General features: G+C 44.1%; 1 protein-coding gene across 1 annotated transcript; it reads right to left on the bottom strand.

The window, feature by feature from the left end:
• Positions 1-26,941: 26,941 nt before the first annotated feature.
• On the bottom strand, positions 26,942-114,954 carry BRINP1 (BMP/retinoic acid inducible neural specific 1). Its single transcript, XM_052815409.1, has 8 exons — positions 114,562-114,954; positions 86,548-86,815; positions 54,370-54,560; positions 48,986-49,155; positions 47,581-47,686; positions 40,621-40,857; positions 34,979-35,201; positions 26,942-28,619 (listed from the first exon to the last, which is right to left on the bottom strand). The coding sequence occupies exons 2-8, from the start codon at positions 86,763-86,765 to the stop codon at positions 27,479-27,481; spliced, it is 2,286 nt and encodes a 761-aa protein (XP_052671369.1). The 5' UTR covers positions 86,766-86,815; positions 114,562-114,954; the 3' UTR covers positions 26,942-27,478.
• Between the last annotated feature and the right edge of the window lie 29,225 nt (positions 114,955-144,179).

The raw sequence follows: 144,179 nt of genomic DNA, 5'->3' as shown, positions 1-144,179 counted from the left end.
AAAGGAAAGGAGAGCCACCTCACTACAGTGAACTTCCCCACAGCAGCAGGTGGGTATGGAGGAATAAAGTTGTTGAAATAGACCATTGATGTCCTGAGATTGGCATGTCTGCAGATTGGAGCAAGGAGACCCCCAAGTTGGAGTGACTTCATACAGGGAATGGTTTGAAGTTCCTATACAAGAAGGAGAAGTTTGGCAGGGAACAGAAAGCTGTGTAGAGGAGAGATGGAACTGGGAATGCTTGGTACATGGAGAGACACAGAAAGGTTTTGAGACAAAGGAAGGAGTACAGAAAAGGGGTAAGAGGACGGGGGAGATGATACATCATGCCACTGGAAGGGTTGTTAACACTCTGCATGCATCCAGAAGGGAGAACTCAGCAGTCAAACCTTGGCTTTCCCACTCACCCTGCTTTCTGCTGGGTAAAGTAGGAAGCTGGCCATGTGAACAGAGGGTGTGCAGGGTTCCCAGTTCTCAGTTCTCTGTGAGGAGGCACCCTAGACACCACAGACTTCTGTAATGGGCTTAATGGTAAAGTTGACTGAAGCTAAACTATTTCCACCATAATAGCCTGAGTTCATTTCCCTGCATTTCCACCTGATCCATTTTTTCTGCTTGACATTAAGGGAGCTCTGCAGCAGCAGGCAATCCAGTAGAGAGCAATAACAGGATTGGAAAGGAGAAGCAGTCACCCAAGGTCAGCAGAAGCCTTTGGCTGCTAGTGCCAGGGTGGCTCAGCAAAGGTCACCACAAATGGGCAGAGACCATTTTGCAAAAGGCTGGTTAGCATATAAAAGAGGCCAGGCCTGAGCTGGGCTAGTCGGGGGGGGGGGGGGGGGGGGGGGGGGGGGGGGGGGCAGAGATACATCTGGCACCCAGAAAGGGAAAGGATGCTGATGTCTGCACTTGGTCAGAAGGAAACAAAGCTCAGCAAAGAAGACAATCCAGCTGTGACTGTCATGTTGGCTTTGCTTCATTTACAGCACCTGTTAATTACACAAGGCTCATGTTGGGAACAGCTGGCAAGGTCCCTCCTTCTGTCCTGCTTCTGCATGAGCTGGTTTGGTTGTGTTCTCAGGATTTCAATCCCAGGTTCTGGAGGAATTTATTTGGTTGGTTGTCTCAAAGGTGACCCAAATCAGACCCAGGAGGTTCTTGTCTTTGTGTGTCCAGGCACCAGTTCTCATTCTGGTTCTAGTTATGTAACTTCCCAATTTCAAATTGAGCTGTGAAACAATTTCACAATTTCTTTTCATCTCAAATCATAAAGGCTGACAAAAGAGAGGAAAAATAAAAAAGCATCTCTTCTGCTAGGATGTTTTCAGGGCACCTGTATTCTTCAAATTACAGGGACTCCTAGAGCCAGATAATTTCAGATCTTACTGCTCCAAACCTAGATCCTCCATATTATACCTGTGAGGTGAGGATTTTTGCCTTTTAAACTTTTGGAATTACTAGAGTCAGAATGGAAAGAGCTTCTGAAGTTTAAGCTACAGAACTTTTGTTACTCCCTCAGATTCAAGGGAGATTATATTTGTTAGGCAGTGGTATATTTGTGACTGGAGAGTTCACTTTCAGAAAATGCTTACACAGATGATTTCCGATATAACTCCTGGGATTTTAAATAAAGTTTGGTGAGGACTTTGGATACAGCCTGGATCTTACTGTATAAGAGCAAAGGCTTGCATTCACCCACCTGTGAACAAAATCTGGTCTGAAGGTGCTGTGCTCGAGCAAAAACGACAAGCCTTGTGACAGCACGCCACCTTCACAAGGGAAGCTAGCAGAGGTCCTGCCAACCTGGAGTTCAAGCAAAGTGAGCAGAAGTATCTCTGCAAAAATCCAGGCAAAAGGGGTGTGGTAATATCTTGCATTAAGAGGAGATTTGGATGAGGGTGGCCACTGGTTGAGAAGGAAACAGCCACAGGAGTGCCTTTTTGTGAGACTTCAAACTTGCCACTGATGGTGTGGGTCAAACCCCTCTCCTGGTATTGTAGAAATCACCTGGTTTCCAAAATACTGAGTGCTGGACACTGTGCTGTAGCAAAGGCAGGATGAGAGGCATCAGCCCTGCTACCCTGAAGGCAGGTGGAGATGTTAGAGGAGGCACAGCCGTACTAGAGCACACCTCACTGCTGCTACTGTGATTTCCACCTTGGAAGTGGGGCTGCAGGTTCACACAGGGGACTGGAAGGAGCCTAAGGAGTGTGAGAAGGAGTGTCCTGTGATCCACATCATCTCCTGTAGCTCCAGCTGTGGTGATCCAAGTGGTTGATAGATACAGGTTAGTTGTCCATGCTTTCACCTGGTTATATTAACCCCTCAGGAGTTCAAAAACTCATATAGATTCAGAAATTTGGAAGCTCAGGCTAGTGTCATCAAAGCTGTCTATATTATTATCTCTGCTAGTCAGAGGCAGATTCCAAACACCCTCAGGAATTCACCTTTAATAAACAGTCGTGGGGCGAGAGGGTGGAGAGCATCCAGCAAAGCCCCTGTTATTATATTTTCCCCTTGTTCAGTACTGCTCTCACTCAAATATCTCTGAGCCGTAGGGGGCTGCTGGTGGTGATGGGGATCTTATTGCAATTCATTTCTCATCCAAATTAAAATCAGCGCATTCGGTTCACCTTGCTGTGCTGACTGAGTGCTTTTGCTGGAGCAGAGTAAGGCCAGTGGTCCTTGGCAGTGACAAAGATGGGAGGTGGACACTGGAGACTTGCTACTTGAGAAGATAAATGATCACTGAGCTCTTGCAAAATTAAAGCTTGCCCAAATTACTCCCTCCTGTTTCCACTGAAGGCAATAGTCAAGCTTGGAAAGCAACAAGATTGCCTTCAGACCAGTCTTGTGACGGTGCGATGTAGCAAGTGTCATCTACATCTGGAGAAGGCTGAAGAAGAAAAAAATACTAGTCCTATGTCAATATGCAATAGGTGCAGCCACCTAAGTGCCACAGCTAGGCTGGGCCCCTGAGATGTTGGTCAAACCACTTTTCTCCTGGCAACAATTATCCTCTGAGTCCTGGGTCTGCTCCAGATCTCCCCTTAGGCTCTGCTGTCCCCCTCTCCAGCGTACTGTATGAGAAATAATAACAACATCCAAATGTCTGCCACAGCCGCAGGCCCCTTTTAGCTTATGACGGTGGCAGCTTAAGGCAGTTTCCTCACTGTAGCAGGATTTGGCATCTCCAGGCAATGTGAGGAGATGTGGTGGGAAGCCAGGCTGCTAAAGCCCTGAGCTGAGTCATTTGAGTGACTTGCAGAATTCATTTGACTAAATAGCTGAAAGGGCCTGGGCAGTTGTTCTTGGGCTTATTCCCAAATCTTCTACCACCATTAGCAGCAGAGGAACATGGCCTCAGCATCTTCAGTGGGAAAGAGTCAGTAGTGGGGCTCCTCCTCACTGCTGTTCTGAAATCTAAATTACAAATGCTTCCCTTTGAAATCTCCTTTCACTTGGGAGTAGAGGCATGGGCTCCAGGGCTGCAGGGTTTATTTTATGTTTTACTATTTTATTCCTATTCTTCCTTTCTTGTCTTCAAAAGGTGCTTCTCACAATGCAGAGGGAGGATCTATTTCTTAGTTTAAGAGGGAAAAAAGTAAATGTGGAACAATACTTGACAAAATAAGCCTATAAGGGAAAATCTTCCAGCAGTTTTGCTTTTTATTGCAAGTTATTATGTACACCCCCTGCTCTGACATTATTTTATAATCTAAAATACTGCCATGCAGTAAAAAAAATTAAATACAAATACATTATTATCTCTTTGCCTGGCTTAATGATGGACACCTTGGGTAGGTTTACCTCCAAGGTATAAGCAGCTGGTGTCCCTGTTGCCTCCGACAACTGCTCTTGTCCCCTGCTCTGACTCTGTTGCCTCATTTCTATATGCTGCAGAGCCTATTTACTTGGCCAAGAGCTGGGAGCATCCCAACTGAGGGAGAAATTTGAGCATATGAAGCTATTTATTGTCATATATATACAACCTCTGACATCAATTTCATGTCTTGTTTTTATTGACCCATTTTGCACTTCTGAAGTCAATTTTCAAAGCCTGTTAGGGGCAGGTGTGCTCCCATGTCCTTGCTAAATGGCCACACTTTTTGGAGCTCCCAAAGAGCACAACCAAGTAGCATCACCTTATGTCCAGGGCTCAAACTCCTGGTGTCAGCTGCTGCACACCTCTTCCCTGGAGCCCAGGAGTGGGACAGCCTTGGAGCCAGACATAGAAAAGCTGGGAGAAGCAAGGAGGAGGGGGAAGGACTGGAACAGACTCAAGAAAAGGGAATGAAAATAAGAGAATAGCAGGAGAATGTGATTTGCCATGACAGATCAGGATGGAAAAAAGTAAGACAGAAGAACAGGAAGATAAAATGGTGTTAACATAAAAAGGGCGGTGGGGGGGAGATGGAGGTGGAAGAGCAAAGGTTCATAGGAAAAAAGGAGAAAAGAGAGAAGACAAAAAGAAAGAAAATAATTGAAAAATTAGTCTGAGGAAGACAAAGAAAGAAGGAAAAGTATAGCAAAAAGGGTTTGTACTTATTCCTCCTCGAGCTTCTGGGTCCAGTTTGTGGACAAGCATTCTGGGACTGTATTTTAGAGGCTTTTCTCACTCCATACATAAGTGTCAACCTTTTTGGCTGTTCCTGTTGATGGTGGCCTGGTAAGAGGACACTACAACAAGAACGGAGTGGTCCCCACCAAAAAGATGCATTTCTTCCAAGGGTGGGTTCCTCTTTTCCCGGGCAAGCCAGGAGATTGCTCTGAGTGTGCATGAGAGTCGTCTTGGGCTTTCTACACTGATAGTAACGCTCCTGCCTCAGGGCAAATACCCTGTGTCCAGCTTTGGGTCTTACCAGCCACAGCCATGTGATTCATCCTCAGAAGGCTCAGCCCTGCAAGCTGCTGATCCACTTGCCCTTGCTCAAGGCAAAGTGGCTTCGCAGTACATTCAGAGCTAAACAGATACTTAAGTACTGCACAGAAGTGGGGCCAGCATGCCCACTACCTCACAGGATCAATCCGTACCAAAGCAACGGCTTAAGTTTTCATGTACTAGCTTGCGGTAGTTATTTTTATGTTACAGACATTGTGGATATCACAACTAAAACAGAAATGTAGTTGATGAGGCAGAAGGAATGGAGGGAGAGTCTTTAGAAATTTTTAGCTGAATTCTGCCATTATTACCCTATTACTGAGGCAAAACTCTCTTAGGAAGCTTCTGAGGAAAGCACATCAACCTATTTCACTGTCTTTTAGCAGAATTGAGTCCATGGATACACCCATTCCTGGGCCTTGAGAGCTCGAAGCCAGCTAGGACTGAGCAGAGACTACAACCTTCTCCTGCTTCCTCAGTTGAAATCGCTACCTGCCACCCTCGGAAACTGCTGCAATATGCTCTCCACACCTCCTCTGAGCTCCCCACTGTCAGAAGCCTCTTTGGATTTCCAATTTAACTCCTCCAGGGAGAGTGTGCCTGGAAGGAAGGAACATACGCTTACTAAATGAATCTCTTAATCACTGTCATTTTAGTCCTAGAAAAGCCAGCCAAAACAATGGTATATTTTTTGCAGACAAATGGAAGTCCAGAAGTGAATTCTCCCTTCATCTGATCACTATCCCTCTTGAGAAATCTTCTTGTTGAGCTGATTATACCTTTTTTTCTCTATGAAGCATATATCCTTTGATATTTTTCATATTCACCAAGGTGAAAATGCTAGTCAAAAATATTTTATTTCTGTGCAGAGAGAAAAATAATGTCTATACCAAGCTTTGAAGCCTTCTTGACTAAACATAACCACAGTGTTCTCAGGAGGATCCAAGCCTAGGACATATCTTGATAGACCGGGCTGTAACCTGCTATCAGTTTGGGCTAAGACTGGGAGGACTTTGGTCTGTCACCAGTGGTAAGTGCAGAGTAAGACTGAACAGCAGTACAGACTCACATTTCCAGTTCACTACTGATGCAGCCATACTCATGATGGCATTAGTGTTGCCCCTAGCTCTCAGCTGGTCAAAATTATGGTGCACCCAATATGAAGCATCATAGTTAGATGAACCTGATTAGATAGAGTCTAATTTACTCTCCATGTTAAACTGTCATAACACATTCAGGGTCCAGGGGGCAGAAGTAACCCATCTTTCTACTCACTGTGAAGCTCACGGGATTTAATTATGTTCAAGCTTGGCCTGGTGATCCTATGCACCCCTTGTGAGTGAACTGCCTGTAGATTTATGTGGTTCACCTGGGATTTTGGACAAACAACTGATATAGCTATTTTCTCCTTGCTATTAGTTGTCCTGGGGTAAGTCTCATCATGAGGAAAGAGCTCTGCCTATGAGAAAGTGATCTTTGAAGAAAAGACTGAAATTAAATAGCAGAAATCTCAGTAGCTGCAGTGACATTATCTGCATGCCACGCATAAAGAGAAGGACAGGTATGAACTGAAAGCTGAGCCCTACCTTTCATCTATTCAGTGGGCTTCCTACATCTGGGGAATGTTTTCCCAGATTTGTGGAACAAAAGAAATGCAAAGAAGTCCTACTATCCTCTGCTTCCTCCCCCAGCTGGATTAAAATTGTGCATTCAGAAAGCAAGCTGAAATGGATTCCATTTAATAAATTCTGTTTGAAAGCTGGAAGGAGGTTTGCAGCCAGCAGAGGAGGGAAGCTCTGGAACAGCCTTCAGCAGGAGGAGTGGGTGGCAAGCAGCAGCCTGACTAGTTTTATGATGAAGCTTGATCAGATTACGAGTGGGATTGTGTGGTGTGGTTGCCTGAGATAGCAGGGGACTGGATGCAATGACCTTTGAGATCTCTTTCCATCATGTGTTCTTCAACTGCAATGAAGTCACGGGATATAGTAGCCATAGTTCAATTTTTTTCATGGAAGCTACTTTAGTTTACACCAGCTGAGAATCTGCCCTAGCGTGGCCAAAGTCAAGGCTGGCAACCTTTAATCCTTGTAATGTATGACTGCACCTCAGTCATCTCTGCCCACACCTGGCTTCCTGATAATACCAATGATGTCTTTATTCTGCAATGTCTTTTCCTATTGTAGAGATGTTAGCAATGGCCTATCATCTGGTGGGCACATTCAAATATATATTTTTCCCTTTGTCTGGCAATAAAAGATACCTTGAAAGAGCAAGGATGGTGGTGAGAGTGTCAGGTGGGGTCATGAGGCACAGGCATTCTACAAAAGGGAACAAAATAACAATGAGAAAATACCTCAAAACACTTTCCAGAAATAACAGCCTAATTATTACACCTTTTGTTTGCTCAGTGGCTGACCCTCCTTTTCCTGTGCTTGGGAATGACTACTGGGGAATATTAGAAGTAACTCAACTTTGTTTCTAAGCTTTAGCCCTAACAACCTGCTTTGATAGAGAAATGTGTATGAAATCAGGGGGAACGATACACAGCATGTGAACTCTGGGTTGTGTCAGAACTAACCAGCACAACGTGAACATGGGTTACAGAGTACTAACAATGTACTGCCTATTTTATATATATATATATATATATATGTATGTATATATCTCATAGAGGAACAGTGTGCCCCCAATCAAAAAGTGCTAGATGGACTACAAACACAGAACAAAAAAGACAACCCGCAGAAGCTTACAATTCAAGTAAGTTATGACACAGAAAAATAATTCCAGGAAAAAATATTGGGCAAATAAATCCAAAGAATTAATGATCTCAGTTGTAGGAGGATAACTCACAGAAAGGCAAAATGAGTCGAATAAATTAGAAAGAATTTCTAAAACAAAATTAGCCTAATAAGCCTGTGGCTAGAAGTTAATCATTGCAGTGCAGAGGTACAATGAAACTTCCCTCTGGGTGACCCCAAGCATGGAGAATCACTCAGTGTGGACGTACCAGTCTGGACATGTCAGAGTTGGGGAGGAAAGTGGGAACCGAGGGTTAGTTTCTCTCCTTTATGAAACTCTTACAACCCATTGCTCATCAGATAACAGATGTCTCAGTGTGTACCCAGTCCATTCCTGATAGGAGACTGACACTGGGTTTGTAGATCTAGCTGTTAAGCTTTGTAAAACTTCCAGCTTTGTAGGGCTTTTTTCCCAGTTTCTGTGGTCAGCCAAAATGGCATCTGTTGTGCTGTTGTTTCTCTAGAGGCCTTCAGAGATCTGCTGTGCAGGCACTGCTAGTGTAAACTGGCAGTGCTGGACTCATCCCTATGCATCTAGTTTTATAACCCCATAAAATAAATTTGTCCAGGCTGCACAGGAAAGCAAGCCCAGTTGCACATTTTTTGGATGAATTGATCCTACGGGCAACAGCTCAAGGGTACAAAAGTTCATGGTTTCTCTTACTGCCCCATATTACCAGAAAGCACCTCTACATTTGACATGGGAATGGCATCGAGATGTCTCTCTATCTACCCCTGTGAAAGGGCAGGTTACAAGAGGGAACATGTCAGGTCAGGTCTCTGCGGCCCCAGTCTATAGCTGTGGAAGAGGGAATGATGTCCCCAGACAGATGCCTTGCTCTTGCCAGCACACACAATAGCATGTTTTCTGTGCACCCCCACTGCTGGTGAGGAAAGACTTGAAGTGCTGTCTAAAACTCCAGTTTTAAGAAACCTCAGCAGCTGCCCAAGGACACTAGTTCGCTTAATTGCTGTATCAGTACATTCAAAGATACTCACTATCTCACTATCGGCCCTAGCGAAACATGTATTATCCATTTGTCCTTGAAACCAGCCATCCCCTTGCAAAGTGATTAAAGTAGTTTTATGCCGGATGAACCGTGCACATTTTTTTTCCTCCTGCTCCCCCCAAAAGATATCATTCCCCCTGCCTTCCTACTAGTCACGACAGAGCTTCTTCCTTGCAATTTATTATGTTTGCACTCATTTGTTTTCCTTCAGACAGTCTTTGAGACGCTGCATCCAGTGACCTCTGGCAAAGGAATGGGAATAGCACACACTTTTATCCTGGCACGAGGCAGCAGCAGTGACAAATTGGTTTACTTTTCTGCCTGACACTGGGGCTTGTGAGTAGGGATAGGGGGTTTTATTAGCCTGGACTTACTTATGCATCTGAAATATGCTTTGTAATCTGTCCTCTGTGATGTTATTTAAAATATATATTTGGGCTTGTCTATTACTGTCTGGGAACGTGGAAAGTTTTGCCCAAATGGATGGAACCTTCTGATGGGAAATAAACTAGTTATCACGATAAACTGGGACTTTTTAAATTTTATTTTTCTTTAACTGGTATATATACATGTTCAGTTGTATATGGATGTATTCAACTATGCTAGGAAAAGGAACAGCAGACACATCCACAACCACACTTTCCAGCACAAAAATATCCAGCCGTTTACCAGTGAAAAGAGATTAGGAGGTGTGCACAGCCACAAACGCTTCTCAAAGTCTATGGGAACATTTTGGAAAGAAAGTGCTTCTCCCACTTTGCTCCTCCTAAACTGGGCAGAAATAGCTCAGCAGATGGGGACTCTCAGTGATTCTTGAAAGTACAAAGTGCTAATAGTGATGATTTTGGGTCTCCCTATTGCATGTTCTGTTAGCACCCCTCCAGCACACATATCCCCATGGGCACATCTACCTTTGGGGGGTGCCCAGCAGAATGGCACAGGAACTAAAGCAATGGAGATAATTTGTGTGGAATTCAAAATACTGACCCTTTTTGCAAAGCCTGTAAGATCTACTGATGAAAAGCACTCTGTAACAGGTGGGTATTGTTGCCTTTATTATATTCCTCATTGATTTAAAAATCAAGGAAAGGTTATAACACTTCAGGACTTTTCCATAAGAGTCTGCATAACCATTTCTCAAAGGACACTTATATATTCAAATACTCAGCTTCCATTCTGGCTGTGCTAGTTGCTGTTGTTCTGAGGATGATCTGTGCAACATACTGTTCATCTCAGTTTAGTGCACTATCAGAATAGCGTTTTCAGTGTTCCCATGTTGCTGCTATGTCCTGACCTCAAAGGGACGATCTCAATGCGGCCTCCTCAGAAAACAACATTTGTGTTCCCTCCTCCGCTTTCTTTTTTGTGGCTGATGTTATCTTGTGTTATCTTAATTACATGCTTTAAGGATGCCTGCTGCACAGATCATTGATGGAGTTTGATGTTTGTTAATATCACGTTGCATTATGAAAATCTGGTACATTAAGACCTTGGTGTCTTTCCAAATTATTCTGAGGATATAAAAAACTTAATAAGCAACCCACTTTAACTAATGCAGACTAATAGGTTGAGAAAGGAGAGGGTGAGTTTGGGAACACGTTTATTTGAGGGGTTGTAACTAAAATGATTTAAAGAGCCCTTGATCGGGACTTGCTATTCAAGGTCAGGATTAAGGGCCAGAATTAGGGTTAGTACTGGTGGGGATAGCAGTTACCAATTTGTGGTCAAATCAAGTCAACCTTCACGCTTGTATTTAATTTTTCCCCAACCAGCAATTTGTCTTTAAATGCAAACACTTAGCTAAATCAGATGCAGATGGTTGTTTTTATCAAACGAATGCTGTTTTATCACTTTAAAAGCTTTTGTTTTTAGTCAAGTGAAGGAAGTGGGCAGCACTCCCTTGTTTTTGAAAGAAGAAGAGCATATGCTTTTTAATTTGAAATGTAGCACTAATAGCATTATCCACAGGGGGATAGGCTGTGCTATTGTGGATTGTGGATAATGCATTTATGCTCAAATATCCTTTATTCCCTCCTGAGTGAAAGAATTTAACAGCATATTGTATTACCATGCCATGGAGAATATAGTTTACTCTAAGAATGAATTTTTTGATAGTATTAACTCCTCTTATAACGCTGTGTTGAAAAAAAACCCCTCAACCTATCATGAACAATGAAAAGAACTGTTGAGGGGAGATCTGGAGGTAATGCAGACAAGAACCAGAGACAGTTTCAAAAATAGCTTTACTGACACATCCTTTTTTTGCATTTCTCTGCTCTCTTCTCACCAGAAGTTGGTGCTCATGCTACAATGGTGCCAAGCAGGGGATGCAGCAAAATGGGGAGAAGCAGGCTTGAGACAAGCAAACTCAGTCCATTTGTGACTTTCTGTAGCAAACTCCTTTTCCCCAGGGCAGTAAGACAAATGGTTTAATAACCCAGAATGCTGTGCTCTTTGCTTCAGCAAAGTTGACTCTGCATTCAGCTTTATTCACAGGTATCTCCAACAACCTCCTGGGAAACCGCTGAACAAACGGAGATCACGGCTTGGAGGCCCGGGGCTGGCCTTGCATTGTTTGCTTTTTATTGTAAGGCTTATCTTGCTGTGTCATATGGTTAAAAACTGGAGCCTTGCCTCCAAGATAGCAGTGGGAAGGCAAGAAAAGCTTGTGCGCATTTGTCTTCAGGTCAGTTTTATAAATGAACGTACTGATGCAGCCCTCAACAAAAATGCAAGGGAGAAACTATGAGCAAGAAAGAGCAAGAACAAGTCCTAACTTCTTTCCCGTCATGTGATTTTTCTGGAAAGGAAAAATTTGAACACTGCTCTGATGCTTTCTCACCAGAGAACTGGCTGCACTCCAATAATAGTGTGAAGTGCTGGACTGGGTACTTCCACTCTGAGACTGTGAGCATGGCCATAGCTAGCCTAGCTGGAAGTACATTTGGAAAATGAAACCAGGTCTTGTACTCAGTTCCCACCTGCCCCAGAATCTTGGGATGTCCCAGTAGTGTCAGGGACGGTAAGCCAAGCCTGTTAGAGATATCAAAATAGAATCAGGTGACTAAGGATGAGAAGCTCGGTGGAAGGCAGGCATCACAGCCCACGGGGTGCAATGTCCAAGCAGGGTGGCAAAGCAGAGGGAAGAGGTTTTTGAAATCAAGCTGGACTCTGAGTGCTCACCCACTACTTAGTAGCAGGAAACACAAAAAGAATCCCTGCTGTCTCCCAGGAGAATTCAGCTGAGGCCACAGCTTAAACCTGAGCTGACTCACTGATGGGCAGCAATTACTTCAGCCCTGTTTAGGACAAGACAGGAGGTCCATCCTGCAGCTCCTCTTGCAGGATCACAGAGCAACAGTGGTTTGGTGTCCATCACAGTGCTTTATTGTGAAGTATGGTAATATCTGTGTCTTCTTTAGCAAAGTGAGGATTAATTTTACCCAGTTTTAGCCACGTAAAAGTTTAGATGTCTAAGCCAGTGATCTAGCCCACCTCTACAGGCTGTGAAGAGCAAGGGAGGCATCTCCAGAGAATGAGTCACCTCTTCCTATGTACAGTGTCTAAAGTAGGTGGGATGACTCATCCTCCAAAGGTAACAGTCTCTCTATGGCTTAAATGACTAGTTTCAACCCAGAGCCTAACTTTTTGGTGGCAGAAATTAGCCAACTTCACCGTTACCTGCATTTGTCTCAAGTTTTTTTCAAAATTCAGAACAAGATGAGGAGTCTTACTTCTCAGTAGATGGCCTCTTCAAAGGACCATTTTGTGCTTTCTCCTGGCATCTGCACGTCTTTATCCTTCAAAAATGGTGCTGAAATGGTTTGCTCAAGTTTCATGGAGTCAGAGAAACTAAAGCCTGTTGGAAACATAAAGAGAAGTCACTTGACCCACCCCCAATCCACAGGCAGAAAGCTGCAGTTAAGCTTTGTTATTCTTAATGTTTCCTCCTTTCAACAATATCTTCCAACAGTCGGTAAGAAAATTTCAGTTGTCTTCAACGGGCTTTCATCCAAGCCTGCAGAGAGAGCAATAGAGAAAATTCAGTTGCAGAAGCAAATCAACAGAGGGGAAAGGTAATGACACGAGAGAGCTAAAAGATGTAATTGTGAGAGGGGGGAGAGAGGGAAACAAAGAGAGGTGCTTTAAAGATTGAACAGTGGAGGAACACAGAGGCAATGCTCAGTGGAGAGGAGATGTGGGCAGGGGGACAGGGACAAACTCGTACCCTTGAAATACGCATCTCTCTAACGCTGCAGCATCACTTCCATTTGAAAATGCCTAGCTGCTCTTCAGTTTAATCATCGCTGCACTTTTGGGTATAAGATGAATAATTAAGCCTGGGAGTAGAATACAGCAAGTGTTAATAGGGCAGAAGGTACTGCAAAGTCCTTATAAAAAGCTGTGCTTGCAGCACAAAGTGGCTGCTGTTCTCAGTGTCCCCAATCATGAAGTGAGGAGCATGAAAGTACTAAATTAAATGAAGTGCATCTGTATCCATTCTGCTAGACTTTTTTTCCCCTGCGTTTGATACTATTGCTTGCTAAATAATACCCCATCTCTAGCAAAGGATGAACAATGTAATTCTAAATCGTCCTTCCAAATCAAACCAGGACAGATGTCGTGCACAGCCCTTCCTTCCATGCCTATACCTGCGGACTCCCACAAGCACAGTCTTCTCCCTTATGTAAGTTAATGTTTAAAGAAAGTATCTGGTGCCTTAAAGAGACAATTCAGTCTGAAGTGGCAGTGTTGTGGAGTTCATCCTCTTTGATGAGTTCAAGATTGCTTTCTGTTGCTCTCAGAAGATCAAAAAAGAAGAAATAAATGCCCACGTCAAACCATGAGAGGCAACAATTAAACAATGTCCAAGAAAACACTGGGCCAGTTACACTGCCCAGGCACCTTGCAGTGCTAGGTCATGCATAGAGCAAGAGAAGGCACAGCAAGGAAAAGCTGTAACTGGAATAAGATGCAGCTGTTAATCCACGTACAAAGCAAGTTACTGCAGTTTGCTGCTCTGGCTACTGTTTTGTCCTCAATCTGAAGTGTCTCTCCCTGAGCACACTTTTTCCTCAGCCTGTGGACCACCAGGACAACAAAGCAGTAGCTCAAAAGAAAGCAGTTCATATTTGAATCACCCAAAATATATTCAGGGACAGTGTGCGAGGAGCGTTGTTCATTCCTGTGAGAGATCAGACTGAGTGTTGCGCTAAACAGCAAATGCAAAGCTCCTCTTTTAGGTCTTTGTTGTCCGCATGCACCCAATTAAACAAAGCTATGTAAACTAATCAAATTAGGCTGGGAAGGAAGACAGACAGATTGTTATTTTTAAATACTTGGGAGATGTTTGGGAATGGGAGGTCATAAAGGTGAAGAGGGAGGTCAGTAAACAGAAAGGAGGAAATTATTTTTAACCATTGCAGATAAGGTATTTTTAGAGCAATCACCTGAAAGCTCCCTGAACTATACAGAATGATAAGCACTGCTCAACACAGCAGCAATAATGGGTGCTGAGCTGCAGCCTGGCTCACACCCATGTTCCCTTGCTTCTTTCAAGTGAATTTTCAGTGTAATGATTTCTTTTTTTTTTCCTTTTTTCTCCCACCTCCTGTCCTTACTGCTATCACTGAGGGTACCTCAGAGAGTCAGGCTCTCGTATGGACATTTGAGGAGGTTTTCAGGTGTTGCTAAGCGGGTATTTGTCCCCCCTCTTAAGTTTGTTTTTCAGCCTTTTCTTTTTGACTGGTCTCTTCTCACCTCCGCACTAAGTGGAAAAGATGCAGAGCCGAGCCTCCACAGGCAAGCATGTGTGAGAAGAAACCAAAGGCTGACTTCCAAAAGGACTGGAGGACCTTGGGGCTGGGGGGATACACCTCTGGCTGAAACATCACCGAGGGATGCCACACGCAGGGCAGGGGGCAGGAGTGCTGCCGGAGGAGCGCTGACCCCATCCATCAAAGTCCTGTGCAACAGATCGCCACGCTGGAGGGAGCAGACACAGGCAGGGCTACCTGAGGAGTCTGCATGTGCTTGTCTGTGGTGTGAGACAGGGACATCACTGGATTTTTAATTTCACTTTTGGCCCCTTTTGCACACTATCCCGCACAGCTTCACCAATTATCTGTGTCACACTTTGTCAGCAAGGAGACAGGATCAACACCTTCTTTCTTCATAGACTGGACAATGGTCCAGGCAAATTTAGGTGAAGGAAAACACCTTTGGATCAGGATAAACTTAGAACAGGCCTCCCAAAGAACATTCCCCACTAATGCTGCAAATAAAAGCATAGGATGCACTGACCGTCCTGTGTAGAAAACAATTTTTTGATCTCTACTCTTCTTAGAAAGGGCCAGATCTTCAAGATGATTCAGCATAAATCAGGCTGTGCCATAATGTGTAAGCTGTGAATTTAAAACAGATGTTTACAAAGGTAATGGAAGATGTCTGAGTGTCTTCCTCAATCTGAATTAGTATTTTTCCCTCCTGCATGCCACGCTTTTGAATGTGTCAGTATGTTGCCACAGTTTGGGGAAAACAACTGTTTTGGAACCGTCTCCCTATCTGCTGGCTGAGGTTGATCATCTCACTGCATCTTCCTGGCCACTCCATTGAAAATGATGGTGCCTCTGCCTTCATGGTTTTCCAGAGTGAGGGCGATGAGAAGGGATTTTTCTTTCTTTCAGGGATCAAAGCAAAACATAGAAGATGCCAAATGATAAATATTTGACTTTGAAACATGAAAAAGAAGAGGAAGAGCAGCATCAAGGGAATAAATCTTTTGGGATGTCCTGCAGTCTGAATGTACATTTTGTATTGCTAAGATAGGGGTTGTGGATGCATTGTGTAAAGATGTGGGTTTTACAAGAAAATAGAATCAGCCAGGAGACCTCTGGGAAATCACAGAATGTGTGTACACTTTATGGTTTGTATAAAATTAAATTATCTTTTTTCTTAGAGATATTGATCCTTCTTCTTCTTCTTCTTCTTCTTCTTCTTGTTATTATTATTATTATTTATTTTTTCCCACTCATTTCATTGTCCGTATCCCTATCTTTCAGGTCCTTTGTTTGAATTGGTCCTATTTATGTGAAACATGTTGATAACTCTCATCTCTTTTCTCTTTTGCTCTCAATAATTATAGGTCTCCTAGGAAAGCTGGCCTTCAGTGGAAATTTTGTAAAGGTTTTGAAAGATTTTATTAGAAAAGATTTGGATCCTGCACAATTATCAGTTCTGAAAGGTGCTTTGCCCACCTCCTCCAGTGGAAGTGCTATTGATCATCTCACAAAAGGAAGGCATGTACTTACAGAGAGAAAAGTTGAGGTCTGGTTGTCTTTTCAGCATCAATGATAAAATTGCATCTAATGTTCACCTCATTCACCTTAACTCCACTGGTCTGCACTAATTAAGGTGGAGCAAGCCGTGCCGGGTAATAAAGAACACTGTAATTCAGCTTGTGCTGGCCAGTGATTGCAACAAGAGGAAAAACCCAATAACTGATTCAAAAGATGGACTTTGATTAACAGAAATATCTGGGGCTTTTGTTCACTGATTGTACAGCACGCACTGTAAAACCCTGCCACTATCAATGGCTTAGATGTAAGACTCAAAATACCTTCTCTCCCTTTTAAGTTGGGCTCTAACTTGTAAAGTCGTGCTTTGAAATATTGCAGATCATCATAATTCTGCCTTCTATTTTGCAAAAACACTGTTCTACTTGGCCATATGTACCACCGGCTTTCTCCAAGGTCCTATACCCAGGGCAATCACATCCCACATGATAGCTGATGCTTTTTAGAGCAATCACCTTGCTGCCTCTAAGTTAAACACTAGTGTAGTTTAAAGAATATTTTGCCCCTGGGTCTATTTTAGATATCCATATGTATACTAAGTTTGGTTGTCTCTATCCAGGACACTTCTTCACCACTATCAGAACAGACTTTACTTCCTTCACATCACTACCAGCCATCCTCAAGACGTGTCCTACAGTAAGCAGCATGTCCTCTGTGCCATGCTAGCAGGCCTGCAACACAACTCCTTTGCTACCTCCACCACTATGAGGTGAAAAAATATACACACAAAATAATTTTCTGGGGCAGTGGGAAGCCACACAAGGACAAGAGCCAATTTGGGTGCTGTGCGATGTCTTGCCATCATGGCTGATTCCCTCTACAGAGTATTAGCCATGGAGAGTGTGCTGGACACCAACATTTGCAGACTGGCCTGAAGATCAGGATGGGAGTTGTAAGCACATGGAGCAAACCCACGGGCTTCTAACACCCCAGACCTGTCTGGATCAGCACATTACAGCTGTGTAGACAGGAGACAGAGTAATCAGGGATCACTCCTTTCTCTGAGGTCTCTCAGGAGCAGTAAGAAAGGTCTACATGTACTCAGCGAGGCCAACTTTTCACACCCCATTAGCCCAGATGTGATGAACTTCACTTCTCATAACCAGCTCTGCCGATAGAGCTGACCAATTTTTTTTTCCCCAGCTGAACAGTTTTCTCTTACAGAAATGCAAATTCAGCAAAATATAATTTTTGTTGACATTTGTAATGGGAAATTATTGAAACACTTCACTTCCATTTTAGCATTTGGCCAGTTCTGTCTCATCTGTCATGAAGTAATCAAAATCCAGCAGAGAAGCCCTTGCCTCTTTCAATCATTTACCAGTGTTTCCCTTCAAGAAGGCTGTCCTGAGATTCCTGAGGTGAAATATGATGGGGTGTTGCCTTTCACCCTAAACTTTGAGAATGGCACTTTCCATTTAACTTTAGAACTTTCCTCCTCAGAATGAAAATATTGTTCCAGAAAGCTGCATTTCTAGGGAGGAAAGGTGTCTTGCACCAGCTGAATCATAGAAAGGATGGTTTGACTCACGGCTTTTAAAGAATTAACAGTTGCCACAACATGACTCCCTCTTGTGCAGCCAAGGCGGTGCAGAGAGGAGTTGGTACAGGGAGACCTGTGTGGTTTAGGCTTTTTATAGTGTCAGATTTCTTTGCATAATGCATTTTGGATGAAGCTTCAGGTTTATTTTGTACTTATCTAATGTCAGAAAAGTATACATTAAGTCTTAGGAAAAAAAAAAAGGAAGGTTTTTTAATCTGCTTATTACAGGCTTCCATGTATAATAAAGAAGTTATATGGCAGTAAACCTGGAATCCTACAGGAGTTTGTTCTAAAGTGACAGATTCAGGTCAGAGCTGTTAATGAACAGCCAGACTGATGTGTGGTGCATAATGATGGGAGAAATGGCATTATTGTTTTACAGGAGAGTGCAGAAAGGTGGGTATGCCAGGTCTGCTAGAACAACTGGGTACCCTGGAGTTTAATACCTTGCCTCTGGCCAATACTTGATATTTGAGAGAAATAAGAGCTGTTCTAGAACTGGTGAATAAAGTGGCCACATGGTAGACATGTTTTTGGCTCCTTAACTTCCTTCACCCTGGCAACAAACCCTAAATTTCACAGTTGACTCTTGTTTCTGTAGGTACAGACTTTGAAGACCACTGACATGGGCTGGGTATGACTAGAGCAGTGCTGCAAGAGACCCTTTTTTTTTTTTTTTCTTCCTTTGCTTCTGCAACTGACTACTTCTGCCCTCTTTCTTGTTTTAAACAAATACTTTTTGGAGCATGAGTTTCTCATGTCCATGTCATCTAGTTGGCTTTTATTTTGTTTCTTGCTCTAAACTTGCTGGTCTTTATTTTCATTAACTGGGTCTTATAATAAATGCACAAGTAATGCTGACCTGAAAGAAATGCTGTTCACCCTATAAAGAAGCTCAGAGAGGTAAAAAAATGCTTTGAGAATGGGAATATATGCAGAGTGGCAAAAGCGATGTCTCCTGTTCAACATTTCCTGGGAAGAGAGGGCAGCAAAAAACCACCCTAAAAAAACAGATGAAGGACTGGTCCATCTTTATGGGACTGACCCTTGAAAACCCACTGGGAACTTCAGCTGGTGCCACATGCATCTTCCTCTTAATTAGTGCTCTTCTGAGAAGCTTCTTGAAACCGGATCTCCTTTTTCTTATTTCTTAGTAAAATGCCAGCTCCTCTGGGGTCTTGGTGCACGACTGAGGTCCCCCAGTGCTACACCAGAGATATTAATTCTCATTAAGAAGTGATGCAATTGGTGTTCATTTGTACACATTGTTCACTTCACTGGCTGCTCCAGGGTGTAACGTAAGTGCTCATCTCAGTCTAAAAGGCTCTGTGTATGCTCCATCACAGCTGCCTAGACTTACTGAACCCAACCCAGCCACTGAGATTAAAAAAGTAATTCAGGCTAGCAAGTTGTTTTTTGATCTTGGGACTCCTGGGCCTTTACAGCCCTGAGTTCTGGGATTCCCCCAGAGCTCAACACACATTACCGGTTATTGAGAACTCTGAATTCAAGCCAGAAAAATACATGGGCATGATCTTAACTCATATGGTTTTGAACAGTCCCTTTGACTTTCATGCATCTGCCTGCATACATGCAGACACTCAGTATTGCAATCCATCATGCTCAGCACCTTGCAGGACTGAGCCCTTCACTAATCCTTCTAAACCCAAGTCTATTGACTTTCAAAGCAACCCGCGAGGGTTTCTTATCTACGTTTCCTGAACAAGCTGTTTGCTTAGGCTGAGCCTTTTTGCATTAGTCTTCAACCAGAGTTGATTTTGAGCAATGAACATGATTAGATTTTCATATCAAGAGAGACTGAAAGTATGGAGATAGTTCCCAAGTATCCTGGAGTAGGTCAGGGGTGAACTCCCTTCATTGAGTAGCTTGTAAAAACACAAAAAGATCAGAATTAGTGCCTAAATCCAACCCAGCCATTATCCAGGTTTTGCTTTCTCATCCTGAAATGAATCTTAACAGAACCCTGAGTCTAAATGTCTTAGGGAAGTTTGAAAAACAGATCTCAGTATTTAGATGCATGACATTTGTATAATATGAACCTGTCACCACATTGCAGAACAAGATTCAGTCCTAAATTACACTACAGCCCAACTCAGAGGGAGATGCTGCATGCTGTCAAGAAGCCTGCCCCAGAAAACAGACTAAAGATTGCTTCATCTCTAGAAAATTTCTATTACGGGCTTCTCTTTGCACCAAAATCAGGCAAAGGCAGCTCTTTCAGGCTTGACCTAAGCACTTGGGATGTCACAAGTCTGAAACAAAACCCATATCATGGTAGCACATCATTATATGTCTTTCTCAAGGTCACTGTCAATGCATCTGAGAGTGGGACACTCAGACACCAGGAACTGTCAGTGGCAATAAAAGCATACCCGGAATAACCATTCCCGCCCTGTCATCTCTCCTCCTCTTCATACAATGGTCAGTCTTAAGACTGAGACTCAAGACAGACTCTGGTCCCAGTTCTGTGCAGGTTTTGCTATAGCAAGCCAGTGTCTGTCTATCCTGGGCTCCCCTTTCCTACCTATAAAAATCAGACTAGCCTTAAACTGATCAAGCTTGTATTAATTCTGTGTATGCCCAGGACCAAACACAATGAGACTTGAATTGTAATCAAGACCTCAAAATATACGTTAATAGGTAAACTAATAGATATCTATTAATAAGTTAAAAGATATCTAATATAAATATATCAAAATTTAACTAAATATATACCTGTATATAGAAATACAAAAGGTATAAGTTGTGTTTCTGTCTTTGTGATGTCACACTAAGTCTCTTGGCTTCCTCACTTGAATTTAGCAGCACCATAATCCAGGTGCTCTTTTCTCTGTTCCTGGCAGCATCTCTGAGAACTTTTGACCTTCAGCTCCCTGTGGCACACCCTGTTCAAGGAGATCTGTGAGTACCTTGGAAAATCATCCCAGTTGACCTTCTTTTTCCTATTTAGACAAATCTACATTCTAGACATGACTGACAGTATTAAAAAACAGGAGTAGCTCAGATACTCAAAAAGTAGTATCTATCCCACATGTTTCAATCAGAAAACCTTGACTTTAAATTTTTCTTTTTTAGACCTCCTTTAAAATTTTAGTCAAAATAATTCAGTTGGACGTTTCCTACTGGAAGCTGTTGTGTTGTTAAAAACTAAGGCATCTTACAGCAATTTATAACTGGCAAAAGCATCCCTAATAAACAGAATGAGTCTGTGTGCTTTTCCCATTTCATTTTGCTTCTTTGTTCAGTTCAATTTGGTTGACTTTTTTCGGTGGCATTAAAATATTATTTTAAGCTGCACTTACATGATGCGTGTTATATATAATATCTAATGGGCTTGTTTTGTTCATTACTGAGCCAAAACTGAAAAGAGGAGATGGTGAGAGATGAGATGGGTTTGGGGAGTGAAAGGAGTTCTCCCTGAGAGGTGAGATCAGTAATCCAATTTCTTTTGTGCCTGCCTATATCTGTTCAGGGTCACCTAACCAGATCTCACTCCTCCACAGGTTCTATTGCCGTGATTATTTTTTCTATCAATACATTTTGTAGTTCTCCTGGGGAGGGACCCATGACCTGTTTTTTTCTAGGTCTCTACACAAGGTCAAATTTCCTTCTTGTCTGAAAAGTAAGTACTGGAGGCCAACAGGAACCACCCAGTGATTGCACTGCTGTACGGATAAACACTGAAGATGGGGACACAAAATGGTGTACCTGGGGCTGATCCTGTAGATGTCTTTAGTAGCACTAAATTCCATTAAGATGTTTAGCTAGCTACATCACACCTCATGCATCCTGCTAAACTTAATCCAGCTCAGACTGGAAAGATACTCCTGTTGTGAGATCCACTCTCACCACAATGTCTGGTGGTATCTTTGTTGGTATTTATCTGTGAAGCCACAGAGTTGGTAGGCTGGGGAGTACCACTGCTCGCTCTTTCTTGTGGTCAGGATTCATACGGACAATCTTGTATGTGAGAAGGTTTGTTTTGCATATCCAAGGGGCATAGATTGGTACCATTTGGGGTTATTTTTCTCGTTACACAAAACAAAAGTAATTTTTGGTTGAATAATGTATTTGTACAAAGCAGCCATCTTTTGTCAGTTGAAAATTCAGGAGGAAGGACTGAAATTTCCAACAAGGTTTTTATATAGCTTTTAGTCCTCACTGTTTTCCATATTCATTTAATTTACACAAGAACAATAATCCTGATGACATTAAGAGAAGGCATTTTTAGATTACACAAAAAAAGATTACTGAAAGAAGTTGCAAAGAAAATGTAAGGGGGTGTTAATTGATATGTGGATTAGAAAAAGTATCTTGGACAAGAATCTGACTGGGTCCAGCAGGTCTAATGTACCATTTCAAGCTTTTCAGGGTAGGAAGAACATGGAAATGTCTCCCTCATGACCTTCTTATGCCTTGTCTCATCTGTCTCCTTTCTGCCTCTCCCCTAGCACACACACCACTGCCCACCCTCCTCTGTCCCTGCTTTCAGATGAGAAACTGCAGCACCTAATCCCTGTGCCATTTTTTCCTTTCAACAAGCACCAGGGTAGATTCATCACGGAAAGCACTGTAGGTGGAGACAGGAGCACACAGTTTGGATTGCCACTCCGCATTTCTCCTCCAGCACTGGGAACTGAGCAGCCAGGCTGGGGATCTTGCTACACCCTGGTGCAGGCGATGCCATCTGCCAAATGTCCTCCTGAGTGGTGTTTTAGCAAGTGGGCTAAAAAGAACATCCTGTACATGGCAGCTGAAGTCCATCACAGCTGTCACAAGAACATACGCACATAGCCTGGGCTGGAGGTGGATCCTGGCTCTAGAGGGAGGCTGGGCAAGTGGCCAAGAAGCCTGCCTTACTTGCCCATGTTTCCCTTTGGGGAAAGGGATTCCTGGCTTAGCATGGCCAGAGATGGCTCTGGGGAGCAGGATGGCACCAGGGAGCACTGGCATTCACTCATCCCGGGTGCAGCTCAGCCAGAAAGATGCCAAGTCCTTTAACTGAGTCTGCCAGGGCCTTGTGGCCAGTCTTGATTTCTTTGAGGTCACTGGTATAAGTCCCACCAGCTCAAAAAACAACAGATCTCTTGTGCTCCTTTATGCAACAGCAAACAGGCTTCCTGCGAAAAGGGAAATAAGTAGGGAAATCATCTCCATCCTTTATTTACTTCCCTGCCTTCTGCTTTTGTTGCCCCCTCCCCTTTACTTGTCTACCCACTTCTCATGCCTCCAAGAAGACATTTCTTCTCCAGGATGGTGGTTGGTTTTGGAGCTGTGGAGGGGTCACTGGGTCTGACTGCGGGGTCATTGGGGCTGTGCCCTTTGCCTCTGAGGAAGACAAAGCTGCTGAGGTCCGGATTCTTCCTGATGATTTCATGTGATAGCTAATTAATGGCCTCCCCACGTTTCCATGGCAACTCCATGCTGTGCTCTTAGCCCTGATCCAAATGGGCATTCTGTACACTTCTGAAGCCATAGCATCAGCATATTAATAAGACTTGCTGACGTCCTTTGCTTTCTGCCACATCGGCTGGTTAAGTCTAAATTTGAATAACTGAAAAAAAGCATATTTCTTACTAAGCTCCCTGTGCATTCCCTCATGTGACTTGAAGCAACTGATCCCAGAAGCCTTCTGCATTTGAAGGGAAGCAGCAGGTAAATTCTGCTCTACCTGCTGCTTTTTGCCATGCTTTGCCTTTGGGACAGCTGGCATCTGGCTTTTCTTTTTTTCTCTGGGTTGGGTTTTTTTTGGAAGCTCCAGATTTCATGTAGTCCCTAATTTAATTGCAACAAGGGACAAGTATCTGCCATGATTTGGTAGGACCATCTCTGCAATAGTTGAGCTGGACAATCTTATGGATTGCTCCCAACTCCTTCTTGTACAGGGGAGGGAAGCTGAGTTTCATTCTCATACAGTCAGAGGATGGTTACTCATATTTCAAAGTATGAAGGTCCCTTTTATCATTAAACTCTATAACAATACCTACTGATCATGCAGTTTAGTGAATCTAGTTTTATGGGTGAAAGAATTCTCTGGGCTCCATCTAATTCTCCTCTCTTAATTACCCTCCATTCCAGTCATTGTCTTGTAAAACTTACTTTTCTGACCAAGTGGAGGACTTGGATGTAATTTCCTCAGAAGCCCATTAATACCACTGTAGCACTGGTGTGGCCTCTCTAGGGGAATCTGAACTACTTTTTCTTATCGAGACAGAAGTATGCCAGATGCCTCCACATCTTCTATTGCCTGCAGAACAAATACCCTAAAACAAACCTGTGGGATCTGGTTCTGGATCTGGCTGTCACAGGCTGTCCTCCTACCTGGGGAAGTGCTTATGGGACTGAGCAGTGGAAGCAGAACTTGTGCCCTGTTTGTGGCAGACATTTCTCTTCTAGCATCAAAAGCAGAGTGTAGCATGGTCCAGGCCACATTTGATTGGGGTTTAGGGTTTGTTTTTCCTTTTTGTCTCTGTTATAAACTTTGAGCCCAAAATGGTGGCTGAGCTGCCAGATAGCTTCATTTTTTCCCTACCCTGAAGGACAACAGAATTTATTCTTGACATTTTGGCTTCATTCCATACCCAAATTTCATCTAGCCATGTTGCAACATACCTCCAGATTGTTGTGTTGATGTGCCATCATACCTTGGTGTCATGTTGCACCATCAGGTAGTCCCAAGGTAAGTTCCATATGCTGACAGCATATCTATGCCAAACTTCCTTCCATCTCCCTACCCTGGTTTTCTATGCTCCAATTTCACTGCTCCCAGCCATGGTGGAAATGCTAGCTCATGTTAGACAATGCGTCTCTAACTCCATGGCTGTCTACCATTGCTTGGGTCTGAACTGGACAGCAGTGATTTAATGTTCTGTTGGCACCCAATGTCTTGCTTAAGGTTTGTGGTGTTGCTCCCCTTGCTGAAGCTCAGTATAACTGGGGGTTGATCATCCCAAGGCATCATTAAAGATATATAAAAGCAATTGATTTGACCCCTAACAGTCCCACAAATAGGGGCAAGATTTAGCTAATGTGTTGCTAGTTACCCACGAGATCTGAGACTTAATTGCAACTTCTCTGGCTTCTAGTCACTAGAGCTGGATACTTATCTCATAGGAAAGCAATTTAACAAATTAATATCACTTTGTGTTAGCACGTTCACTATTCCCAGCCATGAACAAATCCCATCACTGAACGCAGACTGCATCTCAGGCTATAGGTTGCTCATAAGCAGTATTCAGTATTTTCAGAGCAATAACTATAGTTCTCTTCAATGTCAGCTCTTTGGGTCATACATGTAAATTAAACAGTACATTTCTATTCCCTGCTTGGATGGATGTAACTGTCAGGAACATTATTTCCACTCATAATTACAAATTTGACATTCATTTCCCATGAATACTCTCTACTATTTGCTTAAAACTAACTTCCATGCATACTATTTCTGGTGAATTTTCTCTTATCAGAAAGCTGATGCAGGAATGTCACAACTATAAAGAAGCCTCTTTGAATGGTGGGATCTATAAGCATGAACCTCTACTACACAAAGCAAAGACCAATCAAATGAAAAACTAACAAATGAACAAACTGGGAAAAGTAGGCAACCTTGTAACCTCTTGCATGGACTGACCAGTAGAGATAGAAAGAGATCTCAATACAAGTTAGGGGAAAAATGAAGTTGCTACCAACAGAAATCAATGGATGACCCTAGAAACATCTTTGTTGTTTAATTCACCCAGCTATTCTTCAGATGTGTGCACTTCCCCACCTTTTGGTAGACAGATAGGGACCGATGTGTGCTTTTGTGACTAGGACTCCTTTTTGTTTTCTTACTAACTACCCAGATAGTTTCTCTTATGCCCTCAATTGCTAGTTCAGCAGGAGAGTGCAGTGAATGTATATTTACCTTAAGGTATCTAATTCCTTCTCAGTTTGGATGAGTATCAACCAAACCCATGCAAACTAAACTAAACCTGAAGTCAAACTTAATTGTCTAAGTCCCTGGTGTCACATGAGTAACACCACAATGCATTTAGCTCTGTCCAGAAGAATTGATGTTATTCTCAGAATCTGAGCCAGAACTCAAGTCTCAAATCTCAAGTCTCCAAATAAGAAGGTAAACATTTCTACAAGACTATTTTGAACTCAGTTGAATCAACACATTAAATCTCAAGCCAGATCTGAATCTTGGACTTTGGATCAGGACTGTCCCTCCTGCTCAGACCTGGTTTTTGCCAGGATACTCCTCCAGCTCTAGGTGCCGACAGGATCAAAGATTTATTTCTCCCTTCTAGGAGGGCTGAAATTCTAGTCTCTCACTAGACCTTCTCACAATCAACTTTAGCTAAAAAACAGTGAGATTAAGAGAAACACCCCACTACTCACCTCCCACCATGCTGAGGCTTCATCACTCAGCTCAGTTGAATTCTACATTCATACGCTCCATTCAATTTTTTTTTTTTTTAAATCCAAACGCACATGAACACACACTCCACAAAATTTTACCCACCTTTTAGTTATTTTAGTTATTTTTTGACAACTCAACCCTTTTTAATTTGGCTTTATCCTTGCAAATTCAGGGTAGATTTGGTTATTGTTCTCTTCCCTCCCTTTCACTACTTTTTGCAGATATTTTAATAACATTTTCTCATCTGTTTTCTGTGAAATTCTTTTGTGGACAAAGAAAGTGTAAGTGAAACCAGGATGTTATTCATAGCCATGGAAACATAAGAACGTAAAAGGGATTTTTGCTTCCCCAAAGAACTAAAATGACATGTGTACCCTTCAGTGTCTCCAGGTTTCCTTGGTAATGTGTTTTCTTGCATTGTGCTTTGGTTTTTGTTGTGATGAGAGTTTCCCACTGTCACTGGGAAACCCAGAGCCCGAGGCAAAAAGCCAAACTCAGGTTTGCCTTTAAGTCTAGGTCTATCAAAGTGGCATATGATTTTGGTTTTCTCTGTTATAGGGACTCTGTTGAAGTACCTTAAAGATGAGTGACTCTGAAGATTTACAGGTGCTGATCCTCAAGGGGTTAAGCTCTGACATCACTGAAGGCAACAGCAGTATGATGCAGGGCATGAACTCCAGTTCAACAAAGTAGCCAAAGGGACCTGACACATCCCATTCTTCAGCAAATGCTGAGACTCTACCTCTGGTGAAAACTCTTCCAAGATGGAAATCCCAAAGTGAAGACACCTGAGACCTACACCCACCCTCCACCTCTTAGGCGCCTTCTCACCAACAAGGCATTAGTTTTACTCTCAAAGGACTGCCATCACCTTCTGTCCTCCAGCAAAGCTCAGCGTAGGCTGTGTGAATAACTCAACATAAAGCTGGCATAAATCTCAACAGAAGAAATATCTTTTATGTTTAACCATTTACTCCCACTATAGGAATAATGGCAGTTCTTTTACATTTACATATAACTCTTGTTTGTTTGTTTGCTTTGATTTTTTTTGTTTGTCTCTTTGTCTTGGCACCTGCATAGCAGAAAACTTTACAGTTCGTTACAGAAGTTTGCCCCTCTCTCTGCTCCTCCCTTTATTTACTCTGCTGCCCCTGAGGACTAGCAAGCAACACCCTCAAGGTCAAGAGAGAGTAAGGTGTTACCCTTTTATGACGGATTATAGAAATAACAAACATGCCTGACAGTTTTATACAGCTGCTAGAACGGGTTTAGTTTTCAACAAATGAAGAATTTCCTCTTTTTTTTCTCTTTTGTATATTAATTACATTTTACAAATCTTGTTTTTCCCCCCTTTCTTTACTTCCCCCCCACTTTTCTTTCTTTCTTTTTACTTTTTTCTATTTTTTTTCTCTTTTATTTTTTTACAGCAAAAGGATCAATCACCAACATGTCCACTGAAAAGTCCGGGTTAGCAGAGTTTGGCTGTCATCTGGTCCGACTGTTTGAGGATCTCGGTGTTGTACAGGTCTAGAGCATGGTTCACACGGATAATCTCGCTGTTGGTGAGTTTCAGGCGGTGCTTGAGCATACAAGAGAACAGATCCAGCTGGGGCTTCCCTGGGGCCACGGGAGGCGCCAGTCTATTGATTCGGTCCCGAATATCCAGCAGCAAGAGCATGACAGAGGAGGAAGAATAGAACTGCCCACCTTGCGTGTACGACTGGTTGACCTGCTGCACAGCACTGCGCAGTAGGTCAGCATTAAAACGCAGGCTGTAGCCATACACCTGCACATCCGAGATCTTGATGTAGAACTGACGCTTGGTGGGGTCAGAAAGGTCCACGGGCCCTTGGCCAGTCTCGTTACGCAGTAGGGAGGGCAGCCGAGTCCGGCTGCGTAGGTAGATGTGGACAGTCTCAAAAAAGGTTTTCCACCGGTTGCCCAGTAGCAGGGTCCAGTTGTAGCACTGGCTGTTTTGGAGGCGGATTTTCTCCCAGCGTGGGTAGCCGTACTCCCCAAAGGGCATGTTCCAGCCCTCAGAGTGACTCCCGCTGAACGGGTTGACGTAGACAAAGAACATGGGGTCCAGGCTGCTGTTGCGCATCTGGCAGATTCGCATGGAGATCCCGATCACCATGTGGATGAAGTCCATCCGGTTCTTGTTGCTCTTCAAGGTCAGGGACATGCGTTTGCGCCACCTGGGGTCGAAGAAGGTGTCCAGGCGGATCTCATTGCTGATGAAAGTGGTGTGCACATACAGGCGAGAGTCCATTTTCTGCAGCAGGTACTTCAGCTCTAGGTCTTGGAAGTCCAAGTCTGTCTCAAAGCTGATGAACTGCTCACTCCGCTCCGAGTCTACGTTCTGAGGCTCGCAGCGACCCCGGTAAAGCTTATAGCCCTTGTTGCATGAGCCGCAGAGAGAGATGTTGGCAAGGCTGCACATGGCACAGCTGTTGTTGCCCCCAATGATGCAGGGGATGGGGCGCTGGCACAGGCTGGTGCCACCATGGCAAACGCAGCTCCGTTGGCTTTCCAGAAAGGTCCCCCAGAACCCATTCTCGTTGCAGTAGAGCAGGGACTGGACCCGGGTAAGCCATTCCTGTATTGTCCTGCAGGTAGGAAGAAGAAAGCATTAGCACTGTAGAGCCTCACAGAGTCTTTGGTGTTGGCATCTTTCTAGAGCCACAGTGTTTTCAGGCATATATCTGAGGCAAAGCTCTCAGAACACTGATGCCCTGCTGTGGCATCTGGGAGCTATTCCAGTCTATTTCTAGACTGAATCTTTCATCTGCTGTTTACTCCTTTGGTGGAGAGCAAAAGCCCTGTAAGAAATAGCTAGAAGTTAGAATTGATCATCTGAAGTCTCTCTCTTCACACTGCTCTAGGAGCTGAGACTGACACAGTCTCCTGCCAAGGATCCCATCAGTGCCACAGTGACAACGTTCAACCATGGGAATGGAGCTGATAAAGCTATGCCAGAGGCTGAGGTGCTATCAGACATTGTAGATCAGCGTAACTCCTAGGCTAGCAGGAGAAAACTCCTCTCCATGTCATTGGCAATTCTCCCGACTCCAAAACCAGACCAGTAATGGGATGAGGCAAAGCCAGTAGTAACCTCTGCTTATAGTGCAGAGCTCAGTAACAGCAGAAAAGAGGGTGGAAGTCAGGGTGCATAGAGACAAAGCTGCTAGAACAGCTTCTCCTTTAAAAAAATCTGCTGCTAATTAACCTCATCTTACTGCCTCTCCCCTTAACAAGCAGCCACACTCGCCCATTCTCAGGCCCCACCACCCCCATAATTGCTATATCAGCACCCTCACCTCCACATCCTGCAGCCCTGGAATGATTCCTAATGAATGAAACTGTAACTCACGCTTGCTTTTTGTATAACCCACTTGCGATGTTGCCTTGCTGCCCCCCTCTCCCCCCTCCCCACCACCCCAGGAAATCTCAGCACAGCGACTCCTTTCTCAGCAGCCTTCAGCAGAATGCCTTGTTCAGCCGCCTGCTCCCTCCCCTCTGCCTTCCCCCCAGCTAATGAATACTTCATTGTCTCCTCTGGGCAAAAAGTTCTTGGTAGCGCTGCAGTGAGAGGACTGGCTAATGACAAATTAGGATTCAGTCCCTGTAGAACGGGAGGAGTGATTATGGACAGAGGCTCTCAGAGCTGGATTAGTGAAATTCATGGCACCTGCATCGCCTGACCTCCGAATAATCATTAAGCTGTAGGCTGTATCAAAGAAGGCATTAAATGATACAGCAGCAAAGAACAGCAAGATGATTAGGGGGAGGGAGCAAGTGGAGGGATGAGAGTATAAAACAGAGGAAAGCACTGGAAGGAAAGAAATAATCAAGGAGCAGAAGCAGAAAGGGTAGGGGAAGAAAGGGGGAAAATACACAGGTAAAAGGAAAAATAAGAAAGAAATGCAGTGGGCAGGAGGAATAGGGATGGAGAAAAGGGAAAACTGAAACAACAGCAACAACTGAAAGACAGAGGACAGGCAGGAATGAAAAGAAGCAGGAAGAAACTGAGTGAAAGGAAAAAAAATGAGACAGAGTGAGAAAAAAGGAAGTGCATTAGCAAGAAAATTCTGAAGCCTTGGATGTGGGAAGAGAATTTTCACATTCCTCCTGTGGTACAGGGCTGCCATGGTCTCTTTCCCCTATTCACAGCTAACAGGAGTACTCCTGCTAGTGGAAAAGACAAGGTTGGCTGGGGAGCAAGGCAGTGACCTCTGTAAATATCTGCCATAGAGGGAGACAGTGACAGCCCTGGTGCCTAGAAAGTGCAAAGGGCTCCTCCTGGTTTCTAGGACAGCTCTGCTTCGGAGGGGAGGGGACAGCTCAGCACAGTGTGACTGCAAAACATGTTGCTGACAGCAACAAGCACTCTCAAAACCATCCCCTGGGGGCTGAGTCTGCCTTCTGCTCATAGGTGAATTTTTGCTCAATTTCAGCAATACAAATATTTTTTTACCCCATCTGAAGCCTTGCAGTTCCTATTTGGAAAGCCAGCTGAATGCACTTAAATTTAGCAAGGCACCCAGATTCCAGGTTTTAATCTTCCTAAGGTGCTGTGAACCCACCTTGATTCTTCTATGCACCTCCTCGAAAGCTTCTTTCTTTGCTTCTAACCACTAATCTAAGCATGAAGCTGAGGAATACTGTGTAAGTAGATGATGAACTAAAACCAAAGCAACCCTCCAATAGACGCACACTGCCTACCTGGGTTCACTGGGTTGGGGGAAGCACAAGGTTCCTGCATGCTGCCTCTTCCCATGATTGGGCTTGATGACAACAATGAAAATCAGAGGTTGCACTGAAGGGAAATCTCCTGCGACCCCAAGCTTCATCCCTAGCTCCCACTCCCACTGTAATTTCTACCAAGACAAGGACAAGGAGAAGCCCAGCAGCACAAAGAAAATGAAAAGCGGCAGCAGCAGGCTGGTGGCAGACAGATGTTAAATGTCCAGCTCCATCATGTGCCCTCTCAGCATCCCTGCCCCTGTCCGTGAGGTGAGGACGGTATTTCCTTGATTTCCACAGCTCTCTCCACGGTCACATTTGTTGCTTTTTGTGGGACTGGGCTTCCAGGTGAGGTAGTAATGGTTGCTCGTAGGACTAAAGGTGGTTTCTGAGGCGGGTTTGATGAGGTATTCGGCACTGTCAGAGGTGTGCCTCTGTGCACATACTGCTACCACTTTCGTACAGCTGCTAATAGCCTCGTACAGCTACATATGCAAACAACAGCCAAACACATGCTGAACAACTACTGTGCATAGATCTCAATTCCAGCTCTGTGAGAGTGAACGTGACTCTCCTGGTTTCCTTGTGCACTGGTGAGTGCACAGGATTCCCTGTTTATTTCTGCAGTGCTGGCTTGATGCTTTACACAGGTTTTACATGTTGATAATGCCATTGAGTTCACAGGACAAGGACTGTCAGGCTATACAGCAGGGGACACAATAACAATTAGAGTAAGATGACCATACCCTGTCTGTGTTAGGTGTGTTCTGTCTTAGGGGAAAAAAAAAAAGCTATCCTTCTGTTCCTGATCAACTTTGTGGAGGAAGGATTGGAGGAGAACGGGAGAAAGAGGGTTGTTTTTTGGGGGGTGGGTGTGTGTATATGTCTTAGCACTCAGCAAAGACACAAGTAGGACAAAAAAAAAAAAAAAAGGCGGCGGCGGCAGCTACCCACCATCTGCTGATGGCAGCAATAAAGGACATAATTAAATGAAAATGCAGAACCCAGGGCAGAGCTGGGCATCGGCTACAAACATGGCAATGGGAAGTCTGATAGAGTGTGAGAGAGGAAAAGTGGTATAAATTACCCCATTTCATCTTGCAACTGGGACAGAATAAGAATTTATGCAGGACCAGTCACAGCCCTTCAGCTGCCAGGAGGTAACTTAAAACACACACCTATGATGGCTCAGACTCATGTGAATATGACCAAGAGATGTCAGGGCAGAAGGAAGCTGAAAAGAGCCACTGTTTAAGAGCTGAAAGCCAGTAGCAGAGTAACCATTGGTTTTCATTTTAATTATTTTATCTCTATTAAGGAGTCATCAGTTTATCTTTCTTCCTCTTAATATCATAGCAAAAGTTATCTTGCCTAATGTTTGCTACCTCTGCCAGTTCAAAGTATAAAGTACTAGAGCATGTGAAATTAAAAAAAGGAAAACTATGTCTTCAAAGGTCACTGTCAAGCAATTTTACATTCAACTTTAATATCTTACATTCCAAAACTAAAATTAAAAAAATTACATCCAGGCAAAGCTATGAGTGAGAGTTATTTTGCAGTGTTTTCTTGCTGTTGCTCACCGGAGACATGCAAGTCCCCTGGCAGTGCTGGGAACTGGGAGCCAGGTAATCATGCAGAGCTGTTTCACCATTTAAAACCTATCTGTTGTGACAAAAAAAATGTTTTGCAGGACAGTGTTGGGCTTTCAGATCAGAAGCGGAGGTCAGGTTATACAGAAAGGTGATGAATAATTTTCTCTCCTCCTGACTCGTCATCCTTCAGGATTAATCAGGTCTGGGGAGGGGAAGAAGCTGATGGGTGTCCCTTGAGACAAAGATGCAGCTTTATTGTAGATGGTGTCTAAGCTGATTAGAAAACCAAACCATACCAAAACAAAAAATAAACAAACAAAAAACCCACCAAAAAAAAAAAATCAAAAACCTGATCCAGCAGGACAGATTCTTTTTTTTTTTTTTTAATTGCAAGAAAAATGGTAGGGATTTAACAAGTTTTCCATTGCAAATTCACCTTTCACTTTCCAACCAGCACTAGCTACTGTGGAGGTACTTTGGAGCTTTCTATATGGAACAGCGAAGTAAAAAATGCTATTTTTATTCTCAGCAGCTGTGAGATGTATTCTTAACTAATGACAATTTGGCTGGAGCCCAGAACATGTATCAACCACCCCCCCTCCTTTGGATGTTATTTATATTTTACATCCAGAGTTTTAAAATGCAACTATAGGTACTCATTCAACATTGAAGCTTTAACGACTGAGGAGTGGTTTCTTTTTTAAACCAACAAACTTGCCTGCAAAGAGGTGTTTTTTCAAGCAAAAGCAGTGCAGAGCAAATATATATATATATATATATTTCCTTCTTAGCTATTGCAAAAGGTCATGGAGAATCAGCCTAATTGCCAAAATCTCTACTCTTTCTTTCTTTTGGAAACACCACGTCTTCCTTTCCCTGAGGACAATCAACAGCAATCCTATTTCTTTTTTACATTGCTTTTGAATATATAAAGTAGGCTCACTATTATCTGTATTAAAGAGAGAGAGAGGCTTGCTCTTAACAGAACCTTTCCATCCTTTCAAAGCCACTGGTATGCTTGATAAGTGTCTGTTGTTCTGTACAGTAGCAATTAGAAAATCAGTGTATTTCCAAGCCCTGTGAAAAGAATGATGAAATGCATACCTCTTCCACTACACATCTGTCTACCGAGCCCCTCCCCGGCCCAGCTACAAATGCAGAATGACAAATAAGAAAAGGAATGATAATATGCCTTGTGGTGTTGACTTAAACAAATCAAGCACATCAGTCAGTTAAAAATCCAGCTGCCATCATCCATTTCGTCCTCCTTCCCTCAGATTTTATAGTATTAGTTGGAGGCTCCCTTTCTGCGTGGCTGACTTTTTAAAATAGAAATATTAAAGACATATTTATCTGAATGCAGCAACATGGTTGGCTGGATATTTTCTCGCTGCTGCTTCGCTTTGTTGTTGTTGTGGCACAACTGGAAATAATGCCTGGACATGCTTGTGACTCCTCCACCAGTTGGCTTGTTTATAGCAGCTCAGCCAATTGGCAGGAATGGGCCAATTTTAGGAAGTTCTCCAAAGACTTTTTTTCATAATCTCTTAAACTTAATAAATGTTTCTCCTCATCCCTAGTAAGTCCATCAAGTCTTTGTCCAGAAACATGAGATTTCTTGGTAATTAAAGAGATGTTAAGCCCTGGAAGAGTTTCCTGAGCTGCACAGTGATGAAATGAAAACTCAGTGTGTTTAGCGGCCAGGGGGCTGGGTAATAACAGGGCACAGCAGTCAATCAATTAATTTTCTCTTGAGACTGAATATTTAGGTAAAGAAGGAGGCGAAAACACAGTTCCTGTACAAATGTTAACTTGGCCTGACCCTTCCAAGAGAGGCATGGAAGAAAAGGCATTTGGACTCATTTCTTCCAAGATTTTCAGTATTAACTTCACTTCAGACAATGTAGAAAGAAACAGCAAGAGATATTTATAAAAATCCATGGATGAAAGTCTCCAAAAATTATTGGAAGCAATCTTAAACTCAGCCATAGGTCAGGGCTGAAAGGAGCCAGCAGGAGGTGACTATTGGATATCAATAGTTGCTGTAGCTGTAATGGAAAATCTACTCCCTCCATCTGTAATAACATTGGTAGGCTTCTGGTCAGTACAGGTTTGCACGTTCACTCTGCATTTTGTAGAAGAGATGTGATCTGTTCCAAGTGAAAGTAAAGCTTCCCTTTCACTCTCCCTATACTCATTGAGGAGCACAACTCAAAAATGGGCTGAAGCATCTTGTGCTCCATATGTCCACTTTAACAGCAAATGGAGGCTTAAAGCTTGGCTGTGGTACATGAGGGAAAACTGCTTAAAAAGCAGCTTAGTCTGCTTGGCTGTCTGATGTCAGCACTGTAATATTCTTGCGGAACACTACAGAATAAGTGGGTGCCCTTCACCTGGATAGGTAAGACCACACAGAAGGGATGTGAATATGTTTAGATATGTGACAAAAGGTTACTTACACCTCCAGAAATTTTAGCCCACTCCCAGACTTTACCATTATGCCCCAAAATCTCCATGTTAGCACACTCTATATCCAAACACTTCAGCTGTGGAGTTTAGGTCCAAGCCCAAGCTCAGCTCCATCAGTCACCCATCACATCACACCCATCCCCGATGAAGGATGAAGGTACCTTTCTCTAGGCAGCTGGTGGTTAGGATTGTGCCGACACCGGACACTGAGGCCAAAGAGTTTGCGGGCAGTGCGCTGGATCTTCTGGCGCTGGGCTTCCAGGGAGCTCTGCAGCAGCTTGTAGCGGTTCTGCAGATCCCAGTCATTCCCCCAGTGCTGGTGGATGCTCCCAATGGTCAGGAAGTGGTTGCTAGGTAGCCTTTTCATGAAGGATTTAAACTCATCTGGAACACATAAAAACATGGAGAAATACGGAGGTTTCTGAACTACAACAAAGTTAGAAAGCTTTTCATTAGCAGGATGGAGAAACGGCAATGATGTATGAGGCCATCAGCTAAAGGAAGGTGATGTCCATTAACTCACTGGTCTGTCTTTCTGCCCCAGGAAGCCCACTAATTCCATGGCTGTTGCCGCTCCCATATGGGAAATGAAACTCAGAGAGTATTAGGGTGAAACAACACGGTTAATGTGTATAGGGTGAAGAAAAAAAAGAGAGCAAATTCCCTGGAGCATGGGATTATAGTCTAAGGGCTATGAACAAAAAGCAGGGAGTTGTAATCATTGTCAGTTAAAGAGTTCTCATTTAAATTGTTTTTCAGCTGCTCCTAAAATGCCGTTTGTTGTTCCAGTCAAATCACTTTGTGGTGTTAAAAAAAAAGAGAAAAAAAAGCTTTAAAAAATCCCCAGAGGAAGGGTTTTGATTGTGTTAAAATGTCCTGCTTTCTCATTTTTTAAAAAGAGCATTCTGATTCTTTTTTCTCATTTAACTTCATTTGAAGTTAAATGAGTTGCTTTATGTAACAATGAAAATAAAATAAAATAGTTTGCAGGGCTAAGGTCAGAACAAAATGTGTCGATTTTAGCCAAAGGAAAAAATCTAATTGATCCAAAAATATGTTGTTAAATGTTGTTTTGTGATCACGTTATTTCTGTTTGATTTTGTTTGATAATGAAAAAAATGTTATATAGGGTTTGTTTGAGGTTTTTTCATCACAAACCAGAAAATCTGATACTGTTTCTGTTTATGACCACCCCTTTCTTCCTAACTGAGAAGTATAGTTTGCTTAGACTCTGATTACCGGACTGGGATATCCTCATATGGAAAAGACAGATGGTTCCAACTTTCTCAGTAGAAAATAACCCAGTTTTTGATACCAGAAAACTGTTTGACACACTGAGACCTTGAGAAATGCGAGGAGTTGACCAGCAAAAAACCCTAGAAAGTACAATAAAGAGCAAAGTTCTGCACCAGGAGAGAACAACCCCACGCATCAGTACAGGCTCGGAAACAAGCGGTTGAATAACAGCTGCTAGAAAAGTCCTGGGGGTTGTGGTGGGCACCATGCTGAAGGTGGGTCAACACTATGTTCTCACTGGAAATAACATGAACTGCATACTGAGCTAAATCCAGTAGGTTGGGGAAGTTAAGATTCCCTCTTCTTGGCACCACTGAAGCTGCATCTGCATTTCTCTGCCAGCTTAAGGGACACCCAATTAAAGATGGGTGTTGAGAAACTGGAGAGGGCACAGCTGGGGGCTACCTAGATGGTCAAGGGCCTGGAGCACAAGTCCTACAAGGTCAGGTGGAGGGAGCTGCACTTCTTTAATCTAGTGAAGAAGAGGCCAAGGGGCAATCTAATTACAGCCTACAACTGTTTAAGAGGTACTTACAAATACGAAGGAGATAAACGCTTCTTATTAGAGACAGATGATATAACAAGGAGTAATGGACAGTTTGCAGCTTAAGAAGTTCAAGTGATTTATTAAAAAACTTCTTCACTTGGAGGTGATGCAGCACTGAACATGCTGCCCAGAGATGTAGAAGAATCTTTCATTTTAGACTCTGCCAGACAAAACCGTGGCTGACCTGATCTAGTGCTGGTGATAGTCCTGCTTCCCTGCCATAAACCCCACAAAGTATCCAAGAAGAAATGCAGCCATCTTTTCCTGTAAGTTCTCTACATTATTTTTCTTCCTTTCCTAACCTTTTTTTTAAATTCCTTCATCCCATTTTCAGAAGGAAAAGAGGACAATCGCCAAAAAAAGGGCAAAAAATGAAAGCTTGTAAAGGCTGGTATCTTTTAAAAAAAAGAAATAATCCATAGAATTATTGGAGAAAATCAGACCAGATAATTTACAACCTATCACACAAAGTTTGTGTATATTTGCATAACAGTTTTCCTATTATTCAGCAACTTGCAGTTCATGCTTAACTGCCTAACAAAGAATATCAAGGCAGTAGTCAGTACCATCATTACATAGATGGTAAATGGATGTTCATGTCCTACTCGTCACATGGTGAAACCGAGCACCTAATAAAAATAATTATCATCATTGGACTATCAAGATCCACGGGACATCTGCTTATCTTCTTTCTTCCCCAAAGATAACTGAGATATTTTTTTTTTTAATCATCTCTCAGGTTTTCACTCTATTTGTAATGCTGCTTTCAGTGCCCTTCTCCTCCCCAAAAATGATTCTCTCCTGTTCAGTGGTCCTCTGAAACTATCATCATGTATAATTGCTTCTGTTGACCATGCTGATTACTCCTGGTACCTTTCAGCAGTAAAAGCCTTGCATTTGCTTCCCGCCCCTTATAAATCAATTTCCTCAAAAGCCTGTTTGTGCAAAAGACCAAGCTCTTTTCCCTCTGATGATGAATGTGCTACATTTTTCATAGAGACGGGTAAGGGAGAAATTTCAGTGCAGTGTGCACATTTTGATACTGCAGTGCAACGTTGGGGGAAAAACAAATGAGCAAAGAAATCTGACAAAATAAAAGCTGGATGGGGTTGTTTTTAAAAAGGGGGGGGGGGTGAGAAAAGAAAATACTTTCCAAAAATAATAGTTTCTTCATTATTTATTTATATTTATTTATAACTATCCCTGGAGACCCCAACCAAGACTATGGCTGTATTGTGCTAAGCCTTGTAACTTTCTGGGTATACTTCATTTTTAAACCTGAGAATTTCCAATTAACAAATAAGTCTGCCTGCATTTGTTTTTTTTAATTTATCTGCACAGATAATGTTGATGGTGGCTAGGACTACGTCTCCCATAATGCAACATGGCCTCTCTTTTTGCCGAGTCACCCAGTCCCTGCAGGCAGTCCCATGGCAAGGACTCATCATTGCAGGTGGTACGGGGCAGAGGGTCCAGCCTCTGGAGAAGAATGGTGGCATCACAGTGAAATGGCCATGTCAAACATCTCTTTCAAAGATGAAAGTTTAATTTTTCCAGTGCTTGTCTTTTCAGTTAAAAAAAAAAAAAAATCACATTTTCATCAGAAAGCAACAGTACTGAAAAAAATAACAACCCTATGACTTTTAATCAAAAGGCTGCTTTAAAATCCAGAATCACAGTTCTGATGCAGAATTTTTTGGCTAGCCATACTAAAATGCCAAGAAGGCGGCAGTGTTATTTTTCTCAATTTACGCATGAGCAATGAAGCACAGGACTAAGAGAGCTCCTGGGCTGATTTAAAGCAGCATCAGTTCACTGCAGCCTCCTTGACTTTGAAGATGCTATCCCAAATCATACCAACTCTTGATTTGCTCCGCACGATTTTTTCAAATTGACGTAGGAATCCAACACAGATCAGAAATAGAATATAGATCTTTTAGGCTATCAGCAGCTTCCCGTGCAAATGGTATTTGCTTTCAGAGCACTCATGTGCCTTTCAGCCCACTTTATTGGAAAAGCCTTCAGATATCATTAGAGATTTCTTTTCTGCTGTTCATAATGAAGAAAATCCTCTAGTTATCGGGAATATTTATTGAAACAAAGAAGCAAAATACTAATACTATAGTCTTTTGTGATAGCAACTTTCATCTCAAAGGATAAGTTCATGCATGATGCAACAAAGTGATGAATGAGATGCAGCAGCTTTAAACATAAAGATAATCATTCCATCTAGCCCTGAAAAAAATCCAGCCCTGGGTGGAATATGGCTACAGCCCAGCAGAGAACTGTACTGCAATGTGTCACTTTAACATGGCAAATGAAAAACACCTTCCTCTGTTGAAATCTCAAGGGGAGGGAGACTGAATATCATTATCTACTACAGTCTTTGCTTAGATCGATTGCAACAAGTACAGAATGTAACAGTAAAACAATCACTGTGGGACTGTAATTATTCTTTCTCCATAGGGCTCTCACCTTCTAAGTGTCTGGGTTAGATCCCCTGGGAACGTAAAGGGGTTTGATGAGTGGTGGCCAACATGTGGCTCTTGACCATCTTGTGTGAAGATCCTGTGCCAGAACTAGCAACTAGTAATACGTATCTAGTGGCAGAGCTGTGCTGGCAGGCACAGCCAGTAATCCTAATTTGTGTAATACTGAGCTAGCAGAAGCTTCTGAAATACATATTTCTGGTTTGCCCTGGTGTGCCCACCCCATCCATGAACCTATAGAAACTCCCAGAAAACCACTGACCTCTTCAGCTAGTGACCTACTTCTGGAACTGCCCCAATCTTGTAGCTCCCAATAGCATATTGGGGGGGTCATGTCAAGACAGTCATCAGCCGGGCCATTAACTACTACTCTGACTTTGCTCAGCTGAGCACCAAGTTGACAGCATGAGTTGGACATAAGAATCTGTGCAACAGCAGACACGGCAGCAGGGTCCACATATTGAAGTATGAAGCAGTCCTCAACAGCCCATTGAGGAAACATCATAGGCCGCTTCATTTCAACCATTAAAGGGATTAAGGTGACCTTCAACATGAAGAAAGAAATAGCTGCTGGGAAGACTTCTGAAGAAGAATTCTTCAGTGCCTTGAATGGAGCTAGATGGTCCCTTCCTTATAGTTTTCTTTCCTAACATGGAGACCTGGACAGTTATGATAATAATCATTAAAGAAAATGTGCTGAAAAGTAACTGTCTAACACTAAGAGATGAGAGTCAGCATGGGGATAAGTTCTCAGTTAAGTTCTGCTTAGTGCCCATGTAGCTTCAGGGTAGGCACACCATTTGCCAAAGGAAAAGGATGTAATTGCACTGATACTATTGCTCTCTTTCCTATCTCAAGCCCTTGAGAGTGCGTATCACGTAAGTATTACAACACACCTACTATGGGTGTTACCAGCATCAACGTGGAACAAACTCCACTGACACCCCCGGCGTCACACTGGGACAAAGTGGAGGGAGAAGAGAAATCTTCACACCAGCAGACATTGGCACTGTAGGAGAGAGAAGTCATTTTCCCTTCTATCTCAAATGAGGTGTCATCTGGCCTGTGCTCTCTCTCTGTGAATTGCCTTTCACCAAAGCACAATAAATCATTCATGCAAATCTGAAAAGCAATTTCTGCATCATTCATATTGTGGAAGTTTCTCTGTAGAACCATTAAAGAGAGATTCTGAACTGGTTTGGTATGAAAAATCAGATTTTTAATCAAACAAATTCTTCCATGGAAAATATCCCCTTACAGATAGACTTACGTGTGGTGTTATATTTTTGTACGTGTAATAGAGGACAAAAGGCACTTCCTCAAGACTAAGATCATGGTTTGGGGTTCAATATCCTCCATTTTTTATCCAAACTGGAGCATTACATTGAGGGAAGAAAAGATTCTTAGCTGGTATAATCTGACATGTTTTGTTTGAAATAAATCAATCGGAAAACATGTTTTGCTTGGTTACCTGAATTCTCCAGATCTTTATAGGCTTCTGTCCAGGTCTTGGCCATATTTGCTAGTGTGTACTCCATGATCTGGATGTCGGTGATGGGGCAGTTGCACTGCGGGAACTCCTCCGCACACTGGCAGCCGCACTGGCTGTTCCGGCAGATGTACTCCCCCTCGCCATTGCACATGATGTAACTCAAGGCAGACTGGACAAACTTCTCTTGTAAATACTGAGGGAAGATGATCTGGAGACCTGGCATAGAAACAAGATGCAGGGATGTGAAGAAAAAAAAAGTAATTTCAGGTATCTGTTCTTCTTTTCAATACCTGTTTCATTAACAGCTTGGGAAAGTGATGCTGAGGAATTAAAAGCTGCTGGGATATTTCTCTTGGAGCTGTCATGAGTAAGGAAGGTGGGGTACAAATCGCATGCCTCCAGTGCAGGTAGTGAGTTAGCTGTGAACAGAACCTATCTGCTCTATGAGAGAAGGGTGACAAGTAACTTCCCCTTCCCAAATGCCCAGTGTACCCCCTTCATTCTACTCCTGGATCCCAGTACAGTTCAAAGCATCCAAATGCAAAGCCTCCCTTATTCCCAGGTGTGGGGTTTTTATACTTTGCAATTGAGTGCTAGTTCAGAAGTGATGAGCATTATGCTGTTCTGACCTGGTTTGAGAGAGACTAAATAGGTTTGGTATCACAGAAACAAGGAAACTACACACTGAAAGAGGAAAGAAGAAAGAAAGGAAAACAGAAGAAAAGAAAATAATTCAAGGAGGGATTTATAAAAGACCCTTGCAGAGTTAAGTGTCCAGCTCCACAGTATAAATAGAGAAGCTGGGTACCTGAGTCTTTTCAGCTCACTCCCTGCTAGGAAGGCTACTTGCCAAATCCTATAAAAGTGCAAATGGATTTAGTGTCAATGATTTCAGTGGTGCTCTGAAGATTTACATTAGCCCAGAGATCTATCCCCATGTCTCTTTCTCCATAGCAAGTGTTTGTGTATCCATCCATCTGGGCAGGCATTAGTGTAGGTGTACGCTTGCTCGGGTACCAGAGGACACAATAACAGTTTAAGTGTTTGCCCTGTGTACAGTGTACGTGCTTTTCCATCCTGTCCTTCTCCAGCCCCCATCTGCAGGCTCCCTACAGCTGTCCCTGAGGATTCACAGCTGTTTCCTTCTACCTGGCAAGTCCTGCTTGTCAGACTCAGTCATCATCTGCAGCACACAAGGCAAAGATGACAATAACTCTGAGCAAGCCTTTCACAGGAATCCTGGCCCGCTTTGCCTTCCTTGTAAAAGGCCCAGGGATTTCAGAGTGGCAGATAAAGGAGTTTATGGCTTGAACAGCAGTGCTGAACTCCAGTGTAATGAAGGCACGCGGGTCAATTACCCATCTGTTTGTGTTTCTATTGCGCTGAATTACTGTATCTGTGGCTGACAGCTCATTGGAGTGGAATGAAAATAAGACAATAATTCAGAGGATGAGAGTGTGCAGGAAGGGCAGGAAGGGCTGTGACTCCTTTCAGGAGTTCAGGCCCATCTCTGTGATGGGTCATGTTCACCTCAGGCAAGGGAAAAGCAGCAGGAGGTGCCCCCAGGACCCCCATTACCCTTTTGCTTTTTGTTCCACAGAGACACCTCAGCCTTGACAAGGTCCCTCTGGAAGACCAAGTTTGGGGTATCAGGAGGTTGTTGAAAGCACAGGGACCTCTGTTTCCTTTCCCCTCCTGCTATTGCCAGGGCACAGTCTCTGTGAGCACCATGACCGGTGGCAGCGAGCTGCCCCGTTGTCTGACCTAATTCACAGCCGAGCATGGAGCAGTGGCAGCCACCAGGCAGGATGAACAGAGAGCAGCCTTCAGCTGGAGAAGACATTTGTGACACTTGCACAAGGAAGGATTTCAAGCCTGGCATTTGGAGGCACTGTGTCTGCATAGCTCCTGCTGCCTTTTCTGGGGTGCTGTTGCAGGGAATGGAGGGAACATGCAAGGGGCTGACCACGGTCTACAGCATCCCTGTGAACACCTCAAAACTAGCGTAAGGACGATCAGCATTTTGAAGTCCCTTTCGTCTTTCCTGAAATGTTTCTCAACAAGAAGGTCAGCTTTCTTCCTGTTGTCTTCAGGAAGTACTGAAGTTCAGTCTCTTTTAGGGATTTATCTAAAGCAACCACCACAGAGGCATGGTCCCTTCAAACATTGACATTAGGGGTGGTCCCACCTGCCAGGCTCCAAGACTTTCCTTCAGGATGGAAAGAAAGTGCAGCACTAGCAGAGAACTGAGATCTACAAAAGGGGCTTGGACAGCCTGAAGGCTGCTGTATTCACTGACCTTGCAAGCTCACAGGAGAGGGGGGCTGGACTTCTTGATGTGCATTGACCCTGTTTATTCATGGTCCAAGTCCCATGAATAAATATTTCCACTCTCTGCTTCATGGAGAAGCAACCTGCCCTGGCCTCAGCCTTTGAATATGAGGCCCAAATGACCACAGGGTCTTCAGCTGACCATATTTTCTCTTTGAATTTTAACTTGTATAACAGCACCAACAAGCTGTCTGGTTCCAGCTACAAATGATACTGGCTTTGGAGATTTTTTTTTTTTTTTCCCCGGAGAGAATGGGGCTAAAAAAGCAACTAAAGTTTCAGGGAAAGCACTCCCCATTGCAAGAGACATCCATTGAGTACCTCAGCACATGCAGAAACATGAATACCCTGTAATCTCCAAAACATAACATGGTTCCATCTGACACTGCAGAGTGCCTCATGTGGATGCTTGCTTTTTTCCCCATAAAACTCATGGTTTCTAAAAAAATATTTCCAGGATAACTTTGCTAAGAAATAATCTCACATTTAGGAGGTAATCAGACCCCCTGTATGCTTAGCACCAATTCAACAAAACACTTATACTAATACTTAACTTTAATCAGGTAAGCAGTTCTGCTGGAATCCATGCAGCTAATTGTAGCATTTAACAAGCAGCCCATATTCAAATATGTGCTTAGACCAGGAGCACAAGTGACACACAAATCCAGCTACTCCTTGAAACACAAGTGTGCATACACCAAATGCAAAGCTCTAACTTTAAAACTGCAAACATGCTGTAGGGATTCCATGTGACTCAGATCTTCCAGCCAGGAATTTCCTTGTGAAAAAATCAGTGTTAGGGTTACTGAAATAGAACCATGCCTGCTTTCATATTTGTACTTTGACATATAAATACCCACACATTTAACATCATACGCAGACAAGGGCAGATTCATATAAATATTTTTGATTTTGTATTGAGCATCCTTGTGACCAGATCCTAGAAAGGTATTTTACAAGTACTGGGCCAGTAGCATCTCTCTCAGTCCTGGTACCCTCCTCATCCATACCATGCCCAGTGCCTAAATATGGCTGAAACAGAATTGATTACAGCTGTCAGTAAAGCACAGGTGTGATTAATCATTGTTAAGGTAATCTTTACAAACATGAGATTGTAAGAAGGCCATACTGGTTGAGACCACTGCTCTGGGTGCTTCAGTTGCCACTTTTAAAGCAGGAAAGCTGTAGTCCCAAGGACTGTATAGCACACCAGCCCCACAAAGCAGCTTGCAGCCGGCCATGCTAGCTGGAAAAGCCCCGCTGCCAGCCACAACCTTAAAAAAACATCCCCAGATGCTGTTTTGTTCTCTAAGAAATTTCTTTGAATGTTGCAAACATTAAAAAAAGAATCATTTTTAATCTTTGTGTTGCCTACTGATAAAAGCAACCTCATGTCAGCAGCCAAGCAGGGGGGCAACCTAGTCTTAAAGACCGAGACACTAGACGATTTTCATGGGATGAACACCTCAATCCAAGCCAGGATGCACAAGGAGTGGGCTCATCCTCCACAGCAGCCTCAGGAGCTGATAATAGATGCAGAAGGTAAGTTTGCTGGTGATGAGTGTTAGGGAGAATATCTTAGTTTTGAAGGTAACTTATTGATCACAAGGAGGAATTCTGCCACTCTGTAAAGCATAAAGATCCTCTTTAAAAATTAAGAACAGCACAGATTTGGTATACATTTTTCTTAGATAACTACAGGCAGAATATGAAGTGTCTGACAAGGGAACATGTCCTTAATTCACCTAGAAAAACTATTAGAGAGAGATGTTTGGCTTTGGACTGTATATAAAAGGCTTCCTGCATTAAAAGAGGTAAATTTCCCCAGCTCTAAATTAGAGCTATTTGAAACATTTTCCACAGAAGAGTTCTCTGTTGAAAATGCAGTTTCATTGAAGCAATTTGAGAGAGCATGTTGACTCCAAAAGCACTTTTGACAGGGAAAGGTCTAAATGTATTTTTCATACTTCCTCATTTTGTTTCACTGAAAAGCTGAAGTGTTTTGTGTTGTCATTACTGCTCTGCCCACCTTAGCAAAGACTTTAATATTAATTGTAATGTAAATTTTAATAGTCTATTACCATATTTGACGTAACAAACTACCGAATATACAATATTTTCTGTTTAATGTCACAATGTTTAGAATAGCACAGAAGGATTTCACCTTATTGAAATAGTGCCATGTTGCAATACTGACATATACTGTTGCACTGTGCAACAAGATATGTCTCTGGAATTTCAATTTCCCCAAACATTTCAAAATGTTCCTTTTTTTTTCCACTCAACTTTTCAAATTTCAGCCTAGGACACTTTTCCAGGGAACACAAATTCCTGTTCCCCACCAGACTGCTGTAGAGCTGTTAGCATCTTCTCCTCCCATGCTCTGGTTTACTCCTTTTCCAGGCAGCACAGGCACCTCATGCATCAGCCACACTGGAGGCGGAGGCAGCTGAAGGGACGGTTTCATGCTGGTGGCAGGGACAAGAGGATATGAAGTGCAAGTAAGTGCAGTCACCTGTGACATCCTGGCCCACAACAGGCCCCCCCCAGTCCTGCGTGGGGAGGCTGCACCACCACACAGCCCTCCCCATGCACAGGACAGGGAACCTGCCCCCAGGTACTGCTAGGAAAAAGGGAAACCTTCTGAGCTACTGTGATAAGAGTACCTGTATATATACTCCAGTGCAGGCATCTGACATAGATGTACATGCATGTTGGGTCCACTTTGATACTAGTTTATAAATTAGTGATGCTTTTCTGTCCATGTAAGCACAGGTGCAGAACCAGACACCCTGGACTGTGCATGCAGCCAGGTCCTCCCCTAAATCTTCAGGCTGGCTGACCTTCCCAAACCCTACGTGCAGGCATGAAGGTAGCTTAGCTCTGGGTCTGGCCATTGCATCTCCTGAAGGGCATGTCTTTGAAACCACGATGCTCAGGGCTGGGCGGCAGCAAGCAAGTTCAGAAACAGAAATTCTCCCTGTCACGAAGATGCTGCTCTTTTATTGAGCTGGCCTCAGAGCCAGTGTGACACGAAGGTAGTAACATGGATTTCTGTCAGCAGCTCATGCTTGGCTGCTAATCAGATCAGAGGAGACTGGGTCACGATCCATTACCTGCAGCCCTGTGACTAATTCCTAATGAGGCCTCTCAGAGCAAAGGAAGGATCCTGGGTAATTATCCCAAGAACAGCACTCCAGATTAGGCAGAAAACACTCAGGTGTTGCTTTAAAGGTCACTTTGTTCTACTAGGAAGAGCTCTTACCTTCCTCCCTTCCCTCACTGTCTCCCTTGGCTTGGGTCTGGCCTCTCTCTGCGCTGGGTTATGCCATGAAGATCCATGAAACCCACGTGTGGTTGACCCCTGAGGTCCTGTCTGCTCCCATGAGAAATCACAGCCTCATCCATCTTACATCCCCTCTCTCTCAAATTTTCCCTCTTTCTCCACCTCCTTCCCCCTCCCAGGCATCTTGGTTTTTCTCTTCTCTTGTAGGATCAGATAGCCAATAGAGATGTATTGATTTACCTACTTACCAGTTTGTCTGCCTATAAAGCAAGCTGTCTGCTTATTTAGCTGTTTATCTAGTTATCTGATGTGTCATCCTTGGGTCTTCATTACCAGCAGCCATTATCACAGTACATAAAAAGCCTCAAATTGTTTATTGTTAATTAGGTAAGAACCAGAACTCAGTGATTTAGATAATCACCGGAATAGTGAAAACAACCTGCCTATTATTTTTAAAGGCAAATAATAACAACAATAATAATATATCCACAACATGACTCGGTAAATGAAACCCAGTTTCTGTGAAACCAAGATTAAAACAGCACTTGCCAAATTATACTCAAAGCGGAAGATGTAATGTAGCCCATTCATCTGAAAAATTAAAATTTGTGCAAGTACAAGGATTCCAGAAATAAAACCATCTGGGCAAACGAGCAATTAAATCCCACATTTCCTTATTTTGTCAAAAACTTGGGAATAACCTTAGTAAATTACACGCCCAGTGAATTTCCTCCTTCTACTGAAGTTGACTTCTTGCTAACCAGCATGTATTTATTTATTAATTCAGTCATGACCTCTATCTGTTGACTTCTGGACTAGCTCCCCAACTGGGACTGAAGCCATGGCTTCTAGCATCCAAATAAAACCTCTGACTTTGCCCAAAGATTACGGTCATTAGAGAGCCCCAAAAGCTGATCTGCAAACCTCTTACGCAAATCAGCAATTTGTGAGGGACAGAGAGACGTGAACAGAATGGCCCTTCAATATTAATGGAAAAGGTTACATTTATTTACATTGGTGTATGTATAATACACAGAAGGCCATCAAAATTCAATGGCAGGGGGCACCCAGACACTTCACTGGGGTCTAGTCTGCAGTTCCTTGAGCCTTTGGCTCAGTCCCTGTCAAGCCCTGGGTCTGCTGTGCTGAGCATCATATGAAGCCACCAGAAGCCACCAGTCCTGCTTCAGGGAACTTACAGTAAAGAAGGTGATCACAGCAAACAGAGGAGGGGAAAAGGCTAGAAGAAAGGCCAGCCCTCTCTCATTTCATCCTCCCACTCCATGCCCTTTATTACCATCTCCCTCGTTCCTGTGCCCTACCTTGCAGGTGGAGTTTGCTCTCAGTGCTTTGCAGAAGGACAGAACTCACAGAGTCCAGATTGTCGTAGCTGTTACAGCCCAGGGGGCCAGTCCGAGTTTCTGTTACCTATGGAGGATGTAGAAAAGAGAGTTTTCCCTTTGATTGCAGCATCACATCTTCCCCAGGCAGGTTCACACCTCATAACCCCTTGTCACCAGCTGACGCAATCCAAAATGCATCTTCCCCAATTGGGAAAAAATGCCCCACACTGGACAGACATGGCTGATGTTTGGCACACTCACAAGCTGAAAAAATAGAGTGAATTGTATCTGCTTTCTTTATGGTGCTGCACATTATTCTGAGCTTGGCAATGAGGTCCTCCAGATTGATGTTTCTCAGAGGATGTGCACTGGAGAACATCAGAAGCCAGTAGAGGAATTATTCCCTGGCTTCTCTTATTGGAAAGCAAGATACAGAGATGGATTGCCAGCCCACAATGGTGCCTAGTGCTCCCACAACATACGTGCACACCATCCCTGTGCTGAGGATAGATGGAAGCGCAGATGACCTGCAGTGCTGTTGCTGCAGTTGTTGCTGTTGGTTTCCAGCCATGGAGGAGAGCTGCCCTTCCTGAATTCACAAAGTGTGATTATCTGCTGTCACTGTTTCAATATCTTAATTCAATTTCCCATCCAGAAGGGAACAGACTCAACCATGAGACACCACAGAACAATAACAAGTGCTGAAACCTTTCAGAAATGGCTAACAATGACAACTCCATCCACATCACCTTCCCTGGAGTGAGCTCTGCAACAACAAAATCCCTCCCCAGTATAGGATGATTGCTTTCAGAGAAGGCAGCCTTTGTTTGCAGAGCCATTTTCCCTATTTTGTATGCTCTGAGCAGCTCCCGTTCCTTCCTGCTGCAACCCCCAAGCTGTCTCTCTGTCCGTTTCATTCCAGATGCCTCAGTAATGCCACACTGAGTTTTTCACCTTTTCTTGTAGTAAATTCATCTAAGAGATGTTTAGCAGTCTTACACCCACAAAAGGAAAATACTTCTGGGTTGCACGGGGTTGCCCATTTCACAGACCTGCCTTTTCCTTCCAACCTCCACCGCTGATCTGGATTATCTGTTCCCTCTCTCCCTTCCAGAGGTCTCTGCCATATATAATGGAAGTCTCCTATCCTACATAACCATCACACTGAATGCCCACCTTTTTCCAGCTATTACTGGCCCTCAGGAAATCAATTCTTCACTAAGGTCCATAAGAGAACAACTTACCCTGGGAAATGAGCACGGGAACAAAACAACTTGTGATCAAAAAAGACATCACACTGGACTCTCAAAGTCCTGCCCCAAATCCCTACAGTACTGACACAGACACACAATCTTCTTTCTCTTCCCAAAGCAACATACAGTACCTTGATTGCTCCGGTAGAGATCTGGATCTCATGGAGTCTCCTCATGGTGCCATCACGGTCTACAAAGTAGGAGGAAGCAAGCTGGTGCAATGCTTCAACGCTCTGGGTAGCGTTTCCTGACTTTCTGTCGAGGCGGCTTTTGTCCATGTACATGGTCAAGGCCTCCTCTCCTGCAGCAGAAAGAAAAGGAGATTTCAGTAAGGCCCAGGAGGCTGCCATGTAGGGTCATCTTAACAGGAACACATGATGTCACACGTTGCACCTAAAGAAAGAAAAGTCTGACACCTAAAGCACTCTTAAATGAGCCCACCCTTCCTCAACAGTACCAGAATCTCAGTGTAGTATTTATGAGCCTCCTTCTCTCTTCATCCAGAAAGGCCAGGTCCACCACACTTGTAGATCAGCTCCACTGAATTAAGTAGATAACATTTTGGATATTTATTAGCCAGCACAGCTTTATCACAACTGTTGGAAAGGATTCAGACCATTTGTCCCACTTGAGGAACGCTTTTCTCTGTGGGCAGTGCCTCTGGAACGATGCGCAGCTGACCACAGAAGATGCCACTTTTATGTAATTCTCCCTGACCTGATTTCTAGAAGGAACAAATGATGATTTAAGTTGCAAACAGGACATAGGTACATAGGTGGGTACAGAGGACAAACAAATGCTAGTTGTACCTCTTTAGCTTCCAGTGACCATGCAAAAGGGTAATGGCAGGGGGTGAGTGAAGGAGAGCAATCAGAGGAAAGAGCAAATGAGAAAGTTAAGTTAAACCAACCACGCTTTCTGCTTTTTTTTCCTCTCCTAGTCTCATTCAGTGAATTTAAGTGGAGAGCAAAAAATATTGTGCAAGATAAGGGACAACAAGTGATTTTGAGCCAGTAATACAGAGAATCTGGGAGTGAAGCAGTTAAGACCTGATAGCACCAAACATCCTAAACATTAGCAGAAACCTGAATCTAACAAAAGATACATGAAAAGGACATGAAGCTGAGAAGTAATATTTACCTAAATGTTCAATTTGTGCGGTATGAGCCACATCAAAATCCAGTTCATTCTTAACGTAAGGCTGGCATTATAGAAGGAGTAAAAAGGTAGAATACCATCCTGCATTCTTAACACCTGAAGTTCTGATTTTAATAAACGAAGAGAATAGATACCTAGTGTAGGAATGTGCCATTTCTACATAGCTCTCAGTGAGAAGAATGGTACTTGTTCTGATTTGATAGATGAATCACTGATGAATACGTTGCCTCTGGCAATGATAGCATGGTCAAAAAAAATGCACCACCACTTTTTAGGCCAAGAAATATTTTGCTCTTCAGCATTTTTGCCAATTTTTTTCTTCTTTTTTTAAGGGAACAAGCACTTAATTTTCTTAAAAATTTGTATTAGCTGAAATAATTTGATTTGTCCAAATAATGTCTTTAATTGCATACATGCAAAAAAACCCCCCAAACAGTAAGCCCTCCCTCTTGCTTTCCCTGGAAATTTTCCAGCTTTTATCTGGAAGCCAAATGCCTGAAAACAAACCAAAAATATTCTGGCTGAAAATCAAAATATTTTTATTGGATTTCAGTTTTTCAAGCGATTGATATGTTGAGGGTTGAGGATTGAGCCTTTGGCTTTGAGATGAAAAATGGAAATTTTTGGTGGAAAGGAGATACTTTTCATCAAAGACTTGATCAGTTGAAATCTTTTAATTGGCTTCACAGGAGCTAAGTGAAGAAATTTGGCATGTAAAACTTTATCCCTTTAATATTTTGTTAAAAATAACATACTATCTTTTGACTACAATCAAAGTTGTAGTAGTAACAGTATCATCATTGTTACTTCTCACAAAAACACTTTCCCTGGAAAATGACCAGCTTTGATTTCCTTGATCACCGTTAACATTATTATGCGTTGAGGGGTGAGGAGCCCTTGGCAGGGATCAAGGCTCTGTCACATCAGGCTCTATCCACACAAACAGCAGAAAGGTGGTTCCTGTCCCAGAGGATTTAAAACCCACGGATCTAATGAGGCACAACAGGTGTATACAACAAACAGCCAGCAAAGCACAAGGTAATAAGATGACTGTGATTAGCAGGAGAAACAGTGGTCACTGCACACCAGACGCCTGGCTGCTGTCAATGCATTTTCACATTTCATCTTTGAGGTAAATTTTACAGAGGGATTTGAAGGAAGGTCAGACTTTGTGACTTTTCATGAGGCAACTTGTTTGTCACCGAAAGGATGCCTGCATGGGAGTTAGCAAAGAGGCTTGGGGGAAGATAGGCCAGATCAGTGTGAAAGTGTTGTATTTTGAGCCAAAAGTTTTGTATCTCTCATGTAATGGAAGTATTTATCTGCATGGAGACGCAGCAGATGTAAATGATGCTTTGCCTCCATTTCACGAGGCTGTGAAAGGAGAGGGAAGACTTGGGATAATTCTCCCCTTAGCTGCGATTCTCAGAGGAACCTGTGGGATCCAGGTATCAACTCTTCTTCAATTCCACCAGTAACTAGAAAAAACAGCTTTTTCTGGAAAAATATCATGCCTTCTTTTAATAGCCAAGGCACAAAAATCAGGACCTTTTCAGTCCAGACCAGTTCATTTTAGTAGAGGAATGTTGATATTGGAGATCCCTTGGATAGAGAGCAACCGGGAACTATGGGTTGAATTGCATCAGGCAATAACACTGCTTTCAGATCACCAGGAGATCCACCATTACCTTTCAGTCCCCAGACAACACAAAGCAGGCACTGAGCAGCTGAGACAGCTGCTAGACATCAGACAGGAGAAACTTGTGCTCTAGGGCAGTGGAGATCAGTGATTTCCCCACAAAAGCTGTCATTTTTCCTCCCTGAGGTGTTTGGACCCCTCCAATGGGAGGAAGAGCAAAAAAACCAGGAAAGTAAAGCCCAAGATATTTGACGCTTCTCCTGAGGGACAAATACTGTCCCTAGGAGTGAAGGGTGCTGAGCAGAAATAATGCTGGAAACCTATTCTGTGTACATGTGTGCAGACCTGGAAAAGCACAGCATCCCCATGGAGAGTGCGCATGAGAAAGCAACCCTTAGATCAAGAGAGGTTAATAGACTTTTGCTGCATTATTAAGTCTTAATTTCTCGTTTATTAAGCAGATGCTATGTTCAAAGTTGTCTTTCCTTCAGGGCTTTCCCTGCAAATTGGCTCTCAGCTCTGTGTGCTCCATCCCGGAGCACAGATGCCCTCAAAGTGACCCTTCACCAATCCCTTTGTCAGAACTAAACTGGAGCAGAGCTAGTTTTATATTAGGCTCCAGGGAGACCCGGCTGCTCTGTAGGTTGAAAGGCATCAGAGCTGTTTCTCAAGCGGCCAGGTGTGAAAATAGCTGCTGTATTCAGGTGGGCTGGCCTGATCCATCACCCATCCTCCTGGGGTCCACGCAACAGCTGGCATTTAAAAGCAAAACAATTTCCTGTGTGTTTGTCACTCATTTGCAACCTAGTAAGACATCAGGCTAAGTTACAAACAACTGTAATCCAAAGCAGAATTCTTGTAAATTTTCTGAGGAGACATGAGGTCTTGGGAGAGCAAGGGTGCCAGGACATGGCTGGTTTTATATCTCAGTGGTCTTGTTTAGGCCACAGACTAGATTAGATTAGCGTGTGTCCTCCTTGCATAATGCATGCCCAGCTTCATCTACATTTTCTCTGGGACTGCCATTGCCAAGATAAATCCCTCTTTTCTCCCCTACCATTGCTCACCATGCTCTGGGCTGATGGAGCATTTAGCACTCCTCTCCAACAACAGTTCTTGTTACAAGCCTCTGCATATTTAAAGCTGTTGTGTTGTAAAATCAGGAGAAGAAACAAGCCCCTGTGAATAATTCACAACCTCACCCAGGCAAAATTAAAAATATATTTTACCATCAAAGGTCTTATTTTGAATTTCCACAGATACGAGTGGCAAGAAGAAAAAGGCATGTCAATGGAAAGAAAAGTAAACCCACGAAAAAACCTCTCAACACTTTACTGGATTCTTATTTGGCTGGCTTGGGCTCTGTAAAATATGATCCTGAAAAACGATGGCCTCAATAAAAAGGAGTTTATCTTTATGCAGACTTCATTAGGGCCTGATGCAGTCAGTCAGTTGTACTCTTCAATGCATGGAAACCTGCTTTCTCTCACTTTTCTTGCTGATGGAGTGAACAGTTTGAGTGCCTGGCCTGGAAGAGCATCCTGAGGATCTTTGAAGGACATTTGCCACATGAGAGGTCATTTGACTTCAATGGAACTGTGCCAATTTACCTACCACCTCATTTGTGCATGAATCATATGCACACATCTAATCTCTTCTACATCTCATCCTAGTGTCTGCAGAATGTTTTGGGAACAGACAGATGGCCAGAAATTCCTCAAAGTTCACTACAGACTTAGCAATGTGGCAAGGCTGGAGGTCAGGTACATTAGAAGAAGCAACAGCAACAAACTCTGTACTAAAATCAAGACCTTTTACCACTGCAGAATTCCTCTTACAAATAGCAGTTCTCAAAAGACAGACATTTAAATGCATACCCCAGTGGGCTAAAGAATGGTAAAAATAATACAAGAGAACAAAAAAATCAGCAGCAAATATCAAGAGGAGCTGCTGATTTTCACCCTTCCTGTTTTCAATACTCAGTATTTGAAATGTTTGTGCAGCACCAATAGCAGTGCATGCTCATGGGTTAATGGCCTTCCAGTACTCTGTCTTACGTCATCACCGACGTATTCTGCTTGCACACACAAACCTCCCTGCAGTCCTTGCATATACATTTTGAATTTTACTTAACTACTGTTTTTTTCAGAAGTCTACCCCATGTTACTGCTTTCACTTATGCATTCTGCGCAGGCCTATCTGGCCGTCTCTTCCCCTGCTGCACATGCTCCACACCCAACTCCTTAAACTCCCTTTTCCTGGAGCTCTTTAAAATTCCTCCAGTTCCAGCAAGAAAGAATGCTTTTCCCCCTGCATTTAGTTTCATTCTGAAAAAAAGAGGTATCAACACATTCTATTGTCAAATTAAGGACAGAGGTGCAGGAATGACAGACAGGCTTCCCGGCTAAATGAAGCATGTTTATCTTGATGCACACCAGTACACACATGCTGTTGTCAGAGGAGCACAGGTGCACACGTATCACAGATGCCAAACTCACACGCATTGCGCCGTGAATTCATTTGCAAAGGCTATTTGTACCCTGGGGGTTTTCACACCGTCTGACGATGTGACAGGCTTTGGTGGGGGGAGCTGCAGCCTGGCTTTGTGCTACCAGCCAGCCTCCACGCAGCACGGCCGTGGTTTGCAGGTGCTGTCCAGTGCCTTCGCCATCCCACCAACACCACCCGTGTAAGAAAGCAGCCCAGGTTGCCACCTACCTCCCAGGGTGGCAGAGATGAGGATGTGGGTGCCGTACTTTTTGATGATGGTATCAATGAACTGCTGCGTGGTGGGTCTCCTGCCCAGGAGGCGGATGCTCCTCTGAAACTCAGGCATCAGGGGCAGTGGATTGTGGAGCAGGTCCCTCCGCTCGATGGCTGTGTTCCTCACCTTCCAACGGGCAAACTCCCTATGCGACAACACAGGAACACAACAGGGGTGAGGCTTTGAGTCCAGAGGGGCAGGCAGAGCCACTGAGAGCAGGGAGGGAGGATGATGAAGGGGACGATCCTGTTGGATACCCCCACATGGATACACACGTGAGGCCACAAGGCTAGACAGAGGGGGAGGGGGAGGAGAAGAGGAAAAGCGAGACATTACTGCACAATAACAACACACTTTGAGGATCACACATCTGGGCTGATGAGGAGGTAGCCTGAGAGTCTCCAGAGATGTCTGGCCGAGGACCGCATTTCTCTACAAAGAAAGCAGGCTGGTCCTTTCACCCTCACACACTTTGGGCTCTTACACTTCTCCATAAAGCAGTAAATTCTGGTTTCTGTCAGCAAAAGGGCTGGTCAGATAGACTGTAGATCTAGACCAGTCTGATCATTGCTATATTCCCATGTCCACAAGCCTTCCTGGCATGCTTTTGGAAAGCAAGGCAGAAGGAAACACACTTTCTCCAAACATCTTAATCTTTCAGCACCAAGAGTACAGCAAAGGATCGTTTTGAAAAACAATACGCTTGATAAACCATCTAAAAGGATCGATTCAGATATAAACAGAGGCCAGGATGAAAATGGAGGGTTTGTTTGGTTTTCTTTCTTTTTTTTAAAAAAAACCTATAAAGTGATTTTCAAATCCCTTCTTTTAAACTGATAACAACTGGGAAAAAAATAAAGTTAATGTTTGCAAAAGCAGCTCTATTGCAGGTATCCATTTTGAAACAACACAGAGGGAAATGCCTAGAGAAAACCTTACACACCTGGATCTAAAAATCAGGCCTCTGAAATACATCACCAGCTGAGCACCTAAGAGATGAGAAACCTATTAATGTCCTTTGAAAAATATTGAGAAAGGCCTTCTTAAAAGGAAAGGATATCATTTATAACCACTCTCCTACAATGCACTTGCACTATCTTAAGCTATCTCCCAGATAATCAAGTCACAAGCTTCTCTGACACTTTTCATTCACTTATTCCTGTAACTCGGGTTTAAGACAAAAATTTCATTTAAATAATAGGCATGACAATACTTGGCACTGACGCGGCACTTTCTATCACTGTGTGTCAACCAGCGCTGGCAATCCCACTTTGCTGGTAGAGAACCTGACATGCAGGCAGATTTAGGAAGTGCTGTAAATCAGTTGCAAAGCAATGATCACAAACCAGATCTTTTTTTCTCCAGGTTGATTCTATACCCAGTCCACTTTATGTGTGTTAGGTTATTTTACTTAATGCAATTATGCATGTATTTATTTTGATTGCACCCCAGGCTGCCTAACAGCAGTTGCATTCATTAAAATAGCAAAGTGCCAGCTTTTTGCTTCAAAACATCTCCTTACACCTGAGCTAATGCCCTCTCTGTAGCTCCTAGGCTTTCACAAGCCAAGTAAAAATGCCAAAACAAAACACCCCTCTTACCACATCCTAAGAGTCATTAGTGTCAAACCTTGAAATCTGCAGAAACACTGGTCTTTTCTAGAAAAACCTCTGTCAAAAGGCCAAAAACACCCAAACCCAACCAAAACAACCCCCATACACCAGGATCTTAATACCAGGAGTGGAGAAAACACAGACCATTGGCTTCAAAGCTGTCTGCAGATAATGACTACATTATTAATGTCCATGTATTCACTGTATGGAGTAGAATATAGGGTTTTTTCTCTGCTGTCCCAGAATAGTGTAAAAGTCCAGTACTTAGTATCTGTGGAATAGGTATGTTCAGGGGTCCCACAGTTGATTTTAATGATCAATAAAACCTTAAAAGTAGACAGATAGCTTCTCTCTGACACTATAAAGAGGTTGCTCTAATCATTCCTGATTAGAGTGGCAATCCCAAGTCTCGCTATACAAGGAAATCCCCTTTGCATGAAGAAGGAATGGTCCCTTCACCAGTTACACTGCATGGGAACATGCAGATCTGGATGCTAAAAGACAAGCAAGGTTTTAGAATAAATAGAGATTCCCATGTTCCTACCATAAAGATCATAACTAGCAAGCATAGGAAAAATGCTATCTGTGCTTCCTCTCCAAAGAGACGGTTATTACTTATTGTAAAACTCAAGCACACTTTTGCTTTCAGATTACTGCTTCCTGCAAGCATTATCAATAAAGTCAGGAGGGACTAGAGCCTTCCAGAGCCAGCATGCTTTTAGAAAGGGCTGGAGGAATGCTTTATGTTCCCTGACAAAGTACAGAGAATTTGCTGCTGTTACTGCCAAGTTATCTATTCCAAAGCGAAGACCATAGAGTTGAAACATGCAGCTGATCAAGTACTGATATATCAACACCCAAACCCTAGGAGTGTCTCAGTTCAGTGCATGGAGATGGACAGGGCAAACAGTTACAATTTGGACCATGCACTGGAAAGCAGTGGGCAATACAGATGGGAGAAGGTAGGAACAGAGAATGAAAATTTGGTAAAGAGTGTGTTGGGAAAGTGGGTTCATTTTTTACATCAGGTCCAAGATCATCTCGTGACACCACTGGCAGGAGGCAAAAGAAGGAGGTTAAAAGAAATCATTGCCGTATCTTCAACCTTGCCTGCTGCCAAGAGACAATTCCAGTCCCCATTCATGCAAGCCCTTAGCAACATCCACATCTAAAACATCATAGTGAAGGAGACTTTTTCCACTCAGTTCTTATGCATGCCATCCCTCCCCAGGACTTCCTACTCCTAGGGCATATCATTGAGGTGAAAGCCCAGTTCTATTATACTCTCCAAACGCTTGGATGTGTGGCTTTCATAGCTGATGAGAAAAGCTGAGCAAATACGTTATGATGAATAATTTATGCAACTAACTTAGATGTTTATCTTCTGCTCATAGAATATCCATGAGCCAGTTGCAATTCCCTCTAATTTATGCATTATTTGAATTTACTTAGTGACATTTTTCAAGCTTTTTTTTTTTTTTAAGGTTTTGCATAGTATTTCGCTGTATTCTCTCTTTCTGTGCTGTTGATTGGTTGGGATTGGTCAAGCAAATGATATGCTATTGTTAAGCTTCCTGATTAATGACCACAAATATGTATTGGCTTCCCCAGTTCCAGAATATTTTACATTGAAAGCAACCCTCTAAATACTAGCAATCTTCCATGTCACCTATAGAATTCTGTGCTGTAAGATGCAACCGAGGCCAAGATAATGGTACAATTTTGGAAAATGGACTTAACATTAATAGATATGGGTAGTGAAATAACTTAGAATTATTGAGGTGATAAAAAAAAAGAGAGAGACTTGCAGGGAACAGTATAGCTCTGGCCTTAGGGAATGATCCAACCTGTAACTCCTGAATTCTTTGAAGAAACACCTCCAAGAACAGGTTTTCTATTAACTTTCAATGCTAGACTTAATTGCATTTTCTGCAGAAGCAGCTGCTATTGGCCAAAACTGAATCCATGGCACTGGGCTAGGTAAGCGTGCTCTCATCTGTTTGTCATCACTGAATCCTTGAATCTGTGAATCTTTGGAGGATCTACCGAGGCCTTGGATTCATGGATGGTATGTGCAAAACGACACTGAAAACTTTCCTCCCAGAAATCATTCTTGGATGCCATTTCATTGCTTCTCAGAACCATCGGTGACACCACAGTCTCAGTGCCACTGCCTGGAAAGCACAGGTGAGGCCTCTACAGGTCTCAAGGCACTTTATAAAAGAGAAATATTGCACTGTTGCTTGCTCATTTTCCAGGTGGAGAAGTTGCAAAGACTTGACCAGGATTATGATGGCACCCCACGATACAGTTAGGATTAGTACAGTCTTCTGACCCTCAGGGGAAATCCCTAGCAAGTACCTGAACTTCTGCCAGTGGGGAAGCTTTTAAGGGCTTCATAAAGATCATAAACCTCTTAGCAAGGAGGAAGAAGAGTCTGTATCCCTGATGCAGAAGCGGGTTAAGGAGAAACTATGACCTAACGTCTGAGTAGTGGGGGGAGAGGCACTTGTTTATGCTCTAATGTCTCGCCAGTGTAGACAGCCCATGCTAATGTGGAGCATACCCAGGAAAATGCCTGCCAGGTCAGTGGAGGGGAGTCTGCTCTCTAATGTCTGGTGAAAGCACCAAAGAGCCTACTCTTTTAATGGCTGGAAGGGGTAGGAAGTGCTAATGCTAAAGGGGGAAGGGAGGTGAGAGGAAATAGAGGGATGAACTACTGCCTTACGGAGGCAGATATGCATATTTCAGGCCTTTCTCCTTGTCACAGTAAGGGGATACATTTCATTTGTATACGGCTATATCTGAGAAAAGACTTGCCCCTTCAGAGTTTGTGTTAATGAGCTCGCCATCAAGGCCACGCATGTCAGAGACAAAGGGGGCCACTAGGGATGTCTCAGTGCTCATTAGCACTATGACCCCTCAAGGGAAACAGAAAAAAGGGGGAAAAAATATTGAAGAGGGAGGAAAAGTCAAAAGCCTGGAACGGGTACATCACCCAGACCCTCTACTGCACCAGCAGAGAGGCTAGGAGAATCCAAGGGCATGTGCATCTCTACCCGGGGTGAGAAGTCTGAAAGAGAGAGGCCGTCAGAGCAAATTAAATTCCCCATTTTCAAATGGCCAAGACAACCAAAGGATGTAAGTGAAGAAACAAGTTCAGTACAGACCTCGGGGGCTGGCGCTTGAAACAAAAAAGAAATTAAATGCATTAAACAATGATCGAGACAGAGACTGTTTGAAAAAGAGGGAAAAAAGCAGAGCAGGAAGACACTGAACAAAGCCTATAACTGTCATGCTAACTGGAACACCCCAAGACCTCCTGCTGCTGGATATATTTCCTTCAGGGCCTGCAGGGCAGTTAGTGCATCCCACTCACAGTGCACACTCAGCAAACAGGACCAGCCCCACCGCTCCCTGGGAACTTGGCAAGGAGAAGGCACCAGCTCCTTTCTGTTCAGTGGTTCTTTATCTTTTTTAGAGAGCATAGCTCAAAAGCCGTCAACTGCTCCCATAGGTGATGAGCAGACAGAGCCTTTCCAAAGGCAACACAGCTTTTCAGTAACAGCAAGATACAAACATTGCTTAATGTCCTCCACCTGGCATACTGCACACATTATTGACTCTCTGATGTCAGTAGGATCCCCAGTCAGAGACAGAGAACTCCTAGAGCTTTCTTGCTCTCTTGGATTTTGGTGTATATACAACGGCGTCCATCTAGACACGTCTTTGCCCCTTGTTTTCAGCCAAGCACCTCACAATCATTAACACAGACATTTTTGGACACCCCTATGTATGTTGCAGGCAAGTGTTATTAGCTGTTAGAATGAGTGTGAACCAAACCAGACAGATTTTAGCTCAGGTAAAACACAAGTTTTGTGTTAGCATCAGACACTTAGCCCAAAGTCATCCAGAATCCTCCCAGATGCTACTACAACAGAGCTGTTGGTTTGATGTTTTTGTTTTGTCTTTCCTTTTCTCAACCTAATTGTCCCAGTCATGGGCTGCACAAAATAATAGTTATCTTCAGTCCTCAGGGTGATAACTCTTCCAGGTTAATGTGAGCCCTTGACTCTGTAAACAATGCCACGGGGACAGGATACGAGCATGACAACAGCACTATAATGCTTATCTTTTACTGCCAGATCTGGCTTAATATGAGTCTGTATGGGGCATCTGTGATTATGATGGGGTCAGTGATGTTTTGTTTCTAGTCTGTGCCCTCAAAATACCAGACAGCCCCAAGCTGAGCAGTGCAATATTCCTTTAGCAGTTTCCTCTGCAGCTTGGCCTCTTCTCTATCTAGGCCAGCATGAAGAAGTCAGTCTTCAAAGCTGAGCTTTTCAAAGGACCTACAAGAATTAGTTTCCTGTGAGCGTTTGGCACTCATCCCCCCTAATCTATTTAAGAAAACTCCAGTCCGTAGATTCAAACTAGTTCCAAATTAGACAGAGGATGAAGCTCTGCCATGAGAGAGAGAAAAAAAAAATACAGAAATCTAATTCCAGAGAAGTATGAGAAAGAAATCACTTAAGCTGAAAGTCTGACAGCATTTTGCATAACAACCAGGCAAGCAGACAGGCTCACATATGACAGCTGGCACGTGAATAAGATAAATAAATTGACTATTGATCTATTGATAAATGCTGTGCTGTCTGCAGCAGTTTTATTCCTCCTATAAGGGCATTTACCTGGATAGGACTGAACCCAAGGAGAAGACCATCAGTGTTTGGATCATTCAACAGAATCATATGGCAGAAATAAAACTATGCTGTTGGACTTACTCCTTCACCTGTCTCCACAGGACAATGGAAAAATCTTCTGTTGCTTTTTTTCTTGATCTATACTTTGGCCATGTGCTTGGTGTTGACTGAGGTGTCTGAAACATCAACTACCTCCCCTTTTCTGGGCAATCATTTCAGCCTGTTGGATTTTCCTGTTATAAACAGAGTTTTGTTTTCACCTCTCTGATATTTTTCTTAAAAATATGAAATTGTTCCAGGATTGAAAACTTGGAAGGTTTTTTTGTAGAAGGAGAGGGAGGTAAATAATAGGTCCAGAATGACATGAAGTTTGCAAAAAGCAAAAAGAAAGAAAATTACTTCAAAGTTAGGTGGATTTCATGCGACCTTGAAAGCGCCTTGGTAAACAGATTGTTCCAGCACTGAATTAAAAACCAATCAGACAGACATGACTGAGTCTTGTGTTCTTTCTTAGCATGGGACTACACTTGGGTCTCTTAGGAGGCAACATGTAATTGCTGGGTGCTGAAAAGATTGATTTGTTTAAAAAAAGATGAAGCTGGAAGAAATTTATTACTAGAGTCAAAGCCGAGTGATTCAGCATAGGTAAGTACAAGTTAAAAGATAGGTCATTAAATTTGATGATTACTAAGTTTGCTTATTATTAAATTTCATCACGGCCAGGACGTGGCTATGACTCCTAGCTGTGACTGCAAATCTAGACATAGCTACCCTCGCGATCAGACAATCACAAGCAAACATGGCCGAGTAGGTTACTACCCCTTCAACTGAGTGGGGTCGCCTCCAAGTTACATGTTTATGCATCCTCAGATAACACATAGTGATTTCTAAACTTCTTCAACAAAGAGTAAACTCACCAGCTACCTTCATCTGTCATCTATTGATCTGTTCTGGTATTTCACCTGAGTCAGCTGCTACAATTCCCTTTCATCACCCCCATCAAGTTACAGTGCAAACTGCTTGTGGGACATTTATTCCACTCAACTTTCCCCATAATGTTCTTTGTGCAGATTTCATTGCAAAAAGCACGCACCTCGGGCACTAGAGATACCCTTACCAACACCAGCCTACTTAAGCCTTGTCCACCCTGGAGACTTGCTTGTAAGTAGTTCCCATTACTGTTAACACCATTTCAGCCATTTTCAGCATTGGGCTGATGGCACTTCTTCTAAGCCACTACAATTTACATAGTGGTTGATACTTGCTGCTAGAAGCCGGAGTGACATCTCTACAAGAGCTCCCAGCATTGTTAGCACCGCTGCAGCTTAACAAACATTATCAACAATAGGAAATGTTCTGTTCTGTTGCTGTTTTCTTCCTAATAGCTTACCTAAACTAGACATGGTTTATTAAGCTACTGAGGAAGCTATTCTAACAGGCTGCAGGGCCCTGTGCTCCAAGCACTGGAATGGACAATAAAGAGACACCCATTCCTTCACTGTGAATTATGATAAAAATCACAAGAGATGCAGCCAGAACAATTCTCCACTAAAATATCTGAGGTAGCCTAGAGAAACTATGAATCAGGCATTTTGAGTTCTACAGTTATGATTATAATGACACTGATAATTTTTATAGCATGGTCTCCTGGATTTATGTTTCTATGAGTTTGACCCAGAATTCAGGATCAAGCAGATCCTGGGAAGTCAAGCAGCTGCCAAGAAGATGCTTTCAAAGAACAGCAGTTTTGAAGCAACAGATGGAAACATCTGAGTCATTGAAGGAATTTTAGATATTCTTGAGGAAACTTGGAATAATTGGTACAACTTTAGGTTCTCTTCTCCTCACTTCTTCCAATTCCCTTCCTGTACACTCCTTTGCTCAACACACGATTCTCGTCCAGAGAGCTGATGGCACACATCAACCAATTAGACTTAGCCAACAACAGGATGGAAGGGAAGCTGAGACACAGGATGGTGAGGCAATTAACTAAGGCTGTATAGGAGCACGGGGCATAGACAGGAAAAGGCCCCAAAGTGTTCAGTCTTGTGCTGTAGCAACTGGTATGGGGAAAAAAAACCCCAAAAAACAAACAACCACCCCCCCCAAAAAAGAGACCTCTTCACATTGAAGTGTTTGTTTGGACTCCAGTAGGTTAAAGGATTGAACTCTTGATGAAGTCCCTCCTATGGCTTAGTAGTACATGAAAGCATTTAAATCTGTTACTTTTGAAAGCAAGTTTGAAATAGAAGATAGGCAGACACATTTTAATTTAAAGAGCAGATAACAAATCACCCAGGGGAGAACCGGCCCATGCTAAGTCATGGTGAGCACTCTTTACCCCATGGAGCCCCTCAGCAAGCTAGGCCTGCCCTGCCCCATAATTCACCATCTAGATTCACTGCCTACCACTGTTCATATGAGCACAACAGCATGAATCAAAGGCTGTAACAAGAACATAGCTTGGAACAAGTCATTTCATTAAACTGCACTTGCTTCATTTCCTGAAGATATAGGTGTGTGGACTACAGGCTTTTTTTCCTCATTTTAGCTGTAGCAAGCTGATAACCTCAGCCTGTGACACCACAGCCCCAAGCTTTGCTCTTTACTTATCATGATTCACAGTTAACTCAGATGAAAAAACTGTGAGAAATGTGGACTTGAACCTTAATTTCTCACATTACAGGCTAGGGTACCTGGCTGTTGCACTACTGGCAACTTAAACACAGCATTTGTCAATACTAGGAAAGTAAGTATCGGAAATTTAGCCTTGATTGCCCTTCTTCTCAAAAAGCACAAAATTTTCTCCAAAGCAGCATGCAACCATGTTTCAAAACTTGAACTGTTGTTAGAAAATGGAGCCATCACCCCCCCTCGGTCAGTTGTGCTACTCACTTGGCAAAGGCTCAAATTCACTATGGCAGGAGGGGGGAAAAAAAAAAAAAAAAAAAAAAAAAGAAAGTGATGTTTAAATAGAAAGCCCCTCCTGCCTCCTACACCCAGCTGTGCCCTCAGGGCAGTCCTGGCAAAGCCACCTGGGCACAGCTACCACACTTGCGGGCTTGGCAAGAGCAGGCAGTGATGGGAAAGCTGCCCCCTCTAGTCCACCCCCTCGCCCCTGAGTCATTCTCAGCTGATGGAGACACTAGCCATCACGTAAGGCAGGTGCTGGTGGGCAGCTTGGATGCCTAAAGACAGCCAGTTGACAAAGCCACCTGTTTACAGCAGGGATCTTTTGCTGCAGGCTAGCTGAGGGGCTTTTGTCCAGGTTAAGTGAAGTGAAGGGGGTCCACACCCATCCCTTCAGATGGAAGGGCATACTCCAGGCTGCATTTAGAGAATATGCAGGGAAATCATGACATGCAGAGATGCAACAGGACAGATGGACCAATCATTGCCTGTTCTTAAAGGCATACCTAGATCCAACACATGGTCACCAGCCTCAGAATAACCCAGATGTGATGAGGACTAACATCCTTCATCACCCATGCCATTGCAAGGGATCTTGCAGAAAGCATTTGTGAGTACATGGTGGAGGTATGAGAGTCCCAGTGAACAGAAACTGTTTTGACATCATAAAATAAAACCATGCTCCCCTCCCACACTGATCCTTGCTACTTTATTCCTATAGTGCTGTGACATTATTTCCTCCAAGTTGGTTTAGGAGAAAACAGTGGTTGTCCTCACAGTTCCTCAGGACATCTCTTTCTGTGCCTTCACCCTAAGATCTGTGGCTCCACATCCCTTTATTTTCCAAGCCGTGCTTTTACGTTCAGGCTACCTGCCAAGGGTTGCTATTTTAAGTGACATCCAGTAAGCAGGGATATACACAGTGGCTATAGGCAAAGGCTGTCCCCTCTCAATATAGGATTCAGATGGTAACCAGGCCTGAAATTACTGGCAATGGGCATAAGGTAAGAGGTGAAGGGCTAAAAAAATTAAGCTGCAGAGTACAGCTGCAGCGAAATTCAAGCCATCCATAATCAGAGACATTTGTGCTTTGTTCAAGATTAAAAAAAAAAACCCTGTCCCAAAAAGCCTGTGACATTTCAGAATTACAGTAAAATTGAAGAAATTTTCTCTAGGAAAAAGGTGACCCATTTCCTCAGACTACATCCCTCTTTAGCAAAAAACCTGAACACAAGCTGTGAGAAAGCCTTGAACATTCCCTGGTTGCTCAAAAATCTCATTTCAACAAAAATCAGTCTTGATGTATTTAATTTTCATTCCTAGTCATGCCATTTCAAACTCAGACATGTTTTGATGGAGGAAATAAAAAGACTACAATAAAATAAAAATTCACAAACTCTTGAAGAAAGGCAATCTTTTTGCATGCCACAAAGTGGTCTGCAATAAAAAGACAACCATGCTTTTTGTGCAACACTTCATAAAAGAAAAGCTTTATTTTTGTCCTGTCCTATCCAGAGAACTGGGACTAGTGAACGCAAATGCTTTTGTTTTCTGGGATCTGTTTGTGAAGCTTTGAAGCACTTGGTTATTCAGGCACATGCTTAGCAATTTCCCAATCATGAGTCATGTTTCCTTTAGCTGTTATTTGTGACTTTGATACATGGATCTCAAAGCACTTTTAAACAAATGTGTCACTGTAGACAGAGAAGCTAAGGCAGCAGGGGATGAACAACTTTTTCAAGGAAGAGATCTAGCATGCAGCACAGCTATGAACAAAATTAACCCAGATCTAGAGACAGGCCAAAGTATTTCACCAGCAAGGACTGAAGTGGATGGGGGGGTCATGCCCAAACTTGCTGCCCCAGGCAGCTGCCCATTTTGCCGGTGCCAAGAAACGCTCCTGTCCAGAGTCCTTGCTGCCTGCTCAGGGCTCAGTTCAGCGGAGTGCCCCGCTTCCCACATCATCCTCAGTAAGGCTAAGAGGGGCAGTGGCAATGGGCAAACACAACCCCACAACAGTCACAGAGAACAGAAGCAGGGGCAGAAGTACATGTCTATTAAAAATCATTAGATTCCCAAGTCCCAGCCCTTTGGGGAGGAATTGTACGAGGGCCACGTGCAAGCAGGGGAAAAACATGAAGTGGAGTGAGCTGGAGTCCTGCCACAGGGAAGGTATTGGACCCAACCTATAGCAAAAGTGAGAGTGATCAAATACACGCCCCTGGCATTTATCTTCTACAAGATAATAGGACCCCAAAGGCTGTGAAATTAATCTAATGAAATGCAAACCACTTCCTTTGGGAAGGTTATGTTGATTGCTGACTCTGTTGTGTTCAAATCAGCAAAGAACATCATGCCGGATGGTCTGGGAGAGAAGGTTGAAGATCTCTAAGGCCTCCAGCAATGCTAGTCTGTACCACTTCAGGTTGTGTCTGTCTGAATTCCTGCAATTTTATGAATATACCATAGCCAGGAGGCTGTTCTAGTGTAAAATGGACCACCAGAGTGCTTCCTTAGCTGACTGAGCCTCAAACACACCTAAAATAGCTGAGAGGGATTGTTACACCCATGCTGTGGGCATAAAACCTGCAGCATGGTGGAGAGAGTTGAGTGAAAGGGCAGTACACACAAACTGCAAACTGCCCCATAACACACACAGAGCCACATAAGCACCTGTCTGCACAAATCACTTAATTCAGCTACAAAGCAAAATCCACTCACATGCTAAGGTCCAGATGTGAAATTCAGGTCTCAGAAAAGCTAAGAGCAAAACCTCCTCAACTTCAGTGCAGGCAGTGTCAAGCCCCACATGCAAAGGCAGTCTCAAAGCCCAGCAGGTCTGTAACTGCAAGCAGAGCCGCTCTCCCGCATCAAAATTTAGGGTTTGGGACAGAGGACTGAAGCTGAGCCCTGCTGCTGAGCAAAGGGCACAATCTCCTTCCATGACTACACAGCTCTTTCCTGTAGGACAGGATAAGGCCAGCTGCAAAGATTTATAGCCTCACCGTTCAAAGTCTATTTAGGGGGAAAGAGAGGTCAGCTGTGTAGGGAGGGTTGTGGGGTTTTAAGTTTAGTAGGGAGTGAAATAGAGGGTGAAGGGGGTTATTCTTTAGTAAGGGTTCTTATGTCTCAGATTTTCATTTTGGCTTGGCAAGTATTTGTGCTTTTATTGTGGCTTGGGAATCCTTTGCTGAGTTTGGGTGAGAGCTTCTATGGGGTTGGTTCTTCCCCTCTTGCCTGTGCTGCTTTCTTTCATGGTAGGCTTTTTTGTTTGTGTTAAGTTAAAGTCAGGATCTCTCTGAGGTAAGGTAAGGGGAACTTAGTCTGAGGGAATCACATTCTGCAGAAAAGCTAAGGAGAAGACCTCCCCTCATGGTTACTTCAGGGGGGTGAAGACTGGGCAAAGCACAAAGCACCAGCTCCTACGCTAGCTACAGCCATCATATGCCTGAATAAAAGGGATTATGTGCTATTGCACATCTGAGCCTCTGCTCAGAAATAATGAACTGGACCCCAGAATTTTGAAGCACATGCATATGTATATATTTATCTACTGAACAAAACAACAGTATCTGCAATGCTTTTTATTTGCCTTCTGGGTTTTGAGATTTAAAGACTCGTATTTTCTGGCTTTTCTTTGCAATCCTAAAAGACAGCCTATTCTTATTTTTTAAATGGAAGTTGTGAGTTATACAATTATATGACTCAAGCCTGGAGTACTTAAAGAAGACAGGAAAAAAGCTAGTATGAATCCCTGAACTCTTGCAAATACTGGAGGGAAAAAAAAAAAAATCTGTGCAGTCTGGTAGAGAGTTGGTCCCAATGTTTCCTGCTACTGACTAGAAACCTCAAAACTCCCAGTGCCCAGGCAAGTGTCAGGAAGAAGGGGGACAGGTTGAAGTCTGCCTCCTTGCCATGGGTTAGGTAGTTATCCCCTGGGGCACAGCCCTACCCTCTCCTGAACTAGGGAAAACTGCCAGCTGAGCTGAGCTGAGCTGCTGCTCAGGCCAGCAGGATGCTTTAGAGCACTCCCCTCCATGCGAAGGCACTCCGTTTTCTTCTTTCTCCAGCTCTTTGGTGGAGTTGCTTCCCCTCTTCATGCTTCCCAACCCTCCTTTCTTTTTTTCTCTCCCCCAGCTGTTGCATTGGGCTGAGCAGTACAGATTTAGGGCCCTACAGATCGTATTTTTGTGGCAGGACATAGAACCTGATGTAAACTTTAACTTGTTCGGGGCAGGGGCTGTTGCAAGCCTGATGCAGGGGAGAGAGGCGTCCTAAAACTGCCTACCGTGGGAGGAATCAATGACACGGCCCTGTGCAAGAGCATCACCCAGAGGCTTCCACAATAAGTGCATGTTTTTCTCGCTCAAATATTGTCTCTGCAGCAGACCTGTTTGTCCCTGCCCCTCGTCCTCTTACTTACAAAGCCCAGCTGCTGGCGAATTTGCTGATCTCTGGCTATAAGAAGCAGCAACTGCATACTAAGGTGTCTTTTTGCAGCTCTGATATTGTTCCTGGTTTAACTTATTCCCAACAGGAGATGTACTGGGTATTCCCACTTCCCTGAGCCTTGTCCCCCTGCCCGCCTGTCTCTCTGTGCCCCACTTATCCTCGTGTTTGGAAGGGCAGGTGGTGGCTGTATTTAAAGCCTCAATCTTCCTGGGCACTGAACCGTTACAAACAGCGCACTCATCAGCAGTGCCGAGTTTCACTGACTGATTGTTTTCTGATTCTGTTTGGCATTTTATCCTGGCTGCATAGAAAACTTATTATAAAATCATGTTTGTGTTCCATAGATTATATCTGTGGCTCACTGCGGCGGGAGTACGAAGCATGACAGACAGAGTCGGAGGGGCACGGCTGATGAAAGCCCCTGCCAAGGTGACAGGGGCCAAACTGCAGTGCAGTCGCAGTGTTTGCAGAGATGAAAATAAGAGCCCCTTGATCAGCCCCGGGTTATCCTGGGGGTGGTTTAGCTGTTGCAATTCTCCTGACCAGATCTGTGCCACATGCCACAAATAAATGTTCTAAATGCAGATTAGTTTTATATTAGATGACTGCAACGGTCCCTGCTGCTATTAAAAATCTGTTAGTCTTTCCCCAGGATAGCCCCAGGCTAGAGCCTGCCATCCAGTCACACCTGTATCAAGTCCATTAGCATGTGGTAGAACCGGAGAGAAATATTATGTAGGTTTTCAGTTGTTACTTGGGTTCTGGGAGCAGCTAAGACCTGGGAGATGCAGTCTGCGAAGAGACGACCTGTACTGTCCAAGAGGTATAGGACTGTAATTCTTCAAATGGCAAAACGCTGTGCCTGGCAGAGTGGGAGATGGGAAGCTGTGACCCTGGAGGGTCCTTTTAGTCCCACGTTCCTTGGGTTGTGATACCAGATGCTAAAGCCTCTCTGTCCTTCCACCGTCTTCCATGTGAGCCAAAAAACAGTGTCCTGAGAGATCAGCTAGGCCTGGCAGCAGCAGAAGAGACACTTTGCGTTGCATATGCCACAAAACTAAAGGCAACTCTTTTCTAACTCTGTTTTTCCCATTTTCCTCTTAGCTATGTTTCCTGAATGGCTCCCAGCAATGCACAGAGCAGTATGACTAGGATCTGACTGGTGGCATTCAACCTTCCTTCCCTTGGCCTCTCTCCTGGGGAGAGCTAAACATGTGGACTAGCATTTGGTCAACCGCTTGACACAAACATTCCCAAAACAGAAAAGGTGTCCGCAGGAAAAAGTCAAGTAGGAAAACAGAGAAAGTATCACCTCTGGAGAAACAATTAGACATGGTTTGTTGGAGAGGTGGAAAAATGTTACAGCCTCCTTCTCTCCAGAGTTGTTTTTGGTCTCTAAAACATGCACTTCAGGAGGGGGCTCCTCTCTTCCCCCATCCCTGAGCACAGACAGATCCACCAGATTCTCCTGCCCACTTCCACTGCTCATCTAAAAGCAAGTGGTCATTCACATGTGGCAGATGCTGGTGGTGCAAAAGGCTTCGCATCAGTAGGGCTGGCCATCTGGAACAACTTTCATGTATCTCTCCATCTCATCGACTCTGTTCCATTTCAGTCTCAGCTGAAATTGTATCTTTTTTCTCTCCCCCCTTGCCTGTGACTCTCTTATTTTCTCCCTCACACTGTCTCTGCTGCTATTTATGATTTATTCTCTGTAACTGTCCTATTTAAGCCTGCAAAATGGTTGGGGAGATGGTTTCTGTGGACGATGTCGTAGAAAGCAAAAGGATCCTGTCATTTACTCATCACAATGGAGCTGACTAAATACATCCCAGCATCGTGGGAGATGGAAATCTCACACCAGCACCCTGGATTCTTTGCTACATAATAACAGTCAGAAGCATAGTGTGAAATGGCCACAATGCCTTGGAGAAGCTGTCAGGGAGATGCTTACGGAGACTTCTGGCTAAAGCAAGCAGCCTTCAGGATCAGACTGCAGGCTCCTCTCCTCGCAGTGAGCTTGGGGCATCACCTTACTCCAAAAGGACTGACTGCCCTTTCCTGGAGGAGCAGCTTGGGATGTTATACATGCCATCGTATAGTCTTCATCCAGGGTGGACCATGCTCCCGAGAGCCCATAGGTCCTATGGTCTCACCATTTCTGGAAACCCTGGGATCTGCAGGAGTCAGATCAGCAAAACACGATGAGCCTGTGAGGCTTCTTCCTACATTGGGATTCTTTATCACGCGAACGCCACGCTGCAGCTGGTTCTGGGAAGGCCCCTGCCCACACACTAAATAAATTCTGGTGCGGTGCGCTGCTTCTCTATGGAAACCGTACCCTGCATTTCTCTCTATAGGATTTTTCTCATTTCAGGCTCCATAATAAATTAACAAGAAGATGTTTTCTTTACACCAGCCATAGGAGAGACTCTTTTCTGTACTCGATTAATCTTTAGTGATCTATATTAAATATTTATCTGAAGAAACGAGGCCTGTATTGCAGCAACATTTTCTATTATGAGACTTTATCATATCAAAAGATATTTTCCTGGCACTAACTCCTTCGTATATACCCAGCCAGAATTTCCGATGGAAGGGCACCCTTTTTTTTTTTTTCTCTTTCTCTCCCAGTGACCTTTTCCCTCCATAACAAGCTGCTGATATGTTAGAATTTACTGGGTTATAAACATTTTTTATCGAGTAGGAGGAAGCTGGGTGATTTGGCATCAGCTTCCCTAATAAAACCCAGAGGAGAGGCTGTGATGTTTGACACCAATAAAGGCATGGAAGAAGCTGCAGCCTTCTGGGATGCTGGTCGCAAATGACAAGGGGAGTCAGTGAGTGTCAGTCACGTAGCTTCGATCTGCTGAGGCACTTTTGGAAGGAGGCCAGCTTGCTGGCACGGGAGAAGGAGCTGGGAGGGACCTGGTAAAGGGCTCCTCTGTTCTTTCCCAGCATTAACGAAATTGTGTGATCTATCACCCGGAGCAGGGAACTGGGATTCCTAAACCCTCTTTTCCTGCAGCTGGGAGGTGGAGAGACACTAAACAGTTGAGATATCTAAGAAGGGATGAGGACCTTGGTGTTGGGTTCAGGCACTGGTCCTACAAGAACATGGAGAACTCAGATCATAGTTTGATCTTGAATAAGTAGTTGAATTTTCCTACCTGAGATAGACCTGGCATTGACTATAGATAAACAGAATTATAACTATTTTTACTGAGATAGTGCCAAAAGGAAACCCAGACACAGGACTCGGCTTGTGGTGTCAGGTGCTGAACAGCAAAGCAGCAAAAAAGATGGTCCAAGTTCACCAAGAGCTTACAACCTAATACGTCTCTGCCTCCCAAGGGAGCGGCGATTTAAACTGGTCAATAACTAACTCATTCCACAAAAGCCTGAATAAATCATCTGATGACTAGATATACACACATTATAAATGTTTAGTTCTGATAATATATGACTGAGCTGTTATTTTGACAAATAGCTAGTGAATAATATATTTGATGAACTGCATAATATTTTACTAATGATTAATTTATTCATTCAAAACAAACAAACAAAACCCAGCCTTTTCCTCAGCTATCGAAGAGCTAAGGAACTCTAAGTAATGGCTGCAAAGAGCTTTGAGATCCCTGAATGAGCTGTGTCTATTATTCCTCCTTTTATCATTGTGTATTTCTAGTGATTTATTACCAGGGATAATAAATTCATGGCTTATGTTATGGATGGCCTCATTTAAGATTGTGACAGATCCTGTTCCAAAGCTCCTGATTTTGTAATGCCCACTAAAATCTACAGGAATTTGGCACTTAGACAGTTAAGTGCCTACTCAAAGTGCTTAAATACCTTTTTTAAGTCTGGGCCAAGCTTATCTGAAACATCTGCTGCTTCTGACAGGAGACAGAAGTGTTGTGGTTGGGGATAGTTTCGGTAGGGCTACTTACTACAGGATGGCGGTCTATAAGATTTAGTTGAGGATTGCCCTGGCTGTAGTTCTCCCTCTCCCTCACTCTTAATCCCATTCAGAAATATAATTTCTGTGAGTTCACAGAGAAGATAAAGGACCAAAGAGCAAGAGCGCTTCCTCAGAGCTTTTCTGCAAAGGCGGACTGATTGATTACAGATTGGACGCTGCTCCAACTTCCTTTCCTAAATGAAAAATTGAGAGCTCTTAAAAATTGAATAAAATACGCCGTTCTAAGAAGGATTTCCACTGGCATGAGCACAATAGGAGGTAGTAGTGAGTTGCTCAATATTTCTGTGTGCACTGACTAATCCTTTACTACTCAGTCCCTTTGCACTGTCCCTGTGGCACCTGATGATAACTCATCTGTAATTGGTAAGGGCTTCAGTTTTGTGTCTCCAGACAAAGCTTAAATCGCTCACGTTTGGGAGAGCTCTGACTTCAGTTGTGGCTGGAGCTGTCCAGGAGATTACTCCTTTTTGTAGCCACTTTCAGAGCTGCAGAATCTGGCTTTGTTCCATGCTGGAAGAATCTGGAACAGCTTGTAATGTTTTCACTAGACAAAATTTTGTCAAAATAGCTCATTTCTTAGATCTCTCTCTTTCGCCATAGTCACTAGTGACCAGAGAGGCCACGACTTCAAAAATATGTTGAATCCAATTCAACAAAATAAAGCATTTTGACAAATGGAGTCACTTTGTCACTTTGGAGAAAATATTTTTCTACCTCACTGAGATGATTTTATTACACCTAAAATGCAAAGACACTGCCATCCTGTCATTTGCCTTCCTCCATCGTTGTAGAACTTCACCAGATCTGCTCCCCTTTTGGTCACAATCCCCGCCACTGTGAGTGAATATCCCACTCCAGTGTTACAAACACTTGCAAGACTCTGGAGGACAGCTGAGACAGCTGCAGCTAGCAGACAGCAGCTGTGCATATAAAGTCTTTACCTTTGGATGCTCACCCACAATCGTACAGTAGACAGTCACCAATGGAGCTGATGTGTTCAAGTGGGGAGATAAAGCACTGTCGTTTTTAAAAGACATAATGCAAATATCTCAGCCCCCAGGAGTGAAAACAATAAACTTATTTTTATGACCCTTCTGCAGAAGAAAATTAAGTCCAAATACAGTTGGCAATTATCCTGTAAGCTTGTTATATAGTAGCATTCAGCCTCTTCCACTTGTTTCCTCCTTTGTTATATGCTAGAAGACCTGGTAAGACTTTTTCTAGCCCCTACTATAGAGCCATTTCACAGGAAAGTATTCTCAGATTTCCTTTCTCAGAATTCCTTTAATCCACCATGGGCCATGCAAGATGCTTCAGCCACCCCAATATCTGCGTGCACCTCAAACATGAATGCTCTTGTCTGCACAGAGGCATGTATGAGGCTCTGTGAACAGCTACAAGCATGGCATGCTCTGCTACCTCCCTACCTCTTCAGTATGCATGACTCAAACTGAATGTGGACAGCTTGAGTAAACATGTATGTGGAATGCAAGCTCACCTCTTAACAGTAATGGTGGCAATCCCCCCCCATCTTATCACACCAGCATCCCTGTCTTTGTATGCATGTCAACATTCCAGGAATAAAGTGCCCCTGCATGGTGCATATACCTCGTAGAAACATTGGAACAAGTTGTTTCAACATCCAAAGGCTTTTCTCCCCTTTCAGATCAATTAAATTAATCTGAGATTATCAAATGATTAGCAAAACTTCAGTTCTGGCATTGCTGACTTATTCCCATGTTGTCTGTTTGGTGTGCAATCTTGTGGTAGGATGGAAGACTCTAGAATATATTTCTCTCTGGGTTTGCAATGCTATTGCTCTGTGGCTTGCTTTCCCTGCTTATGCATGCTGACGAGATTTACTATTATGAATTGCCCCACAAAACTACCTTCAAACTCAAATTTAATAACCTAAGTATTATGAAGATCAATATTATGGCTATTCTCATTCATATGATTAACACTAATATAATTTGGGGAAATATTTATGCTGCAGTAGTGACTAGAGACCTGGATTAAGAGGAGATTCTCAGCATCTATACAGAAGAAAAGGCACTGTTCTCTCCAGCTGTGTACTGAAGTGCAATGCTCAATCTCTGAGTCTCCACGGGTTTGGATATTTTATGTAAGTTATCTAATAAGATAACAAACCAGCCTTACAATCCCTACAGCCTTATTGCTAACTGTTTGAAAATCATGAGTCAGGCTCCAAAAAAGAATTAAGAGATTGGTTTTAAAATTCATAAGACTTTTAAAATCTGATAAACTTCAGGGTTTTTTTTTCTTTTTTGCCTTCTGCTTTCTGAGTATGTAGGAGTCGTATTATCAAGTTTTCCTCTGCAATTATGAGGGCCGTAAACTTACTTTAAAAATTGAGTTGAGACTCTTACATAATCACAGGACTCTAAAAGTGTGGGCTTTGAAGAGACACTAAATAGTCTTGAGATACAGTTCATCATGTGACTCAGCAACACTCGCCTGCTGAATCGGTACAGCACAGATTTCAGATATCAAATGCTCCCAAGAAACAGTCGGGAGTCTTTTACGGGTGGGAGGGGGGAATCTGAGACTTTCACAGTCTGTGTATGAATGGGGGGTACGGGGAGGAAAACGGGGAAGGAAGACAAAATGCAAGGAGAACATAGTCTGCTGGGGACTATTCATTTAGCTTTAACTTTAACCAGAGATGAAGCTAACAACATTTTTTTCTTATTCCTGTCTCTCTTGATTGCTCTTAACCATGCAACACGCAGTTCTTCCTGTGTACCAAGCTCTCTAACTAGCCCTACCCAGGCTGTGTGCCTGTACTCCGCAGGGAGAGTCCCAGACATTTGGGGGGGAAGTAAAAAGTAATGTTCTTTCTGAGTTTTTGCTCAAGAGCTAGAAGCTAACACTGAAATATTTAATGCTGAATACTCAATAGGCAGGTTTTCCTTTGCTGAGAGGGAAAGAACCAGTATGAAAGAAAGGGGAGGAAAAGCAAAATGAGGTTGGATAGGGACGCACAGACAACGAAAACACCTTTGCCCTCCCGACATAATGCTGCTTCTTCCACCTCCAGGTAGCTGTGGGGAGGCAGTGTCCCTCACTGATCAGTGTTTGCGTTCTCATCCAAGCTGAATCCCCTGAGTGCACTGTGAGGGTCAGCTACTGAAATCAGCACTTAAACCCAGTTGGTGCTCCAGCAGACCTGCCGGTCACTACCAGTCATGAAACCTTTGTTTGCAGCTTGCAAAGGGGCACTTTTAGTGCAGAAACGACAAGATCTCTAGCCACATCAGCGGGGGGGGGTCAGTGTCAGGATGCTTGCAAGAGCTATCACTAAGTCAGTCAGAGTCCAGAGACAGGTCCCAGCTATAAGTTATAGGCTGGGACCTGTAACGTATACAGCTCTATACAGACCTATATATACAGCTCTTTCACTGTCTTTTCATAATATTCATGGGAACGAGAGGTTGTTGCAGTATCAGGCATATTTGAGCCTCCAGACCCTGGTGTGCTAGCCGAGAGCATAGCCATCAGGTAGGGCTCTTCTTCAATGAACCTTGCCAAAGGTGTATCCCTGGGAGGTGGAGAGCATCCAGAAGCTTCTCCTTAACTGGCCTCTAAAATGCCTAGTTGTTCCCTGCCCTTGCTGAAACTGATGGCAGGAGAAAGCACAGCATGGGTTTTTGGGCCAGCAAGTGTTGAAGGGTAGCCTGCTGTAAGGGCATAACAAAGGAGTCCCTTCAATTTGGACCAAGGAACTCCAGGAGGAGAAACACCTCCTGCCATAATCCCAGCGCAGAGAATTTCCATGTTGCTGCTTAAGAAGTGCTGCGCACCGTCAGCGCGATTCAGCCTCCAGGAACGCGGGGCAGTCAGCTGGCTCTTGCCACCTCTAGACGAGGGCTGTCCACAAGCAGAGGCTGTGTTAGTATAAAATTTGGCCCTGCAAGGCTGCGTGAGAGCCACGTACAGCAAAAGAGGGCACATCGGTGTAATTCTGCCCTGGCACAGCTTTTATGGAAACTCTCCTTTCCCCAAGTAAGCTTTCATTGCAAGCAGAAGCAGAAGCAGGCCTGACCTGATTGGGAATTTGATGTAATGGCTTCCTCTCCCGGCTGCTTACCCCTCTGCTGGGAGCCGTCTGTACATTAAAGCAGATGTTGGTTGCACTCGGGTCATGTTTCCAAGCTTTCTTTTGCAGTCATAAGGGCTAGAGACTCTTCCCTCCCTCCCTGCACTCGTTTCTTAATTAAAGCTTAAATTCAGATGTCGTCACATGACTGTAGGAGCAGAGCCCCAGGCAGGCATTTAGTGCTCTGTGTTGTCAGCGGGACTTTGATTTAGAAGCATAGCAGATACTTTAGAGAATCCCATCCCTCCGCTACGCCCCAGCCTGGCCCTGCTCGCAGCTGCGGGTGTCAGACCTCAAGGCTTGCCTTTCAGGGCAGGCGCTGGAGCAAGTCAGAGGCTTTCCCACACCGCAGAGTATGGGGATGGGGAGGATCTCTGTCCTGTTGAAACAGAGCGGTTGGAGAGCTAGGCAGCTGCGGGGAGTCTGGCAGGGAGGAGGAGGAGGCAGCACCTGCCTGCAGCCTGCACTGCAGAGTGCCTCCAGCCCGGCCAGCTCGATGGATGCGAATACCACTGTGACCCGCAGCTCCTGTCTCTACCCCTCTCCTCCCTTCCCTCTTGGTATTTCTCACCTGATGGGATGTATTTAACCAGCAAAAATGACTCCTTGCTGAAGGGAACCTCATTGCGGCTTCCTGTAAATCCTCCGCAGTCACTGTGTCAGCGGGGGAAGGCTGCAAGGTGCCGCGGATGGGAAATTGGGTCTGATCACCCAAGACACAGAGCTTCCAGGCTTAGTCACCAGCAAACAGCATCCCCAGCGCACAGACCTGGCAGCCTAAATACTGTCTCCACCCCGTTGCCCGGGAGCAGACCAGGTACCCCCTGCCCAGGGCTCTCTGTAGGGGAAGCCAAGGCTGCACCGAGCCGTCTGCGTGCTGTGTCAGCTCCTGCACCGGGCGCGTGTGTGCTGCGGCGCCCAGAGGAACCGCTGGCTCCGCACAGGCATATTTGATTTCAGACTGCCTGGAGAGGACATCCTGGCACAAAGGGCTGACCCAAACCCTTCTCCCTCCCTGCTGCAGGCAAAGCTGATTCCTGGGTTTCTTTTTAGATGTGTCCTTGGGTTCTGTGCCTGCACTTAGTAGTTTAACACGGGAAACCAGCCTGGATGGCTCCGACTGCCCCGGTGGGACGCATCTTGTTCCATTTACAGAGGCTGGTGGGTGGCAATCAGCAAAAAAGAAAGGAAAAAAAAAATACTTTCTGGAACCCAAGGGAAACATTAGAGGGATCCAGAAATAGAAAAACCCCTATAATAAGTACAGTCATGCCATCTCCCAGTGCTACTGGTGCCAGAACAAAATTATTCCATGCATCTAACAGGATGACTTTTTTTTTTTTTAATGTAACAGCTTCTCTGCTGAAATAAGCATCTGCCTGATTTAAAAGCAGAATTAATAATCTGCTCACAAAAAAAAAAAAGGTGAAGGCTTCTCCTTGGCTTGTTAGCCTTTAAAATATGCTCCCAAGCCACTGGACCATAGTCTGCTGGTCTGAAGAAACCTGAGATGAACGTGCAGAGTCATTGCTGTCGCAGCATGCCGGGGAGCAGCCTTGAGAGGCCTGCTCAGCAAAGCCATCCGCTTTTCATGCAGGGGGGAAAAGATCCCCCCACCAAGCAAGGTCTCAGAGGGGACTGTGTAGACAGCTCCCTCCTAACCCAGCAGGATGCAGATCTCTTTCGAAAGGTTCAGTGACTAAAAATATTTGTCTGTGCTGCTTCTGGGATTCATCGGGAGCACAGTTAAAATATTTTATTCTGGAGTCAGAAAGGGAATTTTTGTGCTTGAGCATGCAACTCTGCAGAACTGTGCTAACACTCAGCCGATCCAGCTAAGAGCTTACCCGGGTCAGCAGGCAGGGCAACCAGATAGTGATATGCCTTTCTAGGCATACAGCTCACGTGCGTGCTTTTCTCCAGGGGAACTGGTGTGCCCTAACCACAAGAGCCCTATCAGAATATGAACTTATCAACTGCACTGCTTCTGCGGCATTCCCTATGGCGTGGGCGTGTGCTGCCACGTTGAGGTGAGGGTCTGCCCTTCCCCAAAGCTTGGCCAGATGTTCTGTTCCCATATCTTAGCAGCTCTGAGCATATCAAAGGCTGGTGCCATTTATCCTTCCATTTGCCCTCTGTTCTCAAGAATATCAAAGAGAAGGAGAGGTGTGTCCTTCTGTCAAGTCCTGCGGCTGCCAGGGATGTTCACAAGCCCTTGCCATCTGAATCCAAACGCAGCCAGAGCAGCTGCTCCTCCAGCCCCAACCAGGGCCAAGTTCCTCGTCTGCTCAGCCCAACACCCCCAGGACTAAGCGCTGTACGGCTCAGCCCGGGCCATTCCCTGCCATCCCCCACTCCTGCCTTTATTCTGCTTATGCAAATATTTTAAAAGCTTCCCATAGGCAGGGAGACGCATTATGCAGGGAATGTAACAACAGTGGTCCCTGAACTGCATGAAGAATGAAGGTTGTGGCTAAAGGAGAGGCTACGGGATGGAATTGGCTGGTTTACACCCATCACTGAATGGCTCGTGTTTGCCAAGCTGCTGTGTTAGAGCTGGTGAGACAGGAATGTAAATTGTGGCTCTCTTGTAAAGTTGCATAAACTTGTAGTAATGTCATTTTTAGATTAACATTTACATTGAAGAGAACACTAGAAGGCTTCATTGTTTACATGCACTATGGAAATAGATTTAAATTTTTGGTTTACACACATTTATTTACAAGGCATTTACTGATTACAAACCAATGTACATCACTCGTTTACATGCATAATGTAAACTATGGAGATTTCGTATTTTTTGCCATGCAATGCTGTACGGATTTCCATTGCTCATTTCACACAGAGGCAAGAGCCTCCTTTCATCTCAGCTCCCTCTGTCCTTCAATTGCTGCGTTGCCTCTCCTAAAAAAGCCTTGCCTCTGACTGGAGACCATAAAAGTTGATGTCCCCTTTAAACAGATAGCTTGAAAACCTAATAAGAAAACCTTGTCAGCAGAACTTCAGCATGACTAAAAAAGCCAAAGCAAAGATTAAAAAGCCTAACAGTGCCTATCAATTTGTACCAGTGCAAAGCATCACCTTAATGCTGTTTGAGAAGAACCTTCACGGTGCTTTTTTGGATGCTTCAGGCATTCAAACAACTGGAACAGGACTGAAAACTTGCCAGGATATGTGTGGGAGACACGAACTACGACTGCACCCGTGCTGTACAGTTTGTCTCAGTCAGTAGCACCCAGGTCTCAGCATCCAGCTTCATTTTGAACAAGCATGAGCCTCCCCACAGCAAAGCTGCAATCCTACTGCTCATTTTGGCTGTGCCTCCCTTGCCCAGCAGTGCTGGGGAAATTTTTTTTTTTTTTCTTTATCCTAAGATGCTGAAAGCTAAACCCAAGGGAAGTCAAAGCTGAATCCTGGGGAATTTTAAGATTTCAAAGTCGCAGAGTGAACAATAAGGACAGCCAGTCTTTTTTTTTTTTCTCCTTCCCTATTTCAAGGACATAAAAACTACTTGCAAATTCAACATAAATTGAATGAGCAAGTTGAAGAGCAAACAGGTAAACAAAATCCACTCAAAATCAAAATGTTTCCCTTTTGACTTTAAGTGGCATTGGTTGACTTTGTGTTTTGAGATTAAGTTTTACACCTTAAAAACTGCAAAAAAAAAGAAGTTTTTCACTGGATTAATAAAATGAAAACAAACAGCAAAGCTTAAACCTTTCACTGAGCCTAAAATGAAATATTTTGATTTTTTCATTTTACCGAAAAGTTGAACAAACATCCATTTCAGATCAACTCATTTTTAATGTTATTTTTGTTCCATACAACCAGTGAACCACAAAATCAATTATTTGTACAGCTCTAGTGACCAGTAGGTTAAATTCAATGCAATAGAGAGACAGCAAAAAGAGTCAATGAGGAGTGGAGGGATGGGAGAAGAAGAATGGTGGAAAAAATGGTGGAAGCAGCTCTAATAGGTCTTGTCTTTGCCAAAACTTAGCATGCATTTTCACAACCACTGTAATACAACTTTAGTCCCCATTGCTGCTGAAAACAGCAGTCTCACCAGTCCCCTTAGTCCCCTCCAGGCTCCATCCACACAGTCCTGTCTCTTTACAATCACCTGACCACACAATGAACAAGACCAGAAAAGTGATCTAGTTGAAAATGAACTTTTTTTTCTTTTTTCTTTTTCTTTTTTTCTTGCCAGATTAGTTTTCTGCTGGATCAGTTTCTCACTTGTGGAAATCACAGGTTTGCATGAAACCTGCCTGGAAAGCCTGGTCAGGGAAGGCAAAACTTCTGCAATAGAAGCTGCTAAAACCAGTCATAGAAACCTCATATTCACTAGCTAAATTGTCCAAGTCCGGTGCCTGAATGTAGGAGTTGCATTCTGCTTTTGCTTAGAAATAATAAAAGCTCATAATGCTTCCTGCCAGACAGCCAGGGCAAACAGCCTTATGAACCCTGGTGCTGTGTATGCAGGTCCTGGGGCAGTGGGCAATGCTGGATATGCTAGAACAGATTCTCCAGCCAATAAATTGGTGAGTTTTCCTTGAAGTCAACAGCTTCACATATTTATGTCACAGAGAATCTGGCTTATTGTTTTTAATTTGTGGTGCCATAAAAGTTTGAAAGTTTTGTGAGACAGTTTTGTGAGACCAAATTTTTTTTCTCCTTTTTTTATTTTTTTTTTCCTCTAAGGGAAAATTTAAACAGCGGAACAACATATGCATTTCTAAGTCAATTGTAGCCTGTGCTACTTGCACAGCAAAGATCCTTGCTTCATGATAATTCTCTTCCTCTTCACCAAGGGAATGACACATTTAGAGAGCACGTAGCCACTCAGATTTGTGGGTTTTCTAGGACTAAATAAAAATCTCTAGTGTGGCTGAATGGATTCAGCAATGCAAATCCCTTTATGACCACCCAGTTTAGTGTCCACTCTGAATTGGAGAAACAGGGAAATCACAGAAATGTTGGTTAGATGGGACCCTGGGGGTCCCTAATCCAACCTCCCACTTGAAGCAGGACTATCACCAGCTCTTGAGCACATCAGCTGTGGCTTTGTCCAGCCAAGCCTTGAAAACCTCCAAGGATGGAGCTACCCCTCACCTCTCCATTGACCTGTCCCAGACCTGCACCACACTCCTGATGAAACAATTTTTTTGAGGAAAAAAAAAAAAACAAACAGCTTTTTTTCCCCAGGCACCATCCCAACCAATTTATAGCTAGCTTGTGCAGCCAGTTACTCACAACCTTTCCTGTCTCAGGAGCTGTATTTCCTTTTTATATATCCAGGGACTTTACTGTAATGAGTATACATAAGCAATCAGTTTTGTCCTGTCATTCTGCAGGCAGAGGGATGGGGCAGGACTGGCTGGTTTGTTGTCATGTCCCCCACTAAGTTTTGAATCTGTTGGTGCATTTTAACCAGACTTGGCAGAGGTCTCAGAAGTATTCTGTATTTGCAGGTTTCCTGAAATTAGGCAGCCTCTAAATGGTCCTGCTGTAGGAGAAGTTGCAAGGCCAGCAGATCTCCTTTTTAAACCCCAGGGTTTCCCTGCTCTCTTACACAGAGAGCCAGATTTCCCTGTCCCCACTGTCATTTCAGAAAATGGAATTAAACTCCCACACATGGAAAATCCACATTTCTTCTTGCACATGCATATTCCCCTTCCAGCCCCATGTGATCATCCACTTTATATTGCTGTCGTCCCTTACGTCCAAACGTCTTGCAGCATTTAATTAAGTCTGCCCAGCAACGCAGAGCAGACAAATGCTGTCATCTCCCATTCTCGGGGGGTGGGGAGGGAACCGAGGCACAGAGAAGTGAGCTTACCCACAGCCACACCATGAGCCTGGGGCAAAAATATGGATACTGCCTGTATTACCTCTCTGCCAGTCTAACTGCGAGTTCCTCTTTCCAAGGTGGTGTGTCCTATCCCTGCCCTGCTGCAGGAAAACTGGCGGTGGCAGCCTGCCCACCCAGCTGGACGAGATCAGCTCGCCGCTTCCCTCTTTGCCTCCCATGTCTCACCTCTGACGTTGAACAACAAAGCCTCATTCTTTCTAGAGAAGATTTGTTTTTCTAGAACTTCCTGAAACTGAGCAGCATCATTAGCTAATATCTCTGTGTCAGTGCTTCTGCCTGGCTATTTGCATAGTGTATTCATGTGCTCAGTCTACTGTTTCTTTTGCTTTTCCTTATAGCTAAATAATCAGCTTCTGGGAGAAGAAAAAAGGACAACACAACAACATGCTTCAAAGAAGTGGACTGAAGCTGTTAACTACTGTGTTTCGGTAATAGGAATGTTTTCTGGTCTGAGCAGTGCCCTAGTCCCAAAGCCAAGCTGAGCTTCATCTGTTTTCCAGCCTTCATGCAGTACCTAGTACCCAAGGCTCTCATGACTAGGAACAACAAGGATAGTGATAATGAATATTCAGACATCCCACAAACCACTCTCAGCATCTGCCATCCTATCTGCATTAGCATCAGAGTGCACAGATAATGATCAAAGCAGCATTTTCCTGCCAGAGGCCCCCCTAAACCAACCTTATTAGTATGAATCGATGCTGATTAATGTGCTTCCTTAATGCAATTGTATCTACCCCTACATGTCCATGATTTAATATAAAACATCTCCCTCTTTGCTTGCCTTCTTCCTAATATCACATGCAAGATGCAAACCTTGACTGAGGGTCAGGAAAATCAGTGGTCCAAGTTTTGTGGGAAAGAGACCTAAAATCTGCTAAAATGCAATACACAGAAGGAGGGAATGAGCCTGTGGAGACTGTAATAGCAAACTGCCTTTCCATGCTAGGATGGTAGATCTGGATCCCGGCATCCTATGAAAAGATGGGCAGCTACGCTGTTCTACAGCAGTTCTGCTTATGCAGCGTATAAAATAGCCTTGCTAACTAAAACAGGCTCTTTGCTTGCTGCTGAGAGACTTCTGGACTTCAGCTGTGATAGAAGGAGGAGTGTTGCATGTTTTAGTTTGGTGTTGCTTCCTTTTTCACATCACCTGCAAAAAAATGAGAAAATGCTGCATTTTGCCTTATGCTGCTGTGTAGCATTGACAGTGCCTTTATCTCTGTGGGTTTTCAATGTAAATGACACGGTCCTAATGCGCTGTGTCCATGCTCCCGCACAGCAAGACACTGGGGAAATCATCACTAAACAGGCGACAGTGTTTCAATTAGGGATGGGTGAGGTCCTCTCGCCTGATTTCACATCCACTCCAAATCCTTGGTCTCTGTGGCTGGTTTGAGGTCTGCTGCTATTGGCCTTAGGAGAAGAGCAGTGGTCAGGTCAAACCTCATTCAACAAAATCACAATTGCCCAAAGGAACTGTCTGACTGAGGGACAAAGAATAAACCAGCCAACCAAAATAAGTATGGAGAAAAGTAACGTTGAAAGAGAAGACTACACAGAAAATTCCCATGCTCCAAATCAGCTGCTTTTTCTAAGGAAAGGAGTGATATCCTTAATGTAGAATATGTGCCTCCCTTGGGCTAGTCTAGTGCAAAGAGCGATTGAGAGACACCATTTGGGAGGAAAGAGGCTTCTATTTGGAATTAAACAGTTGACAAAATCCCAACAGCTTTACAGATTCTCGAAGTCAATTTAAGAAGCCCACAAAATGAGATTTTTACCCCTGTGGGTTTCAGTAAAATGATGTGTTCTGGAGCGTGTGTGCGCTCAGAGTCCAGCTCTTAACTGCTAAAGTTGTCTGTGGCTCCACTAATTCACCATAGCTAGACTGATTTTGATACTCCTTAAAAAATGCATGGGCCCAATTTTTAAGTGACCAGTTCTGCCAACAGGGACAGATATTAAAAACAACCAACCCTCCAACATCTAGCCAGCCTTCCACCTAATGGCTCCATCTGCTCTGCTGAAGCACATGAGGTTTTCCTCTCCTCCTCAGCTGACCACGGTTGGAGCAAAAGCTAGTCCCAGAAAGCGTGTTTCCAAAGCGCTCAACTCCAAGCAGCTCAAACTATGACACACATGGCTGGATTTGCCCAAGCCCTCAGGTCCCTCCTTCAGCTTAGTGCATGGTATTTGGCCATGAGATGCAGCCCTAGGTGCCCTTACAGTCTTCCCACATCTCTCTGAACTCTCTGCCTAACTACTTCCATTGGAGTCTGTCTCACCTCCAGTTCCTTTTGTGAATAATGACTTCTCCAGCATTGTGACCAGCTGCAAGACCCTTCTCAGACACCTCCCCACACCCATGAGCCTCCCATGCATGCAGAATGCTGCTGCCCATTTTCTCCCGTGTTGGAAGAAGGGGGACATTGTGTCCTCCCCATGCCAGAAGTGTCTTTCCTAAGTGCTTTGGCAATATCCAGCAGAAATGGAGAAAAACAGAGCCCTTTCCACATCCCATGTATAAAGTTCATCCTGAACTCAGCTAAGCCTTCAAATTCTTATCAGTCTCCTACAAACCAAAGGGGAATTTGTTTCTCACCCCATAGCAGATAAAATGAGAAATTGCAGGCTTCACATATAAACAGAATTTTAGCTCCTTTATAAAGGTGGGGAAAGAAAAACCATAGTGCAGGCTGCCTGCTCTGGGTGTGAATTCTCCATCACCTTTCAGGAGAGGTTGCCCACAAACCCCTGTCAGATGTGACACAGGTATGGCTGAGTCTGCCTTGGGGAAGACACATCGATTAGATGACCTCTCAAGGTCCTTCCAGACCTGTTTCTCCATGATTCTCAGAGACAGCATCCCAGGCTTGATGGATCTCTGGCCTGACCTACACTGACAGTTCTTAGACGTGTCTGAACATATACATTGCATGCATTTCTCTCCCACTACAGCCCCTGTAGACTCTGCAGTGGAAATCGGGGCTGAATGGCTCTTTAGCAAAGGGCAGAGCCACTGCTAGGGGCACGGTGTGGGGCAGAGATCTGCAGTCTTGATCAGAGTGTGTGTTGTCAGGCAGGGCAGGAGGAGAGCTGGGGATATCCACAACCAGGAAGAAAGTCTTTTTGAAAAAGGCATGTTTTCTCTGCTCCTCTGTGCAAGCAAAGACAGTGAGACATCCCTAGTGGAAGTACGGCAGCATAATTTCTAGGTTTTGGGGCTGTCTTCCCCCTGAGCTGTTTTGAATGAAGAGGACAAGCCAGGACAACATCTTCAACCCATGCTAACCTGCCCTCGCTCTGCGGGCTGGTGCAAGGGGAGGGGATGCTGCACTGCCTGGGGGCCATGGGACAGGCACAACTCATTTTTCTTCCCCACACATAGATGATGTCTCGCACGTCACTATTACTCTGCAAATGCTTTTGGCTTTCTGGCCATGGGAGAACACTGCCTGCACGCATGTGGTCTCTCTGCTCCCCCCATCCCCCAGTCGTCGTGCATGTGTATCTCTGTGCATGTTGCCAGTAGGCTTATTCACTGGTACTTTCTTTCCTTCCTACTAGTTTGCATAGTTGTGTTTGCAAGTGTCTTTCTGAAACACAACAGGACTAGATAATTATGTAAATGTGCACATATCTATGAGAGTTTTGCAGTCTCTTTGGGTTTTAGCGCAAATCTCATGACACTTTCTGGCTTATTCCCCTTCACTCCAAAGTGCTTGCTGCTTTAATAGGAGGCTCATATGAGCACCCCAGCTTTTCATATTAAAATTAAAAAGTGTGTTTCTGGATATCACAGCTGGCAAGAAGAGCTTGAAACAGGCAACAACAAAGGCTTCAAAACCTAGCAGGCAAAGGAAAATCCAAATTCTGCCTATTCTCTGTAGTTTTTTAATTGAAAGACTTTTAAACCAAGATCACAGTTCTGGGGGCAAGTCCGGCTCATACATGGAGATAATCTGCAAAGGTCTGTGGCAGGCAGTACACAGCTAAAGCTCGTGCACAGCAGTGTGAGAACTGCCGTACTGATGTGTGTCTTGACATCTTTATGCCTGTTCTTGCCCATGTGAACCTTAAGCTATTGGCAGTTCACATGTATGGTACAGAGGCTTGGTCTGCCCATAGATACATTGATTTGATAGACATGCTCGTGAACCTGCCTATGAATTCATCTGTCCCCACAAATGAAGTTCACCCGGACCCTCAGTCCCTTTTTACCTCGATCTATGTTGTGTGCATTGCCATGGTACTGCAGTGCCTTCATCTCACTGTCAGAGCATTACATCTGAATCTTTGAAGCATTTTGCATTGCCAGCTGAGGACCGTGGAGAACCAAAGAAGCGTTTCCAGGTGGAACGGGGACAATGATGCATCCCCCATTGACTATGAGCCTTGAGCCCATGGGAACTGGCTGAGTTCCCACCACTTAACAACTTATCCAAGCTACAGGTGCTGCAGGAAACCAACGTACCTGTATATTTTATATCTGGTTGTAAATCCTTGACGATGTCTTTCCACAAAGGATAAGTAGCTCCGTGAGTGGTGGAAAGGCCCCCTGTCTGAAATAAGCCAATCAAATTCCTTGGAGACATGTTGGTTGGTAGCAGCTGGGTCCTGGTGGGAGGGCTGTACTAGTATATGGTCCCATATAAACAGGAGGTAGAGGAACTCAACAAGCCTCCAGTTCATGCTTTTCTGTCTGCCTTTTTCCTCTCATTCTTGCTCCATTCTGTGGAGTCCTGTTGAAAAAGAGAGGGAAGAGGAGGAAGGAAAGAGAGAGAGAGAAATGGAGGGGAGGAGAGGGAGGAGGGAGAAAAAGAGAGAGTTTTAAAATGGGAATTGCTTTGATCCTTTGACAACTGTCTCTCAGGGTGAAAATAGACATGAAAAATCAAGTTTTAAAAGACTTCAGTCTGCCTGTGTTACAGCTTAGAGTATTTGGCAGTGTTTTATTCATGTACCTAAGTGGTGCCTTTAACCTCCTGAGCATATATCACCTTTGAAATAACCAGGTCCTGACCTGAGACATCCTCACCCCAGCTTTTCCATCATTGCCCTCGTGAAGTTCTCCGCAGTGCCGCAAAGGCGAGTGAAGGCTGGGCGCAGAAGGTGGCCACACCCTAGGCTACAATTATGCCTTTATTGTCCCTTTAATGCTGTGCCAGAGAAACGTGTCTTCTGCTTTCATGTCTCTTTGATGATCTGTAATCCATACTCCGTGCAACCTGAGCAATCTATAAAGACCCAGCTCTTACTTTAAAGTGTTGCCAAAAATGAAATAAAACAAAATAATTACCCAGGCTTCAGTGACGAGCACATGCGGACACACAGACACACACATACACAGACACACACACGACTATGAAATCCTGCCAAACTTTGAAAGATAAAAATCACCTCAGCCTGCTTTCCTGCCTGGGTGTTTGGGAGGTGTGTGTCTGGTGGAGGGGGACGGGGTCTGTTGCTATTTCGATTACGGTTGGACCGCAAGGCTCTTCCCAAGATCAAGGCTCTGCAGGGCAACATACTGAACATGCATATTCAGTGTAGGAGATTTACTAGGGAGCTTTAGGGGATGCTTCACACTACCTGGTGCAGGGCACACTGTTGCTCGCATGATGGGAGAGCGGCTGGCCTGCTGCACCACCCCCCACCAAATCATGGCTGCGGACAGCCCTGCTCCGAGCCAGCTCTTCTCCCCGATGTGTTTAATGGCTAAACAGACAAGACATATGATGAGTGGGAAGAGAAACAGAGGGGTGAAATGCCTTGCCAAAGGTTACGCAGCAAGCCACAGATACAGCTGGAAGAGAGCCCTCGTCTCCTGACTCCCATTTCCAGCGTTTCAGCCATTAGATCATCCGCCTCCGCAGTCATGCTGTTGGCGCGATGCCCCTCTCCGAATGAAGCCGTGTGCTCCGTTGGTGGAAGGTGAGCGGCTTGCTTAGCTGGCACCCTGCGCCTGGCGTGGACGCCCTCCCCTTCTGCTTCCTAACCACAATGTGGCTGCAACAGCAGCCCAGCGTGTTGGGTTGTGCTCCTCGTCACCGGGATTTGCTGATGCTGCTCTGAAAAAGTCCTCTCCATATGCGGGATGTGTACTTCTCCTGCCCACCTCCTGTCCATCTGGCTGCCTTGCTGAGTTTTGTGGAGGATGTGCCAACACGGTGCACATGTCCGGGCAGGCAGACCGATCTTGACGCTGCATCCCCCACTCTGGGAGCACAAACCTGGCCAAAAGTTGTCCTCGGGACAGGTGATAACCCACCTATTTCTGCGGAATATAGTGCAGAGAGACTAGCTACTCTTTAAAGCAGGAGAAATTAGGCTACGCAGAGCTCTGCTACAGTGAGATTTAGTGTCAGGCTTATTTGTACACCTCCAGAAACCCTTCTGGGTTTGAGTCTGAGTCCACCATAAGCACTCTAAAAGTTTGTAATTCCCACAGAGAAAAGGTTCTGCTAAGAGTGTAGGAGAGGCCAAACCGAGGTGTGCTAGAGGTGCCATGCATGTTTGCAGCACTGCATGTGAACGGGAGACCTTGGCTGGTGTGAGCAGCGTAGGATAGACCAGAGGGCATCAGCATTTGTGGTCAGCGTGGCTGTCCCCTCTGTTCCAGGAGCTTTCACTGGGAGCATGACAAAGCTGCAGCCCACGGCAGCAAGCACGCATGTCTAGTGCGCGGGTGGATTGAACCCGGGAGTGCAACGGGGAGCACAAGTGCCGAGTGTGCGCGCGTGCTGGAGCGTGTGGGAGTCTGCACGTGTGCACAGCATGTGTTTGTGGGGCTGCAGTGAGCTCAGTAGCGCTTGACAAAACGGAGTTGTGTAAGTCTGGTTAAAAATGACAGTCAGCTGTTGCATTACATGAAGAAAGGAAAAAAAATTAAGTATGGGAAAGTCAACGAATGTTCGCTTTTTCTGTTGGGCACGTATAAACTTCTTTCCAATTGCAGATAGAATATTACTGTTATTAAACCTAATGGTACCTGTAGCTCCTGACTGAGGAGGCTGTTCCTGTTCTGGAGGCATGTATTTAATATTAGCCTTCACCACTGACACCTGCTTCACCCATAAATGTGGCAGTTCTTGGTGCTTTAGTCCCTTGCCTCTCAGAAAGGACTGGTTCTGCTCTACCTTACAAAACTGGGGTTTGGGGAGTTTCTAGCCCCACATTGAGGGAAACAGACATATTCCAAGTGGGCTACAGTACATCTCTGTTTCTACTCACAGAGGTCACGAACTCAAGGTGATTACTGGGAAATGCTCCCCGCTACATGCCACCCTCGGCATTTCCAAATTCCAGTTCAGGAGTTCATTTCTCCTGCTTCTCCATCCAGGCTACTTCTCTCCCTTGCTGCTCTTTGCAGATCTACAGTGCTGTCCCATCACAGTAAGCAGCTGCAAACTCAGCGTATTTGCCATTAGACAGGTATGCAGATTTGCTGCTGATAACAATCGGTTGTTCTGTACACATTGTCCAAAGTCACTTGGTTGTCTGTTCATTAAACTCAGCCATAACCACTTCCTTCACCAGCCAGCCTAGATCAGTTTTCCTTTAAACATTTCACTTGCTATTGACTTTCTATTGCCAAGAGAGGAAGGGAGCTTTTACATACCAAAGTGGAGCGATAGCTCGCCTCCAGTTCCCAGCACAGTGCAAGTGCGAACGGAAATATAAGAGCCAAATGAAATGGGTTTCAGAGAAATCCCAGTGTGTCCTCCCACATGCGAGCATAATCCACTGGGGAAATACCAGTTGGTAAAAGAGAGGAGATATTCACTAATTCCCCTTATGCACCAATTCATCCTGCCTTCCTTTCCTTTTAGGTCAAAGTTAGAGTCGTGATGGCTCTTAACCAAGTGTTAAGACATGGGGAGACTATGCCTTGAGATCACTAGAAGAAATGGACACATCTCCAGTCTGGAAGCTGGCTGTATCAGTGTAGAGAGCAGGGAATGGTGCCTGAGGCAATGGAGGATGGTAGAGCGCAATTGGGTCTAGACAACTATCACACCATCAACTTTAATTTTTTAGTAGTATCTTTTTCCCCCCTGTAGCTGCTGTAGAGATGTTGTTTTGCATTAAAGATTAATACACACCACGGGGCTGGTCCCCATGGAAGCTATAAAGCTTACTAAAGTGGGATTATTTCGTGTCTAAGGCAATATAGTGAGGTGCATTCAATCTAGCTCCTAACAAGTTTGAATCTGAAATTAATTTGTTAGGTGTCTTTATGGGGCTCCACAGATATAAGATATGTTCTGGGGATTTTGCAAAAAGGATGGGGGAAGAAGGGGCAGGGAGGTGGTGTCTCCAAGTATATAGGCCTTGTGTAGGAGACCCAAGACTAACTAAAAGCTAAATCTGGCACAGAAACAATCTCTGCACTAAAAGGGAGGCTTGGGGGAGTCAGACACTGGGTTTTGATGTAGGAATCCAGCATTCTGCTCGATTCTGCTCCAGACACCAGCTATGATCTTGGGCAGTGCCCTTCCATCCTTTTTTGCCTCACTTTCCAATTATCAGCATGGAGACACAATTGTATTTGTTTGACTGCTTGGACCATGAACTTTTTGGAGAGGCCATCATCTGGGTGTAGCACCTAGCAGAACGCAGTCTTGCTGCCCGCATGGCTCAGTAGGTGTTCCTGTCCTATAAGCAATGAATGACAACCATCACCATCAAGGTGTCATCAAGCTTTGTAATGCAGCAGTTAAAAAAACACAAGCTACAAAGCCCATTTCCACACAGGAGCACTACAGAGCAATGCAGTGATCTGGGTCCTTCTGGTTCATGTCAACAAACATGATCGTGCAATTGTCACATCTGTTAATAAACATGATTGGTGGGTGAGCTAGAGCATAGGCTAGAGTTCACTGTAAATAAGTACTGGGAGAAGAAAATCTTAGATGTACTGATTCTGAGTCACGTTACAGTCAGTTTCCAGCATCGTCCATCATGGAGGCACGTCCATCAGTGCAAATGGAGATTTCTGTTACAACCCCCTTTTAGTTTGTTAGGTGTTTTAAGATGGCCTTATTCTAATCTGAATTCAGCCTGGAACATTAAATGTTCCTTGTCTTATGAGTCTTCAGGATTCTTGGAGGAAAAATAGGCAAGTACTTTCTGTAAAGTGCAAGTTGTATTTGAATGTACACTTAATTTCATCGTGATTGATATCTGTGTGTTAATTATATTCTATTTTAGGCAATACCTTTGCTGTCACAAGGCAGTGCCTTTTATCCAAGGAGTTCAAATTGAATTAGAGACATTAATTAAAGCTCTCAGCACTCTAGTAAGGCAGGCAAGTGCTGTTACTCCCATTGTTTCCTGAAATAAGAAGAAAGGAATAAAGCTGGGTGTCTACTTAGCCACTTAAAAGGTAATTTTTATACAGTGGAATAGCTCAGAATGATAGATTTTGCACAGAATGATATTGCAAGGTCTGTTTCATATGAGGGAGGCTGTGTAGCCCCAGATCACTGCTATGAAGGGAAAGGCAGAATGCAGGAGCTCTGACTCTCCATCGCTTGCTGTGAACACTCCACTACTCCTCTGCCTCCTGGGATTTTCTACCTTTCTTCTAACCTCTGTACCTTTCATTTATCCCTTCTATTAGATTCAAATTGATCTTGCACACATCCCTTCAGTTTTCTCATGCTTGTTGTTGTAAACTGTTTCCATCAGAAATGCAGACTCAGGAAAAAGAAATTACTGAATACATTATTTGCAGTAAAGAAATAAGTCCCCTATCTCTTTAAGCTTCATGCACCAATAATTCTTTCTTGTGTCCCACATTTGGTTCTTGGCAGGTTGAGAGAGGTTTCTGCCTGCTGCCATTTAGCAGAGGGAAGAGGCTAACAATTGCTATTTGTATCTGAAACACTTCTGTTCTGCAGCAACTTCGCACACTGCTTTAGGATGCTGATAAATTAGTAAAAGACTGAAGTGTCAAGGGAGAGATGAAACAGCTTATGTTAGTTTAGAGCTTGACCCTGCAAAGTGACGAACGTCTGACCTCATTTCAGCAAACAGCTTAAGTGTATCCTCAATTTTAAGTATGGGAGATGCTTTTTAGATTTTCTTCAACTATCCCTGCTTTAAGTTAACTGTACACTCACATTCCTGCTAGACAGGTAACTACTGCTCTACACCTTTAGGATTTAACTCCTGTTAGGTCACTGGGTGCAACTGGAGCAATAACATTTATGTCCTGCACCTAATTCAGAGATGGCCCATGAAAGTGCTGGAAGGCAGTTACTGCCCATGAAGCAGCTTTAGTTGTCCTTTGGAAATGCTGGCCAGCAATCCAACCAAGCTGAGGACATCTTTTGTGTGTCAGGGCCAGGGGAAAACAGTGAACATGGATAGAAAGGGATGGGGAAGCCAATCTGTCAGGGTTTGTTAAGTCATAAGAACTTCTGCAGATAAACCTGAGCTCTGGGAAAACAGAATTTGGCCACTTCTGACCTAAATGTCTTCATAGCTCAAACTACAGATGCTGATATCTGACTGGAGTCAGAGATGGAGCTGCAATTCAGCAGTGGCTCTGACTTTCTGGATGACTGTGGCATGCCACATTGTAAAATCCCCCAAATTGAAAAGCTATTTCTTTACAGAAGTGGGATTTCTCCATTTCAGACAGTGATGGGTGAATCCCTCCCCAAACCTTGGTAATTCTGCACTGATTTGTATCTAAATTTGCACTTATTCTTTAACCATTTCAGTTTAAAATATGCATGAGTGGTTAGACCTGAGGGATATTCATCAGCTGAAACATTTTTGGGTGACGAAAGGCAAGGAGAGAGGCTGAGAAATACCTCTGCAAAAATACCAACGCAGTCCACTAATTCACTTCACTTTTGAAAATTGTTCATGCTGAAAAAAATAATGATTGGGAGATGTCAGTGTTTTGGCTGTGAGAGCACCAAGGGGAAATATTTCCAAATCTCCATTTGTAACTACTAGAGCTTTTACTTTTTCTCCTTTTGATTTGTCTTTCCAGCCTCTTAAGAGAGAACAGTGATAAAAATATTTCTTTTGACCCCAAATGACTTAGAGGAGAAAAGGTTTTTTTCTTTACAGTTTGTCAACACTTTGCTTACAACTTGTCAGAATATTCAGTGAACCAAAACCACCCTACAAATCCTTCGTTATTAATGCAGTTCAACCAACAGCCTAAAGGGAGCAGGTTTTGTGCAGAAACTCTAATTACTCCCTGCCTATAGTAAGGCGAGAATCACACTGGTAACAACTAGGTACCTGTTTTCAGCTCGTTTGTCCCCACACTTCAGCTAATTATAAACTTCTGGTGTTATTATGACGAGGATGAGAGGCGGCTTGAAACCGAAAAACTGTGGCAGGCAAGCAACCTCCATCAAGTCACAACATCAGGTGGTGCTGGACAGAGGGAATTAAACTCCATTAGTCCTCATCATAAATCTACTAGCCAAGGTGCCAAAGCCACCGCTCTGAAATCCAGGATCCACAGACACTTGGTTCCAGGCTCTACTTAGAAAGGGGATCGATCTAACAGTGCTCAGTAGATTGGGAACTGGATTAAAAGGAACTTCTGCATGTGCACACAGATATGTGGTGAAGTATCACATTTTGAAGACAGTCCTGCTGAAGCTGAGACTGGAATGGTATCGTGCTAGGTGCTGTACAGACAGAAACCAGAAAGGCAGTCCATGCCCCAAAAAGCTTACAATCTAATTAGAAGACCAAGGACACCAGATGGCCAGGGACAGATGGGGGAACGCAAGGGAACAGTGAGATAATACCACTCAGCGGGCTGTAGAGCAGTGGTGTCAGCACACCAGCAGCCCTACTGTTGGCAAGATTTTGATAGCTATTGTCATAAATGAGAGTTATAAATAGGGAGGCTGGATAATGAGCTAGCTTTGTAGATGTTTGTGAGGAACTCCTCTCATTTGTGAAGTGGCAGAGATAGAATGAATATAGATGATAATAATAATGATAAATTGCACTTTTCTGAGCTGCTTATTAAAAAAAAATATGGTGGGTGGTGAGCAGTGATTTCTATTAAACACTGCCCTGAACTTGAAATTATTCCTACTATTATTAAATTATTGTCCAAGCTAGTCCACTTCCCCATAATTTCATTCTAAGTTACACAAAAATGCAGCTCTGTCTTCTGTCTTCCTCAGTATTTATACACCTCATATCAAAGTCCAGTAATCTCATAAGTGTTAATAGGTTTTTATCCTCGCAGTAGCTTTAGGAGATCAGGAAATGCTGTTTTTCCCATTCTGCAGAATGGGAATTGAGACACGGGGTAGATTAATGGCTTGTCCCAGATCATTTTATAACTGCTTCAGGAATTCAACCCAAATCTCTTAAGTCTCCGCTCAGTGCTACATCTCCTTGCAGTACCCTTCCTACGCACCTTCATGCTACTATTCCAGAATTAGCTAAGACTTGCCACAGAGCTGCTTAGAATTTTTTTGGATTGCTCATTTTATGTCAGAAAAATGCCAATTCATCAGAGGCAAAACACTTTGTAGAAATTTGTTGATTTAAGGGAAAAAAAAGCATTTTGATAAAGTCAGCTTTTCTTTGGAACAGAATGTGTCGAGTGTTCTGTTTGGAAAGGATTGGTTCAAGATTGTGTTTTGTTTTTCATTACATGTTGAGTAATATACATTAAAAATCAAAATGAAGTGTTTTCTTAAACAGTATGTTTTGACTGAGCCAAAATAGATTTTGTAACTTATGCATAAAAGGAAATGTCCAAATTCATTTAATACTTTTCTTGCATTTTGGAACAAGAAACACCTGCAAACCATACCCAATAAACTGAATAAAAATCATACTATTCCCCACAATTTTTACTGGAAATTTGAAAAAGACAGTAATCTGAAAACTAAGTTCAGAGGCCTGTGTCAAAATCCAGAAACCCTGGTTTTTGCTTTCATGCCTGTTCCATTCTGCGTGCCAGACTTGCCTTAGTAATATATTCCATTGCAACAATTTGGACCTGTAAGCAGAGAGCTTGAAGGAAAAAGAATCAATGCCAAAACTGTCCTGAAGAGTAATAAGGTAACGTTCAATCCAAAAGGTCAACTGTTAACCCACACCTGACATTCTTTGCAATATTTGAGTTGTTCTGAAGTTCATTCCTGGGCAGGGACTTTACCACCACAGCCACATGGAGTGATCCCGCTCCAGAAGGTTTGGGAAATACAAGTTAACACTGCTTATTTTGGTATGCTAGGAAGCTGAGGTTACCTAATGATCCTTGCAAATGATTTATCCTCCTGTTTTTTTTGTCCCTCAGAAAGGAGCTTAGCTCTTGACCTGGGTCTTTTGTGTTCCTCAGCTCTTACTGGAGGAGCAGAAGGAGTTAAAATCCACAGGCCATTGCTTCTCCTGGTACAGCTCCTGCTGCTCGGATAATGACAGCCCTGCTTGCCAGGATGAAAAGCATGATTTGACTCAGCACTTCCTATGGGCACCAGGTTCTGCCACCATTCACGCTGGATGAAGCCAAGGGAACCAGGGGCAGCTGAGAAGGGGAGGGAAAAGGGACCCTGAGTTGTTGGCGGCTGCAAATTCTGGCCCCGGGCAGATCTGCCTCTCTTATCACACTGAGCGGATGAAGAATCTGCTGTGGCCAAAAAAATCTCCCTGTGCATTTAGCCACAGCAGCTCCTCCAGCCACTGCCTTAGACCCTTGTGCCACAGTCCTGCCAGGACACTTGCGAGAGAAGGTGAGACCTCACAAGGACGGCAGGGCTCAGACTTCTGCAGAGGAACAGAGCTGCAAGTAGAACCAGGGTGAGGATAACTGGTTGCCGATGTGGGCTTGATACCCCTGCAGCTACCCGATGGATGCTGCCCAGTGACTTAGAGGTGTGTTACACAAGTCACTGATTGAAGTATTTAGGATGGATTCCTTTAGTGCATAGGGCACTGGTCTGAGGCTGAAAACACCTGAGTTCAGCTCCTTCTACTGCCCTGCCTCCCCGTATGGGGGAAGTTATATGCACGTTAATGCACAGGCGCTTAAATTCAGGCTAGAAATGTGAGCTAGGATGTGTAATAGCCCCAAATAACACCATTTTATTGGCAGCTTCTGAAACAGAAGCCAGAAATCTCGAGTGTAGGTCTCCTGCTCTAAGCATGCATCTACGCAGGCTCTGCAGTCGCAGGTTCTGCTGGAAGGTCTATTGAAGTCAATGAGCCTTGGGTTGGATCTCATTGCAAAAAGATAATCAAATATCATATTAACTCTTAATTTGGAACAGCATATTAAATTAGAAGCTCAAATTAACCTGAAACTGAATTTATATAATGAGAAGATTTTAAATCTGTGTATCATGAAGGTGGGAGAACTCCTAGCTAAAGCCGTTCTCACCAGCCTTGAATCCCAGAGCCAAACTACCTGCAGCATTGCCTTTCAGCCTATCCCTAAGCCCTAAACCTGGGATTTCCACTGAGACAGAAGGGTATGTGGAAAATAAAGCCATCTCATACCTACCAGTATTAATCTGTCAAACACAGAGGGCTGTTACTAGCTAGACCCCAACCAATGCCAAGAACTGAAAAATCCCAGAGGATATTGAGAATCTGCACTGGCATCTCACCATCGCAAATAGCCTCATCCATCAGCGCACCAATCCTGCAATACAGATTTGCTAAAAACTGAAGGAACTCAGTCCTTGCTAGGATTAAAGTCCAAACCCACTCAGATCTGAGCATCTCAAACATTAAAGCAGTTTGGTACCCAAGTTTAAGGCCACCTCTAGCTGTGAGTTTTATTTATTTCCTTCTTTGAGACTGTTCTGCTCTGTGCTAAATCTATCTTCTGACCACCTGGAGCGTTTGAGAGTCTTGGCTGTGATGCTTGTCTGTTTAGATAGACTGTAAGTAGAGCTGGTCAAAAAATTTTGACAGAACAGTTTTTCGCAGGAAACCACAGTTCTCTTGAAATCGAAACGTTGCATGGGAACATGTCAATTTTGACAAACTTTTTTATGTCTAAAGTGTCAAAACAAATCATTTTGATTTTCTCTCTTCATTTCAGTTATACGGAAATGTTTCATTTTGAGGAGATAAACACATTATTTTTATGTTGTTTCAATTAGTTTGTTTTGACATTTTTACATATTCTGTATTGTATTGATATATGTTTAAAATACACTATGTATTGCATAAAATATTTGATGTTGTTTTATTTATTAAATGTGTTATCATTATACAATGCTAAATATTACCCATAGCATTTTAGTGCTTCAGCACCACAGTAACAGAAGATATTGATGGTCTCAAATTATTATTGCTTTTGAATTTTTAGGCCGTAAAAGCTTTGTGGGAGCACGGTTCTCATTCAAACTGGAGCTTAAAAAAACCAACCATAAATCAAAAGGCGAGAATTTCCCAAGGAAATCGCATGTCCATTTTCCAAGCAGCTCTGTCAGCTAAATGACTGCATAGCACAGCTCCATTCCCCTCTGCACATCAGAAAACCAACTTCTCTGCTTGTTAAAAAAAAAAAGAAAATGCAGATTTTCCCAAGGTGGAATTTACATGTAATGTTTTCATGAGCATCAGGGATTTAAAAGTCTGAACACCATTGACCTCCTGGGGCCTTTGGCTTCCAAGCCACTTAAGTACTTTTGAAAGATATACTCCACCTCCTTCTTGGAAATCTACCTGATTTTTTCTTCTTCTTCTTTTAAACCATATTTTTGCTCCTCCGTGCGTAGCAGAGGGGAATTGCTACCCGTGAATTTGCGCCATCAAGTCTGTGTAGGTGGTGGTAAAAGTGGGTTGAAAAAAAGGGCAAGGCAAGTAGCAAAAGGGAAGGAGAGAACGGCAGCACGGAGCAGGGCCTGTAATGAGGCAACTCTATTGATTCTTCATTTCATGGATGAAAATGTCCCCAATGGCTCCTGTGCATTCACTGCAGTTCAATAAGAGATTGAGGGCAGCGGGTCTCGGTACCGAGGTCTGCGCGCTGTCGCGCTGCCAGCGCCGGTTTGCAGGGCTGAATGGCGAGAGGACAGAGAGTCCATTTTAAATGTACGTGCAGAGAACAATACCTACAAAGGCACGGCCCTAATACAAGGCTGCGCGTAATGGTGGATGGAGCAAGAGGCAGAGCATGGCTATGTGTGGCCACCCTCGCTTCCCTTCTCCTCCCTGTCATCAGGCTAAAAGAAAGTTTAAATAGGTGGTAAGGGCTGCTCCTTCCCATTGCAAGGCTGCCAGCACCCCTCGCGGAGAGGGGTTAGTCCCGACCGCCACGTGGGTTTCGCAGGGCTGAGCACGGTGTTTTGTGCAATGGGAATAAAAAGGAGAAGCATCCCCAAACTTTGGAGGTTTATCTAAAGCAGCGGGGGGCTTTTCTGTCTGCTTTTCCTCTTAAAGGGACACGCCTCTACTGCCAGGCAGTGCAGTTTGAAATCTGAATTCCCCCACACAGCTGCTCAAAGTGCACCTCTGCATGCAGATTCGGCTGGTTGTCTACTGTTGCTCCAGCTGGCCTGTCACTATAGATTACAGCTTTTTGCTAATAGTGAGCACCGCTGTAGTCTGAGACTTCCATTAAAAGCTGATGTTTCCACCTCCCCGCCCTACAAATGGCTCCATCCCAGCCCGCATTTCTGTACGCATGGCCTCATCTCTGGGGTGGGAAAGGAGCAAAGTGGCTCAATTTGTTTCTGTGTTAGGCAACAATGGAACAAGCTGAAGGCAGAAAAAGATGTTTGAGGATGATAAATTTTGAAAACTCGGATTATTTACTTGAAAGTTGATCTTATCCCTTGTCATCAGCACATTGGTAGTATTGTAGCTCCATCCCTCTGACAGCAACAGTACAACTGAGCACTAGAAGAGTCCTTGAGGGAAATGCTTCATTACTCCAAGCCACGCTGTGGAGTCTCTCTGGAAAGGAGGAATGCTCCTGCAGGGAGAGATTGCCCATCCATGCCAGACATTGCAAATCATTAGCCCTTCATTGCCAGAGGATTTGAAGGCTGCTGACATATCAAAAAGAATTGGCATGGACACTTGACCTTTCTCCATTGCCAGGAGGAAATCACTGGCCAGGAAGAATAGCACATGCTCTGCTAGGGTCTACACAGGGAAGGAAGAGGGTCTGGAAGAATTCAGAGCTATTTGTAAAACAAACACTGCTGTTTCAGCACAACCTGTGCAGTTGGCCAGCATTGCCATCACTCATGGGCATGCTGAAGGGGTGACTTCCAGTATGGCATGTGCCAGGTGCCATCACAACTCCTCCCACTCCAAAGGGGACATTCAGAATGAATGCCCAGAAGACTTTCTTGTGGATGCTGAAAGATTCACACCTTTGCGGGTTGGGAAAGGGACAGAACATGCTAAACTGTATTTTACTGTTTCATTGGCAGATGAAACTGCCAAAGGGAGTGAGCAGTCCCTTCCACCAGCATGCACACTACGGACTTCTGCTAGGTTTTCCCACTGCTTGATAGATCCTACATGCCTCTGCAGCTTCACAAAGTGGCTCTGTCAGAAAGCAATCCAGAGCAGGCGTCACATTTGTTTCTTCAACAGCCTGACTCCCAGAAAGATCCTGTGCAATCAGCTAGCCAAATCCAAATCTGAAAAACACCTTCATCCACTGGTCATGATTAATTAATTCTGCTTCCACATTCCCCAGGGCACCTAGCAGCTAGTCAGAGCTGCCGGAGAAAGAGACACTGCTGTGGAAAAGGCATAAACTGACTTTCCTCAGCTGCAGCCATGGAATTAGATAATAAATAGCTAGATAGATAAATAATTTTCTGAGTGGTAAATCAAATGCAGAACAGGAATACAGCTAGCTGGCTTATCCCTGTGAAATCAAAGGTGTTTGGAAGGAGTTTCCAAAGAAAGAAGGGTATTTAGAGTCTACTGTGCTCATGAAGACATAGCCTGAAGTTATCTATCATGTCTAATGTGACTGTTTACAATGACAGACAGCTATTCTTGGACATTTTATTCTTGGTATAATATTCTTGGACCAAGGCAGCTCAAGGAAGCTTCCTCCTAATTTACATCTCTGTTTTCTCCCTCCTCCTGCCTGGATTGCAGACTAGACAACATCTTTGTTCCCACGGCATCAACATGTTTTCCCCCCACCAGCTGTTGTGTGCTTGGCCTGTGTTCCTCAGGGAGCTATAGGTATCAGCCCAAAGTACAGATTCTTCAGTCTCTTCTCCTATCTGCCCCTTAAATGCCTCTTCTCCCTAAATCCATAGGATTTTCTGGGTCTCTGTCCAGATTTGCCCATTAACCACACAACAGAGGCTCCAGTGACAAAAATGTTATTCTGCAGGACTTGAGGAAGTCGGCAGGAGTTCCAGCAACATCCTGGACTCAGGTACCGACCCGGTGATGTGCATTGTACCAAGCAGATGGCCGTCTAATCCCTGCCAGCATGCAATGCCCTGTGCGCAGAGAGGACCCGTAACCCCTGTCTGATTGAATATGCATGTTCACATCTGATTTTACTCGAGCACTAGACGTCCCTGTGCACAAACTCATCCAGATAAATCAAGTGCGAGACATCCACATTTGAGGACCTGTCACAGCAAAGAGGAGGAATCTGCCGGTTCCCCTTTGCCCACATCTGTCGCAGTCCTGTAAGTCTTTGGTCTCCTTTTGGCCCCTGTATCCCTGAGGATACAAGTCCCACCTTTCAGATGTCCTTATGCTTTCCTTCTTAGACATTTGGTTTGGACTCTGTGCTCCCATTGCAGTGAGGGTTTCCGAGCATGCAGTTGGTTGTTCTGCCTTCCTGCACACCTTCACCCAGAGTCTGAAATCAATTCAGATCACCCCCTTCCTTCCCCCTTTGCTACTCTTCTCCTTCACCCACCTTGCTCCTTCTTTATCCGTCGCAGCAGGCACAGCCAAGGCACATTATTAACACTTGCCACTTCATTAGTAATCTTCTACAGGAGGAGCAGAGAAGGAGAAAAGAGGAAAGTGTGCAAAAATGGAGAGTAAGGAAAGTCGAATTAAAGGAAGAGTAACAAAGAATTGAAGGTGTGAATGAGAAAGTGCAGGAGTAGAAGAAGTATGAGAAAAATCTAATGGGCGAGAAAGAGATTTGTAATTAATCTGCCTTCTAGCGAGAGAGCAGGGAAATGGAAGTCAAGACTGCAGGTTTCCCTATATGCTTCTGCTACTGATTTACTCTGTGACTTCAGACAAATCTTTTTATTTTCTCCTTTTATCGCCCACTGCTGTGTACCCTTTGAGTATGTGTTATTTGAGGTATGAACTGTTTTTAACTGTGTGTAGCATAAAGGAAACTGCAATCATAGGCACTAAAGATGCACGACATTATTTTTAACGCATACTAAAATTAGGCACAAAAAAGTGCTTGAGGATTGACTGACAATGTTTGTTAATTCAGGTTGAATCCATTAGATAGTTACTGTCAAAAAATGGGATGGGAAAAATTTAAAAGAATCAAAGTAGATGACGGCATTATTTCTTAATTTACACGCTTCATTCTGAAATGTTTATAAAGTGGATCTAGAAGGAAATAAAAAAAAACGCAAACAAAAGTAAAACAATACAGTTGTGAAAAAAAGCTATGCATTTCTGTAAAATTTAAAGTTTTGAAGTGATTTTCTGCTCTCCTTTCCTTTTAGTCCCACATGTAATAAAAGTCTTTTCATTCTTCCCCCCCCAATTATGTTTGAATTGCTAAAATTAATTTTTTCCCTTCCTTTTTTGTTTCAGAAGCACACTGACAAAAAAAAAAAAAGGGGGGGGAAAATCATTATTCACTTATCCCTACTAGGAATTACAATAACTGTCTGTCAGATCTTCATAACAACATGAGGGATCTCAGCAAGGCTGAGTTTCTGTGAGTTTCTTAAGCTGATGACTTTCATAGTCCTTTGCTCTCTTCTAGTCTAAACCTGCATTCAACAGAGAACTTAAAGTGAAATAATAAGATTTACAGAAAAATAAATGTGGAAATCCTTGTATCAAAAATGAGAGAACAGTTCCCAGGAAGTAACAAGAGACTGGATTTACTTTTTCCATTAGAAATTGCCATATACTGCTGTTTTATTTTAAGACAGTCACACCATCCCTTTTTACCCTCTATTTCTCTGAATTGTTTCTTTTCGCTTCTCTTGGCTCTCTTTTTTTTTAAACACCACTATCTCTAACATGTAACCAAACAGGCATGAGGTCCCTACAGAAAATTGGAACGTGTGATGTCCAAGTGCATCTGACATTAAGCCAAAAAAAGCATAGCTCCCTGCAATCAGCCATCTCAAATTCAAACCACTGAAGTGCTCTCTGAATGAGACACAGACACGCAGGGATGGGAACAGCATGTACCAGGGATCCTGCTCCTCGGGCATCGTCTGGCATCCATTTCTGTGTCTGATCTCTCAAGCATAGGACCCTGCTCACAGCCACCCACTGGCAATCTCAGTCCCAGAGGTATTTAGGAAAGCATCACCTGCTTAGCTTCCTGCGTCCGGTGGATTTAAAGAAAACTAGGCATGTATATAGGAGTTAGGTATCTAAATATCTCTGGGTGTTTCTACAGCGCCAAAGAACTTGGCTCCTGCATTCCTTAGCCTCATACTGCTAATCCTTAATTCCTAATACTGCATTTGTATTAGTTTGCTTTAGGGGTTTCTTCAGGAGGAAACAAGCTTCCAGTAAGAAGAAACCCAGTTCTGGATATATTGTGCTTTATTAACATCAGTTGTGGGCAATATGAGCAAGCACAAACCCTCCAATGGCTTATTGTCATCTTCCACGGTCTTTCAGCACTGTCTCAGAAGACACTGCATGCTCAAACACTCTGCACGTGCACACGGAGCATGGAAAATGCATCCTGAGCACCTTACTACAAAAATACTGCATTATTGAGCTGGAAATGAGCCCTCATATCTTTTCAAGATCCTGGAATTTTAAAATTACACATAAAAATAAAATCCAGTGTGTATTTCAGGTCTCCTGTTGATGTCCTTTTCCTCAGCTCCAAATCTTATTTATGGAGGTCTGCAGACAATCAGTAATGCTGTGCAAGGGCAGCAGAGTGTGTATTTGTCCCCAGCCCTTCTGCCCACCTCTATTACGGCACCTGAGGGAGGGTCATGCCCCTAGCATCAAAGGAGCGTCCCTGTTATCTGAGACACGAAGGGCTTGGGGACTGTACTTCACAGGTCTCAAAGCTCTACGGAAGAGCTCCGTTGGAGAAGCAGCAGCGAGAAAAAAAAAAAATGCCACGGACAGAATTTCTGTCCTCAAAATTGAAAACAAACAAAGTAATGAGAAGCACTGCAGGAGAATCCACTGGTAGGAAGGACTTATCAGCCTCTTTTGCTCTTCTTCTTAATGTAAGCAGCTTTATCATTAATTGCTATTTACTGCAAATGCTGAAGTTGGTAAAAAGACTAATATGCTGCACTGAAACAGCATTCTTGATCCAGGCTTCTTAAAGCACAATGCACATATGTGTGTGTGTGTGCACACATGTGTGTGCACACGTGTGTGTGCACATGCATGCTTGTACACTTCATTGTGTGTGCTGTGTAAGTAAAAGCCCCATATCTGTGTGCAAGGGAGGGAAACAGATACAATTAGCATCTTCTTCCCTTATATATTGCAGTAAAAAGCCAACTTCATTAGCGGTCTTAGGCAATAAGAAGAGAAATTAATTCAGGCCAATTTCTAAACATTGAGCCATTTTGCTGGGGTGGAGGGGAGATGCATGCAATCCAATGCTGCCTTTGCCCAACACTGCAAATGTAAAGACTCAGCACTGCTGAATACCAGTCTTTGGGGGGCTATATTTCCTGAGGACACAGGTTGCTGAATTCTTAAAAAAATCCAGATTTTTTCCTCATGCCAAACTTGGAGCCGAGTTCTCTGGGTGGCTCACATCCACTGTGTGAGGTGGAGGGCTCAGCACTGCAGCACTGACTGTAAGAAATTCAGCTCCTATGCATGGAAACACACGCATTTAAAAAGCTCTTCTGAAAGATACCAGCCTAAGTGACCTGCCCAAGTTCATATATAACATGTCGGTGACAGCATCGGGATTGAACTATCTTGCTACAGTGCTGCTTTATTCACACAGTGCTGTTGCATTCCAAAACAGCCACTGCTCCCGGTCCGCTGCTACCTTCTACTCCTTATCGCAGTCTCCTTAGAGACACATCTGTCCTGTGCTCTGTAAACCATAATATACCTATAGTCTTTTATTCACTATCCATCACCATGCAGTTTTATTACAGATCCCTGAATTATCCAGCCTAGTCTCCAATCTACTTATTCCTGCCAGCCATTCTCCCTTTCGACCCTCGCCTCACCTTTCAGCCTTGTCAGTGTTTTAAGTCTTCCAGGCACTTGAAATGCTGGGACAATTCTGATTCCCTGGGGGAAATCCAGCAGAATTTCACTGAGGCCAGTCTGCTGGTCTCTCTCTCTCTCTTTTTTAAATGCAGATGGTTGGAAATCAGAAACTAGCACTGGTTTCTGCAGTCACATTTGAACCAATCCTTCAAGAATACTAACTCACAACTGCCATTTTAAAGCTCTGATCCCCATTCTTGCCATCTATAAAATTTTATTCCCCTCCCTTCTCTGCTCCTTTCATCAGAAATCAATCTTCCAATAATGCAGGTAAACTGCAATCCTACCTAATAGCTATTTTTTTTGCATGCATCTTTCTCGTGCATTTTGCAGAATGAAAGCTCCCTTGTCCATCCTTCCCCTTTCCAGCCAAGCCTATAAGCACAGTAATCATCACACCTACACAACACCTCGTCAGCAGACTTGCACCTGCCGGTCACATCTCTCTCTTGTTTGCAATCCGGGAAGCAAAGGAATCATTCTTCCCGATGTGGTAATTTGTCTCAGCATTCACACTTGCCTTGCTTAGTGAACTTTGTGTTCCTCCCTGCCAGCTCTCCCCTCCCTCCCTCCCAGACCCAGTCACACATCCCTCCGAGACCTTTATTCCATCTAGTGTATATGCTTTCCTCGCAGCCATCAGCTTTTCATCCTTCCCACCTTTCAGAAGGAAACCCAGTTTTATTACCTGTCTCAGCCCGAGTGCAGATGACCGTGGAAGAGTAGTCTCCTCTCTGCTCACCTAGAGATGCTTATGGCCACTGGACAAGTGGCCCTCAGCAAGTGTCACCTGTCGAAGCTGAACACCCCTGTCTGTACACGACAGCCTGTTCTCTCTTCACCTGAACGTCTGTGTTCAGCAGCAGGAAAAAAATGGCTGATATGAGAGGAAGAGTATGGAGAAAGGCAGGTTTCTTCCTCCCACCAACACAGCCCTAGCGATGGTGGAAGACCATAGGCAGGATGGCAGACAGGGTGGACCTCCATCTGGGGGAGGCACCTTGGGACCCTCTGGTGCATGGGGATGTGGCCCCGGAGAGAAAATGTGGGGAGAGGAGATGGGACACTAACGGGCTCCTTAACTGATCTCTCTCCACTCTGTCACTCCTACCACGCTAGTTTGGTCAAATCTCTAGATTTAATGCACCTGAGCATTTATCTCTGCCCCAGCCTTCCTGCGTAAGCTTGGGCAAATTCTTTAAGGTGATATTTTACAAACACCTTGGAGGCCGATTTTCCAAGTGTTCAGCATAACCCACTGCAATATTTAAGGTCCTGTTTTCTAAAATGTTCCATTACCTTGCCACCAACTACTTCCAAAATCTGTCAAGGCCAAGCCCGAGCTCCTATCCTGCAAAATGAAATGCTTCCACTGACTCTAATAGGATTTGAATTGATCCCGAGCCTTGTGCTGCACTGCCTCTGGTACTGAGCAGAGGTGACAGCATTCCCTGTTTCTTTTCCTCCTCCTTTGTCTGGACTGCAGGCCCTCGAGGGCAAGGAGCCTGCATCTGTACAATACCCAGCACTGGGAGACTCCAGGCTCATCTGAGCTCGGCACCATCCTGCAGATAACGGTGGTGATAGAGGAAACCGAAACGTGCAGCACGGGGTCATTGCTACTGCTTATAACCACCCATTTTCTGTCCTACTTCAATATCTACTGTAATCAGTGAAATTACTTTTGTGGGAGTTGACACAGAAGAAGAGATTGTTGGATTGATATTCTGTCTGGCATTGATGAAAACCTTTTTATAATACCTTAATCCAGCACCCACAGAAGCAATTTGCTAATCTCTTGCTGACTTAGCTTCTAGCAGGATCGACCATATCCAGTCATATTACCTGCCCAGCCGTATTACATTCCTTCTATGCAGTGAGAAAATGTCCTTCCTGACCCCAGAAGATGGTCAGCTTTTGCTTTGAAGCATGAGATCTGATTACCATTGTCCTAGATTGCAGAGCTGCAAATGCTATTAATTGCTACAAAGTTATGTAGCCTTTTACACTTCAAATCCATCCAGACTTTCATCTCAGCGACATCCTGCAGCAGGGAATTGTGTAGCTTCACTATACACTGAAGAAAGGACTATTTCCTTTTAATTTGCTTTAAAAGTTGTGCCCTTTAATTTTGATGTGTCCTCTTGTTCTTTTATCATCAAAGTGTTAAAATGTTTCTGATCACTTTTCATTCTAACCTTCATATACTTTTGTACTGGAACCCAAATGTCCCTTCTTACTCCCAGCTTTCCCAGACTAAATAAACTCTTATTTCCAGGCTTTCCTTATTTAACTTGTTAATATTTGTAAAGCAATTTAAAATATATTAATATGGTTCAATTATAATATCACTTCTATTTTCCATCCTTCCTTTTAATGTCTCAAGTATCCATCTAATTTGCCATCAATCTCCATTGATTCTCCCTCTGATGATATGTTAGTCTTTATAATATCCCAGGGAATATTTCTTCTGCCTTCCTGATCAGCATTTTGGAACAAAGAAGCTGAACTCCGGCGGATCATAAACATGATTCACTCTACACTCATCATGTGTATGGATTTGCTGTTGCTTAGACTTTGATCCTGGAAACAGTTATATTATGTCCATGGGACTGTAATTAAAAATTTGTCTGTGTGATTCAGATTGCAGGATTAGGCCCTTTGCAGTCATGACTGCACTGGATCAGTGACACTTGAGCACACATTTGAAAGCAAGCCTATATTTGATATTCTTTGAGCAATGTCTAAGCACTCGGTTACATATCCCGCAGAAGCGGGGCCTGCATGCCATTTAAACGAGGGGTATGATTTGATGTCTATCCAGTCACAAACAGGGGAGAGATGGACAATGAGAAATGGTTATTCACTCCTCTTTCCCACAGAAAGTTGGAGACACCCAAGGAAATTATGTGGTACCAGATCTAAAAAATCCCAAACAAAATGCTTTTGCACACAACTCATAACTAATTCCATTACTGCAGAATATCATGAAAACCAAAAGCATAAAAGGACTCAATAAAGAAACAGCCATACCCACAAGAGCTAGGCTTCCTTCTGACACTGCACATGACAGTCCTGAGACAACTACTGACTTTGCATGTCCCCAAACAGCTGAAAGGTTATCCCAGGAGTGACAGCACTCATCCATGCCTTTCTGATCCCTTCAGTGTGCTACTGTTTTGGTTCGACCACTTCTCAGTTTTTCCCAGTCTTAACAAGGCCTGATCCAGCTCCATTGCCAAAACATATCACTCCTTCCTCCATGTCACTAGCAAATACCCTGAGCAACACATCCAGTTCCGATCACTGTCTTTTAATGTTAACTCTTCTCCCCCAAGAAGCAAGTAAGAGGATTGAAACACATGTATCTCTAAATGCACAAAAAGGATTTTATCAAAGGACTTATGAGAACGCAAATTACTGCTATTAGGTTACTTTAAGGCAGCACCATACAAATATTCTGGGACAATCCTAACTGATGGCTTTTCCCCGGCTGTTTAGATTTATCTATTCCCTGGCCTAAAATATGGTACAGCAACCCACCATCATTTTCAAATACTTTATAGTTCTCTTATAGGAGCGTGGAAATGGCAGATAAACACATTATCAGCATTCTCAGGCATAAAACAGCGAAGCCTGGAGTTGTTTTGCAGAAGCAACTCTGAATTTGGACGACATGACATAAGCAATTCTAGAAATAGCTGCTGGTCTTAAGGCTATGTTACATGTATCCTCATTGCTGCTTTTTTATCTCCGTTCACAATTTTAGCACAAACGTTATGCTTTCTTTGTTAATTCTTTCCTTCAACTTTCTCAGTATTTCTCAAGCATTTTTCGATTTCACCTTGTACCTCTAAGCTCTGCCTGCTCCCTCAAAACACACCTTTGATTTTGACTGCAAATCTCCCCCAGCACAGAGCACTGTGAGAAATGTCTGAAATAACTCTAGCATCCTCATCTTCCAGGCAAGGAGGTGGTCTGAGCCAGGAGGGACCCATAGCCGCATATGCACCCCAGCATATGTCTGAGGGCTTCGCTTACCCGCTCACCATCTGTACCTGCTTGAAGTGCAGTCGCATGCCGAAAGCAGCCAGGCTGCTCCGGCACTCGTAGCTTGCCTCACTGCTGTCTATTCCACTGATCCCAGAAGTCCAGCTAAAGATTCACACCTGCTCGTCCTGGTTCTTCTGCCTGCCCTGCATTGTCAGCCTCCTCCCTAGGGTCACAGTTCATTTTCTTCCATCCTTCCTTGGTTAGCTTTAGTTTCTTTGTGATTTTCTAACTATTGCTCCGAACTATTGAATAAACTTCTTTATTTATTCTTCTGGTCCTGCAGCCACACCTGGAATGTACTGCCCACAGGAGGCAATGGTTGTAAGGCTCACCCTCCTTGTCTTCCACCCTGCTTAGCAATTCAGCATCCACAACTGCAAGGATAAATTACCACAAAGGTCTCCAACGTTAGCAATGTATCTGACAACCTCATACGCAGCTCCAGCAGGGTAAAGAGATGGCTAAATGGGATCAGTTGTGCCGACTCATGACTTCTGGCCAAAACTGCATCCAAAATCATGATGGACACAGCAGAGTCTAGAGCGCAGGCCAGGTTCTAAATCACGCTCTAAATCAAGCCCTAAGAAAGAGATCCTCACTCACCATGAAGCCAGTTAACTCCCCTGGTTTTGACAGGCTGTGATGATTTACAGCAAGCGGTTCCAAGCTTTTCACAGGTACTTGCTGTACAACATATTTCGGCTGTAATATGCATAGATATAAAAGTCCAATCTACAAGAAGACCTGTCATAAGGCTCCAGGCTTTATCTTCTATAAGCACCAGGTGAAAGAGCGCACTTTCTGTCAGGATATCCATGAGACAGGTCCCAGGTAAGAAGGTACTGCACGAAGCAGGGCTACTCTGCTGGAAATCGGGCAGTATGGGAGAATGGATGGGAATGTGAGAGCTGCCTCTGCTCCTATATTCTGTTTTGATTTCCAGCAAAAAGCCCTGGTGAAAATTGTTTTTTCTGGAGCTTCTCTTATGTGTGAGAACCTCTCATAGGTTGGTTTGCAAGCTTTTGTGTCATTGCTTCGTATGTGTCAGCCCAGAGCTGCCTTTGTTGTAATTTGTGAACCTCTGGGAGGAAAGATGTCACTGTGATGGCAATACTCCATCGAACAGTACCCACTGCTAACACACAGAAAGAATTTGTTCTAGGGCTTGAAAGCCATACTGGTGCTCCTGGCACCTGAGTTTCTATCTCTGCCCAGCATTTCTATCACCAATATAAACGGTGAACAACAACAGTATGTGTCTGGCAAAAGCTATTCACTCTGTCCTCCTCTGGAGGCCACCATTTGAAGCTGTTTTAGATTATTTGCTCCAATCAGTTGCTGCTGCTCTGACTTACTGTTATTTCTATTGCCAGTGTAAGAGGTGATCCATCTGCAGTGCAACTAGTTGGTTTTCTGAAATAGGAGCAGGGAATGGTGTGTATGAGAGTTCAAGCATTGGGGAACGCTGGGTCAACACCTAGAGACATGCCATCACCAGAGCCGCAGGGGCATTGGTGCCACCATGGGTACCACTCTCACCCAGTGCTGCGCTCCAAACGGGTCTGTCAGCAAACACAGCAACAGCTTTGTGCATAGCTAAGCTCTGTCAGCTGCGCCTTGTAGGCAACCATAAAATAGATGTAGAGCACGTGACTTCAGAAGAACAAATAGCAAAAATAAATAAGCGTCTTTCTCTCTCTCCTGTGATGCTGCTTCCAGGTCCTGCCTCAAGGTTGCAAGAAAACAGCTCACTGAGCTGGAGGCTGCAAAGGTTTAGACATGTACTAAACTCCCCAACTCAAGCACAGACGGAACCCTGGGCCTGACTCTTAGCTCCTTTTCAAAATGACACGTTTATGCCCAATTTATGCCACCTTCACTGAGAACCTGATCCAGCATCCCTGAAATAAACTTCCTTCAGTCGTCTTCAGCTCAGTCTAAATCAGCTGCTCCTCTGCTTTCTGCTCTTTCTCCTGTTCCTCCCTCCCACTAGTCCTAGCACCTTTTCTTCCCTGAAACAGTACAGCTTAGCTCATCAAGTCAGCAACAGCTATCCTGTGCCTACTCTCAAACCCTGGTGAATGTCACCTCATTTGTCTAGTCCAGCTCTGCCCATGTTTGACTCTCTCCAGACAGAAGAACCCAGTAGATATATCCGGTTTCCTTGCCCAGGCCTCTTTGCTTGGTAACGTTTCCCTTTTCCGCACCGATTACAAGCCGCAAGCCTGCTGCAGCCCTGTCCAGCCGAGCTCCAGTCCCAGCAGGTCGGCTGGACGTGGCAGCGCAGAGGCACAGCGAGCAGGGAAAAACCTCCCCTGGCATCCGAGAACACTCCAGGCTATCGCACGTAGCTGGGAGGAGATGCTTTGCCCTGACTCAGCCCAGCACTATTCAGTAACTCAGCATCCTGCTCCAGGTGGCAGCCATCTTCCAGGCAAGAGGAAGAACGGCAGGATCAGACCATGGTCCATGGGTCTATTTAGAAGCCAGATCTCTCCGTGCATGGATATTCTCCCTTTCCGGGAAGCCGCTCTGCATGGCCTGGAAGGAAATGGGCCAAGGTCCTTACGGTTGTTAAAAAATCTCGTGATACTTTTGCAAGAGGGATGGTGTAAATCAAACCACAGGGCACAAGCTACCTAACTCCGGGTAATTTATATTCTGCCTCACTAAGTTCATCTCTGCACTTTCAATGCATGAAGTGATTTTTCACTTCCCCTGTAGTATTTGCTGGCACGGAAAAGCTGCTGGGCTCTGTCCCAGAAGTAGCTGCATTTCATCACCGCGTAAAAGATTCCTGCATGTATCGGGCCAGATCCTCAGCAGAACTCCCGGACGCACCCGCGGGTTTGCGGCCGGCGAGGATCCGGCCCAAAGCCATTCAGCTGCACCTGGGCTCCTTGGAGAAGAGGGCCCTGTTGTTATTTATCGTGAGCGTGTGTGTGTGTGTCCCTCCCGCCCCCGTATTATTATTAGCGCTTGGCTCCCGCTCCGCGAAGCCGGGGCAGGCGGGGGGGCGGTCCCACCCTCCGCGCCCGCTCCGCGCCCGCCCCGCCGCGCCCGGGCGCTGCGTGGAGCCACAGCGCCCCCTCCTGGGCCACGGCGGCACCGCCCGCCCCGCCGCCGCGGAGGGGCTCCGCGCTGGCGCAGCGGGGCACGGGGATGCGCGGCGGTGGCTGGAGGGGGGGTGCGGGGGTGGGGGGGTGTCCTTCCCGCGGGGGGATCCGCCCTGGTTGTCGAATGGCATGGCTCGGGGTGCTTTGGGGGCTTTTCACGCTCATTTCTGATCTTTAGCGATTTTTTTTTTTTTAATTGGTTTTTTTTTTCCTGCCTTCTCAACGTCACTGCATCAGCTGTAGATACCGTGTCGGCAGAGAGCCCCGGCTAAACTCTAGAAAGCCACATCCATTTCTGGAGGTGGGCAGGGAGACGGGTACTGCTGCGCCGGTTCGGGGTCGGAGTCAGTTTCTGCAGTGCTTCCCCGAGCAGCGCGCTTGGAGCAGGCAGCGGGACTTCTGCCTGAGCAAAGACGAAAGGATTTGGCTTTGAACTATTTCTGTTACACAGACAACAATGATTATTGTCTGCTGGCAGACCCATTCCCATGTAGTATTTAGCATCAGCCTCACACATACTTCCAATGTAGTAAACAGCGGAGGTGAGGAGGGAACAGAGATACGCCCTCCGTCATCTCTTGCGGGACACCTTTTACCTATAGCAAGCCAATTCACCATACGTTCCTCCTCTCCAAAGTTTTAACACAGACTTTAGTCAGCCTCATTATATTCCTGCTCTTGGAGGGTTACACAGTCTCCTCACTAGGCCCTACAGAAAGAGGGAAAGGGGAGGAAGGTCAGAGGAGGATGTTGATTAAATACATCTAACACCAGTGACATCACCTCCCCTGCGCATACTATGCCGTTTCTGATCAAAGGGGCTTGCAAAGGCACGGGAGTATTTGTACTCTAAGGATGGGAGGGCTTTGCTCTGAACCAAGGTAAGACTGAAGTGGAGCCTTGCACTGCATGTGTTTTAGCTATAAATGCATTTGTGGTTTTGCTCACATACACACTCACACAGGGAAAAAAGCAATGTAACTCGAGCAGAGCACTTCCCATACTCACAGACTCCAGCTCTTGATCAGAGAGGGCATGATGGGTATGGGATTGCCACTGCTCCCCAAAGCCATTCGCCTGGTCCCCTGTCTGCTGCTTGTCTACCTTTCCAGTAGTGAAATCATTACTGAGTCCTGGGAACATGCAAAGAGCAGTAAAACAAAGGTAGACACGGAAAATGTAGCAGGCTTTTTCTGCTGAGTCGCAAAGGGCTTTGGAGTCAGACAAACCCCAAATCAATGCCTGGAACTAACTACAAGGGAGAAGACTATGCTGGAAGAACAAACCACCTACTGAGACACCTGCAAAGAAGACGGCATGTGTATGCTCATGTGAATGTCTGAATGTTTGATTCGCATAATAAGAATATCAATGCAGTTATTTCTGCACGTTACAGTGTGTGTTCATGTGTAGATCAAGCCTGTGTGTCTGAGCGTAGGGGAACTGCGGGGCTGCATAGCTTGAATCGGTGCTTGCATCCATGGGAGAGCAAGCACAAGATGCTGTGTTTAAGCATGGGGTGGACTGTGCGAGTTCGACGGCGTGTTTTGTGTGCTTAGCGTGTACATGCATGCGAGGGAGACCACGACTGCTTGTCTATGTGGTGTGTGGGAGGGAGAGAGTCCGGGTTTGTCTGTCTGTCACTCACAAGCAGATCTGATCAATCTTTTTCCTTTATAAGGAATTAAAAAAAAAAAAAATCCTTTCATATTTCTTACACCAAAGACTCATCTCCTCTTTACTCACTACCTCCTCCGCTCACCATCCCCCAAATACTTCTCTACAACTCTTGGGAAAGCAGCTTTACTGCCATTAACAAATTATTATTATGCACCCAGATGAGCAGCCAGAGTAAAGCGTGAAGGAACCTTCTGTCCTACCTAGTGCAGATGTCAATCACAAGGCTAAATTCATACATTAAGACCGCCAGCATTTCATCTGCTGCTTGTTTCTCTCCATGAAGAGGAGACTGCACCCCCTTCCCCTTCCCCACTCCCAAGTAAAAGCACGGAAGGACTCTCCAAAGCCAAAAGACACACACCTCCAGCCCTCCTCTCTTCGGATCATCGCTGGGTCTTTACACCCAGGCTGTGCTGGACCTCGGGGATGATGTAATGGGGTGGAGATGCCCTCTGTCCCCCTATTCCCCATGGACTGGAAAAGGCAAAGTTATGCTCCACAACCAGCCTCGCAAGCAGCGCTGAGAGCTGAGCCGGGGAAAACCAATCTCCTGCGCTGTGGATGCAGCTCCCCCCCCTCCCCCCCGCCATCGCTGCCCTCCCCCGGCTCTGCCGCTGTCTCCCAGTCCCCACCAGAAGTAGAGGCAATCAGCCCAGTGTGGGATTCAAGGCGACAGACTTTCCTTTTCCTCCGCGATTTGCGGATTTGTCACTTGCGAAAACGGAGCAGTGGATTAAGTGGAGATGACACCATCTCCTTGGGGACGGTTCCCCCCCCCCCCCCCCCCCCGCTCCGGGATGTATCGATACTCCGGAATACAGATGGATCCTGGCTACCTCCCACCCCCACCTCCACCTCCGCTTCGCCGCCAGCCCAGCCGAGTCGGGGGCTGAACCCCTATTACCGGGCATCCTCCAGGGGCTGCGTCTCGCCCCCCTACGAACCAGTGCTCCCAGTCTTCCCAGTGCCGCCGAATCCCGGCCCCACGCTCACCACACACACGCACACACACAATCGCTAACCGGGCTGCAGGACTTCTGCCATCCAACCACCCCCCCCCATAACTCCGTGCTGCCCAGGGCGGGGGTGTAACGCCGAGGCAAACGTGTGCGCGGCTGGGGGCGGAGAGGTGCCGCGGGGCGCGTTACACAACGCGGCCGAGGCAGGACGGGGGGAGCCCGGTGGGCGCCCGCAGCCGGCGCCGGGGCAGGGACATCGCTGCAGCCGCAGCGCAGCCCTCGCCTTACCTGATGCTAATGTCCCTCTCTGGAGGAGATCTGGTCGCCCGTGGGTTTTATTCGGCTAGGTAGGAACTTGTGGGAGAGCTTCTCTGTCCAGCTCGCATACTGGGTGCTGGGCTGATAATGCAGGCGTGAAAATCCTGGGGCTCTAGCAGTCCTTTTCATGCTCAGACAGAAAATCCCCTTCCTTGATCCAGATCGCGGGCATTAAGGGCAGAGGCAAAAAAAAAAAAAAAATCCTTTTTTTCCCCCTCTTCCTTTTCTTTTTTCTTGCTTTTTTTTCCCCCGTCCCTTATTCCTGTGCCCCCCCCCCCCTTCTGCTGCTCAGTTCGTAGCCATCGGGGGAAGGAGCAGAGGCAGCAGGGAGAATGGAGAGGGGGTTAGAAATAAAAATGAAAAGGGCTCCAGAAGGGAAGCGAGAGGCTGGGCTTGCCACCGGGGGAGGGGCTTGGAGCGGTCTGGAGGGGATGAATGGGGAAGAGGAAAGCAGGGAGGAGCCCCAGCCTGGCCATTTTATTCTAAGAAGTGTTTTGTACATAATTAGGGAAGGGGAGGGGCGGGGGGGGGGAGGCAAAAAGGAGGGACTTAAGCTCCGGCCAGACGGAGCCTGGGCCGTGGGAAGGGAGGATGAGACCGGGAAGGGCCGCTGGACGGGGCTGCGGGGGGATCTAAACTTGTCTGCCCCTCGGATTTGGGGAGGAGGCTGCGCGGGACTGATTGCGATTCCAAGCAGCCCCCACCCATTTAATATATATATATTTCCCCCCCCCACGCCCGCTTCGATTTTCTCCTCACCGGAGCCAGGCAGCACGGGGCTCGATCCGCCGAGCAGGGAGCTGATGGCGGGGGGGTGGGGGGGGTGTTGGGCAGGCTGTCCCCCAGCCTGACTCCACACTGGGGGATTCCCCCCTCCCCTGGGGAAGGGGGAGGGGGGTAGGAGTCTCTTCCCCCCCCCAGCCCCTCCGCGCGGGCGCCGTTCAGCACCGCGGACAGCGGCGGCCCGGCGGGGCGGTGACGGGCGCAGCGGGCCCGGGGCTCCGCTCCGCTCCGCGCCGCAGCGGCCTCCCCCGCGGGCAGCGCTCGGCGGCAGCTGCCGGGAGCGGGCCGGGCTGGCGGCGGCCGGGCCGAGCCGGGGGGGTGCGGGAGGCAGCGGGCAGCCGGCTGAGCTCCCGGTGCCTCCTGGTCCGGCTGCTCGGCTGGGTCCGCCCGGTAAGGCGGGGGAAAGTCCCAGCGCTGGGCTCGGGGAAGGTTTGGGATGGGGAACGGAGGTAGGGGTGCCTCAAGGACATGACCCAGCCAGGCAAATCTCAGCAGCTCAGCAAAGGCAACGCAGCGTAGGAAGAGCATTTAACAATTCCTGCCGTTGTGCGAGGTTTCTGGCCAGGGACCCCTCAGACAAGTCAGACACTAGCTGTGCTGACAGAACGAAAAAGAATTCAGCTGCCTTATGCAGGGTGTATGGGGCAAGGAGGGCAATGGGAGACGCCCTCCCTCCATCCTCCTTCTCTGGCCTGCAAGGACACTGTGTCCTTCTCTCTCCCATCCCCTGTGGCTATAGAACATTGTCTTAAGCTAAATCTTCAGCAAATCTTTCCTAAGCAGAATTAGAAGCTGTTTGGTTACACTCCAGGCTGTTCTGATAGGGCTGAAGCTTAGCTTATCTCAGTTACAGTGTACCCAAAGCTCCTGAGTTTTACTTTTTTCCAAGTGACTGTTCAGCCTCAAAGCACACTTCCTAGTAAGCCACCCCTGATTCTGTCACATTGGCTCAAATAAAAGGCTGAAATGATTCCCACAGATTTCCCTGGTACAAGGCCACAGAGGAACGGCTTACACCATGGCAGAGAAGATTGAGGGATCAGGTCTTCCACAGAACATATAAACAAGTGAAAAGCACTTGTTTAAACAAATAAATGATGTTTGGGGTTATCACTAGTGTGTTCTTTCATTGGTGCTCTTGACATTTACCAGAAATGGAAGGGCAATCCTGTCTTACATGAGGTTGGTTGAAATCAAAGCAAAGGCTCCATGAGCAAGAACTATAGTCACATGGGATTTACCTAATGCAACTACTGCAAAAATGCTGGGTGTCTTTCCTCACTACACCTGGGAAGGCTATTGTGTGATTGGGTCTTGCAGGACCTGGCACTACCCAGCCTGATATTTCATATTCCTCTGAAGAGGGAGTGAGAGAAAACAGGTGAGACGATACTCTTCAGGCACCCAAAGGTCTCACTGACCTAGAGAACAACTCAAATATTCTCTACAAAGTAACACCTTCCTCCAGAAAGTCAGAGTCAACAAACTCTTGGGACTGGTGTCCTGCCTGGAAATAGGAATTGCTATCAATATCATAAAAATATAATAAGAGGAAAACATAAAACAAAGCGAAGAGAATAGTTTTGCTCATCATTTTCCTGTCCCAGAATGTTTTCTCTTCCACCCCCCCAACTTATAAATACACTATGGCTGCCTCTTTCCCAAAAGCTTTTACTGTCTCTGTATCAAAAGAGGATTATTTGGTGCATTGAGTATTCAACATGTTCTCTTACAGTATTGTTATGTTCAATGAGCTTTGCTCATCTGAATGGACACTCACTGCATAGTCCACTGGTTTAATTTGCTGCTTTGGAAACCTAAGCAGGTTACAGCATATTTAGCTATGTGTCTGTTCTTATGTGTCAAAGATAAGGTTTCTGGATGCCATTTTTAAAAACAAAATTATTTCACTTCAGTAGCTTTCTCTTTTCAGTGGTCTCTTCTTTTTAGTCTTGGATATTTCAACGCACCTTCTCCCTGCAATGAACAAAGCCTGGATCTTCACCCCAAATCAGCAAAGCTCCATTGAACAAGAATTTCTATTTCATCTTCCAGTAAGGACTTTTTCTGAGCTGTTAACAATTTTAGCATGTCCAATCCTCACTTTCTCCCCCCCCCCCTTCCAACAGTTGTCTTAAAAGCACTATTTAGATTTTTTTAAACTATAAGACTCTTCCCATGAAGAAAATAGAAACTAGTCAATCAAGGGAGGATATGAAGGAGAGCAGAAATTCACAATGCACATGGTGTAAAAAGAGAGTCTCCCATTGCAAGCACTAGGCATAAAAAAAATTATGGTGGTGGCGAAGATGGGGAAACTAATTTGGATTATCTATTAGAAGTTTAGGAAGACATCACATGAAGCTGAGATCTAGAAAGCAGAGAGAAGTGTCCATGTTGCTCACGTAACAGCTGCCACAGAAACGAGCAAATGGGTTCCCCCTGTGTGCTCCAAGTGTGCTGTGGGTGTGGGTTAACTACAGTATTCAACTAAACACTGCGCAGCTGCTAGCTCGCTCACTCCCCTCCACACCTCACTCCAGTGGAATGGGGGAAGAGGAAAGGACAAGTCAAAATGAGAAAACTTTGGGATTGAGAGAAAAATTGTTAATAACTGAAGGAGCAGTAGAAGATGAGACAAAGAAAACAGAACAAGTGGTGCAAAGGCAATCACTCACCACCTCCCACAGGTAGACCAATAGCCAGCTGGTTCCCAAGCAAAAGACAGCTTACCTAACTAAAATCCCCCTTTTTCCCTTTTTATTGCTGAGCATGATGTTATATAGCATGGAATATCTCGTTGGTTAACTCAGGTCATCCACCTGGTTGTGTCCCATCCCAACCTCTTGCGCACCCCCCAATCTATGTATTGGGGGAGCAGAGTGAGAAACAGAGAATGCACTCATGCTGTGCAAACACTGTTCAGAGATAGCTAAAACATCAGTGTGTTAACAGCATTGTTTTGGTCACAAATCTAAAACACTGAACCATATGAGCGGCTATAAAGGAAATTAACTCTACCCCAGACAGGCCAGTACAAAATGCCATTACCTAGTGCAAAAGGAGCTGTATGTGCTAACTGCCTACGGTGAATACTTCATTTCTATTTGTGATTCTACAGCAAAAACTCACTTCAGAGTCCCATGAGCTGGTGAAGATAATCAGACCCTACTCTGAGTTCTTCTCATGCTACCGGCAAACTTCTTTCCACATATCCTGTTGTGCTGCCCTCCTTGAGGATGCAGAATGTATTCTTGTCAATGTTTTGCAGACTTCATTGTTTATTACAGGCTAAAAATGGATTAAACTTGCTTTGTGAGCATTGTATTGATATTCTGGTGCTCTCCCAGTCTCTTGTGAAATGTATTTCCTCTTTCTCCTCTGCAAACAATATCACAGTAAGTAGTGATCTTATTTAGACTGTGCTTTGTGTTGGTTGCAGAGATATCCAGCTCCTAAGCACCAACGATATTAATTTGCTGTTGGTATCCCTTAACACGTGGGTGGGTGTCTCACCGTTCACAAAGCAGGATGCGTGATATGAAGGGCTGTGTGGCCAGACAAATACCAGGCTGTTTTGAGGGACAGTGGGAAGAAGTCTGGGAGTGGGCTCAAGGGTCAGGGCTAAGAGGCAAGGAGCTAGCAGAGACTGTTTCCACTATCCCCAATGCAGAATTAAAGGTTTACAGTCAAGGCTTGAGCAGGGGTTGGGGAGAAGGCTGGAACCCCCTGCCAAGCTAAGCAAAAATGTTGGCAGGTCCTAGCAGAGTGGGAAGAAACAGTTGGGAATTGTGGGTTTTTTTTTTCTGAAAGGAGTTTCTGATAGCTGGTTCCTCTGCATTAAACTGAATCATTCTCAGTGCAGCTCTAGAAGCCTGAAAGACTCTGAAGTCACTAAACTTGCCAAGTAGGTGCTTCTCCATCTTTGCACTGCTCCCAAATTTATCTTTTGAGATAAATCCCTTTCCAGCATCAAACTAACAAAGGAAGAGATGCCACAGCTTCAAAATTAAACTTCAGCTGTCCTAGGCACTCACCTTTCAGGATACTTGTTCTGAGCACTGTGAGCTTCTGGGGATTGCAGAATGAGATTTTCAATCTCCTGAGATCTAGCTTTCTGATTAGCCTTTTTACTGTTTTTCCTACTGGTCTTCGGTAGGAAGCAGATGTCTCGTGAAAAAGAAATAATAGCGGTTTGTCTCTCATTGAAGATTAAAATAAGACAGCAACCACTGTAAGGTCAGTTCTAGGAAAATGTAGTGGGCAGAAAGAAGAGTGAGAACTGATTGTTTCCTACTGTCATTGATATGGAGGTTCCTGGCCAAGGCTAACTGATGCAAAATTAATTATTTGATCCATTGAATTCATGAGCAATTAGAACAGGCCAGGCATTTGGCTTCAGGTATTTGTCTAAGTATTCTCACCGGTTAACAGAAAGGGGTAACTTTTAACTCTACAGGTGTAATCTTCCTGTTATCTTAGACACTGTCTTCGACATGGGATTAATTTCCTTCTGAAATTAGCTCTCTCTGTGTTGACTCTAAGGGGAACTAAATCAGCAGCTTAGACTGAATTCCTAAATTTTAGAGGGATGAAGCTAGAGGAGTTGAATACTTTCCTCTAGAGCTTGCTGAGGTGCACAGAAGAGCAAGCAAATGAACCCGTATCTGCTGATTTTCCCATCTTAGTCACAAATCCATCCTCTTTATTAGCAGTCTTTCATATTCACTATTGTTACTATTGTCTGGTACCAAGTACAAGTCATCAGTATTCATCACCTGCAGCTTAGTTTCTTTCTGAACTTGGACTAAGGCTTTCAAAAGGGAACTACTTGTAACTCCCAACCCATCATGAGCCATACACTGCACAGAAGGTTTCAAGCCTCTCTCTGCCTCTATCTGCAATCACTCAGCACTTCAGACCACTCAAAAAAAATGTTGGTAGATGAAACCCGCGTGCAGTCAAATGCAGGGACTAGAACGTTCAGTTGAGCTTTTTTTCCTTATTCCTCACTCCAACATATATACGTTCTTGCATCTGTTTCATATCTCCCAGAGACCCCAAAATGTTAATTGCAAAGGAGACGGCAAAGCAAAAGGCACTGATATCTCCCCATGTTTATGAAGCAGGCATGAGAAAGAGATCTCTTAGCTTGATTAACAGGGAGGGAGTGGACAGCCACTGTCATCCGTAGTCTAAGCTAATTCTGAAGCATGTCAATGAGAGTTAGAGGGTCAGTGTTTCTTTTCTCATTTACCCAAGAGAAGCCAGTGCACATCTAGCATGGCTGTGCTAAGGTTGTATGATCGGATGTTAGTACAGAATAATGGTACCACCCACAGCATAAAATCAAGTCATAACATGTATACACGTCCGACTGCATGACTGTTAAATTGATGCTGATATACTGTAATTGTATGGGCAATTTTTTTCCAGCTTCTGGAAGGGATGGCTCTGTCTTTTTATCTCTGGATTATAAATAATGACAAAGCTACCTGGCTATCTGCCACACAACAAAGTGGGTAAATTCCATTTTCTGGAGCCTGAGGATCCAAATTACCAGGGTAGGGATTACCAGCACTTTACAACAGATTCATGCAACCAAATTGCACTTTTTCACCAACAGTTGTCTAGGTCAGAATGGACTATCACTACTATCTTTGGACAAACCAATATACCTTGCAAGTACTGAATATAGGAAGAGGAGTAAGAAGTGATTTTTATTTCTCCCCCCTGGGTATCATTAATTATTTATTTGGGAGAAAATCTGAATTTGAATGACTAAGGAATGACATGTTTTAGAGCATGCTGCTACTCTGAGATAACTGCACTTTGCCTCAGGTATGCAGTGAGTCACAAGGTTGATAGCTGGTGCATACCGGCACCCTGAGAAGTGGGGTTATTGTTACCATACAGTAACCACATGCCTTGAGCAGTGTTATTTCTCACATACAATAGTGACTTTTCATCTTGTTAAGAAAAAGTTGATGCGATCAATTTTCAGGAACTATGTTGAAAGGCATATGCCTAAGTGCTTTACAAAACCTCTCTGCATAAACACAGCATCTCAGGCTATTCTGGTTAGTGGTCAGAGCAGGAAAGGACAAATCAAAATATTCAGCAATCTGTTTCCAGAAACACGGTCAAGTAAACCAAGAATGAGCTATAGTGTACCCTATCCAGGTGTCTAGGACCGAGATCTTAGTGTGTAGAGTGAAACACAGCTGCCAAACTGTTTAGATGTAGCCTTTATGCACAGTTTCCCAAGCAGCATGTTAAAGAGTGTGTATAAAAACTCCATCTTGTTTATTTTATTTGGATGCTTCCCAAAGCAAAGACTGCTACTTACTCTGTGTATGCACACCTCTCCCTGAGCAGTCCTGAACTCAGCTGCTACCTTTCCCAGCTAATGGTACTATTACTAACAATGAACTTTGCCTACATGCTTCTTCACCTCCTGCTGTTCAGACAAGATCTGGTACCAGCATGTTCCAGCTTTCCATACCAAACATTTCATTCATTGCATTTCTTCAGGAGTGGGTTGAACATTAGGCAGAAAATCAGTCTAGGGGATCCTGCGGGTTCTTACTTCCTATCTTTTAGCCTCTTGGTATCCATTTCTCCATGGCAGCTCTGAACCAGCTCAGATGTCTCCCCTAGAGCACTGCCATCCACAATGTCCCAGTGCTGTTACCATAGATTCATACCCTAGGTTCAGTCTTTAGAGCCAATGCTGTGTTTTGGTTGCCAGCAATGAATTTTGCTCACAGACACTCGAGACAACTTAAAGGGCTGTGGCTGTCAAGTGTTTCTTTATGTAGTGTTCAGTTCCTGTTTTTAAGATTTTCTTTTGCTTGTGACACTTTCTCCAGAAAGAAACATTTCTTTCCCTGCTAGTTTTAGATCATTTCCCTCCAAGCCAGTCAGCATTTAACTCTTCCCATGTTTCTTGAGGAAAATCATGCAGTTCACCTCTGGAGGGAGTGATCTATTACATAAAATGTGCAGGACCAGCTCAGACACCTGGGTTCTATTTTTGGCTCTGCTGCTGGATGGCCACATAATCTCAAGGGGATCACTTTACCCTGCTTTGCTTCTGCTTCCATCTACGCAATACAAGTGATAATACACAGATCTAATGCTCTCGTCTTATTGGGATTATTGTTGTTTGTATAACTTTCATCTAGAAGCCTGAACTGAGCTAACTGCAGTTTCCTACCCAGCTTTTTGTCTACACAGCAGCATGAAGGCACGATGGTAGCAACATATTAATGTATTTGTGGGAAATGTTAGTGCTGAGAGCATCATGGTTTGCACCTACATCTCCACGCCTGCAGTTATCCACACTAGCAAGACTAAGCCATCATTAGAATGCACACAGTCTACCAAAGCCGCATTTGGCTTTGTAGATCATCCTGAGGGAAGTTATAAGGCTTGCCTTACAGACCTCAGTATCACAAGAGGTGAAATCAAAAAGCAACAGTAGTCACCCTGTTGTTCACCATGTTGTTTATGAGAGGGATGTAGAAAGAGTATGTTTTACACAAAACCAGAGGCAGAACTGGGACAAACCCAGATATTCCAAGCCTCAGCTAAATGTCTTTAATCTCCAAATCATCCATCCTTACACATGTGCTGACAAAAGCCACTATATAGGGGCAAAGTAATTATTTTTATTCTCTTTCTTTCCTTGATGCTTCACCAATAGTCGATCAATATTGTCATTAAAGCTCTGAGAATAGGTTCAGTTGGTTAATCTGCACCTTGAGTACAACACAGAAAGGAAAACAAAAACCCCTCAATCATGTAGCTCTTCCACAGCCATCACCAGTCCCTTGGTTTGGAAAAAGGGACACATCTATGGATGTCTCTCTCACAGACAAGAAGGCACATGGGCCTGGGTTTTCAATAGGCATTTGGAACCCAGGACATATTTCTCACCAGTGACGATTTGTAGGTAGGTCAGATTTAGAGGATGAACTGACTAAGGTATCCTTTAAATAGCTGGCTTATTGTATACTTAGCGTATTCCTTTAACAGGCTTATGCTATCATTAAGTCTTCTATGGAAGAAGGGAGCCATTGTGCCAGTGTAACACCGACCTAATTAGCTTTGCTGAGGATTTATTTAACAGGTTTATTCTAACAAGTTTATTCTTTAAACGTCTGATAACTGATTTGTTATAACTCTTTTTAATGAGTCTCTGTCTTCCTCTGTTGGGTTTATTTCTTTTTGCTGCTGCTTAGTAAGGTTTTGCATCTACACTGAAGACTGATTGTACTGTGGCTGATTGTACTATGTTTAGGCTTTGATAAGCTTTATTCTTATAGTGGATATTCATTTCAGTGTACTGAAGTAGGTGGATGTACCTATATTCATGTGAATAGGAATGTGTGGAAGAGAGAACTTTTTTGTATTACATTTCAGTACAGTGCCTTTCATCCCGGCGAGGCCCAAGCAGTCTTACAAACTATCACATTCAAATCCTGCTTGCTGAAAGGAAAGACTCCTATTGATTTCAAGTGGGTTTCTAATCAGACCCATAGACAAAACTCCCAACTGGTGCACTCACCAACAAAATGGTAGGTGGAGAATTGTATACAAGGTAACCCCAAATATGGTGTGATCCTGCTTATATATCCACAGCACCCTGAGGTTCCCTTGGGTATTAAGGCAAGGTGCTCCCTAGACTTTTAGAAGAGCAATGTGTTAGGACATATGGTTGTTCTGACCCTGCTGCTGAAGGTGAGATAGATTCAAATCATCTGACTGGGCAAAGTATTTTATTACAGCCTGTTTTCCTGAGAAAGCATAGTGTATGTCAGAATGTGCATAGATGCACACTTAGCTGCTTTGTATAGCTCCAAACACCTTGATTCTGAATGTACTTAACAAATATAAATTTAGCTTCACTCTAACGAGATATTATTTCTATATTACTTCTGCAGGTAGGGACACTCAAGCAAGAGCTGTCAGAACATTAATCAGAATTGCCCCATGGATCACTGGAATAGATTTTAGCTTTCCCAGCCCATTTCTGTAATCTCAGACTTTGTGTTCTCCATGTGGAAAGAAACATCAGCTTGTTATGGACTAAAAGAAGATTTAAAAAGTGCCTATGTTTAGGCCAAAAAGGTATTACTATTCTTCAGACTCAAATAATAGGAATTATTAGTAATACATAATTTAATATTTGAGCATTATTTATGTATTATACATAACTATAGATAGGGAATATGGTTAATGGGGTTTGACCCACATTGTTATACTATGTACCACTTGATTTGGATCTTAGGGGACAGGCAAACTCCTCTTCTGATGAACTTATTCAGAGTCACATTCAACCAGGAAGCACCACAGCTACAGAGAGCACTGAGAAATTGATGTCTGGTGGCAGAATTTTGTGTCATCTTTAGAATGTTATTTTGCACAGCAAAGAGAAAAGAAGGTTCAGGGGCAAGCCAACACTTTTGCCTCTTAGAAGCTGTGAATCTACTGCAAGAATGAAGTAACATCTCTGCAGAAGGGAGCGTAGGTATATGCCTGTGTGCACACAGGGAGACAGAAAACCTCAATCTTCTAGATTTATTTCTTAACACATTCAGGATAAGGTGGAAATATTCTTATCATTTTTATAGATGAGAACCTGACAGACTGAGGGGACTTATCCGTAAACTAACATAGAAAAGATGTGTCCAGACAGCAAATTTAACTATTGCTTCCAAAATAGCAAGCCTGTTCCCTAACCCCTAGATCAACCTTCTTCTAATGGAAGCTTTCAGTCCATACTGCTTCACAACCCATTACTTCATATCATCAGAAATAAGTGAAGAATTAACTAGCATAGCTTTGTATATAAAGGAAGTCTAGAGGCCCTGGAGATAACCAGTTGTTCCCATTTTCACCACCTCAGCTCTGCCAGTGTTTCTTTTGAGGGTCTCCTAGCAAAGGTTTTACAATTTAAGGGAAAATGAAAAATTCAAAGTTATTCTCCACCAAAATTTTACTAAAGAGTTGTCAACATGGAGGGAAGTATTTCCACCACATGATGATATATTTGTTTCCTGCTATTAAAGATAAACTTTTCCACCCCTTGGAGTCCAAATGGGGAAACATCTCTAATAACAGAGGGCTCTGAGAGCAATCCATCAAAAACATGGCATCCCCAAACAGGCCATATTCACAGGAGACAAAATATTCCTTCTCAGCACTCGTTATAAACATACAAACCAACCAATATCTACAGAATAGAGGTGGATGTACATTCCCCAATGAAATGGTTTTTCATTCAAAAATGTCAGTCTTTTGACACCAAACTTGCAGGAAAAAGGTTTTTGTTTCAACAAAACTTCTCAGTCACGGGATTTTACTTACAGTAAAAAATGAAGAGAAAGAAACTTTCAGTCTGGCACCATGGGATGTGCAGATGAGTCCAGGAGGTCAGGGTCTGGAACTCTGACTTGGGTCTTACTTAGTCCTCATATGATCCCCCTGGGGTTGTTGCCCGAGTACTGAGCACAGTACTCCTCAAAGCAGAGTTTGTAGGAAAGGACATTGTGGATCAGCCTTATGGGTTTCTCATTCCTCCCATCCCCTGTGCTCGACCTTCTCTCCTACCAAGTGATATTAAAGGTGGGTATAGTGAGGGGCGGGGTGGAAATCACGGTCCCAGTGCTCTTTGACACACACAGGGCAATGCAGGTAGTGGGACTGCAGTGTGATTTCTGTCCATCTCCTCTCTGTAAATCCCAGGCAGGGGCTGGCATTGAGGAATGACCATGTTTTCTTCTGGAGCACATTCATCTCTACAGCCATAGTCCCTTCCCTTGCAGACAAGGTGTTACAGAAGTAACTTGAGACAGGACAAGGAAAAGGGCTCTGAGGACAATAGTCCCACCCCATCATCACCAGATCACTCAGTTCTCTCCAGTTCTGCAACTCAGCTGTGATGATAGAAAGTCATTTCAGTTTTAGCCAAAGCCTGACCTTAGTAACAGTACAGGTTGTGTAGGGGCTGTTGACTGAAGATTAGTTTTAACATTTCTGATTGAGAGGGAATCCTCATCCCCATGGCTCCCAGTTTGAATTGTAGTCTATAAGTATAAATCTCTACCATTAAAAAAAAAAAAAAAAAAAAAAAAAGCCCCTTCCACCACTATGGCTTCCCAAATGACACCATTTATTTCCATCCCTCCACCTGCAGTTTTGTGTGACCACAGGACAGTCACTTTGAGTAGTAAATGATGACTGTTCGAGCTGACCTCCATAGGCTTAGATCTTATCTACCCACGGCAGCAAGGCCAGCTTCTACCAATCAGCTTCTGTTCTGTTTGCAGGCATAATAAAAAAAGATATACCTTCGCTCCCCACCAGTTTAACACAGTTGTTTAATACAGTAATTCTGTGAGAATGTGCATGTTGTGAATGACTTACTGTTATTACATGCATTTAGGGCAGCCTGAAGATTCAAAAACAGAGATAAAAGTGCTATTATCCAAAGGACCCCTTTGCCCACAACAATGTTTATGAAAATCATTTCGTTCTCTTGCAATTTGATTTTCCATTTTATTAAACTGTAAAGCATTTTAAAAGGAGAGTGGAAATACATTTGCTTCCTAGAGCCACCTCAATGACATCAGGAGAGGGCATGGGATAACCTCTCCAATTTCTCTGCTGCCTTCTGAGAAGCAGCTACGGAAGTGTAGAAGTAACATTTTTGCCATTACTCTTTTAATTAATGGTTGGTTAATGCTGAACCCCAACTTCTGCATAATTTCTCTGACCACTGCACTTTCAGTGACAGAGCAAAGGAGTTGAAAGGGAAATGCTGTGTGCTTAGATTAGAAAATAGTATAGAAAAAATAGTGTAGATATCTAGAAAATACTATATCCTGCTAGAAAAAGAATGGCAATATAACAGGTCTGTTCAGCCTTCAGAAGGGAAAGCTCCAGGAGAAAATCCATGCATTGACACCAGTTCCATGTTGCTTGATACTGATAAGTTCAAGCGTTTAAAAAATTACATCTTTCTCTACAATCTGTATAAAGTACTTTCTGTAAAATACAAAACTAACTTAAACAGAAAAGGGTATTTTGTTTGACTTCTATTTTCTGATCCTTCAGAATGCTCACAAAAGATATTTTCTAACTTTTCTGCTATGAAAACTGAAAACTTAATTCTTAAAGTAAGTAGCTAAAAGATGAACGATCCAAATTATGACACCTGGATCAGGGTCTTCCAGAAAGTAATTGATATTATGAGATTTAGAATAACCCGGTTAAAATGGTATCAGTACACACTACTAATGAGGTCCTTTTTTCCCATATTTTGTCAGGATGCCTTTTGATAAACCTTGCACTTTTCATCATTTTGTAAGTACTACAAATTCTCAGATTTTCCCTTGCAGATATTCCATCCTCCTTTTTTACTCCATTCTCAGGCTCCAGCAAACACTGCTGAGTGTTCCCAGGGGTTGCCTTGTTTCAGAGGTGGTGGCTTCCTTTTCTGTAAATTTTGTTGAAGATCCTTTAAGAGTTACTGTCATGAGATAAATTTTGCACTGCTTTCTTGGGGATATGGAATTGCCAACAATCAGAGATCTTTAATTACTTTAAAACGTTGCCAGACTCCTCTTGTGATATGCAAACCTTTCACCCAGAACCAAATCCAAGCAAGTATCTTCATAACATTAATACGTTCACAATTTATGTCATTTCAGTAGTGGGTGAGCAAATTTGTGCTCCTTGAATTAAAACACCACAAAAGGACAGGATGTCCTGTCAGCTAAGAAGCAAGGCATCTGATAGCAAAGGTTGTCCTCCCACCAAGCTGTAAAAGGGAAAGTGGCATTAACCCCTGTCCCAGGAAGCTGCACAGTTCCTGGAAAGACGCCTCCCACACAGGGAGATGTAGAAGAACAATCCAGTCCAACTGGCTTTTCCACCCACTGTATTTTCTAAGCGTTGATTAGATTCTGCAATCAGAGATCAATTGATAATTTCATAAAACTAAGTGGATGGTTGTCAACACTGTAATCAGCCCAGTATGATGAGTAGGCATTGACCTTCAATCCTCTGCTCAGGAGCTTGTGTCAAAGATAAAATGCTTCTTCACAATGCTTCTCCCTCCCACACTCCCCAGACTATTGCTCTTTATGGACTGAGTAAGCTTTTGTTTAACTGGTTACAGCAGACAGAGAAATAAATACTAGCAATACTCAGCCTGCCTCTAGTGACTCCTAGATAGCTGCAGTGAGGAGGCTTTGCTCTACAGCCAGCCCTCAGGAAAAGTTTGTAAGTCTGCTACAAGGGAAAACACACACACACTTTTAGCTCCACAACTGAGGACTGTATTTTCCTGTGCCTTAGTAATGGGAGTGAAATGAGAATCATGGGAAAGAGTTTCTCCATGCCTTTTCTACACATACTCTGGAGCTGGCTGTCTTCTCTTCTCCAGTTCCTTGGTGTGCACTGTGATGACATGGCATAAACACAAGGCTATTTCACTTTCCTTCCTCTTTTCCCATTCCATCCCCTTGGACCTACATCCATCCTTGAATGAGTACCAATATTAGCCAAGACATGGGAAGTGAGGCCAAGAAGTAAATTACTAACAGCCACTCAGAAAAACTGACCTGAAGTCTTTCAAAAGCATCAGTGTATTTCTTATCTACTTCCATTTGCTCGCCATTTCACCCCAAATAAAGGCAGTGATTCCTATTTACTCATGTTTCTATGTGTGCATCCCCAATATCTTTTTTTCTGCAAGCAGTTTGATATTCTTAGAGCTTGGTGAAGAATTTACAAGCCATATATAAACTCTTTTGCTGCTGCCAGAGTATTCCATGAACAGATTTTAATTTTCTGAAGCATCTTTGCTGTGCAAAACCATTAGTGTCACAACCCAGACTCCTCTTCTAACAGATGCTCAGAAATGCTCGCAAGCTGATCATTACTGTGCAGCAATTGGTCACTTAAAACACAAGGTCCTGTTGAACCTATTTCCATATTAGATGATGGCTCCCAAACATTTGCAACTAGAGGCTCATAGAAAGTTTATGCAAGTCTTCATGCAACATTGCGTTCGGCAAAACATGACTGTTCAGCTTCACATAGCCTGGAAGTGAACACAAAGAGAGCTGGCTACTTAGAAATTCCAGCTGAGGTTCCCAGGAACCTCGTGTTGAACAACTGTTCCACAATCGCCTCTCTACATTGCTCTCTAATCATGAAAAAAAAATATAAGCCTTTTTGACTTTGGCATAAACATGGCATGAAGTGTGAAATTAACCCATGTTTTACATCATTTGGAACGACCAGTCACATGCAGAGTCCAAATAATTAGCAAAATAATTAATAACCTGCTAAATAATTAGCACACACAATTAGATAGGGACAAAAATGAGAGCCGAAGTATGTGTGCTCCTTGAGTTTGGGTTGTAGTGAACAATATCAGAATGTAAACTATGTTTTAAGCCCATCATTGCATAACCTGGTTGCTGTGGCTTTAGGGTAACTGTTGTAATGATGTAATGTGGGTCTTGATACCATTCAGATAAAGTGACTTCTCTCTCTACCATCCCCTGTTGATTAATATCAGGGCAATCTCCTCTAACTACTTTTTATAGCACCTCTCTGTCTCAAACAACTTTTTCAGAAGAGGTAGGATTTACTGTTCTTTAAACCCACCTCCAGAAACCAATGGTGGGCAGCCAGGACCATGTGTACAGAGGGCATGCCCCATTGCTTTCATCATAATATTCCCACACACCCCTCTAGAATCACATATAGGCCTGGATTTCCCTAGCCGAGTTGTCTCTCTCTGGATGTGTCTTCATTCAAGCCACTTCGAGTGACACTTTCCACCTCAAGGTTGCTGTAGGAGGGGACAGAGGAAGAGTTGTTGTTACAAGATGACCTGGGACTTCCTACAGCAGGAAAGAACATACTCCCTGAAGAAAACTTTTGTTTTACGTCCTTCCACTTCCGAGAGATTTGCACAAGAAAATGCTCATTCACCAAAATCAGAAGCAGCTGTTCATCTCCATGACCAAGACCAGCAGTACCAGCTATGCAACATAAAGTCATAATAATCCAGACGCTTTCTACAAAAAAGTCAGTGGATCACCACCTGATAGAAGGACATTTGGTATACATGCCTCACCTCAAAAATTGCAACGGACAAACAGGAGCCTTGCATGATTCCTTCGAGCCTTCCGATGAACCATCCATCACTGGAGGCATGACAGCAGACAGGCTGGCTACGTGGCACAATAAGTAAATCCTGTCTCTCTCTCTCAAGATGGGCGTTCTGTGCAGTTTCTAGTGCACATGCAGGTCTCCATCTGTGGTTGTGCTGAGCCAGGCCTCCCCTGGGTGGGTGTGGGGAGGGAAGCTTTGGCTGCATTTTTTCCCCCCCGAGGCTGATGTGATATATTAGGTGCAGGTGACACTTGGGTCAAGTGAGCACCTGTTCTCCTGAGGCCTCAGGGGAGTCTTACTAACATGGGAAGAATTTATTTTAACAGCTAGAAACTGGGTGAGATTATCACAGTACATTCTCTCCCTGGGAGTTGTAAAGTGCTGGAATTCACTTTTCCCCTTTGGGATGCTGCAAAGAAGAGAGGAAAGGTCTCTCTACAAGGGCAGGAGGAAGGGCTGTGTACTATAAAGCTGGTCTCTGCATTAGCCTTCAATTTGGATTGCTATAGTAAATAGACATCCTTGGTTTGCTAAAAATAACAACCCCATGTCTCCACACAGAAGTTGGAGAACAGGGCTGAGCCCATTTTATTTTGTCCAGAGGGTTTGTGATTTTTGTCAAGACAAGGGATTCCTTCAATACAAAGACCTTTTGGAAAGCAGGGGCTAAAACCATAGTCATGCATGTACATATTGAACATCTCATCTCGGTACATTTGCCTGCTGCAAGATGAAAATAAAAGATTGTTATCCTTGGCAGGTAATGGAAAAGTTGAACCCCTTTGCTTATTTCATCTGAGCCTACCCAGTCAGTCAAGAAAAATACCCCATGTTATATGGAGAGGTCTAGAAAGAGTCCTACAGGTCATCAGTCTGGGGTTTGAGGGAAGCTGTGGGCTGTGTTTGTGACCAGAGGATAGTGTTTTAATAGTTCATGTAAAATGAATTGATTGTGTTAGCCCAGCTTCCAGTGACAGGACATGTAGTGCACAAACCCAGCCTGGGATTAGCATCCTTACAAAAAGTGTCAGGTCTAGGCTTAAATAGTCCTGGAGATGGGAGAAGTATGTTGGACATAAGTGCCAGTGAGGAGGCTAAAATGGTGTATTTGGTTACATCAGAACACTGCACAGAACTTCTGATCTCTTTGTAGGAAGAGGGAACAGGGAGAAAAGGAAGTAAGGGGGGGGGGGGGGGAAGAACTAACTTTTTTCCCCAGTTGTCTTTAAAATATTGATTTTAGCTCTAGCTTGAAAATTACTTTCTTTTGAAATTTCCTTTAATGTTGTTGTCTTACTCAGAACAGTTTTAATGGTAAAAATAATCAAAATCCAATACTTTCTCTGACACTAAACGGAAGTCATTTTGTTGTTCTGGTTTGGTTTTTTACTTTTCACTTCGCTAAAAAAAAAAAAAAAAAAAAAAAGCTGTTATTCACCAGACCTGCTGGAATCTCTTCTCTCACTCCTAGTGCTGGTACTACTGGCATCAATTCAGTAGATGAACAGAGGATTTCTGTCTTCTAAAGCTGCCAATCCGGCACCTTTCAGAAATGCCAACTGCACTTTCTATGATAGCCATGAATTACTGTGCTAGTGCCGGCAAAGCCTGCAAGCCCACAGACAGAGCCAGAAGCAGAACCCAGGGCAAGTAGCCTGAGCAGCTCCATGGAAATCAACCACGTACATCTTGTTTTCCATGGGGGTCAGTTGAACACATCCCAGTCTCTCCTGATCCTTGAATGTAAGTAAGGACTACAGAACCAGCTCTTCCTCCTCAACAAGAGAATTCAGGGTTTGGCCAAAGGACTTTGCTAAACAAGAGACTGGCTTATCCAGCCGTTAAAGAAAGCTTGCAGCAGCATGCCCCTCCTCTGTGTGCTCAAAGACAGGGAGAGGGAAGGAGCAATGTTTCTCACAGTGTGACTTCTGCCAGATGAACCTCTGCTTTTCTTGCCCAGTGTGTCCAGTTCAAAGGAACAGCATCCTTATATCACCTGTGGCTGCTATTTCCTCAGCAGAGTACCACTCTCTTGAAAATGGCTGGCTTCCACTATGGAAAACAAATCACTTCCAGTGACAGAGACTCCTCCCAGTTAAAAAAAAAAAAACACCAAATCCCTACACCCCCCCAAAGACTTTCCTCAAGGCCATATGATCCCCCCACACTCCCATGCACACACCCAACCATTCCATTGATGCTGAGAAGGGATAGCTGTGGTAATTAAAAGGTAGCAAAGCTCCTCGTCTGCATGAATAGGGGACAAGTCAATACAGTTCAATCTGCTGCTGAATTGACTGCAATCAATTTCTCTTTCTGCCCATCCAAGGCTGCAGCAGTAGAGTACTCACAATCTGATCAATGGTGACCTTGAGAGCAATGAAGAGAGACAAAGCCACACTGCAAACAGAGGGAGGGATGGAGAGGAGCCTTCGGAGCAAGCAGAAATGAAAGGGAAGGCAGAGCTTAACCTTATTCTAGAGCAAAGCAGAGATGCAGCTTGGACCGCTGGTGCCAGCCAGGAGTGTGCCACATGTGGGCACGGGTTCTGTTTCATCAGCCCTCCAAGAAGAGCAGCAATCATCCATCCCACTGATTGGCTGCCTCATGAGGAAGAGGGGGTTAACCAAGGAGTAGGATGGTTCTTGCCCAAAAGATTTTAGAAGTGATACTGATGAGATATTACCAGTCCCTATCTACTATCTCCATCCTGCAGGAAGAACAGGGTGAGGAAATACTCAGAAGCAGGTAGTGCCAGGCATCCAAGGCAGCCCAGCATCTCTGCTTGGCTTTAGAATAAGTCTGTCCACCTGAGGTAGCTCCTGCAAAGTTGTCCAAAGAAATAAAACAAGATTGTGTCTTAGTGCTTTCCCCTCTCTCTCTCTCACACTCCTGACCAGCTCCAAGCCAACCCAATCACCAGTAATGAATTAATAATTAATCAATCACTACCTGATTTCATTTTCAGCTTGCAAGATGAAAAAAAAGAAATGAGTTCTTAAAATAATACTCTGCAATGGGTTGTGTCTGTCTCCAGCAAATGCAATTTAACTGCCTTAATGAAATGCTAATTGGTAGAAAATATATATAAAAACCATCCTGAATATGGCTCTAATTAAATTTCCTTTTTCCAGATCTACAAGGCAAAATGCTTAGTGCAGAAAGAACAGTAAACAGACTCAAAGGCTAGCCTTTTCAAGACAGGGTAAAATTACAGAGAACTGCACAAGGGTTCATTGGGAATAACACCATTGTTGTTCCTAATTGTGTGTGTGTGTTGTGTGTGCATGTGGCATAGCTATATAAAAAATGATGTTTATAAAGAGCTGCCTGCTCCTTTGCTGATGGACTGGAGGCGCTGATCCGACAATTAAAGCATCATCTCAGTAATAGCCATAAATAAACAGGCAACATTAGAACAGACTTGCAATAAAGATGATATTAAAAGCAGAACAAAATGAGAGGCAGCACTGAATGGGAAAGGGTGAAGTGTAAGTCACATTGATCTGCTCTCTCTTTCTTGCTGAGGATAAGGAAACAATAATATGTCCTTACTGTGGACCCCCAATCCTCAGCAAAGCTGTTAGAAAGGAAGAGGACAGGTCTCTAACGAGGGGTGATAGGTTTGTAAATGGCTTTCAGTCAGAAAAAGTGAAAAAAGGGAGTAAAGTGGACACAAGCAGAACTGATTAGAAATTTTCCATGGGGACTTGTACAGGGAAGCATTGATTTGTCAAAATCCCAGCTTCTTGCAGGTCAGGGTCGGTTCTGAGCCATCTTCTACATTTCATAAGAGTTTTGAATTGTTAGAAGTGTGACATTGTTGAAGTGCCAAGTTCCCAATTTCAAGTTGCAATAGCTTTTCATATAGAAATTGTAGATCACTCCACTAAAAGAGTTTAAGGAAAAAAAACCCAACCCACTCACAAACACAAAATTCCATCTGACCTGACACAGCTACTGGCCACTCCCCACAAATTACTGACCTGGGAACATTTCTGAAGTTAAGTCTTTGTGACCTCTTTTGGAGACAAAAAGTGCTGACACTCTGAAAACTCCCCTGAGCTGAGAGCGGTGTCCTCTCCATAATGGACATGCTTCAGCACAAACTCATCCTTGACATTGCCATTGGCAAAGCATTGCCTACCTCTCTTACAGAGCATCAGGTTTCTCAAGCAAGACACTAGCAATATTGGTAGCTTGAGTCCAGTGGTCCACACAGGCAGTAGGTTTCACATGCTCTATCAGTATTACTATCTTCAAATCCAGCTTGTCAGCACAGCACCCTCCTAGAGACTTTAAATGACTTTGCAAATAGCCTTTCCAGCTGAGTATAATTACCTTAATTAAAACCCCACCTCATCCTTCTGACTGGAAAGGTTCATGTAATCGCTGTGTTTGTCTTAATGATCTCGTTAGCAGCAGGCTCAGAAAGTCCTTCAGCTCCTCTACCAGTGGGCTGAGACCTGAATACTTATCATGGGGGAAGTCACACAGGTGTCTCTGCTCCTCGGGTGAGGTGGGTATTCAGGCTGAGGTCTTGAGGGGAGGGATAGGTGACAGAGGTCTCTGTTCTATTCTCTGTAAGCACCACTAATTTCTGGCTACTTCTTTCCTCCATGGGATAGGAACTTCCCAAACCTCCAAAGATGGCTTGGGTGTGTCCTGATGCCATGGCAAGGCAAGGGGATGCCTTGGCTGTTGTCTGTGCCTGGCCAAGGAACAGATAGCAAGATAGCAATGGCCATAAGGTAGCAGAAAATACCCTTGCTATATGGTCTAGAACAGCCAGGGTTTCTTCACATCTGGTCTCATTCAGTTTTGTCTCTGCTTCCCAAGCAGCACCTTATGGTTCATAGAAAGCAGAGAATAACCACTTTTAATATGCATCCTACTTACCTTCTGTCCACTTTCCCTGGCTATGTCTATGGCTAACCACTCTCTTCCTCTAACTATTATCACCAGCCTCATGAAGCCCAGAAATAGGTTTGGTCATTTATGTTTGCTCTGTGTTAGCTAATGTGACTCCTGGGCAGCAGATTATTCTAAAAAAGCCATTTCTGCTCCCCACTCCCTAATCCTTGTTCCACTGTTACAGAAAATTTAATTGTTGAGCAGAAAGGGTACCTCAGGTTTTGGGCTGTAGGCTGTTAGGAGCTAAAATGAGGTAGCAGCATAGTCTGGCCTGAGTGGGTCTGGGAGATGAGATCCTGGCTGCTTCTTCCTCCTTACTGGGTGTGCAGACACCAGCACTGCTTCTTTTTCCTTACTGCCATGAAAATTGCCTTATTGAATTTTTAAATAAACTGTGCTGGTTGGAATATCTAAAGAGCCTTTGCACAGACCCTGACGGGATTTTTTTTTTTTTTTTTAAATTAAAAATCTTGGCCTCAGGCGAAATGGAAATGTCTTCAGATTTGCAATCAGTGCTCATGTAACATATCTGAAATGCAGTTTATAAACTGGTGATTTGATGGGATTTGTTCCTGGGGGCCGTAATGAATGGATTTGCGGAATCTCAGAGCCCAGGACAGCATGACACAAATTGCTACCAATGACCATTACAAGGCACGAGGGGAGAATGGGAAAGAACAAGAAAAGAGCAATCTAGTTCTAATCGCCAAGTTGCACATGGGAGTCACATTGTCCTCTCCTTCCAACCTCCTCCTCAACTTTGTGTTTAACCCACCAAGATGTCCAGTTTGTGCCAAGGGCAACACCTTAAAAAAAATTGTTCCCAAGTGGGAAACTTCTATAAGCCCCAAGACCAGCCACCCCTGTGCACCATCCACCTGATGGAGATGGGAAATTAATAACTAAATACCTGCTGCTAAAGGCTGAATGGGAACTGTCACAAAGGACCTGTTGAGGAGAAAAAGGCTTGAACTTTGTCCTGAGGCAGCTCTCCCCCACTCACCGACCTGGATCATCTGATTAGCGAAGGCCAAAGGGAAATCCTCCTGGAGGAAGGCCTGGGAAAGGAGGGCAAGTAGTGAGAAAATTTCCTGGCATGCTCTTTCCTCTCTCAAGGATACAACTCCAATGACCTTAGCTAAGGAGTAAATAGATGACCAAGTCACTAATGTGCTTGAGTTAAATAGGGAGAGAATACTAGAGGAAGGAGCCGGTGAGTTAAGACTGGGGACTGCATGATGAACAGAAGAGGGGAAAAGGTGACTGGAAAGATGCAGTGAGTCCAGAGCTGTGTGTAGGAGAAGCAGATGATTGAGGTAATTTGCTGAGGCCTCATCCAGAGCATGCAAAGACAAGTGGTGCAGAGATTCATCAGTCATTGCTAATGCAAGCTAGGAAACCTATACATCATCGTGCAGAGCTGGGTCAGAATCAGACGCTTCAGGGATATTAGCTCTGGGATAGAGCTCCCTGACTGCAGCTCTTCCTCCTCTGCACCTCCACACCAGACTCAGTTGTCTCCTTATCCTGGTAGGATCATCTCACCTGGAACAAGCATGGAAGGAACATTCACCGTCCCCATGGGCCACATAGGTCCTAAGTCGTGAAGCACTTGGGAATCACACCATGCTACGAACAATGTGTTGCCCTCACAGCCTTGTAATTCACACACAAATATGTCCTAAGCACATTACCTTATTTTTTTCTCAATGTGGCTAATCCAAAGGTACCACTGATCTCTACCAGTCCACACTAGTTCAGTGCCAATTTTCTTTCCTCATCCCACCATGTTATGATAATTTTACATATCACCTTATGACACATAGCAGCATCCAGCAGGATGTGTGCTAGGACCCATGCAGAAGGAATGCATCACATCTGAAACCAGGAAGAGCAAGAGAAGCGGAGCAACTACATAAAAGTGCCTGTTGGAGCTGGTAGACTCTGCATGCATATCTCAAAAGGTTTGAAGCCTCAAGGAGCAGTCATTTCTTCACAGCTGAGTTTGCCTAAGGCTGATGCTGCATCACTGAGATGAAGCTGAAGGAGGAACAGTCTTAGGCAGATTGTGCAATGCTTGTGAGGTCAAAAGTATATGAGCTGCTGGGATATTAGAGCGAAGCTGTAGGGCAGGGAGAGGAATGTGCTGTCGGGTTGAGAAGTTGCACGCTGCTCTGGGAAAGGGGACAGGTTGGTGCAGAGCCGGGCTCCACAGTTTGGGGCAGGCCTGAGATACATTGTCTTTGCTCTGCCTCTCCCCCAAATGGTAAATGATTCTTATCCATCATTATTATGTCACTGTGCATGGAGATGGCCTAAGGGCTCTGCAGAGGTCAGTGGGCTGATCCATAAAAAGGCACCCAAAGATGAGCTGACTTCTTTCACACAGAAAAGGAGTGGGTGAGATCTTTAAATCCTTGGAGTCAGAAACAGTTTGGAGTCTTGGTAGCCTGAAACTGCAGTTTTCAGTAGCCATCATTCTTCTAAATGCTTCTCAGGTTCTATTTAATGTGACTGTCTCAGGACTCTCTCAACCCAAACTGAAAATTCTTTGAAAACTTTTTGAAATGGAGATAGGGACAGTTCTAACATCTTCGGTAACAAATTTGGAGGGGGTGGTGGTAATGGAAACTATCCAAAGGATATCTCCTGTGCGATGCGGAAAATGACAGTTTGCAATGTCTCTCGATTTGTAGCTTAGCAAATTACAGGATCAAACGGGCTTTTTGTTTGCTTTGTCAATACATGACAAAACGAAAGAAAAAGGTTTATACCCTATTGAAAGGGAAAGTTTCACTTGACCAAAAGAGATTCATTTTATATATTTATTTTACTCATTTTGACTTCGCAGAGGACTTGAAATTTTAGTTTTGCAACTTGCTTCAGGATATGAAGATTTTTCGAACTTCCAAAAATGTTTGCAGACAGATAACCCAGCACAGCTGTATGACCCTAGAATATCTAGGCTCTTTCTGTTGCCTTATATCTCCCCCAAAATGTTGTGACAAACTGGCAAAAGGTCCCTACGGGCCCTTTGCCACTGCATCTCAAAGCCTCTTTTGCTCTGGCTAAAGTGCTTGTGCAGTGGCCTGCTGTGGGAGCATGCAACTAGCTTCCTCTCACGCTGCCAAGTGGTATTTCAGGGCAGTTTAATGCCTCTCTATGATGTGTCCTTAGGAAATATTTTGTCTCTTGGTTGAATCTAGAAACAGGTTGTGTCTAATTGGCAACTCAGTGGCAAAATCCCTTGTGACTCATTTAAAGATACCGTAAACTGAAGAATCCCTTTACCTTGTGACAAAATTACCTTAAAGCCTCCACGTCATTCACAACTGGAGAAGATCCCATGACTCTGTGGCTGCAGGACCATCCTGAAGTTCAACCTCATGAGATGCTGAATGGTAGACACCTCTCTGACTTCCATGAGAAGTGAGGGTACCCAGCACCAGCCTGGGTAGGACTTTTTCTAGACGGAGGAAGAGAGGAAAGGTAAATACATGTGCAAGAGAGAGAGTGCGAATGAAAGGGAGAGAGACTATTGGAGGGCTTCATCATTCCCCTGTCTAGAAGATATTTCTCCATTGACTCTATTTAAAGTCAGCCTCAGGCTTGTGGGCTTGGAGAGCTTTTAGCAGATGAAAGAACTCACTCATCAGGCAGAGGTTTTTTGATTTTCTTTTTTCTCTCCCCAGCTCTCACAGGTCTGTTTTAAAGCCATTTCAGCAATTGTTGAAAACTGTCAGATGCCTTTGACAGATCAGTACTTTACAGTGGAATTTGCATGGCCTGTTAGCCAATCAAAATGCAAATTGGGGATACATTTAAAACACAAGCCCCCAATTTGTCTTCAAAACGCTGCTGGAAAGTCATGAAAGCAATTTAGCTGTTCCTGGGACTGCAACTTGTCTTCAGTCTCAGTTCTGGCAAAGCTGCTGGTTTTTGCCGGGCGGGAATGTGTGTGTGTAAGTGTGTGTGTGTATGTATGCTACAGGCGTTGTTTCCAAGCTGTGAGTATAAATCTTCCTCTCTGACTGAGTGAGATTTATAGCTCAGCCACGGGGCTCCCAGCACCTCCGAGCACAGCATCCCTTTTTCAGATCGGGACAAGCTCGGGGTTGGGGTATGGGAAGAGGGACGGACGCTCGGGCTCCTCTTCTGCCCTGTTTCCCTTCTCTTCCTTTTCCAGATGGCATTAGGGTTTAGTGACAGAGCAGAGGCTTGTGCCAACAGCTCACACTGCGGCAATAATGAAAGCCATTTAATGAAGGTTGAGTCAACAAAAACATGCTTCCCTTTCAACAAATAAACACTTTTATTCCCCCTCCTTGTTTTTCCCGCTAGGAGCTTTCTGCTAAGGGAAATTGCCAGATCAACGCTGCAACAGATGAGCATCTTTGATTTACCTCCAGATTAGGTACAGTCAACATCATGGTGACACAAGGTTTTGTGTTGCTGGCTGTTCCTGTCCCTCAGCCTGGACAGGTGAGCCTGCCTCTGAGCACTTGCTCCCAGTCAGAGGGTTATCCATCCATCCCAGTCTGAGAACCCAGTCTGAGCCTGCTTAACTGGTTTTCTTTATTTTTCTAGTAGAAAAGTTTTTTTCCCCCTCTCCTTTTAAACTTTCCGAAAGAAAAGGTCTACTTTGTCTGAAAATAATTTATTTCCCCTGAAAATACCACTTCCCCCCATAATAATTCTCCAGTTCTGATTTAAAGCCACCTTGCAAAGGTGGTGTGAGGGGTTTTGTTTTTGATGAGAACTTGAAATACTGCACACAAGACAAAAAGCCTGAACAGCGCATTCTGTAGCTGGACATGACATTGTTTCATGCAGACTCATGCATGAAAATTTACCTATATTCTCTTTTAAACGGGTCTGGGGGAAAAAAGGCCCTGTCATCTGGTATCTACCCATGGAGTTATCAATGTATATCAGTTGTACTGAACCCACTGTCATCCCGTTATGAACCATTTCATATACCCAGAGGCCCAGACCTGGGAGTCTGCAGATTCTGCCGCACAGGACATTTCCTGGCATTACTCAAAGCACGAGGGTTAAGCTGGAAATGATCTTCCAGTGAATTGAGTTCACTCCGAAGAAAATTCTTTCATACTTATCAGATTTGGTTAATAAAATGAAATGGGTAAACCTTTGCTGCAAGAATATTTGGAGTGATTTTTAAGTGTTCCTCCTCTGCAAATGGTTAGTTTTATGTTCCCCTCCTTCCTTTAACGTCTGGATTCTCCCTTTCCCTGCAGTCTGCCTCTTGTCTGGCTCACTGAGGCAGCCAGATGGTGTAATTTGCAGGTACCTCCACAGCACTTACTTGTCTGACATGCCTGAACTGATTGAAACATGCACAGAAACATTTGAAACCTCATTGGAGGGGTCTGGATAAAGTCCTGGAATGTGATAGATCTGGGAGGCAGACCAGGTACATTCACCCCTGAAGACTGCACAGCACAAAAATCCAGGGGAAAGAGTTTGTGCATGCACATCTGCACATGGAGAAGAGATTGAGTGTATGCGATTACTGTAGATCTTTACAGGACTACTTTCCAGTAAATAAATATAATATGGTTGCTCATGTAGTGTGTCTCACTGCATTTGTATGTGGGGGTGTGTACTAGTAAGTATACATGACTCCCCCCATTCTTGTTTGTCTCCATGCTACGTGTGTGTGTTTGATGTATATACATTTCCTATAGAAATGTCCAGCTGATGCAGCAGGTATAGCAGGATGTGTCTGGTATTCATAGACCATGCTTGTTTTTGAAGCCATTGTGCCTGCAGAGAGCATGTAAGCAGCAAAAAACAGATGCCCACGTGCGTAGAGGAGGTTTCTGATTGCACGTACATCATTGCTTACCACACACAGCCTATGGGTAACAGTAGGGAGCTGAGCTGTACGACTGATGACCAAAATACGTGATGCTGGCTAGTTCCTCCAGTTTGAAGACAGGCACCTGCAAGAAAAGACATGTTTCAGCCCTCTCAGAGAGTGCACACAGGTCCCCACAGGAGGAAGGTGACTCATGCACCTTGAGGTCAACAGCATTCAAATACCGTGATTCAACAATTTCACCATTTCCCTTAGGCCTTTGTGCCCTCAGTGACATCTGAGCACCATAGAAGTGTGTGCAGAGATGTGCATAGAAAATGCACCTCTACCAATGAAGGTTTGAAAATAATTTTCTCTCTTCTTGGGCTTCTCCTGCTTCTTTCTTTAGGAGTATGTTGTCAGATATCACACAACTCTGGTAAAGGGGTCAGTGTGCGTAATGCTGGGTCAGCATCGAAGAGGCTGGGACCAGTGGGTGATGAGGTTGCTAGGAAGAGCTGGGGCAGAAACTGGGAGTGGAGCTTGCTGAAGACACTTATGAAGAGCAGGGTGTAGAGAACTGGCTAAAATGCCTCCTAACACACGAGGACAGTTGGCACTTGGTATCTTCATCAGTACTTTCCAGGGGAAGACGTCTGCAGCCACTGAATAAAATTTCCCCTGGAAATATGTCTATGAACAGCAATATCTTTGCAGTCAGGGATATGAGAAAATAAACAAACACCTGGCAAGAACAGAATTGAATCCAACACCGATTTAAATATGATAAGAAGACCATCAGGAAAAAAAATTGCTTTTTATTGCTAGACTAAAAAAAAAAAAAGAACAAACCAAAAATCCTTCTCATGCTTCAGCTGGGGACAGGAGGAGCTGAGCAAGGGGACAAGACTCTTGTGGGGAAAGAGAAGTGGCTGGCTCGTGCACAGTGCCCTGTTGTTGGCTGGTATGTAGCAGCACCCTGTCAGCACTTTGCAAGAAGGAGCTCCATCTTTCTTTCTTACATGGCTTGACAGCTTTTCAGAAGAGATTTATACAGGGACAGGTCAGAATATCTGTCACAGCAAACCACCGTGATCAAGAGAAATGAGGCACTGTGAGCCTCTGAGCTGGGACCTCACACTTTTTAGGGCAGAGGAGATCTTGTTTCAGGAGAGGGCACAACCATGGGTGTTGCTTGACACCCCAGAGTGGAGGGTTCCTGGGCTACATCAGTACAAGGCATGTACTCTGGGATTTATCTGGCTGTGTACAGATATCTGGAGCTTACAGGTCTGCATCCCTGCAAGTTGGCGAGCCTCCCTTTACGATCAAGGCAGAGAAACTGTCACTTCTAGGGCCCAATTTATCTCTTTCTAAGGCAGACGTCTAAAACAAGTCAGATGAATTGTGCTGTAGAATTGCTTGTTTCTCTTTCCCAACTATACGGGAGTCTAGACAGCTAGCTTGGCTGAAGACAGTTGTGCTGGAGCTGCTGAAAGTAAGAAGAGATGAATCCCAGCCCTAGTGTGCAGATGGGCCATCCCTGTTGCTGGCTCCATACCCACAGCATCCCTCGGCTAAGGCTTGTGGGGCAGCAGTGCCCCAGGAGCAGCAGAGCATGCATCTCGTGGGAAGCAGAAAGGTCTGCAAGGGATTGGAATACAGCCATGTTACAAAGAGTTTTAAACATGCTCAGAGCAACAAAATTTAGAATTTTTCCCTGATAGGTTTAAAGGAAAAAGTCAGGGAACATATCACTATTAGCATTAGGCAGCAAGTCTGCTCTGCTCGCCCCCTGAGCCACTCTGCTGTGACAAAGCCATGGGAGCATTTTACAAGGACAAAGGTTGCTGCTGGTGAACAGCAGCGTATTAACATGGAAATGACAGCAATCCATGTCAGAGCACGGTGCCCATGTAAATCTTTCTTAGGCTATTAGCAGTATGTGGAACGTGTCCTCAGATGTGGGACACTTCTTTGCAGGCACTGGGTGACTGGTTTGCAGCCTCATAGTGCTGTATTGCCAGTTTCACTGGAGCGTACCTACTATGCTGAACAACTGGGAGAAAAAAAGGGGAAAAAAAAGCAGATTGCCATTCAGACCCCTGCTTTCTTAGTGAATCTCCTCCAGACCCCAGCTGCGGTGTAAATTGAGATTCCGCATGAATGCTGTTGCCTGCTTTCACTGCTCGTTGGGTGCAATTTACTTGTCTCATCCGATTTACTCTATGCACTCAGGTTTGGAGCATAAATATACAAGCTCATATAACTATGTGAGCATCTTTCTTCTGTCTCCCATCTCTCACACCAGCTCAGATCCACCAGATTCAGAGGAAGTGATTTTAATTTCAGTGATCTTCCTTTTCTCACCCAAAGCCCCACTGATTTCTGCGCCGAGGTCTCCTAACCACATCAGTAGATTTTTCCATTGGATTTCATTTTACCCTCTGATTTGAAGGGTTTAAGCATGAATTAAGTGATACCTAGGCTTTCAGCAAAGCCCCCCTTCCTAGGGGTGAATTTCAGCCTAAATGAAAAGTGCTTACATTAGGAATGCACTCCCCAAGCATGAATAAATGTTCTCAGGGAGCGCCTTAACAATATACAATCTTCGAAGCAACAGGTTGCTTTACTAGGATTAACAACCTGGAGGAGAAGGATTAATATAATTGCTACTCCTAACCAGAGCTGTGGAGAATAATCACAATGAAGTTAAATAAAACCTTTGAAACCTGTCAGGGGGAGGGGGTTTGGCTTTTAAAAATTTATTTATTTATTTATTTGTGCGGTTCTTGAAGGAAGTTCCCTGATGTCAAACAGGATGTGCAAGCATTCACTTTCTCATCCCTATTTTTCAGAAAGTTTTTTA

The sequence above is a fragment of the Harpia harpyja genome, chromosome 19, assembly GCF_026419915.1.
Source record: "Harpia harpyja isolate bHarHar1 chromosome 19, bHarHar1 primary haplotype, whole genome shotgun sequence".
Taxonomy (NCBI): domain Eukaryota; kingdom Metazoa; phylum Chordata; class Aves; order Accipitriformes; family Accipitridae; genus Harpia; species Harpia harpyja.
Note: the sequence above shows the minus strand (reverse complement) of the source record. Positions and strands in the feature narration are given on the sequence as shown.

What these genes read in the sequence shown, in the direction of transcription:
- BRINP1 (XM_052815409.1), bottom strand. Translation starts at nt 86,765, where the DNA reads ATGAACTGGAGGCTTGTTGAGTTCCTCTACCTCCTGTTTATATGGGAC. An exon ending in CATCTCTGCCACCCTGGGAG is followed by an intron (nt 49,156 to 54,369) that starts GTAGGTGGCAAC and finishes TTTCTGCTGCAG; the next exon opens with GAGAGGAGGCCTTGACCATG. An exon ending in CACCAGCTGCCTAGAGAAAG is followed by an intron (nt 28,620 to 34,978) that starts GTACCTTCATCC and finishes TCCTACCTGCAG; the next exon opens with GACAATACAGGAATGGCTTA.